Below are 121,031 nucleotides of genomic sequence, written 5' to 3' on the forward strand. Positions count from 1 at the left end.
ATGGTTCTGATTTTACACAAGTGTGATTAGAAGAATTTGATCCTAATCCCTAAGCTGCTATTGCAAGAAGTGCTCTGTAAAGCATAGCTTTCATTGTAGTCTGCTTTCTGCTGCACTTGCACATGGGGACTTTGAAGGCAGAGTGTATTATTTGCCAAGCTGTGCAAAAACTGAATGATGTTTCTTTACCTTTTATAATCTTCTGATGCTGTGTTGCTTGCAGAGCATATGAAGTAGTTGTAGGTTAGGATTACAGAGGAGGAGACAATTCTGCAATGCAGTGTGAGCTTTTCACTATCTGAATTCTGAAACATTCATGAAAACAACATCCTCATGACTTCAACACAGATTACATGCAGGTAGATACAATGCACAATACTGATCTTGTCTCTTCAGGCTCTATTTGAACAGTTAGCCATCATTTTTTTTTTTTTTAAGTTAAATTTGATGTGAGGAATGTCTCTGCAGCAGGAAAAGTTTAAATCAGTCTGAAATGGCAGTCTGTCAGCATGTAATGTTCGGTGTGTTTTAGCTTCTCGCTTCATAAGACACCGGCACCTATCTGAGATGGGACAACGCTTGGTTTCTCTTGTCTTTTAGTTTGCTCCTAAAGCATAAACATGGAATGAGGGGTCAATTATGGTAGCTTTGTTTTAACAGGAATTCTTTTCTAATAAAATATTACGTCACCCGTCATTATTTTCCCAAATGCACTCAGTGTTCGTGTCAGTGCTCCTGGCCCATCACTTGTTGTACGGAACGCAGGCCGGCAATACCACAGTTGAACACGCAGGTCCTGCTAGGGGCTCTGCAACGTCACCTTCCAGTTCTGTCCAAGTCCCTTTCTCAGGACTGTAGCAAATAGTAGAAGATTTGTAGGCTCCCTGGTAGTAGAACAAAACGTTGTATTAAACGTGGCTTTGGTAAAATCCAAGTCACACATCAGCTGTAACAGCGTTTGAAAGTGACTCAGGGTCACTCTAACTTAGAAGCTCTTCAAGAGGTTTTGGTTTTTTCAGCACCCAGCCTCTGAAAATCAGTCTCCTTTACAAGCACCTCATAAGCAGAGCTGTAAGCATATAGTCCCATCAATCACTTTTTCAAAATTCCTTCTGGTTTTTAAATTACTCTATATAGGTGAATAGAGTGTAATAATAACTTACCTAAATAGAGAAGCACAAAGGTGAAAAAAACCCTCCATGTTCTCTATAAGCTAAAAACCAATCTGAACCTGCTCCAGTAGCTAATTCCCCTCTCCTCTCCATCCCATCTGCATACTATATGGACTGGCCACAAGAACTCAGAAGGAATAGAAAGGTGATTGTAGAAAGCAGGTACACACCATACTCCAGCTGTAGCCTCCTACAAGGTAAATACTGTCATCAAGGACTGCGCAGCCAGGGCCACTGCGACCCTCCAGAATAGGAGTCTGGAGGATATTCCACTGGTCACCTTTTGGATCGTAACATTCCACAAGCATTACGTCGAGATGGGAGAAACCTGGATGAGGGCATTAAGAAAAGAGAACATGTGTTATGACATTCTGTTTTATTACATATTTTACTGTTACATTTATTATAGTTACAATTATATTGTTACAATGATAACATAATTGTTAAATATTTTTTTTGAAAATATTTTCATATACATTTAAGCCAACTTCTGTAACATTAATGCTTCATTATTTCAGTTCAAATAAATCTGTTGAAGGTTTTTAACATAGTTCTACAGTCTACAAATCACAAGTCCATATAAGACCTGACCACTTCAGGAAACACTCAGTAATAACTTATTAGTGACACAAGCAGATTCAAACTAAATTCTTCCTTGGCTATCAGTGGTAATACAAGTTTGAACATGTAGGAAAAGATTGTCCTGGCAGTCTTTCTCAAAATTCAGCAGATCCAATCTATTCAAAATTTAACAGATTGAATTTTGCTCAGAAATCAATGTCTAACAAGTCCAGGGAGGGTTAGACAACTGAAGCCATTTGGTTCTAGAGGAACGAAGTGCTTAGCATGATGGACATGATGTGCAGGACCAGTTTCAATTTTCCAGCTGATTTAAGGTATACTCTAAAGCACACAGCTGGGGTAAAATCTTTAAGGCAACAAAAAATGTAACCACAAAAATGGTCGTCCCATCTTTCCCTGGTAGGCCAAAAAATGCTCCGAGCAACTGCTGCTGTTTGATCACCAAAGGGCAGAGGGGTCTCAGCTCAAGATTCGCAAGCTGTATCAGTTAATATGAATTGAGTGAGCCGAACACAGACATTGAACACAGGAGTCCTGGTTCCTGCTCTAATATTTCGGCAATTCCCTATTTCAAACTACCTTCTTTATCAGAGCACTGCAGTAAAAGTATAGCTTTCTTAATATGCTGACATGCTTTTCTTAACCTTTCTGTTTTCAAGATATGACAGCAAAGAGAAGTAAGATTTTCTGTAAAAAGGGTATTTGGTGATATTGGCACTTCACAAGGGAGCTGCTTGCTTGAATATTATTTACGTCTGGAATGAGTATGAAATAATATGAAATAATTCATGATGATATGAAATAATTATTTGCTTCTTTAAGGTTTTCAAGGCATCATAAAAAGGCCACTGCTGTGCACCCAGAACCTGTCAAAAGCTCTGTAACAAACTGCAGTATGCACATGACTAGCTGTGATGTGGTAAATGCACAGCTAACACTACACAGTTCAGCTTCACAAAGGAGGGTTTTGCCATGGAGCCCAGCTATTCCCCGACGGTGGAGAATTTGTAACATTTCATCCACACTTCAGTCCCCTCCCTCCTCCCTGTCCTTGCAGTTCTTCCTTTTGTTTCTCTGTATAGGAGAAACCTTTTTTTTCCATAAAGTCCTTTTACCAGACAGCCACATCTTTCCAGAAGCCTGGATGTTAAGCAGTTCAAGCATAACAAAGGCACCCAGGACAACAGTTGTAGAGGCAAAAATGCCAAGCTTATTAGAAGTAGGTGAAACTGTGTGGGAAAAAAAAAAAAAAGAAGGTGGCAGAATAGAAGCAATTCAAGCCTCTGCAAATCAAAGTATGTGCTTTAGCTTGAGGAGAGCTGTGACAGGTTTTACTTTTGTAGGAGGAAAATCCAACACTGCAAAGCACTGAAACCTGGCAGTTGTTCATGTGCAAGCAGCTTTTGCCCTCTTCACCTTATAAGGTCCAGTCCATAAACACCCATCCCAGCTGGGGGTGGGGAGTGGAGGCACAGCAGCACTGAACCTGCCTGCAGGGGTTTATGCACCAGTACTATGTATCAGGGAAAATTTACATCTGGGACTTTGTCCCTTGCATGCTCCACAGGCACTCAGATTTCCAAAAGCAGCATGTGGCTTTACAGTGTCATGAGGACCTGGGAACTGGAGTCAGACATGACCTGATCTTACTGGCTGTTAACACATTTTTTTACTTTTTCTTCTACAGTATGATTTTATCTTTTGTTGTTGGGAGTCTTTTACTTTTAGTTTTAAACATTAAAGGAGAAAGAAGAAAAAAGTGCATATAAACTATAAAATATTATCACAGGAGAAAGGAGCAGGAGGTGTGCTTTTTGTCTAAGTGGCTAGATTAAGAAGCATCTTTAACAGCAATGACATATGGGTATTAAGATGAAAGTACTAGATGCCTAAGCAATAGTTAGGCTATGAGACCTTTAAGACCTTAATATGAGACCTTTTCAAAAGATGAAAACAAGAGACCTCTAAAAAAGAATTATAATAAACAAGCTGCATTTAATACTAAAAAGGGATTTAAAGAGCTTAGTCCTAATATTTAATGGCTGGAAGTTTGCTTCTTTTTTCTCTTCATTAAATCAAGAGCTTGTTTTTTGTGTGTTGCTCTGAATAAAGCTCTCTTTAACTGCACATTTTGGAAAATGATTTACAGAGGAAAATATTGCTGGTACTTTCGGGTCAAAGAATAATCTGTTTGTTTCATTGAATTCTTGGTAATGACAAATTGTCCATGCTTTTGAGTAATGGAAGCTCCCATTTTTATTATCTAAAGCATTCATTACTCATATATTTAATGTACTGTTATAATTTTAAAATAATTTGCATAAAATGTTTTTAAAATTGCTGGCTCAAGTGTCCTGTTAAATTGTGTTGCTTGGCTTTCAATGTATTTAACAGTGACTGTCTAACAAAAATATTCTTTATCAGAGATGTGGGACACTGAGATACTTTCTCGCTATTAAAAATGTGACCTTTCAAATGGTTTCCTCCAATTGCATACAGGCGATCATTCATTACAGCCAAAGTGTGGATTGCTCGTTTTGTGTTCATGTCCTGTTTTCGGGCCCAGACGTCCATCACAGGGTCATAGCAGTACAGCCAGGGGACATATTCTCCATTGTGAACACCTCCTGCAAAGTAAATACACATCAGTTCATTCATATAAATAAAGACATTGTGCTGCAGCAGGAATTTAGCTCTCTGGTTTTGGGGTTCTGCGGTTTATTTATTTTTTATGGTGGTTTTGGGTTGGTTTTCTTGTCATACAGCAGGAATTATTCAAGACACTGGCCTGAAATATATATCTTGCCATTGTGAACGGCTCCTGCATGGGCTGCCAGAGGTTGTGGTAGCGAAGACACGTAACGCCACTCGTTTGTCTCCAGGTTGTAGCACTCAACGCTGGACAAGTAGCCAGTTTCGTTTCTTCCACCGATGACATACAAGTTCTTGTCAAGGCGGCAGGCGTAGAAACTGGCTCTCCTGGAGGACAGGGCAGGGCAGAACAAACAAGCCAACAACAAACCAATTAGCCATGTCAAACATTTCTTTTCCTTCTCCAGCTGACTCCCTGAACTAAGAGAGCTGCTCCTTCAAATGCTACATCAGAGAGAAGTAGCTTCCAGGAAGCTTCACATGCTTACAGCTATCCTAGAGACTGTGGCTGCTTTCCTAATCAAATACACAATACTCCACATCAAAAAATACTTCATTTTTTTTTGTGTCAAAACAATTAGGCACACACAAAACTGCCAGAAAATGCCCCTTTTCAAATCTGTTTGTTTCTTTTTCACACTCGTGAATGATAAAAAGGTGCTCATTAATGTATGGGGCATTACCTTGTAAGGGATATAACAACTCAGTAAGACAAAGTGAAAAATGAGGTAGATAATGTAACAATAATAAATTATCTTGACATTCACTTTCTTTATGGTCCTTCAAGGGTCATTGTTCCCAATTTACTAAGAGAACCACATCATCAAAATTTTTCTTCAATTATCATTTTTTTCTTCCTTCTGCAGTACTGCAAATAGAACAATTTCCTTATGCTAGCCACAACACTACATTTCCACCCTTTAACTCAAATGAGGTCTGTCTCCATCCAACTAACCCTGAGAAAAGTTTTAGTCACCTGTCTGCTTTTACATGCAACTCAGGTGTGTAGGAAAACAATTAAGTTTTCTGGCCAGGACTGTCGGGCAAATATTAGTTTGTCTTCCTTGTGCCTCCAAAATCAATGCTGAGTGTTTGTTGCTGAAGTAAAAATTGAGCAGTAGATGATTTTGAGAGACTTTGGTTGGTGTAATCCACTCCAGGGAAAAGCTCCCCGGATCATTCAGCAACAGCAACAGGAAGGTTTACTAGAGTAGAGACCTTTAATTTCAAGCTGCAATAACATGAGAAAGAAAATTGCAAAAGAGCACAGCTGGGCTAGGATGAAGAGCTGAACAAAATATTGAACGGCAAGAGTCATCAGTGCCCAACATAAAATTTTCTCCTGGGTGAAACCAGAATGACATGGGAGCCCAGAAATGAGCAGGCAGGCCAGGCACAGCAAAGATAGGTCTGACAGCTCCTGCAAAGCAGGCACTCTGGAGTGTGGCTGTAGCTTGCCAAACCCTGCTCTGTGGCTGATTCAATGCACTCTGGTTCCTGCCCAGATGCCTTAATTTGAATCTGGGAGTAGCTGCATATTTCACTCCTGAATCATGCACTAAATCTTGAGGCCTCGATGGTCAGCTGCACCACCAAGGACTTGAACCTGCAGATGACTGCAAAGCACTTGGATGAGCAGTGGTACACACAGAGCACAGCATCCTCCGTGAACAGCTTCGGCATGTCCAACTCCTTCTCGGGCTTCCTGAGAGCCATCCCATGACCAGGCGAGCTACCAAAGCCTGGTGTGCCCTGTCCCTAACCTGACATCTAGCCAGGCATGTTCAGGAGCATTTCCTTCAGTGAAGGCAGGAATAAGATCTTGCTCTTTTGCACAGCTACCTATTTTCACAAAATTTGCAGCATCCTTTAACATTTTGGAGAAATTTCCCTCTTAGTTAAAAGTGCCTGAGACTGGCTGGTGGTTTATAAGCTGGAAGAGAAGTCAGGCAGACACCAAGGGATACAGCCATGGAAACAGCAGGGCTTGCTGGGCATCCAGGGAACTGATTCGATGCATCACTGCCAGTTTCTGACCTTACTTTTTGGATTTGGTGCACACCTGACAGGGCTCCTCACCAGCCAGGGTCACTGAACACCTCCTGTTCACTTCTTTGCTTTCACCCTGCCTGCACATGGGCAACTTGGATGGTGTGGGACAGAACCCCTTTCTGAATGTGGCTGAGAGTTCCACCACAGGGAAGACTTCTGAAAAAAAAAATGTGGGAATAGGAGGACAGGAATACTGGCAAGTGTCTCCAGATCAACTGATGAATTAAAAAAGACCATTTAATTTATCTGTCAGTGGGCAGATAGAAGCTGATGGCATATTTTGCTCCGCATGGTCGGGCAGCAAATTGTGCATCTATGTTTTTAGCCTGATATTCTATGGAAACCAAACTAATTTGATTACACTGTACCCATGTCTGCCTACTGTTGTCTCTTAAAAAACCCCTGCTGACTGATTTCAATCTAATTTGACAGAGGCTATAGGTGTTACAGGCAATCAAGTGTCCATAAGCTTTCTGAGAATATGTGATGGGCCTGAGGCAACACAGCCCACAGTTGCCCCAAAAGTAGGAAAAGCTGCAGAGGTCACCTCCTATTAGATATGAGAGAGCCTGTATAGGTAGGTACACATTTTTCAACCCTCCTCTGTCCAGCAACCACAAGGCACAAAACCAGAGTGTGCCTTTTGTCAGTGCTCCCACATCCACTCATCTGTCCTCATGCACCTTCTCTGGTGAACCCATGAGCAAACTGCTCTCGGCAGGTTTTGCTTTTTTTTTTTTTTAGTTCAGGTTTAATAAACAGAGGTAGACACAACTTGCATGCATTATTCTCTTAACTAGGGTTTCACTGACGATATTCTGTACGTGTACTCCTGGTTTCATCCACACAGTGTCACTATAAGGAGCAAAAATGAAAACATCAGCATACTTCACTCTTCTGCTCGGATATGAACATTCACTCAGTAGCTTCTGTCACAAATATTTTAAGCTTTTTGGGTTTTTTTAGTTTTCAATGGTAGAGTGTGTAAAGGCATGCTGTTACAGCATGCAAATGCATGCTGTCAAGTGATGTCTTTTAAACTGCTGTAAAATATGATTCAGATTAAACTGTAATACAGCAATCTTTGCATGACAATGTTCCCCTCAATACTGAGAAGACACTATCCATTCTAACCAGGTAACTAAAATGTACTTCAGGATCTGAGTACGAACAATAAGACAATAATTTTGTGATTTTCTTCAGGACTTGGAAGTACTCAATGTTCACTGGTCTCCTAAATGCTTCTCCTTCACGCCCCTTCACCCAACCATCAACCCAACCAACTCTTCTTTCAAGTATACACATAAAAAAGGGAAGATTTCCTCATGATTTTCACACATTATGAATTTATGTCCTGAAACACCAAATAGAGCTACCAGTCTGAGATTTAAATTTACCAATGCTATTACTGGACATATCTGGACCTGATTTCAGAGTCACTTATAAGAGTGCATGCTTTGCTTTTTAAAAAATAAATAATCTTAATAGGGGTTGACATTACTATTATTAAAGTCAAAGACAAAAATAAAGTGTGAATTTTTAAAATCTCTTTTTCTGTGCCTTTTCTTCACTCAGCCTGAGTGTACACAGACTTGCTCACTTTCCGCTTCCACTTGTGCTTCTTCAGAACCTGGTACAATGCCATGCTTTTTGCTGGTCTTCAAACAAAAATTTTTAATTCTGAATATAAGAAAAAGCAAGTTGTCTTAAATGCTGTTTTGCTCCACACACCTTTTAAAGTTCTGTGTTGAGCTGGCAAGGTGCAATAGTTTTGACTGAGGTGTCCAGCTGAGGCTTGCACCTCAAGTTCAGATACAACTGCTACAAAGACTGCTCCTTCAGTAGGCATCATAGTCTAACTGAACTGTTCTTCAAAAACCTTCCTGTTGGTATGGCATCATCAGGCAGATGTGTATTTCCAAAGCTTATGAGTCACTTGCTGGTTCTCTAAACAACAAACTCCTGAAAATAGTACATATTTTTCAAAAGCATTTATATTTGAGATGTTCTTCAAGGGAAAAGAAACCAAACTTAGCTTTAAAGAAAATACACTGGCGACATTGAATCTATAATGGAATTAGACTTTTCTTTATAGCTCACACAGTAAAATCAATCAGATATGGATTTTGGCATGTGAGATAAAAGTTTACTTATCAAATATTTCATACAGATTTTTGACTTGAGAATATACTGCCTGTGAACGAGTCACACATTTACCTGGCAGTCATTTCAAAGGAGCTATTATAGTCTATCCAGCCAATTATTCTCAGACTAAAATTCCTAAATAGGTTTTGACTTGATGGACCATAATGACTCAGAAAAACCCATTTAACAGTCTGTCTTGTCAATGGTGCTGCATTATGGCAGCAGAGACAGGGCATGACCCTGTACTCCTAGCAGGGGGAAAATAGCCTGTTGACTTTAATGGGAACTTTATCTCACTAAAGGAGCTCGGAAAGAAAACTGCAAAAAAGCTCTCCCTTATTTGCGTGATATTCTACAAACTAGGCCAGTCCATACCTCTGAAAGCTGCAATAACTCTGAGGAAGTCATTAGGACTGAACAAACAATACATCAAAAACATTTTAGAAAGTGAGTGTAAAATCTCTTTTTTTCCAACAATAGCCCTAATGCTTAGGAGCCTTTAAAGAAAAACAACAGGCAAGCCCATGAGCTATGTATCCTGAACAAAAGAGGTGACAATTAACGTTGTCATAGCAAAGCCCCTTGCAGAAGGAACTATGTATGAGTGGACCATTGTATTTCAGTCCCTCTGAAAGGAGCTGTGGTGTTCATACATTACAGTTTGTTACAGGCAGGAGCACGGGGCACAGCTGAATTTCGGCCTCTTGGCTGAAGGCAGCACCAGAGCACAGGGCCAGTCACCTGCCACACGGTTTTCCAGGGCAACACAACTGGCCAGTGTGGTGGTGGGAAGATTCCTACTGCCTCCTTTCTCCAGCCCTCAGCTGCCTCCTTCTGCTTTCTGTAGTTTGTCAGCCAAATAAACCCAACTGCTCAGCCAGCTGCCGGCACTCTTCAGGAATTTGGCTTGGAGATACCCAGAGTGCCTAATTAGAACTCAGATTAGACTCCACAGAAAAGCTCAAGGTTCCATACAAACATCAGTTAGTCTCCTAGCCAGTCTCCCAGCTCAGCAAGGATGCCCACTCTGATGCTCACCTCCTGTTTCCCCCATGCCAACACCTAAACTGGTGGTGACTCACTCTAGGAAGCTGAACCAGAGGGGAAGGTGTCCCTCTGTTTTAAAATAAACAATCACAGCTGTGAAGGGTATCCCACAGTGCTGGTGGGAAAAAGGGAGAAGGCTAGGTGCTGCCAAAGCAGGGACTTAGGTCAATCAAACTGAATCTTGAACAAAGGTCCTTCAAAAATTCTGCAGACTGACATTCTACCCCTGGAAATTTGAAAAAACAGCTATATTTCCAAGCATCTCATAAGATACACCTTGAATCACAACACTGCACTGAATTCAATATATTTATGACTGCCAGACACCTGAATAGTGTAGCCAGTCAACAAAAAAAGAACTGTAATACTGTCATGGAATAAAGAAAGCATTTGAGGGCTAAAGCATTGAGGGAGACACTGTGAGATCTTTTGTACATGGGATCCATGAGAAGATGGGTGTTTAACTGAAGGAAGGACACTGAATATTTTCTTCAAATAACATTGTAACTTTGGTTCTTCTGCCTTTGAGATTCTTATGAAACATGCACAATTCTGTTCAGGTTTCTGGGATTTTTTTCCTGTGAGGGTAGGTAGGATTTGGGATCCACAGTTAAGTTTACGTCATCTTTACGAGTCATTGCTTAAGTCCACATCCACCTTTGCTCTTTGGTACACAGCAAGATTAAATCACGAGCTACTCTAATATGCATTTACTGACAGCAACTTCACTCAAAGACCACCTAGGATTAAGAGTCCTCTGACAAGTGGAGACATGTTCAGGAGAGCTTTTCGTAGCTGGTGTGGTGAAACAGGATGGAGTCAACATGTGAAGGTTTCAGTTCCCTCTAAGATATCTGACTATAATTACTGCTTGTTTACTGCAAACTCATCATGACACTTCAGTCAGGGAACATGACAGGACACTATGGAGACTTCAGGAAAATCCTTCAGACCATACTGAGGCAACCAGTAATTGCATAAAGTCCATGACTATTTTGCATGAGTTAGCACTGCAGGACTTGGCATCTGGAGTTCCAAATTTGGAAAGTTTTAAAAATTAAGAAGCAAATGGGACACAGCTGCATGCTGCAGTTTTATCTGTGTTTTCAATGCTTCTATAGGCCTTCTTACTCCCAGAACTAAGCCAAACCTCAGCTGCTCCTAAATGAGAAAACAGAAATTGAAAAACACATAGCAAGTTTTTACCTCTCTTGCATGGGTGGAAGTTGTATCCAGCTGTTAAACCTGGGATCGTATCGGCTAACAAAGTTTGTACTGTGTTTCCCTGTAAAGATAGATTATTTTGACACTCAGCTGTTTGTTTCATGTATTTAACATCATGATTGTAATATATATTACATATACTTCACAAGTTGACACCTTTTATGAAGGGTTCCCCCTTTTACAACAATGTATGATTACACTGTGTGTACAGTAATAATTCAACAAATGGGGCACTGCAGTCACTATTAGCAGTCACTAGCAGTAAAAGCAGATAGTGATTATTGTTGGTCTTTGTAATAAGATCTTGAAAACGTGTATTTAAATTTACTTATACAGGCTGTGGTATTTTTACAGCTGTAATAAATCACAGCACTAAACAAAATTACTGCCCAAAGAGGGCATCCACATGGTATTTTTATGACTAGAATTTTGTCAAGTAGAAAAATTAAAGGGAGAACACGTTCTTTTCTTTCTCCTTACGTTCTCTCTGTGTGGAACATGGCAAAAACCTGTTGTGCAAATAACCAGGAGCTGCATAAGCCATCAGCATGGGGTATGTAGTGTTTGCACTAGATAGTTTATTCTACCATGTACTTTCAGTGTAAGTTAGAAGGAATTACAGATGTGCATCGAAGGGGGAATACACTCTTAAGAGTTTTATTCTAACTCTGTTAGCTAAAATATGAAGCATGAGCAACATACACTAGCTAACTAGCTTCTCCCTGCTGTCAAGCCCAAGAACTGTGTTCATGTCTTCACGATATTAAGATTTCACCTTATTTTACATGCAGATTGACACCAAAGCAAGAAAACTGAAGCAAGAAAGAGCATGGCAATTTCCTGTAACACCTGAGACTTCAATAGATGAGCATTTTGAAAACAGAAACCTTTGTTTATGTATGTGTGACTAAAAAATTAAATTAGAGGCTTCACAGGCCAGCAGAATAACCTAACTGTGTATGTCACAGTTCTATAAATGGTCACTGGGCATTCTACAAGGTGAATATTTTTGCATCAGACAAGCCTCTGCAGGATTGGCTCGCTTTGCCTGCTTCATTCCACACTTACTTCAGCATGGGTAAATAGACCATCAAGACAGTAGAGAAGAATAACAATACAGCTAGAATTTATATTCGTTATAATTTAAGTTCATGTTGTACAAGAAAACAGAGAAAGAAACCACACTGACCGCTTTGGAAGTAAACTGATTTCCTTGCTATGTTATAAGCATGTTCTATATGAGGTGGGCAAAGCAGAAGACTGATGAATAATGCAGCATTTCCTTTCAAATCCAGCATGGTGCCTAATGAGGACCGTGCTGAGTGCCACTCAAAGACATGACCATCTCAGTACAACCTCAAGACACAGGGTGAGATTCCCATACTGTAAGGGCAACTGGTCATTCTGCCACTGGGCTTAGTGAAGCGAGCCTTTGCTTTTAGTCCTTATTTGGATTCCTTTAGTCTACACCGACAATTTAGAAAAAGAGGCATCGAGAGCTATAGATTCAATAATAGCAAAACAGTAATAGCAAGTTTGAACAGGTTCTAGGTTTCACTAAGACATTCACTAATCTATTTGCATTTCAAAAAGCAAGAATTCAAAATAATATAAATATTGATCCTAAGTTTAAACTTCTATTTTTTTTCTAGGTTTTAATGCTACTGTATTCACTACATCTTTCAGAATTACTGGAACTTCAGTGCTCGTTAGTTATGCATTGTTGTCATACAAATCTATTATTTGGCTGCCTAACACATGTCATACACATAATACAAACACCACGTATGTAGAAGATTGTAACGTGCAGTGTAGAAGAAGGGTTTAGTAAGCCTAGACTCGTAGTGCAGGATACAAATCTGGGTCCTTCACAGGAAGGAAGATGAAATCAAACTAGAAAAGTCACAGAGAAGAGCTATTGTGGCAACAGGAAGAACAGAAAGTTTACCTTATGGCAGGAAACAAAGAACTTGGCCTGTTGCACCTAGAAATACAAAAGCTGAAAGGGGATAGGCGGTAAGGTCTGTAATACTATAGAGGAACAAATCTCCAAGAGGGAAAAAAACTGCTAAAATAAAGGCCAGCCTTGGCATGAGAACAAGGTGATTTAGACAGTCAAAGAATACTTTTTATTTGCTATCAGAATAAGGCTCCTAGTCATTTAGAGCAATTGGATTCTGTAACAGCTTTCCAAGAGGAGTAGTGGGGGCTGGAAATCCAACTGCTTTTCAAATGTAGCTTAGAAAATTTAGAAAATGGGATTATATTATGCCTGTGACTGCAGGAAAAGGACTTGGTGACCTACTTAATCTGCCTGGTGTAACTGGTTTGACTGCAGTTTAAGTCAGGAGTTCAGTCTGAAAGAGAACTCTACCTATGTTTTGCTTTGCTCATCAGCCAGGAGATTGCACATGTTAGGATGCATCTGTTCTGTCAGAACACAAAACTTGGGACAAACCAACAAAAATCAGGATTAGCAAATCAGGATGATGGCACAAAAGGAGGCAGATACTGTTCTCTGCTCTGCAGCCATGCTAGAAGGTGATGGGCTCTGAAGGTTATGAAGGTTGGTCTTAAATCCATGCCTATGTTGTGCACCCTGCTTTCATCAGTGTTTACTCATGCAAGAAGCCCTTGTGACTAGAAAGGTATAGCTACTGGAGGATGTAAAAAAGTGAGAAAAAATGTCTCCCATACTTTCTAGGCTGTCAGGAAGTCAGTGGAGCATGAAGGAGGCATGAGCACTCCATGCAGTTTCTCAAGAACCAGACAGTCTGATGGCTAAAGCAATGCCTTACCATTGCCACCACCTCTGAGATAATTCTTTACATTGGGAAAAACATCTGGAATATCCTCATTTGAAGCAGAAGCTTTGTAAAGCCTTGGCAAGATGGTTCCAGGTAGGTCCATCTGAAGTCCCTCCTGTGCTCTGAGGATAGCAGTCAAGGGCCTTTACATAAATTCAAGTAGGCATGTGTGAGCTGCCCCCATGTAGCTGCACATTTAGAGCAAAGTGGTTTCAAGAAAGAATATGCCCAGCACAGGATGTAGTTTATGATTTCAGGTCCGCTTTCAGTGACAAGTAAGATCCATTTGATAAAGTGATCAATATAGCAATGCTCATACCTTTTTTTATTGCTATCTTCTCTATGGAAAAAATCCCAGCACTGGTATTCACAGGTCAGGGAAATTGGTAAACGTCTTCAGCAACATCTTCAGCCCAGAGGTTGACCCAGATCTAGGCAATCTCAGGCCTTAGGTACTATTCCTCTCACAAACAACTGTGTTTGACTCGTATCTCAGATGCAAGATATGTACCCCTTCTACCATCTCTCCATCACCTTGCAAGTCAGCTTCCACATCTTTAAAGTGTGGGTAATTATACTTCTTTTCTTTTCCCCTTCATGTGACATGGCCATTTAATTATAAACTGTCTGGAACAAGGTCTGGCTGTCCATATGCCTACCACCAACAACAGGAACCCTCACTGGATGGATGTGGCCAACGATCCTAAAAGAAATTGTCATTAGTGATATTGCATTGTCTCGTGCTCCAAATAAAAGACATGCAACAATATTCAACAATAGAACTAAGGGGCCCTTCTCCTAAGACATATAGTGATATTCTTAACTACACCAGAAACATGCTTATAGGGTGGCCTGGATTGTTTGTCTCAGGTTTTAGGGAGTGAACAGATGCAACAATTTTCTATAATTTGGTTTAGTGCAGATGCTGAAATGGGGCATTCACAATAAAATATATGCAGTATATGTAATTTCAGCTGGATCCTCTGGTGTTTTAAAGTAAAAATGTGTACCTGCAAGCTGTTTTATGGTTTCTCAGTCATAATTATCTCTGTTACACAGACTGCTACAACTACAACTCTTTCTTCATGTGCAAGCTTTTTAACAATGTCTTGACAATTCTGTGAATTTTGCAAGGCATGGTATTCTCCTTTTGCTTTGCTCAGAAGCCTGTTAAATTGTTTAATTTCTCTTTGCGGTAAATTTATGAAGTAATCAAATGAAAGAAGGTAGCAGCAGATAATCTGTATGAGAAGCTCTTGCACAAGACTGAAAAAAGGATCAGTTTAAGAATCTCAAAGTATAGATAATTAACACATTAACAACTTGAGCTGCGAGTATCTTGTTTGACAATAGAAAAGAAGCATTCATCTACTGCAATTGCATTATTATATTATGACTGGAAGGAGCCTGAAAATGAAGGTTAAAATTCTTAACAGCTTCTGCCTGGTGCATGCACCAGAGTCTGTTCTGCTGCCTGTGGCATTTCTCAAGGGTTGTGGGAGCTGACGAATGACAGAGATGCTAATGCTAAAGTACCAAATATTTATTACATCAATACTGAAGAGTAGCTTCTACTAGGTTAAACAATTAGGCTGAAGGTCCTCAAAATCCCTTGCTAATCACTACATCAGCTGACCTGATAGACAGGAAGGCACAGGAAGGCAGATGCTCCCTTTGCCTTTTAGTATTCTACACATACCATTAGGGTTCCACTGGTCTTCTCCTCCCAGCACGAACAAGAAGTTTTCCACTTCCACGACGCAGTGATGGGCACTGTTGTATGGCATAACTGCAAACAAAGCAAGAATTCTTTGTCAGCTCAGGACACTGATTTTATCAAATATTTCCACTTTACCATCTGTAAGAAATAATATGAGTCACCCCAGGCATGTACGAACACTGACTTAGCAGCAGATAAAGCCACTTATTGGTAAACTTATGCAATTCAATTTTGCAAATAATTAAGGAAAAAATCAGGAATTCTGGTCCCTCAGTGCCCCCTCACCTGCCCAAATACTGTACATGCTGATCTAAAAAGAACTTGTAAAAAGAGGTGAAGTTGCATGATATTTCCCTGAAAATAAGCAGATGCTAGGAATCCTAGTATACTAGAAAACATTAAAAACCTCAGCTATGCTTTGTTCTTCTAGTAATGTTTCCACAAGAAGAGTCAGTATGTTCAGTAGCTTTCTATTACACAGCAATGAACAAGCTGCATTTCCATACAGTTTTAAGTTTTTAAATTAAGGTCCTGCTGATTTAATGCCTTTTCCAAATGTATACGCTTAATTTCCTGTACAATGTCATTAGCAGCACGATCACACATCTTCTATTCATCTAATCAGGAAGCCCTTTGTTAACAAAGATCAAAACTGTGGCATTAGGTTTGCAATAACCCTTTTTTATGGGGGGAGGTATCATGATTACTATGGACCAGCTAAAGATGCAAACATCTATTTCTTAATACTTACTTTTTCCACTGCAAATGGTAAAATGCAAAAACAAGGATTACATGTACATAATACACACATATTACTGCAGTGTGCCATACCCACTTTAATGGTACCATATGGAAAATGTAAACTTATACAGCATTAGTTACTATACCACATAAAGTAGTTTTGGCCCAGTGACACCAGTAGGAAAAATGATGTCCTTGTTCAGCTCATCATATGGGCACCTTAAATCTAGGTGAGGACAAATGGGGAGGTGATGTGCATGTACAGGCAGGGAACTTATTGCTTGACACGGATCAACAGAGCACTTAGGAAACCAGTGCAGTGGGAAATCAATATGACTCAGGGCCAGCTCTTACTTTGTGCTCTTTTGCCAATGCCAAAAAAAAAAAAAAAAAAAAAAGAGGCAGCCTATCTCACACTTGGATTATTTTGGGTGATATATCTCTCATTTCATTTGTTTTATTATCTTTTATTTTTCTCAGAATGCAGTTGTGCAGTATAGCATATGCAAATAAGAAGAAGAAGAAATACGCACAGCTTTGCTATTTAGGATACATTTTCTTAAAGATCAAGTGGGCTCATTTAAGCTTCTTACTGAAGTTTTTGCCTAGGCAATGATGAATAAATAAGGTATGTTTTTAGTTTCTAGTAAAGGTCGAATATCTTTTTCATAGTTTGTGCTCTTACAAGTCATGTAAGTGAAGCAGTTCTTAAATTAGGCAGCCAGGTACAGTGAAAGTTCATTAATTAAGGTTATTTGTTACTGATTCAATTTATATTAACTGGGAACTAATCTTATGCAAAAGATTTTATACTACCTAGAGATTCCTACAGTAGGATGAAAGGATGAAGTCTGTTTTTGCTATCTTTTGAGACACCGTATCATCATTATCTCACTCTTTAGTCTTAGATATTTTCCTATTTAAAACCTTCTCTCTCAAAACCACAGAACTTTTCTTGATTTTGTGGATGCTTGTAGAATTTGGTCTCTTGAGAAATTTGCTGTCTTCCTTAGATGCTTTTTGAGACCCTTCCTCTCAAGAAGAGACTGCCCAGGATCAGTCTGTAAGGGTTTCAAGTTTTAAGTAATACAATGCTCTGTTACAGTTTCCAATTAGGTCCAGGCTGCTGGATGCACGTTCAACTTCTTATATTAGTCAGTCTGGAGAACTCCAGCATTTACAGAAAAAACTGTCTGCAGGCAGCACACATACATATTTTTCACATTGTGTTTTCACTTTTTGCAAAAATTTGTGTTTATTTATCCACCATATTGACACAAAGAGGGTCAGTAGAGGAAGAAATTCTGCTTTAAGGTTTTCTGCTGTTACCGTGCATATAAGGTATGCAGTAAGACTCCCGTAATTATTATGATAATTAAACCTTGCAAACGAATGTCTTAATCCTGGCTCCTACTGAAATTGATGGCAACATTCCCACTGACACAGGATTGGGCCCAAACGACCCAAACTACTGTCCATAACTCATGGAAAACCTAAAAGGAAGCTTGCCTTAGAAAGGAGGGTAGTGTTTGGCCTTCAGAAAGAAAGGTGACTGCAATAAAACACTGCAGACCTTTACTGTGACCTTTGTTTCTCTCACAGCTTTGGGGAAAACTGTTCTTAGTCTCATGAATCTACCCATGGGACTGAAGGGAGCTGGAAAAAACAGGGAGGATGGAGCAACACTGTGGACATCTAAGAGGGAAGGGACTCTAACTGAGAAATCAACCACCTCAGTCTTTCTCCTTGACCCCTCAGAATTGGGAGTTATACACAGAAATCAAAACTATGTGAATGAACAAATTTTTTTTCCGTTATAAAATATCCCTTGAGAGCACAGAAAACTTGCACTAAAAACCATGATTCTTGTGAACATACACCCAGACAGGACCTAACTTTTCATAGACAACAGTCAAAATTACATGGCAATGAGCATGCTAAATTCAGTATCTGGTAGAAGCAATCTTCTCAAACTCACTGGGCTTGCCAGGGTGTAACTGGAAGAATTTGGCCCATCACACAGTCTGGCCAGACTGCTGCTTTAATTAATTTTATATGAGTCTTTGTCTGCTGTTTGGCTTTAATAGTGTGAAAATCCCATCTTCTCATTTTTTTATCTCAACTCATTGGAACACCTGCCTGCCCCACAAAAAGGGTATGTGAAGAGAAGTTTGTACGCCACGCTCAAACACAGCCCTGCATGAGTTTTTAGCGTGTCAGTCAGTGAGTTAGAGGGAAAGGGTAAGGAGAAGCTAATCAGGATGAAATGAGATTAAAGGCTGTCTAATTTTACAGCAACTGTGATCCATCAGCCACTGTGAAAGTGACAGTGGAAATGAATGATGGAGACAGACAGGTGGGGCTGTACATTTCACTGATTTATCCTCAAATGCACTGGGCCTTATTTTATTGAGTGAACATGACCGCATTTATCATGACTGTCATCTAAACCCACTTCCCTCCATTTAAAAAGGTCACTTTACTAGGAGGGAGTAGGATAGAGGCACTTTCAAAACAGATTTAAAATTTAATAACACATGTTTATAAGACCCTGTGCAAAAATTCTTAACTTTATTAAAGACTGATTTAAAAAGAAGGCAAAAACACTATTAAAAAGAGGAGAAGATAAAAAAAGCCATGGTCATCTGAGAAACATGCCAAGGTGATAGGTGCCAGAGAAATATGTTAGATAGAAGGTATAAATAGAGTAGCTGGAGTGGGCAGAAACCACCTCTCCTAAGTCCCTGCCCCTCACACACATTTCCCAAAGCTCAGGATGCTTTCCTGCACCAAGAGCACAAACAAGTGCAAACAGCCCTGCTGAAGACAGCACCCCCACCAGCCTCCTTCCCATGCATTTGATGTATGATCGGTAGAGACGCCTGGTAAGGTGGAAGGAAATTTCTCAGGTACAGATATGTAACATGCAAAGCTGTCTAGGTCAAAACCAAATGGAAGATTTATACTTGAGAATGATCTGGAAGGCAGAGGAGTCCAAGACTGCAGTGGTGTTTGCTAAGAAATACTTCACTACACAAACATCAGTGACATTGTGCAGGAGGTGACACTCAGTTGTTCTTCAGATACAGATAAGGTGGAAGACACAGCAGCACTGCATATCAGGATAGATATCCCAAGAAGAAATTCCTCACATATGCCACAGCTCAGCTAATAAAAAGCAGACAATGTTCTGGGACCTACTGTCAAAATCAGGTTATAGCCAAATGCTCATGAAATTAGACACTCTCAACTATGAAGCCTGTGAGGTCAGCCAGATGCAATGATGCTTCAAAGGCACCTCCATGATACACCTCATGCATCTAACAAGCAACAATATGTGCTCCTTGTCTTACCCAGTTTTGCTTAGTTTCTGCCAATTATTGCACATTTAGGAAACAGCATCTGATTGTTCTCCATAAATTAATCAAAGGGTCATCAGTTCCTCCTCCTCCTTACACCTTCCCCTGTCTATTGTCGCTTCAACACTAACTACCAGAGAAGAAGGGAAAACTGGAAGACAGAAGGAAAATGAGCTCAAGTCCCAGGACATCTGAAATCTGTGATAAGGCTATACCCATTCCCCTGCTCTGCTAAAAACTCCTTCCAGAAATTCTACTCGATTCCCCTACTCAAAAAAAAAAAAAAAAAAAAAAAAAAAAAAAAAAAACAACACAAAAAAACCCCAAACAACAACAAACAAACAACAAAACAAAACAAAACAATAAAAAAACCCAATCCCAAACCAACCAAAAATCCCCAAAACCAAACCACAACAAAAGAACACACTGCCCTGAAGCAGTCAGCTGCTTTAGATACAGGAAGTACTGCAAGGAAAGCCAAGAAATCTCTTCCTCAACTGCTGCACAGCTTGAGCATAGCCCCTTCAAGACTCAGTACACACCAAGAAGTCATGCTCAGCATCTCTAATGACCTGTGCAGATGATGCAAGAGAAGAGAGTGTTTCCAGAACAAAGATGTCATTATCAGAGGACATATGGATTCAATAATGACCTTCCAAAATATTAACAGCCTATCATATTGACTACATAATATTCAACTACAGCTTCTTGAAAACTGGTTATTTCTACAGCTCTGAAGAGGGCAGTGCAATGAGAGATGTCTCTTTCCAGTACAGAAGGCACCTACAGACTAATTTAGGAGACCGTGATTTGCTCATGGCAGAGACACAATATTCATGCAGAGACACAATATTCATTTCATTCCCAACCCTATCAGCAGAATGCTGGGCAGACCACAGCTGGTCCAATTATTGCCTGAGAACAAAATATCAGATACTGTTCACCTTTCTGTGTTTCATACATCATTTGCAGAAAGACTATGCATTTATTACAGAATGTTACTTGTTATTTCTCACCAAGGAGGTTATATAAATAAACACTACGATTCCTCTGTTAATTGTTCTCTTCAATTGTTTGTTATTTAATAACTGTGGGGAAAGACTGACCACAACAAGTATGAAATTCTAGCCTTGGGGAACGTGGTGGTAGTTGTGCACTGGCTTTAAAGGCATCAGATATTCATTCACTGGTATTTTCTCAAAAGATAATGGAAAGAAAGTTAAGAAAATTATCAACATAGATGGAAAATACCCCTGTTAGTATTCCTGGCCAAACTGCATTCTGTCACCTCAAATTCAAGGAAATACATGCAAAATGTTTTTCGAGTAACATACCAATGCCAGCCTTGAGTCTGAGCTCAACTCATTGAGGGAAGGCTGGGACCATCCAACAGCAGTTACCATAAGCAGAAAGTCTTACAATGAAGCGCTGTGCCTCAAAGTCACCTTTGAGGGAATATAACTGATACGGCTCTGGTCCAGCTACATCACTGAGAGCATCATCAGCTCAGCTGGAAACCTCACCACCTCTTCCTTCCCATGCCAGCTTTGTGGCAACTTCATTCAAGCCATCACAAGTAGGATGGGCACAGAGCTGCTGAGTTAATCTAGGATACAGTCCATACTTCTACTGAGGTTAAGGATAACATAAGCACCAAGAAAGAGTTATCTGAGCAGATCAAAGACCATTCACAACACAGTGAATGATATTTCATGTCAATTACAGTATTTCTCATTGTGAAGATACTTCTAAACAATTTTTTTTTTCATTCAAATGTCATGAGTTATTCTTTTATACATTCAGCCAGGTTTTTTAACACCAGCCAGTTTTTTCTGGAGGTCAGGGAGTTCCTTGGTTTAGTTGTTTTAGTGAGCTAAAATTTTCATATGTGAGCATCGAAAATAAGATACTCAAATTCATGCTGACACAACAGGTCAGGCAAACATAACATCAGGAATAGCTGGCATGCTCAGCTCCCTCCTGAGATAAATTGCTGTAAAGTTACTTGGATGCAAGTTCTGAGTACAGACCTGTCTGTTTCTGCAGGCGAAATTCATCCTGTGGGAGAATGTTCTGTTGGGTTTTCAGCAACATATAGATTTGGCTGCTTACATGAACAAATTTTATCCATACATTTTCAAAGCTGCAAGCACCCATTTGGATTTCATTTGAATAATGCTATCTACTTAGATCAACAGTGTTTAAATAAGGTAGATAAATACTGCACTCCCACCTTAAAAACTGATATTCCCGTATCAAAAACCTGACACTATCTTCCCCATGAAGTGCATAGAAAACCTATGCACAGTTTGTTGTGCTCCCCTGCTGCCTTCCCCATGGGAATGACTCTGTGCAGCTGAGCTGCTGATGCAGGTCTGAGAAGCTCATGTAAATGAATACACCAAAAATCTTGGCACAACTTTGGAGTGGAGGATGTAATGCATGGTCCTGTGGAAAGCTTCAAAGTGACAATTTTTCTTGTTTTATTATTCCCTGCTTACCCACCTACCCGCTGAAGGTTGCCCCTCACCACCCAGATGCCCCACGGATTTCCACAGAGCATTTATCAAGAGACACTTGTCCACCACCATGAGTTATGCAATGCTACCTCAGTGATGGCTGCCCCCCAGTAGAATATCTTGTGTACCTACTCAGGCCTGGGTTTACAATCACTGAAGTGGAGCCCAACATGTATTCCTAGGAAATGACATCTCGTCACATCATAACAGTCTCATGATGTGACATTTTGCACAACAAAAGCTTCTCATGGACGAAATGATGAATAGTCCCTGATGGGAGAAAACCACTGCAGAGTTGCCAGAAAGCTCTGGAAAGAAATACTTTTTTGTCCCAGTGGGGGCTTTCAGATTCTCCTAGATGTCAGCTCAAGGACATGCATTCCCTCCTCCAACAGTGCCACAGGGCAGAAAACTGTAACCAGGAATGGTGTGTTAACACCCAGCTGCTTGTGACCAGTTGTATTCATTTATGGCCCAATTTCTACCTGACCTTGAAATGCACACATTCTCCTGGTCTCCTCTGAAGGCAACCTTCCAAGCTCAGAACAATCACAGACCCTCTTTGTGTTTCCCTGGTTGGTACTCCTTGGGGACCCATGTCTTTAAAGGCATTCATCACATGCAGAAATATCTTACTTGGCCCCTACCACCCCAAAACCCAAGTCTTCCACAACCTTCTCTCCCAGTCTCACTATTTCCTACTCAGCTCTTGACTGACATACTATTTTGGGGTTACTTAGGGTTTTGTTTCTTCCCACTAATTCTCAAAGTCATTCCAGGGAAAGAAAAATGTGATTTTCCATTTGGAAAACTCTACATGGAGGAAGGATATACCCATATTTCACCCTATTAAAAAAGCAGTTTCGATACACCTAAGTTCATTTATAACAGATGAACTGGAATTCACTGCTAAAATTCACTGCTACAGATTTTTCAAGTTTTCATTTTAAGTACTTCAATATTTGCAAATGAAAGGGTTTTTTTACATGAAAGTCCAGCCTATACCTAAAGCACTAGACCTAAAGCAGAAGGTGGTGGAAGGATCTGTCCAACGCCTACCACCTAGAAAAAAATCTTCCTTTCCCAGAAGATATATACTTTATATGGGTATCTGAAGAAAAGCCTGAATCCAACATGCCTAACTTCCCACATGCTCAATCACAGCACGCAGAAGGATGACTATCCAAATAGAAGCTAGACAAATACAAATACAGAAGGAAGCACAGGAATTGAACCACATAAACTAGGTAACACCAAAGACTGGTTTCTCCAACAGAAACAAGGCAGAAATGTTTCTCTCCTAGACCTCTCTCCACAGTTGAGCTCCTAAGGAAGGGAGAGACAGACCCACAGAAAATTTTCAAATTCAGGGCAGGAAATTATCTAGGCAGCAAAACCACATACGTAAAATTTATATAGATTTACTTTTTAAATCTATACACAGAAGACAAAATCAGAATGTATAGCTGAAAAAAAAATCCATTAATAGATGTAGACTTAATTTATGTTAATTTTCTTCTGCTTTGTATGAAAACAGTACTGTTTAATATTTTCATTAAAAAAACAGTTGTGAAAAATGTGTTGTGATGCCTATTAATAACAATCCCAAAAATTCACTTCATATAAGCACTCATACCCCTGTGTTTTCAAAAACCTTTTGTAGATTTAGAAAGAGAAAGCATCCCGTCAGAAAACCACGTCTCTCAAAACTGAATACCAAGCTGAGTATCATAGTACAAGTGGCTGCTATTTAAATCAAGAAGTGTCAAAATTCATGGGCTGAGCCACATTCACATGGAATCACAAATAATTCACAAATCACACACTAGTGCATGGTCGTGGGCTGCTGACAAACAGGATGAAAGGTCATGTTAATTCAAATTACTGGCCATGCTGGCACTGCGAGATTCAACACAGACAGCAGACTAAAGTACAGCTGTTGTGATCAATCCCAAAGATTTAAAATATACCCAACTGTGTATTTTATAATATAATAATATATTTAATTATCCTCAAACAGCTTCCATCTTTTGTTGAAGACATTTATTTTGCAAAGAGAATTGTTTAGGAAGGTATAATTTTCAGTTAGGTGAAGGAAAGCGAGGACTGAGACACGGAGTCTGCATGAATGAAAATGGGACTCACTGTGCTAATAAACATGGCTTGGACCAGATTCTGGTGGAGACTGAATTGAAGGAATGAAACTGAAAAGGGCAGGGATGGATCAGGACAGCTCAGAGGGGACACAACAAAAGTACTGGATCTGAAGGAAGAGACAGCAAAGTCTGCTGCAAACACAGCAGCACATACTGATCCAGAACTCTAAGTCTTGCAGTCTTCAATTCCTCTGCTGTCAGCACATCTGGGTAGAACCCAGACATGTTTACACCCCCTGGTTCCCAGGAGAACCTTCCTGAAGGTCCAGTTCCATGCACACCAGAGGTCTGTGGAAACTGCTACTGCAAAAAAAACTTCAGCTCCTTCTTGTCTCAGGATCCATCATTCTATGTGATGGCCTGTGCACACATGAAGCCAAGAAATAAATAATCGAGAAACCACATTATTTTTTTAAGGTGCATTGCATTTAACCCTGATCTATTCTCCACTAGGCTTTCCTGTCAGGTCACACAAATTGGAGTGAGCAGGAGTGCGAGGTCGTGAGAAGAAGGGAAGAACTGATGTATTAACAGCAGCACCAGTTTGGATCAGCTTATAATGGTTGTGAAACTACGTCCTCAGCACATAATACCAAGCCATTGAAATGGTTTTAACCCAGGGTTGCTGTGGCCTTGTCCTTCTTACAGCCCAGGCAACCCAGAACCCCCCAGTGAGTCCTTTCAAAGCAAGAACCTGGCAGAAAAATGATTCTGAAAAGAAGAAAGTATATTTTCATTTTAGTTTAAGCTGTTTGTTTTCTACAGCTACCCATTTCTCCTGTTCTGAGAACACTAATTAACTGTGCTTCATTTTCAGAGCATGATATGATCTCCTGATATGCAGGAGCACTCTGTGCTCACTGCTGTAACAGAAGTAGGTGGGAGAGGCCATCTGGAAAGCATGGGGTCTTAAAATAGGCACCCCAAAATAAAGGATACCTTTTACTTTAATCACATTGCACCTCTGTTCCTCATCTGCAAAATGGGAACAGTGATAGACTATGCTCCTCATAAAGAGGGTGGTACAAAAATATCACAATGAATATCCATGAAGCAGTTGACCTCTGTTGTTGTAAAGTCTGTGAAGAAACCCTTCTAAAAAAATTCCGTCTTCTGAAGAGTATTTCAGAAGCATATGACAGACAAGATCTACTTGCTGAACACCAGAGGAGAAATACTGTGAGCAGAAATTCGGCACAGTCCCTTCTGTGCACTGATGTGTGACAAAGAATAGTGTGTGATATCATTGGAGATTTTATCTTAGTGCTTATGCAAACAGAGGCCGAATTAAGGTTGCAGAGGCAGCTTAATTCTCACATTTCTTAACTCCAGAGGGCTTAGTATCGCCGTCTGTCTAACACTCTTTCCGAGCTGGGTGCGAGTCTCTCGTGCGTGCTTCACCCCAGGTGTGACAGACAGCCAACACCTTCCTGCTGCTTCAGCATCTCCGGATCACCCACGGACGTGACGCGGAGTCCGAAGTCTACGAAGCCCATGGCCGGAGTTGCAGGAGCCCTCTTCCTTCTCCTCCTCCTCCTCCTCTTCCTCCCGCTGCTGCCGCATTTCCTTCCCGCCGGCAGTGCGAGGCTAAGCCACTAGATGGGGTGCGGTGTGCCCGGCTCCCCCCTCCCCGGGGAGAGGCGTTTCAATCATCTTTTGGCTTCAGGTTTTGCAGCCAACCAAAAAACAAAAGAGGTGAAACGCAGCACAAAAAAAAAAAAAAAAAGGTATAGCCAGCTTCCTCCCAAGCAGTTAACTTCTGCTTGTTCCTCGTGTTCGGCGTGAAAGGGAAGAAATCAAACGGAGTACACAAACCCCCGGGAATGCTCGGTGCATCGATCCTGGCGGATGCGGAGCCCGCGCCGGCTCCCGCTGCCTGCAATGGGCATGGCAGGTGCTCGGGCTTTGGCACGGGTATCGGTCATACCTGCTTTGTCTCGTCTTGTCTCAGCTCCTCGAACCCAGACTGCGCAAGGATCAGTCAGCGATTTCCCTGGCAGTCCACACACATCTGCTTTTCTACTCCACGCGCCAGTCCCGGTGAAATGCAGCAGGCACAGTTCCCGTCCCCACCAATACACCGCCAAATCCCTCTTCCTCTCTCTCTTAATAACGATCTGGAAGCTGGGTAAAAACAACATGCTCGCTTTTAGCAGAGTGTGCTTCCTCATTACAGGGGTAAGAGGAAAGAGGACGTGAGGAAACTGACACAAAAAGATAACTACAGAATTAAAGGAAAAAAATCCTTTCTAAAAAAGTCAATCCTTTCCAATGGGAAGACAGTGCTTTACTCAGTTAGTTGCCAGCTGCAGCTGAACTGCATAATGGTGGCCAGATTACAGCTCTCTCCTCATCTTCCTGAAGAATGACATTTTGGAGAAGGCATGATGAAGCTGAAACATGTCTAGTCCATCCAGGAAGGAGTGAAGGGACTTGTATTTACCTGCATTTCCACCACTGCTGAATTACACCTTCTCTCACTCTTCCCCAACAGCTTACGAGAAGAATTGTCTCTCTGAAGACACCATCCATCTCAATAACAATACTTACATTAAACCTGTATATAAAATACAACCAAACACTCCTTTCCAACATCCAGCTTCTTCCAGCTTCCCACAAAAATACCAACATCCGAGATCCTCTGCACAGTACCCTCTCATGACCTGGCCTGGCCTTGTAAGCTCCTACAGCCTCCTTCTCCATGGCCAAGAGAAGGAGAGCAAAAAGCCAGGATGATTTTGAAGTCAGGCTTTTCTTTTCCTTGTATGGTATGAATGGAGAAAGTCCTCCTGCTCAGCAGAGGAACACCACCTGAGAGCAGCTGCTGGGGATGCTCCTAACACAGGGCAGTAGTACAGGTGGGGGTAACCACACCCTCCATTCTCCTCTTTACCCCAGCAATGGAACAACTTGAATTTTGCAGGCTGTCACAGACAATACTGCACAGACTGATTTCCCTGCGAGTGTCTCAAAAACCACCTTGAAAGAGCCACATGCAGGGGTATACCCAAGTGGCAGTGCAGCACTTGGATTTGGCAGGATTGCTCTTGAGTTGTGAACTGGGAGAGGAGCACAGGCAGACAGATATGTGCCTGCCCAACAGTGTGTCCTATCACATACCCTGCAGGTGAAAACTCAATTTAACTTTCATTCCTGATGAATTTGGACTTTCACAGATGTTAAAAATGTGGCAGAAAAAAAACCATAAAGGAAATAAAATAAGAAAGTGCATTTGAGCTGTTGGTTTTTTAATTCATTCCAAAAATGCTGATAAAATGTGCAGTGCATCACCCCTGGACATTTAACGCAGACCGATCCTGCCTAAGGAGTTTGCAGTCTTTATATAAATTAATAGACAGACTATAATCCCAAGTGCAGTGCATTTGATCATATATATTAATATGGAGACTGCTGATCCACATCTGGGTAAAATAAATGTGTTTTTACACTAATTAGGTTACCACTGATACAAACACTTTTGGTTCATACTACAGAGCACGAACAGATGATCAACACGCTTGCTTTGGTGTAGCACTGTGCTTGAGGAAGTCACCACTTATCAGCTGGGCTGTGGTAATTGCTCCTAGCCTTTTACAATTAGAAGAAGCCACTAGCTTAAACTACCTTAAGCACTGATTACATTGTTTAAATGAGCACATTTTACCTTACATTTGTAACCACTTAGGAACAGGAGCACTAGCAGGCATTGTGGCTCAACTACTGGATGCTACCCTTGGGGAAAAGCAGATCAACCGGATCTCTTGCAATCCTTTGGCCACAACAGAATGCAAAAATTCCAGACTCAACAAACTTCTGCAGGTGACAAGAATAGCAACTACCTGCAAAATGAGCTGATGAAAGCAACCTACTCTTTATGCCAATGTACCCTATTTATACAGTACTAAAACTCTGAAATTTTTCACTGACTGTACATATCCCAAGAAGAAGTATGGAATATTTATTGCAGAAATAATTTTGTTAAAATTCTGTAGAGTCCTTAAAGTCAACCCTTAGCCATTAAGTCTGCGAAGACAGCTCCACATGATCAGCTCTATGTAAGCTTTCAAATGGTAACTCCTCTGATTTATTTTGTTTTCTGATATAAAGTACTTTTTGGCATTCTGCAATATGTGGAGCATCTGAACAACTGCAAAAGCCTGTTTGGGACACTTGCTGAGATCCATTTCACTGGATCTTCACAAATAAATTCATTCCTATTGCAGCACCAGGGTGCATAAACATAGTTTTGATAAAAATGAATACTAAGCAAGTTTACAAAATTTTTGTCTTCAAATCATATTACCATGAAGGCTTAGTTATTTGTTCTCTACTCTACAGTACAAGTGCTGATAACCCAAAACATTTTCAAAAATTACAAGCCACACCACTATATCCAAGACACTACATATGCTTGATGCCCCTTCAATTTACTTTCCTCAATTTGCTTTCAATTGACTTTTAATTTTCAACCATAAGATCAAAACCTCCCATTTGAAAACAATCAGTTGAATCACACAGCTTTGTCTTAATATACTAAATGTGCAAGATAAGAGATAAAGTTGTTGGCAACACAGCTAATGTAAGTCTGCAGCAAGTTCCCTGAAGTAATCAGAATTAGGTACTCAGTTACGCTTTATTTGGGCCCATGACAAAGGGCAGCATTATTGTTGTGCTCTGAGGGGACAGTCCTAGGGTAGAACTGTGAGTACCAAAGTGATTATGGTGTGGTGTAGTGATAACTGAACTAACTTCATGTTACTGACCTAGCCCCATCTGGTGTGCTCTTGAGTTCTCCTTTGTTTTAAAGGTCCCAGATGGTCAAGGGCCCGAGTTCAGTAGGTACTCTATTCACCAATGGCAGGAAAAAGTGCATTAAAAAGGCATATATAAATGATCAAAAATGGGTAAATTGAGTATTTCTTCCCAGTTTTTAGTATCTGTCTGTGGGTTGATCTACTGGACAACCACAAATCATTTATAAGTAGAACAGACATTAAATTCTTAATACATTTCATTTCACCCATAGATTTCACAGACTGACATGAATTTGGTCCACGCCATTCTCTTTGCTTACCTCTGATAGCCCAGACTCTCCTTTGCTTGTGTGGATTTTTTTTCCTGCTATACTTGCCTGATATTTTTGCACCAGGCTCTGGAGACTGCCCAAAAAAATTCCAGCTGTGGACTTGTGAGCAGCTCTGGTGTCTGCCCTCATTGTCCAACCCAACCAACCAAAACCAGTCACTCCTCAACCCCAGCTGCACCCTCTGTAGGGCTCCTGACACCCAAAACTGGTGTGTAATCATTCATTCCCCACTTTGGTGCTACTTTTGCAGCCTTGCTTTTGTGAGGAGGAAGAGGATTCCCATCCCTGGCTTTGCACATCCGGGCCACTCCAGCAGCCACTGAAACCTAACCCTGAAGCACCCTGCAAAACCTCTGAGCCTCAGGGGAAACACAGAGCCCTCAAGAACATTTTTTGTATACTGCTAAAAGGTAATTAGGGACTTCTGAAGAAGAGGTAAAAAAAACACGGTGTCAAATGTAGCTCATTCCCACTGAACAGCACTGTTTTGTGCCATGTAAAGCCAGAACACTTTTCCCTCCATTATTTTCTCTGACGACAATGAATTATTTTCCAATACTGAAAGTTTCAAATGAAAGCCCTGAAGTGACTGCAACTACTTCAGGTGGGCACCAATGCTTTACCTGAGGGGGATCCCCTTTCCATGTCAGCCTTGCCTCTCTGAGGAAAAGCCAGGCTGCTAAAATAAAGCCTCTGGAGTGAAGCCAAATCATGGCTGCAGGAAAACGGATGCTATGTCAGGGCTTTATTGACGCTGTAAATCTTTGCAGTTAAGAAAAATCAAATTTCTGAGTGCTGAAGTGATCATTTCTTGGAGCAGTGCTAGAGACACCATGGGAGCTGACAGAAGGACAGTGGCTCCAATCTTGCTGGGTGAAATATGTCCTGGTGCAGAAAACCCCTAAAACATCCTGCATATTAACAGGACTTAAGCTGGAGGCTTGAGTATTGGATAAATCCTTACACGGGACATCTCTGCCCTGAACATGCCTCTCTTTCCTGGAGCTGGAGTTAATGGCAGCCAGTAAATGCCCAGCTGATTCCAGCAGTGGTGATTCTGCTGAATAAAACAAAGTTTAAACGAGCTTGTGCGGACATTAGTGGTAATGCAGCTGGGAGACAAGGGCTGCATGGGGACTGGCCATAAGGCTGGGATTTGCACACCACAGATCATCCAGCTCTGTGCTACTGGCTGCCACAGTACTTAAAATAATTGCAGTCCTCTGGAGAGAGTCTATAGATAAACTCTGTTCTGTGTTAATACACCATCATATAGAGCTGTTTACAGGCAGTACTTAGTAAAGTACTTAAGCATGTATTTAAACAGGCTGCTGAACATCAGTGTGATTAATACTTTGCTGAATTAGAGATATAATATGAATACATTTTTCTGCTGTTGCAGTTTTTGATTAGATATACTTATAAACTGGACAAAAGGATTTTCTTTCAGTTTTGCATCCAGCAAATGAGTTAATTTGGGAGTCAAATTCTGCCTTAGTTATGCCTGCACAATGCCTTTCATATGCATGAGGGCTGAAGACTTCTTTTTAATTGGACTTATTTTTTGTTAGTCTACAATCAAGTAAAAAAAAACAAATCTGGTTCTTTCTTTTTGATCTTGCAGCTCTTTGACACTCTTTCCATGTCACTTCAATCAGAAATGTATCTTTTACATATGGTGTGTATGTTGGTTAAGGCCGTGCACACACAGCAGCTGCAATTCTTGACCACCAAGCAAGCAGCTGCTGTTGAGTACAGATTGGAGCCACACACTTTGTTTTTCTGCATATAAAACTGGGGGGGGGGGGGGGGGGGGGGAGGGAGGAAAAGAGAAGAAACATGGCTCATACATCACTCATCATGGTAATTCTATTTAAATTTATTTTAATGATTTCTAACAACATAATTTGCCAACCCTCCCCACCTCAAAGTGATGCAAGCACATTTCTCTCTCTTAATTTTTCCTTTGCTCCTTAGCCTAGGAGAAACATTTACCATCTTCTAGTAAGTTTTGGCATCAAACCTTTTTCAATCCACATAAATATATATATATATATATATATATATTTGAAATAATCAGAACTCAAAGCATTAGCCTACTCATATACATTAATGTCATCACTGCAGAACCATCACTTGCATTTACTTGCAGTTTCTGCTCACAAGGAAACAAGTTTGATTTAATAGTTTTAGGCACAGCCATCTCAAGAGTTGAAGACTTCCCCCTGCTCCAAATTAAAGCTAAATCGTGTGCATTAAATACATTATCTACTTGTAATAAAATGGGAATTTTTAAGATGATTCAGTCACAGATAATTTGTTGCTGCAAACGACAGGCTCACATCAGCCACTGGCCGCTCTGAGTGTTTGCTGAGCCCAGGGAACGCTCGGGCAGCTTACCCACTTCATGGAAAACAGATGTTTGCACTGTGGAAAAGATTCCTATTCCCTTTTGTGGTCTTAAGGATCCTGAGTGGGATGTCTCATGTCAAACAGCCAGAGCGCTGGGCTTGCTCATCCACCTAAGCCCTCACATGCAGGTTAGTCCAGGGCACTGCAGCAGGAAACCAGCCCCCATTCCATGCCAAAAACACAGCCCAGTTTATTTCACACTCAGCCCCCAAGAAGCCGTCAGAGTACTTCTCCAGAAGAGCTCTGGAGGGGCTCAAAGGCACCCCTTTTTTTCAGCCTGGGGGTGATCTATTCACAAGCAGAGGCAGCACAGCTGTGGGGCAAGGAAGGGCAGCTGATACTACAGCTGCCTTTGTTGCTCCTGCCTGGCAAATACCAGAAGAGACCACTTGTCTAGACTGATGGGAAGGCATATGTTAAAGCAATTAATTAATTTGCCCTAAAAGATTGAGGCCAGGCCAGGATTTGTCCCTTTCCCAGTGCTCAGTTTGATTGTAAGCAATGGGACTTCCACCATTTCCCATGGGAGTTTATTCCACAACCTAATAGATCTCAATGTCAGGAAGTTTTTTCCTGATATTCAGCCATAATTCATATCCATGAATTATGAGCTACTGTCGACATCACATCCATTGAGGCATTCCTAGAGCCTGCTTCATTTAAAATTATATGCTCTAGTTATGCAGGGTTTCTGTGTACTAGGGCAAAATGCGTTTTCTGCAGGTTAATTCATTACTATTCAATTTGTTAACACTTTTTTTCTCAGTGTGAACAGTCATTCTGCAGTTGCATACCCTGTATAGTAGCACAATCCCCATTTGGGAGCAGAATCACAATATATAAATATGACAAAACAACATACCAAAACCCATCCCTGTAAAGACATATTAGTCTGTTCCTGCAGATACTCCAGCGTTCAGTTAAATCAAAGCAGTAGCTCATACAACACCTGGTATGAGACAGAAAGCTTAGAGAAAACCCTTCTCAAGTATGTAATAAATTTTATTTCTGTCTTAAACAGGCGAACGTAGGAGAGTAGGGGGGGCAGTAGGGAAGGGGAAAGGGATGGAGAAGGGAAGGGAGAAAGGAACTTAAGCTGTGAGGAAATAGAGGAAAATTGAAAAGAGAATGACTTGCTATAATCAATGAGCCTCTACAACATAGTAAGAACATACAACAAAGAAATAAAGTCGAGGATGCAAAATGTTCACTTCTTACCCCTAAAGCACTTAGAAAAATGGAGAAAGCTAAGGCAGGCTTCAATAATCTGTATTGCAAATAATTGTGTACAAAATACTTCTAAGAAGGAAACTGCCTTTTAATAACATTTGAGAGGAGAAAATTCATAAAATGTACCAATCTCTCAAAGAAATCGGAGGATTTCAATGAGAGTTTTTTATTGTTACATTTTACCCAGCTAGAAGAGTTCTGCCATCCTGTTTGCAACTCATTTTACATAAATGCCACATTAGCCACTGGAAAAGGGAATGCTTTCCAAAGTAAGAATCTAGAAACACACTTGAGTTCATTTTCATCTCCATACATGCCTAGCTCCCATTAATGCTACATAAATCCCAGAGCAAGTAGGTAAGAATAAACACACAAATTTTACCTGGAATTAACTAAAAAACAGAAAGCAATGTTTGCAAGGAGCACTGAATTTGCACAGTGACATATAATTTTGTGTTAAAGTTATTCCAGATGGTTGATTTTTTTAGAGGCAGTAGCCATATAGTATTGAGGGATCTACACAAACAGGTCTGTGGAGAACATTTTGGTGATGTAGAAATGATGTGACTTTACTAAAATCTGTATCTAGCCAGGTGGGACACTTGCTTTGGACAGAGGACAGGACAAGGCAGCTCCCAGTTCCTACTGGACTAGATGTGTGTACATAACAGACAGACAATGCCCATAGGCTGAGATGGACTCAAAGTGTTGCAGAGCCTCTAGGGTGGCATTAAGCCCATGTATCTACATTCTGTTGATCACCTGGTGAAGTCATAGCAACTTGTCATTTGTAGCTAGGCAGTTTCTGGTTTGCAGTTAGCCTTGCAAAGCTTGACAAAACTTTCTTTGTTGGAGCTGTGAAATGTCCCTTGGGACATCTATGAAGAATTCACAAGCTAGAAAATTGTGCTCTAACTGCAATCCTCTTCCACAAGAGATGTTGAGAAGAGAAGGGATGTTCTGATGTGACTCTGGTTTTACCAAAACATTTTAATTTTTTTTTTTTTTTGGTTTGCCTTGGAACTAAGCAGTAGAAGTTGCTGCAAAATGGAACTGTCATCCTCAAGGCATCTGTAAAGATATGTAACTCAAGTTGAAAGATGACTTGGAAAAAGGTAAGTTCTGTGATCCAGGAGGAAGGGTTTGAGTCAAAGGTTCTGATGCCCCTGCAAAGATGTAGCAAGAAGTGGCATCTCCAGGAGCCAGCATCTTTCATTTTAAGATGTCCCCACAGCTGCGTGATATCAGCATCTGCTGTGAAAATGGCACCGATCATGGGGTAACTCATCTGTCTTACACCTTCTGCCTTCTCACTCAGTTCTCCACTGCCTCAGTGCCCTGCCTGAGGAAGGGGCACTCCTCAGTATTTTGGAAGGTGATTGTGCCCTGTTATCTCATCCCACTCAGTTTTTCAACAACAAAGGGTCCTGGCTGAGCACAGGCAGGGAACAGGACATTCAGGTAACACTTATGGACTCTCCCTAGAAGTAACTGTTTGCCAATGGCATTTTTGAGGGTGAAGATAAGTAGCTAGTTTCAGTCATCTTTGTATATGCAAGAGGAAATGAACAGCCTGGTTTCCACACAGGTGGGTATTCACAAATTCATAACAAAAGACAGAGTAGCCAAGAGAAGCTGAAAGACTGTTGAGAGCTTTAGCACAAACAGACTGAATGTAGTGAAAAGGGCTGTTTCAAAGATACACCACAGCAATTTGTGTAGGCACTGGGAACACGGGAATAGACAGCTATCCAGAATTTACAACACACCACATTTACAAGTAAGGCACAGGGAATAGAAGAAACAATCAAGTAACACTTGTGTAAATGGAGAAGTTGACAACATTGTAATCAAAACCAAAAACGTGCTCAAAGAGGTCTGACATTTCTTGAAAGTTATCTCAAATGGCAGTGCAGAAGAAAATAATATTTAACACATAAATAAAGCAATCATTGTGAGAACCTGCTATGTTTTCACCCGCTATGTTTTACTCATTCTCAGACTTCTGTCTTGCTCTTAGATACGCAGGCGTGCGCCATTAATGGCACTTGCACAGTTGAACTCCCACGCATCATCCTCAGAATGGGAGCTGTGGTTAACCTCTGCTATGTCACATGTAGAAAAATACTCTTCACTGTATTTCTGTTTCTCACTTCTATATTCTTACTTCCCTGTAGGTATAAAACATGTGGCTTATTAGCAGAGTGTATGACCACCTTGAAATACTCTCCTAAATCCAGGCTTAAAGCTGGATAGTCATACCAATCAGCCAAGTTTTCCATGTGTGAATCTTTCTTCCTTTGTGACTGTATTTGCCTGCTTCTGAACCTTTTAAAAAGGTCTAAGGATGAAAAATATAGATGGAATTTGTTTTAAAATTAGCTTTCAGTGCAATCCATGTGTTTCTTTAAGGAGGATGAATAGAAGCATGTGCATCTGTGTGCAGGTACAACTTCTACATACATCTCCCACATTTATTAAACCCGTCTAGTGGGTAATATAAAGACTACTGGCTTAGAAATGTGCTAATGCTTGCTCAAGCTTTTCAATGCAGTGCTGAAAGCATCCTTGACACAGCACTGAAGCAGAAGCTGCAGCATCCCCAACTGCTGCATAAATGGAGTAAGAGAGATGAAATTTATCAGGGCTGCCAAGAAGTGCTCATCAAGACACATTTTTTTGACAAACATAAGTGTGTACTATTCTCACAACTACAGAAAAAAAAAAAAAAGGAAGGGGAGGAAGAAATTAGAACAAGCATTTATCAAGACAACATGTCCATCTGATTTCATAGATTTTTTGCAAACATCACTTCTTTTATTCAGTTACCAACTGTTTTGGGGTAAATTGAAGGAGGAAACTTTCGCTTCTAATATCATTCTTCAAAAAAAGTAAAAACTTTACAGTGATTGAGTGTATTTACTTGAAAGACACCACATTTCCAAAGGCATAATGTGTGCTAGGCATCTAGTAGTACTCAAGCTGACACTTAAGCCTGTGAAAATTTCTTCCAAGAACCTCTGATGTGAGCTATAATCATACTGTTTGTCTTATAAGTAGCCAACCTGGAAAATAGAAAACACTCCAACACATGAAGGATTGAGAAGTTCTCAGAGACTCCAAAGACATTTCACGAAAAGAGGAACATGAGTTTTGCTCAGGAAAGATAAAGTATCATTCAGTATAGGAAAGGCTGATACAACTGAGCACCACAGAACTGCCAAAGAAAACACGGAAGAAAGAAATATAACCTAGTGCAGCAGAAACAATGCAGGCTGGGGACTGGAGTGACCCAGGTTCTCTGATGCTGACTTTGAAGTAAACCATTCTACCTTCCTTCCACTTGACTTCCCTTGGGATAAAGTACGTAAATAATGATGTTCAAAGGGTTTCGAGAGCCATCAGTATGCCTAAATGCTGGCTAACATGCAAAAATGTTACTGAAGATGGAGGACTGCTGCACTGTCATGGAATATATTCAAGGGAAATTTAAAAAGTCAAAATGACAGAAATAACATATGTTGTATTCAGACCAGACTACCTGCAGGGTAGTACTGCTTCATGTAAAAATGACAGCACAGCCAGCCTGGGGAAGGAAGGAAGGAAAAGGTGGACTGCCTTTATCAGAGCATCAAGGATGGAAAGGTTTCTGACTGCTCATTATGGTCAGGGAATCAGATGAAGATGACAATGTTTTAAAACGGTGTGATTGCTGCTGGCAGGAAGGAGAGGGATTGGGAAGGAAATCAAAGTACCTGCTTCATTGTTTGTCTTTACACATGAACCAAACACAGCTGACTTAACCACACCTAGCAAAGGGCAGGAAGGCCAGGACAAACAGAAAAAAAGACTAAGGGATAACTAGGAGAAGAAGAAATATGAAAAGAGATGCTGATCATCCTGACTAAACTCTCCAATTTGTCAACTTTCTGGACATTTCCCTGTCTTTCCCAAAAAAATATGAAACAATTCTCATTGGACAATGATGTTGGCTTTTATGCTGGATTAAAATCCAAACCTAGTGCAATCCCTGAGCATAAATGCATTATGGCCCATACTTGTATTTGCCATTATTGTGAAGTTCACTGAATTCTCTCCATGATTCACCCACATGATGTGGTGAACTAGGGAGGTTAAACAATTTTACAATTAACATCTTATTGAAAAACAAAGTATTGATATGAAAACAGTATCTGCTGCAGCTGCAGCTTCACATGGACGGAACATGTTCATGTAAGAGTTCAGTAAGGCTTCCAACATTTTACCTATTGTGCTTCAGAGAAAAAGGAATTTTAGATTGAAGCAAGGAATCACTGCATATCTAGAAACCTGTAAGACCCAATTTCTCTTCTAGTCATCACTTCCAATCAGACATATGGATAAATTGCTATAGAAAAAAACACAGAAGAACCTCACCTAAAACAATGACTGCATCATTTTTATTTATTTCTTGCATTCCCTGTTCACATAGCAAGAAATTTAATTCCAGTTAGATCATTCTCTTGTGATACTTTTTTCTTTCATTTAATATATTTTTAAATGCTTAGAAGCATTATGACAGAAAAGCATGTATTTTTTTGCCCCAGTTTATACCCATCATCCTTACCATTACAACAAGACAAAAGCATTAAAGTAAAATTAATCATGTCAAAAGATTTTAGCAAAAAACAAGGGAGACCATGCATAAAGCATCGCTTTGTCTAGTGTGAAGTCACGCTCTGATTAAAAACATATAATGAAAGTGAAAGTAATACATCATTGCCTTAGCAGTAGGGTTTTTGGGAAAGCTATACAATTCTGAACACAAAAAATCTTTATAGGCTCTGGATTTTGCAATTATTATAGAATAATTCTAACAAACAAAACACTGTTTCATTTCCTTAAAGTTTAATTAATCTTAAATGTTGCAGTTAAAACAAACAACCAGAGGACTTCTAGAATTAAATACAATTAGACTCCTGGCAGGACCATAACTGGTAATTAAAACCCAAGCAGCAGTGGCTGGTTCTGAGCAGTGAGGTATGAGGTGGTGACACAGAGACCCCCTGCAAAGCCCCACATCCAGTAAGTAGTTATGAACACTACAAAATATCATGGAATAATGAAAACCCATTAACAGAGCAGAACTTTTGCTGTTACTGAGGACTGTCACACCCCCATCAGCCGTTCCATTTCTGTCACTGGGCAATGGTAGCCTGTTGCTGCTACATGACCTATGAAGTACCCAGTTAAAAACTGAACTGTGTTTGTGCACATGTAGGCAAATCTGAAAAGAAAACATGCAGTGAAGATATTTGCTGTACTTTACCAAAAAGTCCATAAAAGCCTCGACTTTGCTCAGGCACAACTGTGCAAGAAGTGTTTAAAATTAAACACCAACACGCACATTATGATGTGCATAATATTATTTATAATCTCAGATTAGGATTGTGCCCATATCAAACAAAATTAGGTGGTGAAAAATGTTTATAGAATGCCACTAACTTACTCCTTTTTTTCCCCTCTTTATTCTACCTCTATGTTGTCAACATATAAACAATAACTCTCTGAGAAATACCAGATAGGAAAAATACAGAGTAATACTAGACTGTGAAAAATCTACTGATCCCCTGAGCCATAGCATTCTTGCCTATAGATGATGACATTAAAAAATTGGAAATGGGTGCATGCTTCCCCTCCTCTCCTGGGTCTGTGAACAAGGCAAGTTGTTTTCCTGATACCTTTCGAATTACTCCCATTAGTACTGATGCATTTGGTGCTTTGGCTATCCAGGCAGAGAGAGGTGGGCAGGATCCCCTGCCAATAGATCTAGTCTTGTCTAGGGAACAAAATGAGATTGCTCCTCTGCTGAGCTGTCATACTCGATAGCTCGTGCTGTTCCACCTGCACCCGTCCTCGCAGCTCCAGCTGCAGAGCCATGGAGTCAGTAGTTCCTGATGGTTGATCTTCTCCTGTTCCTTATGCATCACACAAGGCAGGACACAGAGCCCTAAGCAACTGAGTGCTGAGAAGTGAGCCACTCTCCATGCTGAGAAGGCAAAAGGAAACAGGCAAGCAGCTCCCTCTCAGATGGGTCTGCAAGCCCTGAGAGAGACTGCTGGGGCTCCTCTCAGTGGAGAGAGACAAGAGGAGATTCAGGCTCCTCTCATCCACCTCCTCCTCAGTGACCCTGCCACTGCACTCAGGATTGAGTGTTTGCTCATTTCCCACCATCCCTACCCCAAATGCCACTGGCACAGAGAGCAGAAAATGAGGAATGTAAATGGGTTTGGAGGAAGGGAGGGGGATTTTCTGTGCACACTTACATTGGATCAGTAAGCCTCTAAGTGCAAAATGTGGCATTTTGTTGGTGTGTGGGGGAGCCTATTGGCAGCCAGAAGGTTAAAGAAAAAACCTTGTAACAGGAGAAAATCAAATACACCTAAGGTGATAATAAAATAGAACATCTTGAAATACCAGACTACAGGAACTGAAATTCTTCCCATCACAGAACCTCAAGAGCAGGACATAGCTTTTGCTCTGTCCCTATTCACTAAGGAGCAAACCCATCATTTGCACTGACAAGTTGAGAATGAACTGCAACACTGGGACTGAAAGTACTGTCCAAATAAGAAAAAAAAAAAAAAACAAAACAAATAGAAAAAAAAACTTCTGCCTTTGCTGCTGATTGTCTATCTCTAATAAGACAACAGTGGATTGAGAGAGAGGTAAAAAGGTAAAGAAAGAAAACTCCTTCCTAAATTGCAAAAAATACATGATAAATAAAGACAGAACTATGTCCTTAAATTTATTTACACCCCCCCAAATGTCACAGTATGTTGCTAGCACACCACGGCTGCACTAAACTACCACTATGTTTTAAGCTTGTACAGTTTGTTGTCTTCCCTAAGACTTTTCAGTCACAGTTCTTCAAGTCCTTGCACTCCTATGCTGTAGTTCTTCAATGTTTCACAGAAAGGACAGAAGATCTACTTGGATTTATCTCCCATTCTCTGTTAAGTTAGGAAAAAAGGGGATACTTGAAACTCTTATTTCAACTAGGTTTTCTTTAAAAATAGTTATTGCTACCATTTTGTGAGTAGTAAAATATTTTCTAAGAAATTATGCTTGTTAACATTTTGTCTTTTTCAGTGTGAAAAGACAGGCATTCTCCTCTGTGTTCTTCAAACTTTAGCCCTTACCAAGAGGGCATCCTTTTCTGGCAGGATTTGCAAGAACAGGATTACTCATGTCAAGAGAGAGCTGTGTATTTGGCAGCTGTTTTCTCAGCCAGCACTGGGACAGATCCTGGGACCTTCAGGACTTCCAGTGCTGAGCAGCAAGTGTTTGAACCCGAGCTGGCCAGGACTGTAACAGGTGCCTTGTTTTTAACCGCAGCATAGAATGTTACCTGCACTGCCACAATGGAAAGAGAACGTTTCTTCCCTACTTCTAAAGGTAACACAGAAAAGACTAAATTCTCTACATAAAATTATCCTGAAACACCTCTCAACACCACCACAAACAGTTGGTCCAACACTAGAGATGGGCATTTAACCAGAGCATTAAGGTATCCTGCCTCTGGGTAGTTTCCCAAATTCTTGGAGACTGCAACACAATGTAAATAACCAAGAGCTGAGTAACTTCCATTCTTACAAAATCTGACAATCTACAGCTAGTTAAGACTCAGAAAAAAAGCTTTTTACTTGAATTCAGTAGAGAGTTCAGACCTTGAAGCAAGAGATCCATTCCTCCTGCCTCTCCTGTTGAGCCACTGGATTAGACACAGCAAATGAAAAAAACACCTGGACAATTCTGCCTTAGGCAGTATAATTGATTTTTCACTGACTTACCATCTTCTGGATTTTCTTAGAAGTAGTTTACAGAGGTGGGTATTGTAACTCATTATGCTGCAAAATGTGAAGCATAATATATGCCCTAGCACAGATGCTATAAACTTTAATAATGTACACTTTGTATAACCTTTTCTAATTGTCATTCTTTCACAACACCCTCAACTATTGGTCCAGGTCATGTATATGTAATGTTTATGTGGCACCATTTTGTAAAAGGCTCCTAAATCTATCATAGGAAAAATCAGTCTGCAAGGGCATTATTTCAAGTCCTGCATCATAGCAATTTTAAAAAGTTTTTCATCTTAACCTGTGCATATAATATTAATGTGAATGTATGCTATTATAGGGCTTTGGATAAGGGAGAAGAAAAAAATTCTGTAAAATGTATTTTACTGGGAAAAAAAAAAAAAAGGAGGTCTAATAGGAAATCCAGGTTTTACCAGTTGTCCAGTTTTAGAAGTATGGTTTTGATTTATGGATCAAAATTGCTCATTTATTATTTTATCTATACTGCTTTGGGCAATTTTGACAGTTAAAATTTAGTTTTATTGACCAATGCAGCCAGTTTAGCCACAAGGGGACTAATGCACACACAGCCTGCTGCACTCAAGAAGCTATGATTTGATTCCATGACCAAGTCAGACTGGGAATCACAACCAACATAACAATAAGTTCCAAATCTTGATGCTCGAGGCAAAATACTTACTCTAAAACCAATCCACTATTAAAAGAAGGTGGGAAAGAATTTTGTGATAGCAGCCTCCATGCACTGTTTATTGTAGCTGATATATTCCACCAATGCTTCTGTCAGCAATGGACGCAGGGTAGTACAGAGGAAACCTTTCTTTAATGATTGTGGACAACAGATAAAGCTGGAAGAAGGAAATGAAAATGCAAAACAGAATCAAAGGTGTGCTCTAGTACTACAGCTTACCAGGGATCTGACTTTTGAGAAAAATGTCTTGTAAAAACTGCCTTTTTTTTTTTTTTTCCTAAACCAGATTTTATTCATATATACATAAATATGCATGGGCTCATGTTGCAGCTTGAAAGACTTACAAGTTTACTTAAAAAAAAAACTTACTGGAATGATTTTAAGCCAATGTTAATTTAGGCCTATCCTATTATAAAATTAGCATCTTCTGCAATCTCAATTTATTGCTCCATTGTGAAGCCCCTTGTGATACATAAACAAATCTCTGAAGAGAAACAAATCAATAAAGTGTCTAATTTGATTAACCATGTTTTTAAATTCATCAAGACAACTGTACAAAAATAAACCACTTACTTGTCAGTATTTTCCACGTCTTCTTTTCATCATCGTAATACTGAACCAAATTGCTGGGTAGCCGGTCAGGTCCGGGAGGCAATCCTCCAACCAATAACAGCATTTTCTTATTGGAACGAATTCTTCACCCAAAACAAGAGGAAAGATGAACAACCACATTACTGAAGAGTATTTTTAGTGGCAACAAAATCATAACCATCAAAAGAATGTTCACTGCTTGCAGTTTTCTATTTCATTTTCTTGTGTTTCTTTTCCCAATCATGTCTCAACAATTTCTTGAACCAAGCAGAAAAATGATCAGAAAAGCTGCGTATCTCTCTACTCATGGAATAATAAGCTTCCTTTATGCAATTTGTTAGAGGTTCATTCTAGAACGACCTTTTTCTTATATTATCCCTTTAAATCATCACTCTTTACAGCTGAATACACATGAAATGCTCTGGAGTTGTACTAAGGTTAAGCATTAAAGTTGCATGTCAAAAATCGTATTAGTCAAAATCATTATTATAAGCCATTCTACACTCAAAGAACCTTGAAAAAATTAAGGTTATGCAGAGAGTTTGTGAGCCAACTCTTTAATCACACACTGAACTTCAGATATATAGTTTAGTACAATTAGCAGCACTGGGCTAATGGTTATGGGTTAAATGCTACTTACAAGCACTTTTGTTTGTTTAATTTAGTCCAGACTCTTGCTTTCATTCTCCCCCCTGGCTCCCCCCCTCGTCTTTGCTCTCCCCCTGTGCACCACTGGCTATAGCAACACCAATTGGTAAAAATGAGACTGTGATGTTGTTGTGAGCCTCCCCAGAGTGGAGCCCTGCCAATGCTTGCCACTGATCCAGCGGCATGAACCTGCTCAACTGTGCAAAGTCACTCTAATTCCCTCCCTCTGTTTTTCTACCTTCTCCCCCAGGGGGCAACCACTGAAAGGAGTGACTACCCACCCATCAAGAGCTGGCAATTCGCTGCTATTAACCGTGACCGTGATTCCCAATCTGCCTGGCAGTTCTTAAGAACAGGACTGCAATGTCTCATCTGCAGTAAAAGTGGTTATCTGCACCCTGGCCTCCAATGCCCCACCTGATGAACGTACGATTTCTCTGCAGCATTAAGGGATTTAGCACAATTGTAAGTGAAAACTGGAGGGGAGGCACAGACCCCCAGATGAGCCCTGATGCTTCAATAGTCACTTTGCATATAATTGAACTTTCACCAATTATACTCAGCTTGGGTGAGGTAACACTGAAATAAAGGTCTAGGCTCAAAATGTTCCTGTTAGGTAGGAAGGTGACGTAGCCTGGAAAACAGCCATCCATATGCATGACTGTGCAGCGGGACCACGCATTTGATGGAAGGCACCCTTGTCAAACACCATTTTTCCAGGCACGACAACACCTGTGTAGCACTGTGTGTGACAGTCTGCAGCAATCACCCCGGCCAAGAGAGGCACAGAACACCAGGAACCAAATCCTACCACCAGAGATGCTCATGGCGGGGTCAAAGCACCACTCAAGAGCTCCAAACTTAATAGTGCACTCCAGCAGTGGGAGCTTTATGACTGAGGCACACTCATGGCTTCACTCCAGCTGCTACCTAGAATGTGTACTGGTGACCCAATGATTACACTTGTAGCAGGACTGCATCTTCTCTTGAGAGGAATGGTCCAAAATTAACTAGATTGTGCTGTAGACATGCACCAACCACAAGGAACATCCTTCAGGAAGGGAACACACAGTTGAGGGCTTGATCCACACAATGCTCCAGAATAAAATTTGTCAAATATCTGTCCCAAAGACAACTATTGACGACAGATAGATCTATGATAAGGATGGCCAGGGAACTATCTGGCATATGGCCTTATTGTTTTTTTAAACAGATTTAGGGCTCAGAGAAGGTCATGAATTGACAGTGGATGAAACAAAATCCTCAGTGCCGGAGCAGGAGTTAAACCATGGGGGCAATGACACTGTCCCACACTGTCCTACCCCCTGATTCTCTCCCCTGCAGTCCCTCAGTCTTTCTGACAAGCCAGCCTTTGATGCCTGCACTGCACCTGCTCTATGCTGACAATGAGGACTGTTACCTGTCCAGCAGACTGCAGCTGTGTGGGATATCAGGAATCATCTCATGATCACTGTCAGCATAGATTCTGTAGTGAAACCAAGCTCTGGGGAAAGCTTACTAAAGCACTGCCAGCATCTTTTAACATTCAGTCTCCCCAGTAAAGTTTTTAATGAGAGAACATTTGATGTGTTCTATGCAACATGGGAGTATGATAAACTGTTTTTGGTATGAGTTAGGGATGACTGCACATGTAACAAGTGGCAGAGCAAACCAGAGCCATAAGTCAGTTATGCATGGCCATCCCTAACAATAGAGAATAAATTGTTTATTCCAACCCTCCTGTGTTGTATGTTATATCACAATCAACTCCCTGTGCATTGTAAAATTCAGAATGCCCTTGCAAGGTTTACTTGATAAAGGAGTTTATTTTGATTTTCATCTTTCATCTGTAAAACTCCCTTCTAACTCCAAAGCACTGTGAAAATCCAATGAATGGCCAAGGCTCAATAGTTAAGGTGAAGAATGAAATGTCAGATATAACTCTGAGTTTCCAGACTTTGGCAGTTGCAACTATCCTTAACATTACTTTTTCAGCCAAGCAGCCTGAGAAGCTACTGTTTCTTGAGAAGAAGCAGTGCTGCTATATTGGTATGCTTAAAAAATATTAATTTTAAAAATACATTTAAAATGGGAAGTAACAAGAACAAAGACTTTTAGTAAAAGTTTAGTAAGAACTTAACAGTCAGCAAAATCTCTACCAAAAGCACAGGGAAATTTCACATGGCAAAGAAGAGATGGGTACTTATACCCAAAATACCTAACTCATCTACATTGAGAGCTCTTCCAAAGAACAAAGTAAAGATAATACAGTAGCTAAAGACATGCAGGTTTTAAACTAATATGTTCCCTTGGAGCCAAATCTGGTTTTTAAGTTCAAATGTGAAATGCTGCAGTTTAGGTTTTGAAAAAAGATTTTCTTTATTATGCCATATTTATGTTTCATATTGCACTAAGCAGTACTGTTAGAATCTTACAATGCATTCTAAAATATGGAAAACATGTACATGGCCACTGCTTATATGCAGAAGACTTTTCCAAATATTAATAAAAATGTTATTCAGTGAAACACTATGATGAAGACAGGATTTAAAAAGATGTGTAATACATTAAGCAAGATAAAGCTTCCCCCTTTCATGTATTATTACATGTTTGCTATTTGGATAACTCAAGAATACAATGTGAAATGTTCTTCATTATATATGACATTATATAATGTTCATTATATATGCTCTATTTTTTTTTTTCCTCACAGTCTTTATTTTACAGTCTAATATACTATTCAGTTAATGCTGTGGTTCACAGTGTCCCCAGCAAGGATTTTATGATCACCTTGTGTTCTGTTAACAGTAGTGGGTCTTCGGTCAGGGAAGGCTAAACCGTGGACAGACAGGCTGATGTCATGGCAAAAAAGTTGAGATAAATTTGTCCACATGCTTTCTTGATAGCATTACTTAGATTTAGACTCCAAAACTCTAGTTCTCACTGATGTTGTTATTATTCTGCACACACTTTGCAGTTTCTGTTCGGCTAAGATTTTAAAACACTTAATTCACCTTAATTAAGTTCCTGGGTACCTCATGTGGTGTGAAATTTATTTTGTCTACTTACAAGACTGGAAACCAAAGTATATTTCAAAGTCAACATTTTCAAACTTGTGTAGTTTCCCTCAGGCGCACAAACCCAAGAATCTGAGTACTCACAGAAGTGGCTTCATTTTCAGAGATACCCATCAACATAACTAAATCCTACTCACTTCAAAGGTAGCAGCAGATGCCCATCAGCTTGAAAACTCAGATTGCCAGTCCATGGTCTAAACTAACCATAAATATTCATGGCAAGAGGCTGAGCCCAAGAGAGTTTATAGACTCACAAGAAATCAGTAGAAAAGGCTGTAAGAGACCTCAACACTCCTGACAACCACTCCTACTCTTTTGCAACCTTGATGGCCTCATGTTAATAGAAAACGCATGAATGGGAAATACTCTTCTTGTACATTGTTTTTCTTTATTAACATATCCATCAATCTTGCACTGGTGGGTTTTCCTTATCTGGGCAATTAGTAGAAGTTCATTCTACAAAAGCTGGCAGGAAAACAAGCCTCAACAACAGGTTTGCTCCAGACTCTTCCAGTTTTTAAACAATGCACTAAGGCTCTGCTTTCTGCATTAGGGAATGCAAAGAAAAGGAAAGAACACAACCATGAAGTGGCAATCCTGTGGTTCTTAATGCATCCAGTGTAGTGTTACACATCAGAAAAACAAATGCATCCTAAGACATACAAGTGATCATGGTCATCAATGAAAAAAAAAAAAAAGAAGAAAACAAGTGTTCAACTATACTTTTCTCTTAACTCAGGGATATAGTAAATCCAGAAGTCTGGATCATTAATTATCTTTTCATATATGATATCACTATGTCTTTGAGTATAGGTAGCTCTTCAGAGCAGGGACTTGACAGATATGATGGCATCCTTGCTTCTGCTTCAGTGCTGACCTTAAACACAGCAGAGCCAAACTGAACTCCAGGTGTTTGCCCACTGAACTCAAGCACAACAAAATCAGCACAGACCCAACAAGGGCAGGTGAATGCATGGTGAGTTTATCTACATCCTCATATCTCATTACATCAAAGGATTTGAGAAACCGGAGTCTGACAGTGATACTGTCAAAATAAGTAGCAAGAACCTCAGAAAAAGGGGCTGAGTTAACCTGCAGCAGAAACAAATTATTTCAGAGAGGTTTAGATACAAACCTTAACGTAATAGAAAAAGAGATACATACTATCCCAATCAACAATTCAGTTGCAGACGTTTTGTTTGCAAGCACCAAAAACTTAATTTCATTTCAGAAACCAGGATGGTCTTTAGAAACCCTTTTCTTCTCAAAAGGCATCTGAAGGGATGCTGTGTTCAACAAAAAATGTAGGTGACAATCTAGTTTCAGTCTGCACAACTGAACAAATGTTGCAAGCATCCATTTGCCCATGACTGAAAAAAATGTTTTGCTATCAAGAACATGGGATGTGATCTTCAACAATTACCTTCCCAGCTCCTGGATGGGCATTTCAGTACAACAAAAGTATCATATGTAAACTGCTTATTTCAATGGATTTTGGCTTCCATAGCTGACTGCAAAGATAGCCATGATTAGTAACACATGTTTAATAGAGAGGAAATCTAATTATCCGGGAGTTTAACTATGAACTCAATGAAAGCCATAAGGTACAATGTAAAATTTATTTTGGACAAAGGAATTTTATGAGGTTTTGTCATCACATAAAATGAATAAACAAACATCATAACCTATAGGTGAATGGGCATCCAGAATCTCTTCCTAACTCTATGGCAGCGCTAGGGGAAGGACCCGAGTTATCACAGTCAACAGACCAAATCCTGCATAATGTCTTTCTCCTTATGTATAAAGTAAAGACATTAAGACTATCCTGATTTTGTCAAAACGTAAAGCGCAATAAAGTCTCTTGCAAATTATGACCAATAAATTTTTTAGTTCTTCAGTTCAAAGAATGTTCAAAAATTTGCTGAATGTATGAAAGTTGCTTTATGAATTGATTTTTTTTGCCTCTTCTAATTTGTACCTATTGCCCCAGGCACACTAGAAAGAATGTGAAAATACTTTCTAGAAATACTAAAAACCTGGAAACCAGTCTTACAATGAAGATTTTGGATTTCATCTTTTCATTCTCCATGTAGGCAGGCTTGGCAGAAGACCCCAGTTTTCATTGCAGCAGAGCTCACACTAATGTTCACTGAAGAGGATGTTCATTTAATACATGTTGCTGACCACTGACAGAATTAAGTTTAGGAAGACAAATACTAAGCTGAGAATGATTTGCTGCAAACATTGATTGTTGGTTTTCTCCTCTGAATTGACTAGAATTTTTTTTTACATTTTGTCCAATACTTAAAAAAGCAGAGAAAAAGTTAATGTTTGCTTTAACAATAATCATTCCTTTTCCTTCTAAAAGCAGAAGTCAAAGGGTAAGTGAATATTTTACCTGACAGGCCACACTTAACTGTTATAGAGTTACCTTACAAGTTAAAGGTTCCTTTATTTCTAAAGTTGTCAGGCAATTTTCCATCCCCTGTATTAAAATAACTTAGAATCTGTTTGAAGCTCTGAAAACCTCATTTTTCTTTATGAAAGCAATCCCACTACTGTTGATTTCTAAGTTAATATTTAAGAGTTAGTTTGAGCTTTTAGCTGGAAGATTTTTTAAAGTCAATGTCCATTCCTTTTTGGGGTAAAAGCCTCTGATGTAACAGGTAGCTTAGCAGTGACAACTATTCTGGAAGAGGGACACCTATCCAGTTCTCCTTTGGGAAGAACACAGAGGAGTGTCCTTCTCATCTTTGCCTCCTTGCACTACCAGATCTGAATGCTGAAGATATTTAGCACTAGCCACACACTGAGTACCTGGAGCACTGCAAGGGAGGTGAATTCAAAGGAATGGTACTAGCAAAGCAAATTGGTGAATGAGACACAAAACCTCTCGTGTCATGAATCTTCTTGGTAAAACTACCCAAAGATTTTCCTCACTGATTGAAGTTCTAAAAAACCTTTAAGCAATTATTTTTATCCTGAATTAAAAAAAAAAAAAAAAAAAAGTCAAAGATAAGTACTTTTGCAAATTGCTTCCCTTCCTCACATCATTTTGTTTGGCCTTTTTTGGGTTTGGTTTGTTTGCTGGTTCCCTTTTTGGGTTATTTTGATGGTTTCTGAGGGTTTTTTGGTTTGTTTTTTTTTGTTTTGTTTTTTTTTTTTTTTTTAATTTTTCTGACAGTGATTGTAAAATGTAAATGGTTTATAGAATGCTTCAAAGTCATCAAATCATCTTTTTCATTTTTGTCCCTTAGGAAATTTCAACCAACTCTTATTTTTTGAAGTTCAGATTGTGTAAAGCCAAGAAAGTCCTTTTTTATTTGATTCTGTGTCTGATGTCCATGTCAACAGAAGGTTAACACAGCATCAGAGGCTGTGTTCTCTCCAGCTGAAGCTCCTTTTCCTTAGGAAGCCAAAGAAAAGAAACACACCTTGCTGCCAGCTCACTCAAGGTATGACTTGCTACCGTTTGGGTTTGTTTTTTTTTTTTTTAACTGAAAGAAGGCATCACTTGGGGAATACAGGAAGAACCAACTGTGGCACCAACTTCTATTTACTTCCAGCTTCACTGCAAACCGTCTGCTTCCATTGAACTTGGCAGCTGACAATATTTGCTCAGTTTATTGTCTGCTTTCCAAGAATACAGCAAATGTTGACTATTAAGTACTAGGCATGACAGTTTTTAAAGAAAATTTCAGGGAGGCAGCAAATATGAAAAATGATGCCAGGAAGTATCTACCAGTAGTTTTCAACTTTCCATAGTTTTCAATTTCTTTAGATGATCCTTTGGTAAACGTGTAACACCAGAAAGAATCTGTTTCAACAAAACCAACATAGCAGGGGAGTCCTGCTCGAACCCTTCTTTTAGGATTCTTATTCCCTGCTCAATCTTTCCAGGTCATGCTGAGCAAAGGATAATAACAAAGCTTACTCTGATTCGAAAAAGTTTTGGATTTTTAAAACACAGGAGTTTGAAAAGATGATACAGTGTTTTTACAGATTATATGATTTTTTTCATAACATGAGTTTATCAGAACCAAAGCTTTTTCCTGGCAAACTGTTTTCTGTTGACTTTGTATTCTACATTACCTCTCCTCACCCTCCTTGCCCCCAAAGCTCCCTGGGCTTTCTTTTCAAGTACAAATCCAAACAATTACACCATCACAGCTCTGTTCCATTTACTGCTCATCAGTTACAAACTCAGAAGCTCCATATTCTTTTGCTATAAAGAAAAAAAACTATAGTGACCCCAGGCCACCCCATGCCCTCTAAGACTCTCTCCTTTTTATCTCTTCTCTCCACATGAAGGTGATGCACATCAGGCAAAGAGTGAACAGAAAAGTCTCAGACCAGTAGCAAAGACATATATGTCTGATGCTCACCATGATCCTACAGCACTCCATTTGCAAAAAGGTACACCCTAAGCAGAAATCATTCCAGGAGGATTTTGTCTGAAATGGGACTTCCTTGTCTAGAAGGCTCTGCACCACTTGCAACCTACGTACTTGCCAACAGGACAGAGATGGGTTGTGTTGCCAAAGGATGGGCAAGAACAGTGCAGGAACTCATGGCAACAGCTCTGCTTTTAGGGACCTGCATGACTTGTAAAGCTGCTATATAGACTGTCACAGGTGGTGGAAAGGGGCATTTTTGCTCCAGCATTTGAGGAAGAAGTTCCCATTTTGAAAGATACTTTGTCATCAGTTTGCATGGCTTACTAAAATTACTTGTTTTTAAACTTAGTTTAATTTTCCCTCTAGAACAAGCTGTTTTGAAATGCAGTGAAATATTTCCCTTCAGAAAAAGAGTTTGGAGATGCAGATGCAGGTATTTGAAGCTGCTTCAAGTGCTAAAATGGCAGGGTGACAAAGCCAAGGAGGAGCACGTTTCAGTGAACTGTAAAGATCCAAGCACAGAGGTCTGGAGCAGTGGGGATCGGTGTGTGTGAGGTCAGGAGCCTGGTGGGAGGATCACTCATGAGTTGGGGTAACAGAGGATTCCAGAGAGGGGACAGATAAAAGTTCAGGACCTGGGGAAGAGCCCTATAATTTAAGGACATGGATCAGGAGGAACTGCCAGTTCACAGAGGACACTATTCCAAGGTAGTGCCTCTGACTGGGAAACTGGCTGGCAGGGCAAGTACCTGCACAACGAGCCTGGCAACTCTTCTTCACCTGCAGCTGTTGGACAGATGGCTGTCCATAAAAAAGGCCATTAAATGCTCTTCATAAATTATGTTTCTCCTAACAAATACTATAACTGACCCAAAAAAATGGCTATCACCTATGCCTCTGCAACTCTCAAGGATTTTACCAGCCAGGACATATGTGTCTTTAAAAAGTCTCCCAAGGACTTTCCTGACCTACAGCAGTCCCTTTAGCAGAGTGGTGCTCCCTCTGTCCATAATGTGAGCTCCAGGCCTCCCACCCTTTTGGAAACTCCACATCTCTCCACTTACACTTCAGCATGAGCTTGTCTCCAATGGCAAATGAATGCACATGAGGCAAGTAAGGAAAGTAGGTGAGACTAACTAGGATTAAACTGACTACAGGTCTGTGGTTCACTACCCCACAGCCTCTAATGGTCAGTCTCCCTTCTGCAGCTCAGCTGAGAGAGTCCTGGCACATGTACAATTTCCTGATATTAATTCAGGCACATAAAAACTGATCCAAAGCTCACTAAAATAAACCAGAGCCTCACATCCACTTCATCCATGCTGCAACACAAAACTTAATAATTCCCATACATTTTAAGATGTGTTTTTCTTATCAGGATGGAAATTCAGGAGCTGTAGTATTTCTTACTTGCAATTAATCATGAATAAGAATATTAGTTAAAAATCCAAATATTGCTGTTATGATCACAAAGGGACAGGCTGTAACCAGAAGACAGAGTGCATTTCAATGAAAAAACACAGACTTTTTTTACAACCACCAAACATGTCCTGCTGAGATTCTACAAAAATCTCAGTAGAAAAAGAAGTCAAATTGAACTGCAGTCTATGAGATTTGGAGACAAATAGTGTATGCAAGAAAGAAATTATTTAATTGCCAAGGGATGTAACTGGTTTCTACAAATTTTTAATCTCCTCTGTAGAAAGTAAAGCAGATCAGGCATATATGTGTTCCACATAAATGCCACTGTCTCACCCTGTTCAGCACCTCACATTTTCCTTCTTCAACAGTTATCATCTTCCTACTGAATGAAAACTGTTCATATCATCTTCATCACCTGTCACTGTTTAATTTGCTATCACTTTCACTAATATTGCCTACCACCAAACAGTTTGGATGACACCCTCTTTCAACTGAAATGAAATTAAAAAAAAAAAACCCAAACAAATAGCAAACCAAACCAGCTCTACAACTAGCTTTAGCAGGACCAGAATTTGCACTTCTAATCTCCCCAAGGTCTAGTAGTCCAGGGAACAAAAGTATAAAAAACCAGCTGGGTCTGTACATGCTGGGACTTTGCTGAAACCATAAAACAGCATGGGCAGGCTTAGCCTTCTTATCTCTTTGTCTCCTTATTTCCCCTCTTTTCTCTTGTGCGCTTTAATTCTGTATTTTCTGCCTCGGACTATTCCTATCTTATGTCAGTTGGTTGATCCCCCCATCCATTTTTCCTCCCCAAATCTGAAAAAGCTTTTCCAGAAACTGCAATACTCAGCTGCCATTGACAACAGATGCTGTTTCTGCTAAGAATTAGTGTTCCCCCTTTTGTTTCATTCCCTATCTTCTTTTTATCTGCCAGGGTCTTTTTTCTTTTGCTAGTTTCCTTTCCTGTCTGGTATCCTATTACATTTTTCTCCCTTCAAAACTATCCTTCTCTCATCTCTTGCCTCATTTGTACTGTCCTATTTCCACTACTTATATCCCATTTCTCCCCTGGGGTATCTCAACTCCTTTCTTTTTTCTGCATTTCCCCCTCTCTCCCAGTTTTACTTCCCTCAGTCCCCTCTGCCCTCAGGTATGCAGCTGTATTTGCTGCTCTGCTGGCAGATTCTGGGAGGGGCAGACCAGCCCAAACACCCTATGCTTGTGAGAGGAGCTGCAGGTGGTAATGTTCTATCCCCAAACTTTTAAAAAATTGAAAATACATACCATATATTATATAAAATACATTATATTACACAATAAAACACAGAGACATTTTAATCAACTCAATACTCTGGTGAGGATCCGAGAGTCAAATAAATGTCCAGAATATGAACTTTCCTCTATGTAAATGCATCTTCTTCCCAGAACTACAGAAGATGATACAGCACAGAGCTACGTGTCTCTTTCAGGGACAGACAAACATAATTTAAGCCTAATGTTCAGGGTCACTCACCCCACTCCAAGTTGAAATCAAATATGATTTTTCCTAGTGACATCAAGACTGACTGTGTCTCCAGAGGCTTTAACCACAGCTTGTATGCTGAGGCCTTGGTGAGGTGAGGATCACTGAGCCAACAGTATTACTAACTTTGCTTAGAGTTGAGCATCTGATGAAATGTCAAATCAAAGCCAAAACACCTATCCCCTGTGGTGAAGTCCTAAACCTCAGAGTGCACAGCAAGGCTCACGAGTCAGGAACATAAATCCTCAACTTTTTAAATTCTGATAATTTAATTGTTGTATCTTGAAAATTAATACTACAAAAATACATCAGGACATTGAATCATTACCTTCTCTTAGGAAATTTCATGGAAAAACCCCTAGTCTCTCTGTAGGTAAATAGTGTTTTTCACTGCAGCACAAAAGATAACTCAGGTACTTCTAGCCCCAGCATCACTTGCACTGCAGGATCTGCATTTGTGGCACAAACATTATAAATACTTTTGCTCACAGAGCACAGACTGGCTCTTGTGAGCCCAAATCTCTTTTTTCTCCAGCCCTGATCACAGGATTAAGTTTATAGTTACATTTCAGAGGAGAATCAGCATATTTTGAGCTTCCCATTACATTTATTTCTATAAAGAAATACAAGTAGTCCTGATGCAAATTTACTCCAAAGTGTGCATATGGATATGTAACATAGGTGCTTTTAAGTAGCTTGTTAAAAAAAAAAAAAAGTTATTTTTAAAAATGTAGGAAAGTTATTGGCAAATTCTAACACTGAGTGCAATTCTCATTTCTTGAACATGCAGGAAGCAGGTGGCTATGGCATTGGGCTGCTTGCATTTCTCATCAACTGTACTGTGCAGGAGCTATTACACTGCACAAGTGGAACAGTTAATCTCTTTCTAAAGACATGTGCATCTTTGGCGAATGACCTTTCATTAAATTCCAAATTACCAAAGTCACCATTACTCACAGAAAAAAGTAATCAAAGTTTTGAAGCCTTTTTCTGTGTAATAATTTTTATGTATTTGCACATGTACTTCACTGTTAGTTACTTTTAAGATTTCCTTCTACAAATTACTAACTTAAGGAACTCTTTGCAGATTTTCTTCCTTAAAATTTTACTGAATGAATGTCAACCTGTTAAAATTGCTACTTTAGAAAAACTATGAGTAACAGAGAGGACAAATCTGGAAATCTTTGTAGTCTTGAATGTTTCTTTTTTTTTCCTCCTTCATACAGTTAGGCAGCCTGGCAAAATCTTAAGGTGATTAAGATTCAAAGATGGGCCTTTGTGACCTTTATGAATTTCCAGGAATATCATCCAAGACCAAAAATGAAAATATAACAATTTCATTCTGCGTTAGTAAGCATTCCAACATCTCCAACACTTTAACATTTGGACTAAGTTCTAATGCCTGCTTATAAATAAATCCGAACAGTTTTGCTCCCATTTCACTACCACTAAAGAACCCAATCAAGAGAGGCTAGTTACAAGACTGTTATTAGACACACAGTAAAGTTGGGAAGGTGACAGCATGTTTTCACCCACTGTGGTTAAGGGTGTCTGAAATACCACTGTCTGCACAGACATGCAGACCTACTACAAATAAAAAGAGTAGCATTTGTGGTATTTGGAGTCTCCTGTAAGTCATTAAGTACAACTTAGACTCTCATCTACGACTGCCTAAAGTGCAATCCCTTTGTGTATGCTCCCACTTGCAGGGAAAGCCAGCTCCCAGCACCAGCAGTATCAGATTCTTGCAGCATCCATGACATTTGTAAGCATTCAGTGGTCAGAACACCACTACATATCCTTCAAATGACATGGACCACTGAAGCTGGAAAGGTATCTTCACTGAACCAAGCCGGCTGGTATCTCAGCAATCCACCAGGACACGAGCATCAGCTCGCCCCCAGTGGCGTGCAGAATCTTGCCCGAGGAGTTCGTGGGGTTTGCATTTTTGAAAGTCATCACTTTTGAGTGTTGAAATGCAAAGGGTAGGCACCAACTTACAACAGTGGCATCTCAGAAATACTTTACGCTGCAAAATAGTTGTATTTGATGTTTTTGATTTCAGAGTGAGAATCAGTTAGACAACAAGGTGATAAGCATGACAGAACACTAACACAGTGAGCTAGCCAGAAATAATAAGAGGGCACACCATCTCCAAAGTTAAACCATCTGAGTAGTGTCCATTACATAAAGAATCCTCTGCATTAATGCTAATAGAGTGTATTATTTAAAATATTTATTAATGTACTAGTTTCTTTCTTGCTGCTATCAAATCATTAGTAATATGCACCCATTAGTTAAAAAGCTTATAATAAGCTGAATAATACAAAGTGTGGTTTGATTTCTGTGCTACCACATCACTTTATTATACCAGCACTAGAAGATGGTATTATCTTTCCATCTGTGAATGAAGTACAAACATATTTTAAAAGAAGATAAATAAATTTTGTGTATGTTTAATCCTTGTTAAACTACGTGCTGTGCGTTCACTTCCTAACACCAACCTCATATTGTCAATCTTTGACATCGTGATTCATTACCTTATTAAATGAAAATAACTGACATGTCGTAGATATAAGGACTATGAAGTCACAAGTTTCCACGCACAAACAGGGACATCACCCCACCGTCAGCAACATCAGGTCGTGCATGGATGATGCAGTTATTTATGAAAATAACAGATGTAGGATTTGGCTATTACAGTTATAAGACGTAACTCCTTGCTAAGGAATAACACCGTGGCAGAAAAAAATTATTAATTATGGTCAAAAAATCCCCCCAAACCCAGATTCCCAACGCGCGGATGGCCAGAGGGCCGAGGGGAGGGGACGAAAAGTTTGGTGGTGCAGGGGGCGGGCGGCTCGGCCCCGCCGCCGCCCCCCTCCAGCCGCTCCGGCCGCCGCGCCGCCCCCGGCCCCGCGGTGTCTGTGCCCGCCGGGACTCCCCGCTCCCGTAGCCCCCGCGGGCCGCAGCCGCCGAGGGGCGTCCGTGAGGGCAGCCCCCTCCCCGCCGCCGCTCACCTGCTGGCCAGGCTCTGCCGGCAGTGCTGCCTGAAGGGCATCAGGTGGTAGTTCATGGCGTCCAGCAGCAGCTTCTGGCAGACGGGGTCGGTGCGCATGAAATCCACCGACTGGACCCGCTCCACCAGCTCCGGCGCCGGGATGAGGGCGAAGCGGAGGCGCTTCATCAGGTCCGGGGCGTACTGCATGCGGGTCTCCCGGTCGTGCTCCAGCCAGAGCACGGACATCTGGAAGAGCGCCAGCTCCGACTCGACGGGGGGGGGCAGCGAGTCGAGAAGGGCGCGCATCTCCTCGAAGTTGAGCAGCAGCACGTCCTCCACCAGGTACTTGTTGGCCAGCTTCTTGGTCTCCTCCAGGCCGTGCAGGGCGGCAATCTTGCACACCTGCTTGTAGTTCTGCACCGAGATCTGGTCGTTGAGGAACTGCACGCACAGCTTGGTGACCTGCGGGATGTGCAGGATCTTGCTGACCGACAGCACCTCCTCCACCGTGTCCAGCGAGAGGGTCACGTTGGCCGTGTACAGGTACTCCAGCACCAGCCGCAGCCCGATGGACGAGCAGCCCTGCAGCACCAGGTTGTTGATGGCCCGCGGGCTGGCCAGCAGCTTGTCCTCCGGGGAGGAGGATGGGGTGCCGGGCTCCTCCTGCGTCTGCGGCGGCGGCGGCTCCTTCGGCGGACCTCCCAGCCCGTCCTGGGCGGCCGGCCCCAGCCCCAGGGCGTGGGGGTGCCCGCCGCTCCCGCCGCCGCTGGAGAACAGGGATCGGAAGTACTGGGAGCAGGAGGCCAGCACGGCCTTGTGGCAGTGGAACTGCTGGCCCTGGGCCGTCAGGGTCACGTCGCAGAAGAGCTGCTTCCTCCACAGCAGGTTGAGGCCGTGCAGCAGGTTGTCGCTGTGGCTGGGGTCGAAGGTGGAGGTCCTGTCCCCGGATCTGGACATGGCGAGCGGCCTCCGGCACACCTGCCTTTTAAACCCTCCTCCAACCTGGGCAGAGGAGTGGGGAGGAGAACGGGGTGGGGGGACACACGGGACGACACAACAATAAACACAGAGCTTTAGAGGCCCGGAGGGCGCATCCCGGCTGTGTCCGCAAGGGTGGCGAGGGGCGCAGCCGGGGGACGGGCTCCCCTCTGCCCGCCGAGCCGAGCCGCCCCCCCGCCCGGGACACGGGCGGGCTCGCTCGGAGGGGCTGCAACTTGGGAGGGCCGGAGGAGATCTGGGGTTTTTTTTGCCTCTTCCCTCTTCACCCCCGCCCCCGTTTTCCTCCCTCCTCGGTGCCAACCGGGCAGTTCTCCAGGGGAGGAGCAAGGAAGCCGGGGACATTTTCAAAGCTGAGCCACCCTCCCCCAGGTTCCCCCCTCCCAAACACCCAAGCAATCAAACACACCCCAAATAACACCACCACCACCACCCCCCCTCCCCCGCCCCCCAACTCCGCGACGCACAGAGAAACTACCAAGTGACTGAAACTCTGCCGGGCAGGCGAGCAGCCCTGCCCGCCCCGCTCGCTGCCAGCCCCCGGTCCCCTCCGGCCGCTTTGGCAACTCGGCGGCGCCAGGACCCGCTTCTTCCCCGGGGGCGGCGTGCCCGGAGCGGGGGCTCCGGCACTGGCCGGGACCGAAGTTGAGCCCCACTGCTCGGCCCAGCGCGGGGGTTGCAATACTTCGCACCCCGGAGCGGGGACGGGGGGATGGAAGCGGCAGCCCCGGGCCCGGCGAGGGGCCGCCCGGCGCTGTCCTGCCCGGCTTGCTTCTCCTCGCAGCAGACGGCGCCGCGGCCGTAACTCCGGTAACTACGTGAAGTTCAAGTTGGGGGAAGGACGGGGGAGGCGGGAGCGGGCGGCAGGGAACGGGGCCGTACCCGGCGGCCCCCGGTCCGGCCGGACCCCGCCGCGCCCCCCAGCCCCGGCTCCGTGCCCGGCCCGGGGAGGGGGGGTGGGCGAGGCTGCCCGGAGCCGCGGCCGCACCTGCGGAGGCTGCGCAACCGCCGACCCGCGCTGACCGCATCCCGCCCCGCGGAGCGCCGCCGCCGCTCTTCCTCCTCCTCCTCCTCCTCCTCAGCGGGATCCCGCCGAGACCTGCTCCTGCCATTGCAGCGCTCTCAGTCGCTTCTCGCCAACACTGGGCTTCCTCTGCCTCCCTTCACCCCCGCCTCGCCCCATTTATCGGCACAGCGAGGGGCTCCCTCCAGCCGCTACCCCTGCCCCGGCGCCGCTCAGCCCCGCTCCGCGCCCCGCCGGCGGCTACAGAAACCTCCCGGAGCCTCTCCCTTTAAGTGGACCCGGTCAATCCCCCCCTCCCCACCGCACACACACACACACGCATATATACATACATGCACACACATACACAGACACACACACTCCTCCTCTTCTCCCTCCCCTTCTTTCTTTCTCGTTTTGCCCATTTCTTGCAATCGGAGTTTATTCCGCAAACGCGTTCGTTACACAACTGCCCCCCCACCCCGCACACACAAACACCCCTTTCCTCTCCCCCAGCAACAAACAAATCAGGAGGCACTAGAAAATGCACGGAGACGGTTAGACACAAGGCCAGAAACTTACCTGCTCCACAACCAGCTGCCAAAGTAAAGGTTCACTTAAGCTCCCCCCCAAAAAAATCAATTGTCCTTCCTTTTTAAAGGTTTGCTCGCTCCTTCCAAAAAAAAAAAAAAAAAAAAAAAAAAAAAAGAAAAAAAAAAAAAAAAAAGGAGAGAAAGAAAGAAAGAAAAAAAAAACCTTCTGGTTCCCAACTCGGAGCAGTCACTCTTTACAATTTATTTTGTCGTACATCATTTGATCACCATGAATTAGCAACAGCAAGAAAATGTACGAGAGAGAGAGAAGGAGAGAGAGAGAAAGAGAGAGAGAGAGCGCAGAGCTTTCTGCAAGAGAAGAAGAAGAAAAAATGTACGTGTGACAAATTATGCTACCAAGAAACAACACATCATTATCCTTGGGCCTGGGGCTCAGTGAGTCGTAACGAGAGTAATAGGAAATCCACGGTTGGGGAGAGAAACGGTCGTGCATGGCCAGTGGAGAGAGACCATACAGGGGGATGGATGCTGGAGAGACTCGCAAAATTATGGCTCAAGGCTATTGTAAAAATTGTCGAGCGTAAATGACTGCGATTTCAAACATCTTTGGAAGAAAGAAGGGGAAAAAGCGAGCCCCCCCACCCCCCCCCCGCCTCCCTCCCTCTCGCTCTCCCTCTCTCTTCTCTCTCTCTATAAAGAACCGTCAAGTTTTAGTGCGCATTGCTAATTAGTCAATTTCTCTCTGCCTTCACAGGCTGGCGACTTTGCTGCTGAGCTGAAACTGCTAATTTCTGTGACCAGCTTTTTTCTTAGCTGTGATCTGGATGAATGAGTAGCTGTCTCACAGAGATGACAAAAATAAACTCTAATCCCCCCAAAAATTTCCACTACATCTTTCTCATGCATAGATTTATGATCTTCAAGGGCCCTGTGCAATATGCAAACTTTTTTGTGTGTGTGTGTTGGAGGGGGGGGGCAGGGGGGGACTAAGTCTTGTATTCAGGTTGCACAGTATTTGTTTTGTATTTCTGCTCTCCCCCCACACCCCAGGAGTGATGAAAATAATGTCTGGTTTCAGTAGCCGATATATTGTCACCCCCCATCCCCTTGTATTCATATTATTGCTTTGACCGGATACATCCTCCTTCCTTGCAAGTATGATGAGACTGGAGGGATGGAAGGGAGAGAAAGTGAGGCTACTAAATGGTGTTAGTGGTAAAACATTCCTTTTACATTTGTTCCCCTGCACTGTTCAAGATTTATGATCTTGTTTGAAGGCATATTTTCTCTATCGTTTTTTTCTGGTTAGACAACCGTCTCTGAACTTCACTGTCAGCTCTTCAACAGATAAGGGTTCAGAAGTCACATTTTTTTATTGGAAGATTAGCATATTGTCAGATTTGTCTTTCGGTTTCAAGACTTTGCAAAGCAGAAGCCTGAACCAAATGGCAGGAAAGCAGCTGCTATTTCTCAAACGTAACCTTTCAACTTTCTGCCAGAGCTGATACCCTAGAAACGTGCATAGCACAGCCCATGGGTTGGGGCTTTGTTTTGGTTTTTGCTCCTTTATAGTTGTAAGAAGCAGAGGGAATTCTTATTTTAGACATTTTTGGCTTTTTCTTTCTACCAAGGGACATTTTGGTAGAGGACATGTTCTCCACACTTTATCTCATGATATATTGTACCCTCACATTTATAGCTCTGTTCTTCTGTTGTCAGACCTCCAATTGAAAAAAAAAAAAAGGTGGAATGGTGGAATGTATGCCCTTGAATGAAATGCACATGAAAGGAGACTGGAACAAGCTGGAACAAGCACTCACAGAAAGTTTTACCTGGTGTGAAAGCCTTGAGCCCCATCCCCTTTCACAGATGATGCTCAGGCTCCTGTTAATTAAAACACACACCAGGAGTGGGACTTAGAATGCCAGGTCTCATGGTCTTTCTCTTTGACTTGGCCAAGGATGCCAATGCATTTACAGAGCTGGAGTCAGATTGCTCAGGAATGCAAAGGACTGGAACTGAAAGGCATCAAGGCAGTTTTTGCTTTTATTTATTTTCTGGTGACCTTAATAAAGAAGTTCTGCCATACCTCTCTCTTTTTCCTAGCCAGATAGATCCCTTCCCCCTCCTTTGTATGTCAATTATTTCTGCAAGAAATTTCCAAGAGAGGTAAGGCAGCTGGTGTTGTGGTGAATGGTATTCTTCCCAAAATGACACCATCCTCTGCTGTTTCTAAAACCATGTTCTTTGATTTGCTCCCATTGTGGCTTCCTCTCTGCTGTATTCTGTTGGCCACACGATTTTGATCCTGTTGAGAGAAATGTGAATTACAAGATGCCTCCATTTTGATAGTAGCTGGTGTCTTCAGTGATGTGAGTTGTCTCCCAACTGTGGTAGATGGGAAGAATGATTTTTATATCACACTTTTTATGTTGAACTTTGCTGCCATAATGGCTGTAAATAAACCCCATGGGGTTTTTTATCAGTTTGCACTGACTGATGTGTCACACACACACACACCCCATTGTAAGCTGCCAAAATACATCCTGGTAGCAAGTTTCTTGGACTAGCATACTGGTATGTTTTGCTTTTTAGTGAAAAGACCTGGTTAATTTTTATTTAACTTTGCTACACTAACTCGAGTTGAAATAAAGTTCAGTCTTAACTTATGTGTATGATTTGTGGAGACTTAAGAATTACATTGTAGAAATATTTCCAAAAGTCCTGGGTATGGTATTTTCTCAATAGACTTAAATATTTTGAAGGGAAACTTCAAAGTTTCTAAGTTGGGTGGTTGATTTCAAAGTGAAAAATTAAAGTTCACCTCTTACAGATGGCAGCTGTTGACAGAAAATACTATGTGCTTGCTTTCTTCTTCTGTTACTCCCAGACCTGCATCATGTAAGAATTATCTATTTTTTCTCTTTGGAGCAAAAGTAGATGTACTTGACACTTGGTTTAAGCAGAGTCTTCACATCTCTAATTTATTTACCTAAAACAGTCACAGGCTTCAGGGGAACCACTGGGAGCAAAAACCCTCTCCCTTGAGGCACTGAATACATAAGAACCCTGAAGCCTTCTCTGTCATAGCTATAGGGCTCTGCTCCTAAACTGAACTTGCAAAGAACAGTGGGCAGTGTCCCATGCTTTCATCTTTTCAAAGCCAGGGGTTTGGGGATGTTGTGCTTTTAGTCATCATCCTTTTCCTTAGCTCTTCCCCTCCCTGCAGATTCCTCAGTTTACCAAAGTCTGATTGCAGAGACTAGTGATGGGGAGGTCAATACTACAAGATCCAAATCACATCTTGCCATTAAAGGAAGAGGTTCTGGTGCAGAAGACAGGCTAAAAGTCATTGAAATCCTAGGGAAGAAACTCAGTAAATATACAAGCTAAATACATTTCAGTAAGATTAATTTTATAAAAAAAGAGAAATTTTGAATGCCTTTATTGTCTGTGCTTGTAATAAAAAAATATATCTCTGCACAACTGATGTTTTATGGGGGATTTTTTGCATGTTTTGTTGTGATATATACTGGTATCCTGGTACATTTCAGAAGTCAAGTTACATGCACAGTATCTTTATTATTAAGAACTGAAATAAGTATCAATTCTGAACACCTGCCCTTTTGTCATTGAGATTGCTGTCAGAAACAGAGCTTCAGTTGCCTCCCCTCTCTGGGGCACAGAATTTGCCTTCTGGCTTGCTGAACTCTCTCAACAGTCTGCATTTCTGCCACTGTTGCATTTCAAATGGCAGAACAGAGATTCTGGCACTCACCAGAGCTATCTGGATGTGGATGGGACCACAGGAAAAGAAAGTTCTTTCCAAAGGTCTTCCAGAAAGGTAAAGACTACAGGTGGGCCAAGCTGGGCTAATTGTCTGGACAGATCTGAGCACACAGGTCCCTTTTGAGGTACAAGTGCTGCACAAATAGATGAACAAGAGCAGGACTGGCAGTTACCAATGACACTGCTACTCTTGCTGAACGTTGTTGTATAATCCACCCTTGAAGCTTCTGACGTGGAAGTCTGTAAGCTCACACTTCTGAAGGCAGACTTGACATCTCAGTGCACTGTTCCTGGAGTACAGATTACCTACTCACTCCATCACTGGTAGTGTCAGTGTAGGAGTAGGGCAGGAGTGGAAGATTTCAGGAGGCCGTGGTGGTGGTTGTTAGACCCACCCCCCAGAGTCTGGACATCTGGATTCCCACCACTGGCACACAGTGATTGTACTTACGCTGACTTGCACACTTTATTTTAGCACCTGGGAGCCATCCAAAGCTCCTATGTACCTTGCTGTTCTCTGAGGAAACTCTTTCCCTGGAAACCAAGGAGATGTGAGGCACTGCAAGGAGCTGGAAGGGCAAGAGAATAAAAAATTGTCTTGAGTCTAATAATATAGATGTAACAACCTTGACCCAGGTGCATTCTTTAGTATCTCTATGCTTCAGTTAACAAATGCTAAAAAAGATTCTCATTAGTGCAGTCCAAGCCTCTCTCAGCCTGTGGTTCCTCAGCCCTGCTGAGCACATCTGCCCAGCTTCACACCCAGCTGGGTATTTGTGAATGTTTACTATCACAATTGTGATGCCAGTGGCTACTGTGTGACTGTAGACACTGGCACAACTGGGTCCTGAGGTGTCACAGGCATCCTGATTGCCTGTGAGGTGTCCTGGTTAATCCATGCTTGCCTAGTGCTTTGAGATTCCTCCAGGACTAGTGACTGGTTCTATTTATCTCACAGATATATTGTGAAGTATTGTTTCTGTGCCTGAATGTAAAAAACCCAGAAATTTTACTGTAACAAAGAGTCATAATGCCATTAAGTATTCAGACTTTTGCCCTGTTTACCCAAAACTCTAGTGGGGGTGAACTGGGCACTGCTACATAGTACCCTAAATGAATGAACCTAAGAGGACTGAAAGGCAAGTTGTTCCTCCTCTCACAGTCCACAAAAAGGCAATAAAGTAAACGACATTAAAAAAAAAAAAAAAGTCATTTAATGCAATGCTGTGCAATCAAGATGACATGAAAAAAGTTTGTAGAAAACCAGCTTCTGAAATATCAAAATATAAGGTATTTCCTCTGAAAGAGTTATTAAAATAACTTAGGGGGGAGGCAGAACTCAGAACTGTTAAAAGAAGCAGCTAAGCTTGGGGAAATTGCAATCTAAGAGCAAGGTGGATTAAGCAAATCCTTCTGTACAGAACCATGCTACAACTAGGAACCCTCTAACCATCACTTGGAAAAGCTTACGCTCTGGGACTCGATTTTCAGGCATATAATACGAGCTTTAGTGATTGTGCCTGCACTGTACTCCCAATTAAGGGATACTCTCTTGTGCTTAAGTCCATTTCTGTTCAGGAAAGCATTTAAGCATTTCTTAAACCATATTCTTAAGTACTCTCTTGAAAGGGAATGCCTTCCTGTTGTGGGATATGTGTCTGCATTTGCTAGTCAGTTTGGCTGAGTTTTCCCAGCTTGGTGCACACAGGACTCATTGCAAAACTAAGAGGAGGATACATTGGTGGCAAGTGACACTGCTGATTTCTCCAAATTCACAGTCAGGCTTTGTAAGTGTTACATCCCAGTTGCTTGGTTTCTCGAGGCAGTGTTTTGAGACACATGGGGGAAAGGGCAAGCTTCAGAGCAACAGGAACTAACTGGATTGCAGTAGCTAGAGTACATTTTTGTGCTGAAGAAATATATAAGCCATAGGTTTATTGTGACTCTCATAAGCCCCAAAAGAACACTATCAGTTTTTAAGGGAGAGAGGAGTTGCAAAAAATTTTTTAAATCCCTTTCAAGCAAAATGTGCTGACAAAGAATTTTGTTCTCCATAAGTCTAAGTGCTCTGGGGACAGAAATCTTTCCTGTAGTGCTCCATTTTAACTGTCCCAGGATCGTCTTCTCCCTTTGGATGTGGCAGAGAGGACTCACTGGACATCCAGTACTTCATGTGGAAGTAATGATGTGAAATACACTGTTTGACCACCAAGTGCTTATTCATTAAAATTTTTGGGGACATATGTATAAAAAATAAAAGGAAAGGTGAGTTAAGACTTTTGGTTTCCACTCAGTTTTCTCCATCTTTGTAAGACAAAACAGAGCACCTTCTGACCTGGCTGCTTGTAGACTAGGGCTGTGCTTAAATAGTAGAGTCTTGCTCTGCTGCAGAGCAGAAGGTGATCTCTCTTGATCTCTCTGTGGAGATCATGTGTCATTGCTTTCTCAGTAACCAGACTTAGCACCACTGTGAAACAGTGAATGTGCTGCTTCTCCCCTTCCCCAGATTGTATTTTTAAACTCAAAACCTCATAATTCAAATTAGTTTGCTGAGACAAACAACGCAAACACAAAACATAGGGCTTCATGAGATTAAAACCAGGTAATCTTTAACTTTATGTAGTCAGTGAAGGTCAAGCATTATTCCCCTAACTGGTGTTGACCCTCACTAGCTGGTGAGGGTGATTTTGGTGAAATCTAACAGTGGCTCCAGCTAGCTACTCAGATAAACAAGTCCTCTGTCTTGTTTCTACCAGGTCCAACTGCAAAATAGCTACCTGAGGTTGGTGTAGCATTGTAAAAATACCACTTTTTTTTTTTTTTTTTTTTTTTGGTCAGGGATTATATAAATTTGGTATCAGATAATTGCGGGGGGGGGGGGGGGGGTGTGGAAATTATGAGAAAGAAAAGAATGCCTTTCCTTTGCTCAGGTGAAATTGTATCCAGCTCTCTCTGGTACAAATCTGGCCCAGGCAGCAGAAACCAAGAAGAAGTCATCACTGAAAGGCTGGCAGGGCTCTGTGTGTCACCAGCCAGCTCTTTCAGCCCAGCATCTAGTTCACATAATAAAAATATCCTTATATTTGGCTCTGAGTGACATTGCCTTGGAATAAAAGCAGATCATCTATGGTCTGCTTTGTCAGGAAGGATATGCCAACCATTCACAGCTGGAAATTGAAGATTTCCATAGTGTCAAATGGGAAAAGTGAGGAAATCAACAGTAGCTCCAGTTCTGTTGTACCAGAGGATGAAGAGAAGACTATAGTTTTCTCGAATATCAATGAGCTCATCCATGAGCCCTGTATCGAAGGTTAAAAAAGCAGGTGTGAAGGTAGATATCATTAATTCTAAAAAAAATGGTGATGAAATAGAACAAAGCAATATTTGATGTCAGAGCCCAGTCATGAGAATTGAATTTTTTTTTTTCCTTAGGCTCAAGTTGCCTGGGTGATTTTCAGGTACCTATTATTCACAAGATAACATCTTCCTGTCTGCCCAATGCCTCATATTCATTTATGCTAAGATATAAATAAACATCCCAAAAATTCTAGAGCTGAGAAATAACACTGGAGAAAAAAGAAAAAAGGCAATTTTAACTTTATTTGGATACAGCTCTTCAGCAGACAGTTCATTGCTGGTATAAAGAGACAGTCCTGGTGGACCCAGTGGCTGCTCACACAAGCTGTTAATCTGGCCCACTTTTATTTTACCTATGATAAAACTGGGAGACAAGCAAAATGAATAACATCCTTTGTGGAATTTTTTTTTTTTCAAATTAGATATATTTTAGTTACAAAAGATTGCAAAGCTGTTCAAAATAACAAAAACTTAGGATTTCTGTGCTGCTTGTCTCAAGAATAGCTATGATGATGATTTAAAAAGAACCAGATTAAAAGGAAATTCATTTTTTGCTCCTTGGCTTTGGTTTCAGACCTGAATGGATTTTAAGTGCCAAGTGACAAACCCTTTAAAATTGGGTTAACAATGGAAATTCTGTCTTTTTTTAAGCCACCGTGGCACTACTGTAACATCCAGGCTTTTTCACAGACTCAGGTCCACTGTCAAGGACTCCCAGTGACAGACACCCAGACTAAAACTAGGGCAGTGACCTGAGTTATTTTGGAAGTTACAGCTCAACATACAAGATTTCATGCAGTAGTTCTGATGACAAAAATGAATTTACCACATGGAATCTCACAACATATTGTGCGGTAACTCAGAAAATAACTTGGGCTACCATTGCAAATATATATATTTATATAAAATACACATTAACAGCATTTATAGACACTGATCTATTAAGTCATTTTCCTACACTACCTTCAGACCTTTTGTCTGAAGCAGAAAAACCATCATTAAAGCTATGGTTTGCCAGACAATTACTTTGTCAAATCTCAAGAAATTGCATAATAAATTGTATACATGCATCAAACATGAACAGCAGAGGGGTATAACAAGCTGTGTATTTCCAGTCCACTTGCTCTTTCATCTAAACAGTAGCTGTTGTTTTGAAGAGTAAGCCTATGTTCTTTTCAAGGCACAAAATGTACATATACATTTATCTATCAAACTAAGTAGAAATAATTGAAACACTTAATATGCACAGTAATAAAGAAATGCATGAACAACTTCATTATTAATGTCTATTGATTATTTATGTTTTCAAATAGTCAAATGTAGCTACTAATATTTTATCATGTTAGTCTATATGTGCATTTTGGCTTTACCTGTTTATTGGCAAGTTTACTATCCACATTATGGGTATTTTTATTGCTGTACACTCATTTGCTATGCGCATAACTGAGGTCAGTTTACGAACTGACTAGTGTTTACTCAATTTGATTACTATGTAACATTGCTGAGACTATTCTCCCTTTGGAAAATTAACTGTACAAGGAAGCCCAGTAAATCTTTACTTAAAAATTCCAAACTTTAGATTGATTTCAGCAGTGGGTCTGTATTGATCTAAAAAGCTTTGCGTTCCTAACTAAAAACTAATCTTTATTTCACCCTTTAGTGACTGCAGCCATAAATATGTTCACTCATACTGGAGTTTAGTGGATTAATGGTTATTGGAGATTGTGGCTTCCAACTGGGGTTGGTAAACCTTAACCTTTGGAGGACAACAGGAAGGCATTTACCCCTTGTCATCTGTAATAGCTGGGTCCCCTTCTGACAGTTACCTGGGTGTTAAAGAGGAGGCAGAGCAGGGGATAGGAATTAAAGTACTAGTGGCTCACTTTATCTACCAATCACTCATTATACTGACCACTGTATCCTGATGCAAAGACGTGGAAATGAAACAATTTGTTTAATCCGTGATAACAGAACTCTGAAATTTCCAAGCACTAGAATTAGTTGTTCCTCAAAATTAATGAACAGAAGTCTTGTGTCTCCTTTCATTTCACCATATTTGTGGGAGATATTTAATGTGATTCAGGACTGATCTTTCTCACTGTCTCTGACAGAAGATTTTCAAAGGCAGCTGGTAGGAGACATTGCCTTACATTCCACTGCAGTCACTTACTAGTTACTATCCCAAACATAATTACACTAATTGTTATAAAAACCGTAATTGCAATAATGACTTGCAGTAGGGTTTATTCCAGAATGTCATGTTCAGAAATAGATGTCAATTAGCACTTAAGTTATGAACAAGCCATCCCTACAAAACTTTAATTCACTCAAGTCAGTTTAAGTAACTCAAAAAAGCATTGTGAGAGTAGAAATTATTCCCACATGTAAGGACTGAAAGATCTGCCCTAACTTTTCATTAAAGAGAATAATGATTATTGAGAACATAAAAAAATTATTTCATTAGCAATACAGAGAAGGTTTCATTGGAACACGAAATATACAAAATGGTAGATGTCAAGTGATTATATTAACAGACACAATTCAATATCCATTGTTCCAGAAAATATACTGAGCTTAAAAGAGAGATTTCTTCTGCAAGAAATATTGACTCGAGCCTGCCTAAATTTAAGGGAGAGATTTATTTTTCATAAGCAGGTACCATCTTGTGGGTGTCATTTCTATAATTATTCCCATTTGAGAGCATAAGGGATACTGGTGTCAAAAAGGGTGCCTGGTTTTTGGAACCTGATCTTATTTTAAAACCTTTCTTTCTATTTCTATTAATTCTTCTATTTTTGCAAATCAAATTCCCAGGAAGGGAGATAGCTTTTGTAATAACATAGAATTGCAGTTGCTGGCAGCTGTTGCAAATGATTCCAGGCAATTTACGTCCCTTGAGACATTTTCCCAACATCAAGGTAATCAGGGCCAGTGGGATATAATCTGGGAACAGTTTTAACAATGAGTTTCCCATCCTGGACCAAAAAACACAGTCCCAGTGGAGGTGGAGGTTGCCTGTTGTGCCTTGACATACACTCCTAACACTTAGCTGTAGATTTTGCATCTGTTATGTTTATCAAACTAAGAGTGGTGACTCAAATATTTAAACAAAGGTAACAAGACTGTGGGAATACCAGACATCTGCTAATCAAAATGTTGCCCTTATTCTAACATTTCATTTGTTTTAGTGTTCATCTTCCTTCAGTTTTCTCTGACCCATCTCACAGATTCAGATTGCTTCAGATTTTAATCAAGAAGGTCAAATTGCCCAAAAGGGGTGCATGGGGTGTGGCCCCACTGTTTGCTGTGCTCATATCAGATGGAAATAGGATTTCTGGGGGTCTTTTACAAGCTTTGGCTATCAGCAACAAACACTGTGGCTTTGTGAAGATAATCTCAATTTTAATAATAACAAAGCATTGGCTTTCTGAAGTGTGTAGGTTTCTAGAAATCTTTGATGATCTGGACTGAAATTTGCTATCCCTTAGTTGGCAAAACAAGCCTTAAACTGGAGACAATGGAAAGAACAGAGGGTCCTGCTGCAAGAGGTTGAGGGGGGAAAAATCCATCTCTGTTCCCCCTTCAAGCATGCAAGGAGAGTGTACACAAAATGATGGCTGTTAAGATTATCCTAAAAACATTAGCTCATTAACGGTCCCTAAAAGCTTTGTGCCATATAAATAAAGCCACAGTAATTGCAGGTGTTTTCTGGTTGCCCTTGGGGTGGAAGAAGGAATGGTCAAATGCTAAAACTGGCCTCTCTGGTTTACATTGAAAGCCTCCTCTGAATGCACATGTATTTGATACCACATAGACAACAGCAGCAAGAAGAATGAAATTGGTCATTTTGGCCCAGCATGAAGCAAGAAAAGCATGTAGTGCTGCTGTGATTCAGCTAGAAGAGATTGTCCCTCCCTTCAGCACCAGCTGTAGAGATTTTCCAGCATGTGGGAAATACTTTCATCTGCCTGCCTGGGACGAACAGAAGGAAAATGGGTGTGCCTCTTGACTGCCTATTCCTCTGGTAGAGCAGACCCAGTGTTGTGTGAGCCATTGCTGTAGAGTCAATTTTGGCAGGAGAGCCCAGTGCCCCAGGGAGCAGTGGTGACAGGAGACCACCAAGTTCGTTTCTACTGAATCAGTTTCACAAAACAATTGCAGGGCAAGGTGACCACCTGAGTGCTACCAGGCTACTGGGGTCAATAAGTCTGGTGGATCAGTGGGATGATGGCACAAAACAAGGGAAATGAGAGTAGACACTTGATGTTTTCTGGCTGAGAAAGAAGTATATGGAAGAGGCATGGGGTTTTTTATGTGCGAAGGAGGCATCACAGGCATTATCGGGTGAGGCATAAAATATTTCTAGGAATCTTTGTTAAACCTATGGCAGCTCATCACTCATGGTCATCTAGTTGAGATCAAAGTAGGGCCACTTAGAGTAAGACTCCTGTTCTCCTCCGGGAATGCCAGGATGCTTAGAATATTACAGGAAAAAAAATCAAAGGAATTAAAAATGACCACATCACTTCACACAGCAGTAAATATGTCATAAAGATTTTTTATCACATGGACTTGATGCACATTGGGCAGTAAGAAAATAGATTTGATCAACAGGAATAACTACCCTAGAGCTAATATGATCTACTGAGTCACAAATCCTCTTTTTCATAATGCTTAAATACGGATTTACATGATGAACTATAGCAACTCCAAATGCACCGTTTATATTTATCATGTAAATAATGATGACCTTTCAAATTAGAATGCAGATCAAAATAGCACACTAGTTATTCAAATTGCTTCTTGGTTCAGAAACTCACCTTTTTGAATAGTTCAAAAGTATCAACTGTTTTGACTGTGAGTGTGCATTGCTGAGGCCCATGTGAGTAATGTGCACATGAAAGTGGTCCTGCTGAACTCGGTAGGTTTCCTCAGCTATATAAAGTTGCTTATGGCTGGATTTGCCTGCGGAGATGTCAAAGTCAGTAAGAGCAATTTATTTTTCCTTGTCAACTTCCAAAGATTCTGTGAGCTGAGCACAAAGACCATGTTAGCACCCACTGTTTACTGCCAGGGGAATACTTTCTGTGTACAAAGCATATATGATCACTAGTATGCTATTTTTTCTATCCTTTTCTTCCACAATTCAGTACTGTTAGAAATGCAAGAAATTTTTGCTAGGCTCCTCTTTATGTGCATGCGCCTTCAGAAATCCTGTGCTACCCTCTCTCACCCTGCCTTTGCACCCCTGGGCTGCGTACAAGCCCTTCATCTTGAGTGTACCTAGTGTAGGTCCTGTGTTTGGTGTTTATATCTTTAATAGTTAAGCAGTAAATTGTTCTCCAGACTGTCCAGCGTTGCTGGAAAATGGAAACATTTTCACCTTTGATACTAAGATCCCAGCTAGGGGTGGCTTCTGTATTTCTCCAATGCTAAAAACTAGTCTTGTGCAAAAGGCCAGTACAAAGGTCTTACAAGACAAGTTATTCAACTCCTCCCTCAGCCCTGAAAATCATTGCTGATTGCTGTAGTTTGCAGCAGACAACAGGCTTTTTTTGGCTGTCTCTCAATAAAAAGATGAAGTCTAAAAATAATTGAGGTTCAGGGGATACTAGAAAGCTCAAAGGTTATTGGGCACTATGTGGTTAGGTTATGTGGCATTATCTTTTCCCAATCTGTACCCATCTCCCCCTAAATAGACGGAGTCCATCCCCTTCTACTTTCTCTGAGTTAATTATAACTTGCACTGAGTAGTGTCATGGAGAGAGACATAAAAAGCAGCAACACTAATAGTACTCAAGGGGAATTTAGCAGCTCTACAGCAGAACAAAAATCTCCCAGCAAAGAGTTGTGGCAATAAATGAGCCAGTTTGATACCAGTCAAAGTCCACATGCAGATAGATTTATTTGCTCTATATTGGCCATGCTTTTCCAATTTCATGAGATAGGGATATTTCTGCAGGAAAGATTCCACATTGAGTTTGAGAGGCAGCTTGTCCCTGTAAAATAAAGCATTCACTGGCCACTGTACCAACACAGGGACACTGGAGTTCAAATAAGCTTTTGCAAATCCCCAAGAGGGGAAGAAAAAAAAGACTTGGTGACTTCTTGGAAAGAAATATTTGAAATTACATTTCAGCATAGTTGAGGGAGAATAGATGGGGATGTCTTGCTGCTTCTCTGCACTCTTGAGACAAATCAGAGACAGCCAGAAGCAACCATGTTATGAGCAGAGCTGTGTGGGGGCTTTCCCAGCCTGGATGCTCCTGAGCCATGTGCTTGATCTCAGATCAGGGGCAGAGGACAGCATGGAGGTGATGCAGGGAGCAATACAAAACAGATCTGTGGTGCCAACAGTTAGCTGCTTTCTTCTGTTTAATCTGTTTGTGCTGTTTTAGATGTTAGGCAAATTCTCAGGGTCACTAGTACCTTACTCAAGTCAACAGCTAGAGGGGACAATGTTAAGATACTCATAGCTGGAATCCCAACCAGCCATCCCCTTCCTTCCCTTTCATTACTACTGGTTTATCCAAAGTATCATACTCTTCCACCTGAAATTCAGCTGCAGTCCTTGCTTCCTTCTCCCTCTCTGGTGACCTCTCTTTGTCTATTCTCAGCAAGAAATTATCCGGCTTTTCATTAATGGTCTGAGCAGTCTTTTGCTTTTCTGGCATATTCCCCCTTGTAGGAGGAAAATGGTTGTTTTTAATCAAGAGGGTCAACAAAGTAGCAGAGATATAGCCAGAATTCACTGGGTTCATTTAACTATATTTTGCTGTAGAATTTTCCCTTGTGATGGCCAAATTCCTACATGCAAAGTGTGTTGACAATCATGATCCTTGGTAAAAGGTGAACAGAATGAAGTCAGTGTTGTGGATACCATCCCAGTTCAGAATCCATATCTCAGAGATATCTATTTCCTATGGAACATCTTCACATAGTGGAGGGCTTGAACTTGTGCTGTGAACTCATGCCAATGACTTGGATCAGACAAAACTGACAAAAGAAAAAAATTGTTTCTGAATCTGCACATAGCTGTCCCCAACACCAAAACAGCCTTTACAATTTAATGCTTAAAGGTCTGAAAACATAAGAATGATTCCTAAGGTCTAGAATTTGTAGCTTATATTTGTTTTTTGGGCTGCCTGTTTTTGAGATATGCTGCCTATGCAGTATAGTTGATGGGGAAGTGTTGTTTGTCTAAAGAAGCTGTGAACCTTTTCCTCTGACTAGAGCAAAGACAGCAGACAGCTTTGTGAGCCATGGATCTGTGGGGAGCCTGACTTAATTTTTACTGTTTCCCTTCTTTGCAAAAAGATAAAGATTTTCTCTTGGTACTTCTAGCCAATTTCTACAGCAGTGAAGACATCCAAATGGCTGCACCAAGTCTTCCAGGCACTCCATAGACTTTTCTCCAGATGGAAAAGACCAATAAAGTGCTGAAAACTCTGATGGAGAGGAGAAAATGTAAGGACAAAAAAAGTCCTAAATGCTGATTAAACATAGAAAAGTAGAAGCATTTACTGTGATTTCCTGTCCCAGTGTTCATGTCAAACTAAGTTTGTTGACGACCACTTGGTCTTTTTCTAAGGTTTATGAAAAATAAACAGTCCTCCTGTGAAATTACATTGAACAAGCATCAGATACAGAGCTCCCTTCCCCCATCACCTTTCTGCACTCTTTCAAAGACTTACTTAATGATTTACATTGTTCACAGAGTCACTCAAGCAGGCAAAGTGGAATTCCACCTGATCGGTAACATGGGGTACTTCCCATCTGAGCTGGAGTGTGAGCTTTTTGTCAGCTCTCCTAACATGCCAAGAGCTATATGGGAACTGCTGAGGTGACTATAGATTATAAGGGAAAAAAATCTGCTTTTATTTTTGCAATGGCATGAAAAAAAAAAAAAAAAACAACATAGAGAATGTCATTAGGACAAGGGACAAAGTGAACGTATGCACATCAACACATTATCCAGCCTCAATAGCACATGGTACATTGTCTCCATTATCAGACAAAAAAACCTCACAAGAGACAGAGATCAAAGGGTTAGCTTTTCAGTGATCTTGTCATGCGGCTTCTTAAATGATAATGTAAAGGTTTTAAAAAACATTTACCGTAATTTCTGCTAAGTGTCACAGCCTAGTGAACCATTAAAAGTGAAGCAGCTCACTGAACCGCACGGAAGTGAACAGATGGAATTCCACCCTCCCTCTGCTCCAGAGCCTCCTCGAACAATGCAAAGTCTTCTTTCAAATCTCCTCCTCTGAGCTCATTACCCAGGGCAAATATGTGGCAGGTTCTACTGCCACAAAGGCTGGGGCTTGCGCTTCTTCGTGGCCAGGCTGTGCGGTAGAATTTTTCAAAAATTAAAATAATAATTCAGTCTGGTTTCTGCACTTACACAATCCTTTCTTTGTTCCTCATTTATAAGGGTACTTTGAGAAAAGGAGGACATCCTGATTTGAGCTTTCCAGGTTCTCATGGATCACTGCCATTCTTGTTTTCTCCAGACTTCACTTACAAACAAAGGTATCCATTTTCTTTGGAAACAGTAGTTTGCACCTCCACGTTTCTGAATTTTCTAGGGAGAGATATGTAGCGCTGCTGTTGCACTAACCTCCTCCTTTTACATCCTCCTCTCTGCTTCCCTGCCTAGGTGACAAGTAATTCTGCACAGGTATGCATGATCTTGCACTCTCCCTGCTAATTTTTTAGATTGCTTTATGGGCTCATGGAAATTTGGATCATTATCTCAGGGCTGAAATTTCCACTGAGTTTTGTGGGTTTTGTGAGCACAGTGTGAACCATCTCCTCAGGCCAGCTTACAGTAGAGGCTTGTAGGGGTCCTGCAAGCTCCAGTGAGGCATTTGAATCAGTGGTGCAGCAGCTGCAGGGAGAGGAGGCTGTGGGGAGAGGTGGGGGATGCTCAATGCTTGATAGGTGCCAAAGGGCTTAGGGGGAAAGGATTCATGCAATAAACTCTAGTTCCATGCTGTGCCATCCTCTCTCTCCAAGGAGATGGGTGAAGGATATCACACAAAGGAATGATCTTTGCTCATATCTGGACACATTTCACACCCCAACACAAAACTAAAAGGTCCCCATCTACCTGGGGACTTGGTAAGCTGAATTTGTGCTTGGTTCATTACTACAGTGTGTAACTGGACAAAATCAAACACTTTTTCATCTTTATCTTTGAAATAACATGGCAGTCTTTTGTTCTGAAGGTACTTGGAGAGCATGGAGGCCAGACTTTGTAAGTGATGGAAAAACCCTACAATTAAGGTTTTTTTTTTAGTATTCTGAGTCTCTTTGACAGGTATCAGTGCAGCAGAGGAAAAGTCACCATTTTGTCCTCAGCTTAAGCATGCTGTAATATCAGAAGAGTTGTCTTGGAGCTTGGGTGCCAGCCATGAAGCCTGCTTTGAAATCTGGAATATAATATTCACCTTGGCATCTTGGGCTCTCCACTTTGCAAGTTTGAACTGAAAGAAATAATTCCAACCTTTCTGGATACTGGAGAAGGTTGGAGTTTAACTTCATGATATAGCTGGCTGGTGATGTAGACTGAGAAACACATGACTGTGGAGAAGGAAGATGGAAAGCTCTGGTTACCTCCTTCCCAGGGAGAAGCAGCAGTCCCTGTCACAGGCTGTGTACAGAAGCAGGAGATGCTGCCAGCTGAACAACACATCCCTACAGGGGCACAAAGTGCTGCTTAGCCAGGCGCAACCAGCCTGGGCTCTGCCTGGCCACGCTCTCTGCTGACTGCAGCACGCTCTCACCAAGGGCACCCTGCTTCTCCTTGGGAAGAGTCAAAGCACCTCCCTCAGCACATTCCCCTTTACCCACCACACAGCCTCCCGTTTTCACGTCCGTCTGCTGTCTGTCTGTTTCTCTGCTGGGTCTGTTACAGGGCAACATCTTCCTGTTCCTTTCTAGAGTAACACTTAGCCATATGACTCTGACCCTCCCACCACTAGTTGAGCAGAAGGAAAAGGGACCTCTCTGGTGTGAGAAACTGTGGTGTTCAGGAGAAGATCCAGTTTGTTTAGGTATGGCAGCTGAAAGCTTAGGTAAACTGGGAAGGGTTGAGTTAGCTTGCTGGGAAAGGTTACATCACTCGTCACCTGGATGCAGTGGCCATCCAAGGAAAGGCACAGTACCTGGCTGCGACTCTGTGGAAGGAAATGTGTGTGCTTGAACCACATCACTGACCATTTAACCATTTGGAGTAATTTGTATGGCTCAAGATACACTTCCTCTTGAACGTTCCATGTTGTCATGGCAAGTGAGAATAGCCACCATATCGCCAGGGTAGACCCTGTGCCGACTCTTACGCATCCACTTTTAAGTGGTCTTGTGCACCATAACAATGGGATCAGACCCTTTCTATATGAAAGTTAACCGGTTTCCCATTGCCAGCAGCTTCATTAAGGATTGCCCCAACTCATATCCTCTCTTTGCCACAGCCATGGGAGCTACTCTCAGAATGGAGGGCTGAGCACTGGTCCTTTTATTAGTGGAAATAGATACAAATGAGTGCTCCATGTTTCACTATCCTATTTCTTTTTTTTCCTTCTTCTTCTTTGCCATTTACATCGCATGCATTCAGTTGAACAACTTGGCTTCAGTCTTGATTGAAATATTTAATGGATATTATTCATTGTTGGTATTCTCTTGATGTTGTTCTCATTCATTTTAAAACTGCCAAACCTTCCCATTTTTCAAGGATGCCTGGCCTTTTAAATAAGGAAAGCATTTTTATACCTTTATTGCATTTTTTGAGGCCACATTAGCTTGTTTTTGCTATCATTTTGACTTTGATTTTAATAAACTGAATAGAAATAGCAGTCTCTCCATTTCTTAAATACTGCATACTTTTCCATTATTGTCCACAAACAGTTGATTCCAATCAACTTTCTACAACTCATTCTGTCCTCAGAATTATTGTACTTTTATAACCATTCACAAATATTTTCAGAAGTGCTTCCAGTGTGATGATATTATAACCTAGCCCTAAGGGTTTATTATCTTCCACATTATTCATTTCACCTAGTCTCATTTCCTTGGACTAAGTCCAAAATAGCCCCTGGTCTTGTTGATTGCTCCTCAAACTGAAAAAAACCTCTTTGGTGCTGCACTCAGAAGCACGCATCCATCCTTAATGACTCCACTACTGCTATGCCCATCAATGTCAGTATAATTGAAATTCCACTGTAGTCACTGCCTCTGCCTTTTTGCAGCTTACCCCTTATCTATGTAAGTGTTTCCTGATCTACTACTTTGTTTTAACCACTTTTCACATGCATGCCAGTTTTCTTTTTGGATTGTTTCATACCTTGAAGAGGTCCTTATTCATGCTTCACATTTTTCAATTATTTGACAAGGTGAATGGAAAAGAAATAGCATTATAAGGAACACTTTACCTGTTTTTGGATTTCCCCTCGATGTGGGCATGTCTCAGAGAATTTGCCAATGATGGTTACTCAGGTGCAAAAGAAAGTGGTGAACGTAAATAGAAGGAAAACACCTCCATATTTAAGCCACATATATTCTTTTCCACAGGCAGTTTTTCTTGGAAAATCCTGGCGGTAAAATAAAGCAGAACATTTAAGATGCTTCAAATAATACAACCCTCCTCCTGGTGAGCAAACCATGAGGGGGCTTCCTGACCCTAGCAGTGTTGCAGTGCCAGCAGAGAGAAACCACTCTTCCATTGCTTAGGCATACACTCAGCCTTTGAGAGCCTAATTTGGCTTTTTATATAAGCAGATCTTCCTTAAACAGAATTTCGAGGTAGCAATCAGCCCTTTACACTGTAATTCTGAGAAAGAGAGAGCCTTTCCCCTCATTTATTAAAAAAGAGAAAGTTTTACTCTTACATGGCATGCTGAGATCTTGGATTATTGAGGTGGGTGGATAGAATAGTTTACTTCCAAAACTGCATAATCTCACTGCTAAACTGTGTGCGATTTTAAACGGAGCCCAGTGCTGCTGAGACTCAGTGAAACGAAACCTTCACAGGTCTCAAGGTCCCCTGAGCATCAGCTTTACTGGGTGGGGGGGGCTAAGGGGCCTGTCGCTTGAAACAGTTGAGGATGCAGGTAGAATAAATACCAAATAAAGCTTAAGGGCTTGAGAACCCTTGCTACATGTTGCTGCCTGTGAGCAGAAAGGCTCTGGTGTATTACTAAGAAGCCCAGCTGACTGCCGTCCTGAAATCTGAACACACCCAGCCCGCAGCCCCAGGAGGAACTCATCCGTGTTTCTGAACGAGGACCCTGCTTCCTCAAGGGGCTAAGTCTGCTGAGCCCCTGGCTCCGTCCCTTCAGTGGGGAGCCAGCAGTGTCTTGCAGGGCCAAGCTGACACAGATAGTGGCATTCCTTTTGTCCAGGCACCCCTACTCACACAGGGATGCTGCACCTGGCAGGTGTTTCCAGTGAGCAGCTCACACCAGGGTGCTGCCTTCTCACTATCTCAGTGCCTCAGGAAGTTGTTAGTGAAAGGATTACAAGGTCCCTTCATTTTTCATATGCCTGCCAGTGTAATATTGTGCCTAACCTCACATTTGGGCATCGCCCATTCTGCAGTGCATGTCTAGTGTTTATTTCAGTATCTGTCAGAGACCCAGGGTTAAAACTATTGGAGGTCCAGATGACATCTGGCTTCTCAGCTCCTCCAGAATATTGGCTGCAGTGTTTATCAGTGCATTATTCATCAAAACTGATGATGCAAAGTACAACATGCTGTCTGCAGCTCAGCGTAAGAGTGGAAGGAAGTTGGCAGAAATGCCTAGTGTTCTGTGAGCAGCATGTAATCAATAGTCTGGGTGCTTGTTCACTTTATGTTGATGACTATTCCCTCTGGTACGTCTTTGTATATTTTTGGGTTCTCTGTATTACCAGCTGTGCGATTTTTCGCTCTCTTTTCTTGATACCAGCTTTGATAGAACAGAAGGGGCAACCTTTTGTGCAGTAGGTGTCAAATCAAATAAACTATTTGCACAAAGCCTGGAAATGAGAGTCAGAGAAAAAAAAGATTTAGTTGAGACTTTCCATGACAGACTGATTTTTTTTCCTTCTTACCTTTTTTCTACTTTTTTTTTTTTTTTTAAGGAAAAGGGGGGAGATTAAATGTAGTAGAGCTAAAGACTGTTTTAACTGTCATTAAAATTTTGAACTGAATTCCGCTTTTCAGGTAAGGTACATGTAGCAAGACTCCAGAGTCTTCAGTGAAGTTACTCCCATTTACACCACTGTAACAGAGCAGAGTGTGAATGCTTATCTTTAATGCAAGAACTTGCAAAACAATAATCAGATTCTCAGCTGGGGTAAGTTGGCAAGTTTCCATTAAAGTCAATGGACCTAGGCTGATTTACACCAGCTGACGATCTGCCCCAGTATCTGCTACACTACACACACCACACGCACACACAAGCCACTGCTTGTTTATTTTCAGTGTTAGACCTGCATGTAAAATTGGTGCAACAACAACCAAAGAACAGCGGTAGGTGAGTCTTTTTAAAAAGCCATATCACAGATAAGAGCAGCATTATTCTTACAGATCTCTCCTTAGCAAGTGGCTATCAGTATGCAAAGTCTTACTGGTCCTGTCCAGTGCAGAAATTATAAAGAAGAGTGGAACTAAAAATGGCTGTTTCACTTGTGGCCCAAAGCAAAATAGCAATCTTCAAAATTCTGAAATGGAGACTTAGTGCTAATTCTCCTAAGCAAAACATAAGGGAAGCAAAGGAAAGGAAAGCAAAATCTTGTTATGTCATTTAATGGCTCTTCTTAGAAGGGCTGTGTAATTTCTTTTTTACAAAGGGGTTCATAAATGTGTTAACCAGCAGTATGTGGATCAGTATGCACCATAGCAGAGGGGGGGCTGCTATTCACCAGTTCTCTGCCATTTTCCCAAAGCCACACAAGGCCAGACCATGCACAGAACGGATATGACTGCTGCTAGATATGAACAGCGGGTCAGTCCCAGAGCATCATTTAGCCAGTTTGATGTGGCTTTTATATTTGAACAGGACTACTGATAAACAGTAAGCGTTGTATGGTTGTCTAGGTAAGACAAGCTCAGAATCGAAAACATGGGAGTGTAAATCAGCAGTTTATTTGCTCTTTCAACACAGATCTGTTGTGCTTTTGAGACTGAGATATGCACCATAGGGTGATTAGGAAAAAAAATAGAGAGAGGAACGATGACTTTCAGGCTTCAGAATGTTTGTCTAGGTAATGTTACTGGAATTGAAGTTGAAATGATGTTCATGAAGCTGTATAAACTCAATAGGTGCCGTCTGCAGCTCTTCTGTCACTGCATGCTCTTTTCCTGCCTGGGACAGGGAAGTAATAACTTCAGTTCTATTACCATAGCTAAGCAGCCTTCCAAGACTCACTAGGGTCACAAATACAGGCCTTGTGGGCTCACATGGAGAATGGAGGAATATCAGAGGGCCTGTCTTGCACCTACTCTGTCTTGGGCACTTGGAGATATTTTTTTAGCAGCTGCAGAATCCCCAGTGTTTGGACCAGAGAAAATGGTGGAATGAGAAACACTCCCCCACTGAGAAGGAAGAGATTTTATATTCCTAAATGTTTGTAGTTTTAGGTCAAAAGACAAACTGTCCTTGAGGATGTGCAAGACTGAGGGAACGTGGGTTATGCTGGAGTTGGTATCTCTGCCTTGGCACTATTCCACATGCTTTCTGCAATATGTGGAGTATGTCCTGGAAGCATAATCTTTCCTAAAGGAGAGTTCTGATTAGCTCGTCAGACTGACCTGCTCATCTTATTTGTCTCAGTTCAGTAGGCATGCTGCTAAGCTCAGGCTTTTTGGATCTCTCTGAGTCATGGGGTGCTCTGGCACAGCAGATCTCCTAGGCTGGGAGTTAAAGAAGTGACAATGCTAGAGGCAAGTGATTTTTGAGAACCACAGAGGAGAGGAGAAAATAAAGAGTGAAAGTGGGTCACCACTGCTACACACTGGTGTTAGATTTGATTTTGAACACAGCCTGTTGCCAAATCGTGGCACATTTAGCCTTGTCCCTCAGGGGACTGTGGTACCAGAAGATCTTGCTGTGGGCAAGAGGAAAGAAAGAGTGTTATTGTGGTTACCCATAAAACATTCATCAAGACAGAATTTTATTGCAAGGACTGTTTCGCCTGGATGCAGACTGCAGGATTTGGACTGGAACAGCTAAAGAATTTGCTTGCAGTTGTGTAACAGGTCAGGAGATGGGTCAGACCAAGGACCAAGAACATGTGACGTGGTTGTACTATCCTGTAATCGTTAAACCACTCGTCACCCCTTGCTCCTTTACTTTTCAGGCTTTCAAAGGCTGAGCATATCTTCAACAAAATCAGACAACAGGAACCCATCATGAATGTTGCAACCTGTAACTAATGTTGTATATTTGTATAGTCCTGTGGCTCTCTCCTCCCCACAGTGTTCTCTGCCCTTCAGTGAACTCTGAGATCTGCATGATGATACTCCTCCTCATACCCATTCCTCTTTCTTTCTAAGAACACATACATTATAGAAATATTAAAAATAGAAACATCTGAAATATCTTGGTTTACCTCCTTACATATTCAAAATATTTATTCTTCAAAACAAAAATTAAAATTTCCAAACTAGGGTGCTCGCTGGCATGTAGGATTGTGTTGTTTCATTTCATAGAGAAGAGAAATTTGTTAAAAATTCTGGTTTAGCAAAGTGCTTTACAAATGTTTTGCTTGGTAGACTGAGAGAACATGGGCAAATGCGTAGCTTTGGGAGGATCTGGGTTCACACATTCAGAAAATAAAGTAGGAAAGCTAGTGAAGACCTCTGGGATATTTTTTGCAGGAAGATATCAAGTCATGGAAGTAATATATTCCAGTGGAAACCTTTTCTGGCATATGTTCTGGTCAGGTTTATTTCAATATAACTTTTTCTCAGGGCTCTTCAGGGGAAGAATAAGACTCCAGCTGACTGGAACCTTGTACTCCAGTGTTAAGTTGACTGGATAGCTGCACTGGCCCAATGTGGGGAGCCAAGATTTATTTTCATTTTCTTTTTTTGTGTGTCTTGAATAGTTCACCAGTGCAACACCACATGCCTAGCATTGCTCTCCTATTCAGTAGGAAGCTGGAGCTTCCTCAGGATCACAGAGGACCAAGGCTTCCCAAATCATCTTACTTCCCAGCATGGATGCCCTGGTATGCACTGGCACGTCCCGCTTGGCTGCTGAGCCTGACTGATTGTCAGGAGAAAAAGACACCACACTGAAGCTTGCATGAATTATTTGCACCTCCCAGCAGTTGCATCATCCTCTCTGAAAGGTGCATTGCCTGCTTCATTTAAGGCTTTACTTTGCAAGAACACACATAGACGCTCACTTAAATTACTGGAAACATGCTCATAAAGACAACTGAAACATTTGTCTTCATACCTGTAACATCCTGCCTAAACCTTTCTGCGGCATCGCGTTGTCTTCCCCCCAGCCCCAGGCAGCTCTGGAGCCTGACAAGGGCTCTGCTTCTCGACGGGACTGGGTTCGCCGCTTGTCCCCGGGCGCGGCTTCGTTCCACGCACTGGGAAGGTGGGCTGGCTGCGCTTTGCTGCCGTGCACGAGGGATGAGGGAAAGAGAGAAGGAATTGTCCACTTTATCCGCGAAGGAGGCTGAAGAGGTTTTATTGTGGCCGCGGGGCTGCGACAGAGAAACGCGACCCACTCCCAGCGCCCACATGGACGAAAAATGGCCACAAACAAAGGAACGCATCGGGTCTTATAGGGGGTGGGCTGAGGGAGGCAGAAGCCCTCCTCGCCCAATGGGGACAGGCACCGTGGCGGTGACATGGACCACGGCGACCAACGGCGATGCAACAGGGGTGGGCCCCGGCTGCGGGGTGAGTGGGGCTGTGGGATTGGGATAACACACAGGGAAGTTTCAGGAAGGAATGGGGTGTGGTTACTGGAATGATGTGGGGAAGCTCCAATAGCAGGCAGCCTGGAGCAGACCACCACGGGGGGGGGAAACACGGGGGGTGCACGGGGGTAAGCAGAACCAGCTAACTAACACATATCAGAACCCCTAATCTGAACCCAAACCCGGGATGCAACACCTTTCTACTTCCCAAAAGGGTCTCTCTGCACCATGCCCAAATAAGTATTTTCTCTGCTTCACAGATTTCAGAGTTGGTCAGTGAGGAAATCTTGGGATGGTGCTTTGTACTAGGGATGGGAGTACAGGCTCTCACATACCTTCTCACGCAGGTGCACACGCTTTTATGGAGACACAGATCCTCCAAGTCAGTAACATCTGGAATGACTGGTAGAGTCATAGCCACTGCTGTATGAGGATTGGTGAATGGTAGTTAGAAAATGCATATTCCTTTTCATACAGGTCTGGTTTCTAATCAAATCTGAGATAAATTTAAAGACCAGAGGAAAGGAAGTGTTTAGCTTTCTGTGACTCTTACTTTCAACTTCTATCTCAGATCCCCCAACAGAGAGAGATTTTACTGTAGCATATCATGTAAGCAAAATGTCCCAGTGTCAGGATTTCCCAATTTTCACTTTTTGTCCCTTGCAATGTGACTCTGTTTCATGCTGTGCTCTATCCACAGCTGTTCACCACCTCCCTAATAACTCCTGCCACTTGCTAGGAAATGCTGCTCCACCTGACAGCTGTCCTGCAGGTGAGGGATCACCTTATTCCCTCACAGAGCTGAGCAGGGCACAGTGACAGAGGTGCACAGCACCACCCACAGCCACATCCCTTTCCTGTCACAAGTGGCACTTTCCATCACTCCTGCCCTGGGGCTGCACTCCTGCAGCTTGGTCTCTGGACAGGCATTCTGCTCTGGTGGGGACTCCAGCAGCTCCCTAGCAGCTGTCCCACCCTGTCCCTGCCCTCCCAGCCTCCACAACATAAACCCATCCATGCTGCCTTGACTTTCCCTGTTGTATTTTACAACAGCTGGGCCACCTCCAGATTGAAAATATCTGAATTAAAATGAAAAGGGAGAAGTCATTTGGTTCTTTTACACTTATAAGATTGTGTATGATGTCAAGTTTTAAGTATGATGTCAAGTTCAGAGCATCCCCTGCATGGAATAATCCAATTGCCTAGCCACTAAAAATAGACCCTAATCCAGCTCCAGGTGAGCTGAGCATTGGTTTCCAAAGGTGTGCTTATCACATATGTTCTAAAATGAAAATGTAGCTATTATTCTTACTAGACATAAACAAGATTTTAATGTTATCATCATGAGTCATTCACTAGCCAAATATCCAGAAGGATTTTATTTGTGAGAAAAAAGATGGCAAAATTATTCATCAGTATTGTGGCATCCACGACCTTGGGTCAAATCCTGTAGTGCTGTAGGGAAAGAGACTCCCATTTACTTCAAAGTGGGAATGTGACTTAATGAATTGAACATACATGAAACAAGGCCCTTAGAAATCAACCCTTTTGATATTCTGTCTAATTATTTTCTAATTATCTAAAATATCATCTAAGTTTCTTTTTAAGCTTCTTATAAACCAACCAAAGTTCATTATGCTACTATTAGCATTTAGTATGACTTACTATAAATAATAATGTGAATATTTATCTATCTCGGGGTTGTATTAAAAAGAACCTCAGGGAAATGAGGCCACACAGAGAATTTTGCTGCAGGACCAATATTTTTTAGGGGAATAGTGATTTGGAGTGACTCAGGTTAAAAAATTTGAGAGCACTTTTCAGTTAAAATATCGACTAATTTAAGACTAACCAATCTAATTTTTACCCAGTCCAGAAAATATTAGTCTATTTCTCACAAGAAGGGAGGACATAGATTCCACACCTACCTTTTTAGGAGCTTTCTCTCTGATTAAATAATCTTATAAGAATATTTCTTATGTAGGAGTGAAATTGTGTAAAAAAAATTCACTCAGACAAAACAAGCAAACAAACAAGACCCCAAAGCCATTTGAAATGTTTCTGGCTTTAGTGGCATAGCAATGGAATGAATCAGCATTAAAACCAAAGAAAATTTAGCTTCTTTCCTTTTCTTTTTCCTTTGTAAACCATTCAGTTTGGATAATCTACTTTTTTAAAAAAAGCATCTGCAAATCAATTACCCAAGCACTTTAGAATGCCATAATCTCATTTTGTGACCAGGATGTGAAATTCAAATGTCATCCAATTCTATCAGTAAATGACATTTTGGTGCCTTATACTAGATACTGCACTATATCAAAAACTCCACAGCTTTTTTTGGCTGTTTTTAAACACAAGAATATGTAAGAGAAAACAGGTATAATATTTATTTTCTTGATTCATCAGAGAGATAGATAGGATTGGTTTTATCAGATACTGGGTAAAGACAAAAGGATTTTAAATTCACTTTATGAATTCACAGTATAAACTCAGTGCTGGGCTGTAAGTGTTGCAGGTGTATTATTTCCCATGTACATTTTTGACACATGCACTCAGATATTTTCACCAGCAGATCTGTAGACACAGTTCTGTATGGGCAAAAATGGAGTCTACTAAGTGCACAGTAGAAAATTTTTCCCTAAAATATTGATTACTTTCCTCGTTGTTAAATCATTATTGAAGCAGGTTGAAAACTCGTTTGCAGTCTCTTCTAATACTACTACTGTCACAAATGGCATCACTTTTTAACAAGATGGATGCTTTCAGTGCTGGGCTCAGAAATGCCAAACTGGAATTAGCAACTTTAAAAAAAATACATTTCAATGTTTATTCATGGTGACAAGTGCTTCTCACACTGTACCTCCACGTTGTTGGCCCCCATGATGGGGCTGCAATTTTCTTTTAACTCACCAGCACAGGGCAGCTCCAAGGAGGAAAGGCAGGAGAAAGCTTGGCAGGGCACAGCCTGGTGAAGCGTGCTGGGGGCTGAATTCCACCCTCCCCATTGCTCCAGTCCAGTGAGCTGCATCCTTCTGAATGCTCCCTATGCTGCAGCCACCAGAATTACAATAAAAAAATATTTGCAAAGTATTCTTGAGTTGTCTGAAGAAAGGGACTTCATGCAGAGAAGATGTCGAGCATAAAACTTAAAGCCTTTAAAAAATATTAGTGTAGGGCAGACATGCACATTCAGAAGCATCTCTTCTGCTGCTAAGAAAGGAACAAAAAACAGGCACAAGCTTTGCATGGAAGATGATTTGCTGAAATGGAATCGATGGTGATATGACCCTTTCAGACACTGGAATTAAGTGGTGAGCTGTTATTCCCCAGCTCCAGTGTTCTACCACTGCTGTTGTCACATTTCTGTCTTTTCTGTCATGGGCAAAATGATCTCTTTGGAAATTACTTCAGAACCTCTTCAAATCCTTTATCCCTTTCTCAGGAACAAAGTTGTCAGCACTACATTGTCTGTTTCATTTTTTGCATTATTATTGTCTTTCATCACAATAAGTAAGTTGGCCACGGCTCCAAAGAGGGGGATTTTCCTCTCAAGCCATGCCTGGCCCTATGCTTGTTTTGTTCTCCCCACTCCATAAGTAACCAGCAAGAGGTGCAGTCAATAATGTGTTCTCTCAATTGACAAGTGTAAGGGATCTGTAATTCCAGTTTGCCAGCTGGAGGGGGGAGGGACAGGGAGGAGCCTCTGAGGAACCAGTGAAAAATGTACACCACCACATGCACATGAAATACTGTTATTTGATTAAAGAACTATAAAAACTCTGAAGAATGCTATGACACGTGAAATATAAAAAAAGAATCCTTTGGGAATTATTCTGCATTTAGGACTCCAATGATCTTTCTATGCTGACTGTTGGGCTGACTCTCCTTAACTGGCACTGCCCTTAAAATGTCTTCCAACATGCTTCCAGCAGGAAAAGTGTTTGTAGGACATGGCAACCAGCTGTTAGGCAGACATCTCTACTGCAGAGTCCCACGCTGCCCCTGAAATGAACAAGGTTTTATAGGTCTACCTTGAAGTCATGTTTTCTCCTTCATTTGACCCTTAGCTATTATTGCCCTGGGAAGTAACTGCAAGTCTGTTTAGTGTTCTGTGGTTTATCTAAGATCATGGAGAAAGAATCCTAGGAAACACAATGAAAATATTACATAATATAAAGAAGAGCAGAATCCAGATGAATGCAAACAAAGTGCCTTTTAAAGGGACTTTTTCTCATGGCTGAGGACAAAGAGGTGTGAGATGATGCCTTGGAGCATGTATTGTTGCTCTTTATGTGTTGCACTGGGAAATCAAATTTAACTGAACAGTAGGAAGGGTGGAAACAGTGAAACCCCAAGCAACATTAGTATATACAGCTGAGCCACAGCACCCAAGAGAAAAGAATCTGGGTCACAGTCTTGTCTTACCTTACAACATGATGAAATGGCCTCTGAAGAGCACAGCCAATGACCAAAAAGCAAGGAGAGAGGAGTTTGGCTACTCTAAAGCCTCAGCAACAAGACTGCCTTTTCTTTCTCTGTAAGGGACATTTGAAACCTAAATCAAATTCCTAAAAGGGGAAAATTGTGCCATGAAGCAAAAATTCAGACCCCTCCTGCTATTTTTCTTTCTTATCACTGTTTTTTGGCTTTTCAGTGTGCATTGCATCAGATGTGAAGCTTTATGCCTTATCTTACTTGTTTGTGTGTAAAAGGTACTTGCATTTTGCCAAAGCATGAGCTGAGACACAGGCCATAGTAAGTCTGTCTTTGGTGGTTATGCTTAATTCAGTTTGCATTTCAGAATCAAGAGCTATAGGGCAGTTGCTTCTAAGCAGCATTTTAAGGATTGAGCTCACATGGTGAGTATGATACAACACAATTTTCAAAGCAACTAAATGTCTGCACCTACCTTTAAACTTCCAGGAGAACTAGAATTGCTCAGCCCATCTGGAAGAAAAAAGGTGTTGCTGCTGTAATAAAATCTCTGAAAGAGACAGGTTAATAGCTCTGACTAAGTAAATTTTTCCTCATTAACACTTTCCTCCCTTACCAGTGCAGGGAACCCTGCAGATTCTCAGGCACAGCTAGCACTTCTCTTTGCTCCAGACAAAGCCAACAAGAAAGCAACCAAGTCTATAATCCTTTGTGGATTGCTGTGCACATAAATTCAATGCTGACCTATTCTTTCAGTTCAGGTTTACAGCTATTTTGGTTAGCAACAATAAAACATGAGGTTTGCACAAGGCTTTACCCATGCTGTTAATGAGCAGTCAGAGAGTTACATGGCAAAATATATTTCCAGTTTCTCACTTAAACTTTGTCTAGCTTTGTATCACACCTAAAATGTCCTACAGAAGCTGAGAGACCAGGGTATCATGTATATAATGGCAAAGATGACATTGGAAGTTAGCTGTGATTTTGGTTCAAACTTACATCAGGGAAATCTGCACAAATTGTGATGTTGCCCTCATCAGGTGTGTCTGGAAAATTCTGCCCAGGACAACTCAAAAGAAACTCATGACTTGTTCAGTTTGTCACACAGAGCATGGCCAGCTTTGCATGGTCTCTGCTGACCCTCCAGATGGGCCTTTGGCAATTCTTCCATACCAGTTCCTTTCTTTTCTGCCAGCCTCATCCTCACAAAAGGAAACAACAGCTTTGTTCTGCCCTGAGAGCAGTGCTGGAAAGGGTTAATTTCACACTGTCTGACTTCTGTGTAAATACTGCTGACATTTCATCACCGGGATTTGTCACTAGCCAAAATAAGATCACATTCACCAGTTTAAAGGCACTGAAGAAGTGTCACTGGCATCTCTGTGCTTAGGGCTGCATTACTGTCTTGCTACAGATCTTGTTTTCACAGATTAAGAACATCCACAGAAAGTTCTGTATGCACGGCTGAAGCTATTTAAGAACTGTGTGTAGAGGAAATGTGAGGACAGACAGAAAAATGCAAAGAAACACATGAGGCAGAATAACAACAGTCAGAAGGAATATATTAATTAAAATACTCTCCTAGAAAAAGGAATGTCCCTCCTTAGGCTTAGATGGGAACTCCAAAAAACCTATTGCCAAAAGCAAGGTGGGGCTTTTTGGTGCCTTATCCACTTTTGAATAACTATACCCAAACAGAAGACAAGAATGTAGGGTGGGGATGAATGAAAGGAAATGCTTCTTTCTAAGGCACTTTGCCTGGTTTGGTACCTGGGTTTATAAATGGAAATCTCTGGAAGTGAAACAGCTCAAGGCTGTGTTACAACTCTCTGGACACTCTCATTGACTTCTACAGCACAACTAAAATGAGGTGAGGACAACTGTGCAGCAGTTTCTCTTATGAGCTGCTGGGGAGAGGGGCTGTAAACTGAGGGCAAACCTTGCCCTAATAATTTTAATGGGTGACATTTAAAGCACAATATAAATTTAAGGCAAACAATATGAGCTAAACCAATACAATATAATCTATGATTTGTAAGTGCTGTTGCTACTTACTCTTTTTGTGCAAGTACTGTAAAATGACAGCCAGCCCAGGATAAGTTAATGCCAAAAGATGGGTTTGTGCTCTGAGCTCTGCTATGCCTGAGCTAATCTTCTGGGTAGGAAAAGCATAAAAATTACAAGTATCCAAGAATAAGTAACGCTTGTAAGTTTTCAGCAAGGAGATAATGAGACAAGTTCACCAGTTGGCTCAGCCTTACTGATCCAGACACAGTGATGACTCCTGGCAGGCACAAGGATGCAATATAAAAAGCAGGTCACAACTTTTAATCTAATAGGTCAGAAAAGTGAGATTCAAGGCAGAAAAGTCTGTGGTTTGGGTGTCCAACCCTCTGCTCCAAAATAACATAGCCTGTCCTGGGCTGCAGGGAGGACTTGGCTCCCATTCTGAGTACCCCCAGGCTTCATCCTGCAGGCAGTACTAGCACTGAGGAGGAGAGCTTATTCTGGAAAGTCATTATTTTTTTTCTTCCTGTGATGGACATTAGGACCACCACTTGGTCTTTGCTTTTGGGAAGAAAACCTGAGGCTTGTGTTCCTTACAAGGCAACAGTCGCAGTCTGTGGTGATCTATATAGGTGCCTATAAACTGTAAAAATGAAAGGTTTGAGTCCATATTCTGATTAAATAATCCCAGGAATACTTCAGAATCAGATACTTCAGAATCAGATAATTTTAGCTCCAAGGGGAAAAATTTTGTCTCGGTGCCCAAAGTGAACCAGTCCTGCAACACCCTAAAACTGCAACCCCTGCTCTCCACAACGCTGTACAAGGCAGTCCTTGACCACATGGGTAGATGGAGCAGCTGACTGTGGAGCCAGGAAGAACTAGCACATCCAGCAAGGCTGTTGGTGGAAGGGGCAGGAGGGGCCTCTGTGTAGCCAAACACCACACAGGGGACACCCACCTGAAAGGAATCAGAGATGCTGGCACTGGCCATGATGGTGTGCACATCCATAGTGGGGGCTAGAGGAGGAGTTCGGCAGCTGCACATCTCCCTCACGCCCATCTTGGCTGTTTGCCATGAACCAGTGCTTCCCTGTCCTCCCAGCTTCCATGCACAGTGCTTTCCTTCCCTGTAGATCCTGGTGTAGACACACTAACTGCACACTGCATGCAACCCCAGCACTAGAGGTGCAGCACACACCACTCTGCCAGGGAGGGAGCTCACCTTCTACCAGGAGAGAGGCAGTGGGTAACACCACGCACAGAAGTCATGTGTGCCTTGTGAAAGTGGCACAGCTGCAGCATAGCAAGGAAGACCTTACAGGAGAGGATGCTGTGGGAAGGAGAAAGTCTGTGGAGGCCTAACCTGAAAAGTACAAGACAGAAGCTTGGAGAATTTAATCTCTCAAACTGGCTCTCGAAGAGCCAGTTCAGGGCTTGGGGCATTGAAAAGATCATAGAATCATAGAACCATTAAGGTTGGAAAAGATCTCCAAGATCGAGTCCAACATTTGATTGAACATGACCACGCCACCTAAAACACAGCACTAAGTGCCACATCCAGTCATTTCTAGAGAGCTTCCAGGGATGGTGACTCCAACTTCCTACACTGCCCATTCCAGTGCTTAACCACCCATTCCTGATATGGAACCTGTACCCACCCTGGTCCAGTGTGAGGCTATGTCCTCTCATCTTGTTGCTTGCAGTGGGAAGAGACTGACCCCCACCTGGCTACAACCTCCTTTCAGGCAGTGCTAGAGAGTGATAAGGTCTCCCCTGAGTGTCCTTTTCTCCAGGATAAACAACCCCATCTCTCTCACATGAAACTCTCTAGACCCTTCACCAGCTTCACTGCCTTTCTCTGGACATGCACATCGCTGTCTTTCCTGTAGTAAGCACCCAGATCTGGACAGAGCCCTCAAGGTGCAACCTCGCCAATGCCGAGGTGTGGCCTCACCAGTGCTTCTGGCACATCTTCTGGATGTGGAAGACAGGAAAGAAGATAGAGCCTATCTTCTCTGGTCCATGAGTTCACACTTGGCCCATGGTGGCAGATACTAATTGCTATTTCTGCATGATGGGTGTTTGTAACACCCATATTTTTCAAAGGGGTTTCAGGATGACTGAAACGGCTGGAAATCTGCAGTGACACAAAGCTGGCAATAAAATTGCTGGAGGCTGGAGGAGTCCCTGCTAGAGTGTTGGGAGGAGACGTACCCTAGGTCCTGACTCAGCCCTGCTAGGTAGACATGAGAGGTCCTTGCAGGGATTTTCTGTGGCTCATGTGACATGTACAGCAGCCAGAGTGGCATATCCCTGTACAAAATGAGGTGAGATGTTTGCCCTCCCAACAATTTGGTAAATGGCACCAGAACAACAATCAGCCAGCACCCCACCCTCTAGGAAAACACCAACATTTTAACAACTAAACAGGCACCTCCTCTTAACAGATCTCAATGGCACCCAAAAACTGAACTGGTGATGGTGTGATGAGAGAAGGAAGACACTGCAGAAATTTAGTATTTGGCTGGTGTGGCTGTGGGGCACATCTGTTAGGCAGATGAATAGAAAAACATGGTCAAGTCTTTAAGATTACACTCTTCAGGCAGAACAGAAGGAGCTGCCTGCTGGTTCAGGTCACACCAAGCTACAGCTGATAATAACATGGGTTAATATGTATGTTCCTAGTCAGCCTTGTAATTTGAGCAGAAAGAATGAGTGTTGGTTAATTTTTATTCTTGTTTTTTGCTGGGACATAGTAACAAAGAGGACACAATAGACTCACAATAGACTAGTATGAGATGTCACACTTTAAATTCATGTGGCTTTGTCCTTAAACAGTAAAGATTTTTTTATCAATACTGACACTTCAATATAATGCAAAGGACACCCTGAAATGGTCATTGCTATTTCAAATGAATGAACATCAGTACACCACATTGTCAAAAGGAATTATCCACAAAACCAAGGCATTTGAAAGCTGAACTTCCATATAGTTATGGGATTTTATGCAGCTGAGAAACTGGTAGCAATAGGAAATAACTCCATGCGGTGTTTTACATGGACATGTTTGAATTACACATACAACAAGAGCCTCCCATTGTTCACTCTGCTAGTGTGAGTATATAATTTTCCTGCTGTCTTTTCCCCCCTTTTGTTCTTTTCAGCTATTTTGTGATTAACACCGTCTGGGGAAGAATTTCAGTATTTTCTCTGGTTTAGCAGGATGTGAGCGAGGTGGTGCTGCTGCATGAATCTTTTAAAAGCAGCCTAAGAAATATTTAAGACCTTAGTCTAGGAGGAACAGCTCTCCCAGGCATAATTTTTGGTGCTGGTTGCAGCAGGGAGCGTATGCTGTGAGGAAAGTATTATTTTTCTAAATGGAAGGTGTCAGATGGTCACGCAATGTGACTGCATGTTCGAGATCACTGCCTCCCATCTGCAATTTGTGACGTGTGAAAGATTCTGCCCAAATGTGCTCACCAACTGGAAACCCTCGGCACTTTTTTTTTCTTATCAGGAGAGACCAAGATAACCAATGGTTTTACAGATCAGGGATCCTATCAAATTAATATCATTCTAGGATAAAATCTGCTTTAAATACAACCACTAAACTCCAGCAAAGTTAACTAGTACATACAAGTTCATTCAACTGATTAAAAATCCCTACTAGTAAAACAAGAAAATATACGTGGAATTTTTTCAAGAAAAGTATTCTGCTCCTATCTTTTAGTCGAGGGTTTGGTATAAAACATGGCAGACTTTTACAGCACTAATTAATGCCACCTAATTATAACACTTACTAGGCTCAAGCCAGGCATTAATATATTGTGAATAGTTTCTCCTTGTCCAGCTTCCCGCTGGATCACACAAGATGATTGCTTTTTGCCTCTCTCTATTGGTTAAATGGATGCCACTGTGGCTAGGGCAGAGGCTTAACAAAGATTATTTGCCTTCAGCAGAGAATATGCAACCTACCAAGAGGGGAAGGTGCTCCAGACCAGGGTGGTTGGCAGTGCCTGCCCTGCCCTCTGCCCAGTGAGGGCAGCCCTTCGAAGGGGTTATGAGCCAGTGAGTCAAACTCCATCTGTGCTGATGGTGGGGGCCAGGGGATGGCTGCCTCTGGACTCCAGGGTGCCTGCTGCAAGGTTCAGGGGCTGCATAGAGCCAGGAGATCCTGCTGGCAATTGCCCCGGTTGAGACAGGACAGAAAATGGTTTTGTGAGGCAGTAGTCAGGCTACCCCAGCGTCCCATCTGGCCAGTGTATGGTTACAAACCTGCATGATCTTTGCCTACCACAGGGCTATGGTGTGGCTCACCTAGTGTTAGTAAATCCCAGAGTAGCCCAAACAGGAGTACTTGGAGAATTCAGGGGATGGATATAAACCTCACCCAGCCACTCGAGCATCCTCAAGTGTTTTATAGTCTGAGCTGACAGCTACCAGAGGAGAACTCCTCTCATGTGAGTTACTATTTTTGATGATCAGTAAGTTCTCTGCATTTTATTTCCCTTCTTGGTTCACTCAGGAGGTGAACAGCAGGGTATCCGTGCATGGATACAGCAGGTATCCATGCCAGCTCCCTGAAAAGGAGCAGATGTGCTCATGACTCAGCACTGGATGCCCATCCGAGGAGGGGCTGCTGACCAAGGCTGTGTGATGAACAGGGCCATTACAGGTGTGGCTGCAGCTGTTTGCATACAGCAGAGCTATCTGTGACCTAGCTGGTGCACATACACTGAGGAACAGAAGAGGGAGGCACTTAGACAAATTGGTTAGAACCTTTCCAGGAAGATAGGGACTTGCCCACATGCCAAGGACACAGTTAGCACCACTGTTATTGGTGCTGGGGTTAATGGATTACAGGTACCCCTACTGTCCCCCATTGCCATATAGACAGGCTTCAGGGATGTGTTCTTAAAGAAAAGACAGTGAACGAGGTGCAGGTGGAAAGCATTTGAATAACAACCCTTCATTTGTTAAATGGGTATAGCAAAGGTAGATGACAAAGCTGGCTGCATTGCCTTGGGAGAGGGCCATCACACCAACCTGGAAAAGAGGAAAGATTTTGTCTTTACACCTGAGAGATGTCTCTCCTAGGATAAAAAACAAGTACTAGTTACAGGTGCAGGCATCTTTACTTGAGAAATGACCCCTGGGCCAGGGAGCCCCTCCTTACGTGGAGTCATGCCAGATATACCCACTGAGCTCTGCTTGGTCTGTCTTACCCCAGTTTAGCAGGAAGCCTAGTGTTTCAGAGACACCTTCTAGTTGAGTAGAAGCCTCCCTAATCAGCCTATACCCATGTATGCTTCTGTCTACACTGTCCTGTACACTCTTCTCCATCCCTGTGTTGTTTATCTTTTTACTTGACTTACGGATGCACACAGCCAGAGGGGAAATATTTCTTCAGAGCCTTTTTTTTTTTACACAAAATAAATGCCCTATGGTCTCACATACAAAAAGATCTTCATTCCCCTGAGCCTTCCAGCCATTCTCTGTGCCTGCCCAGACCGTGCTCCTTTTCTTGCGCTTTAGTCGCCTCTCTATTTCAGATGATGCCTTGTCCTTGCACAGTGGATGAGTATTTCCCTATTCATGCCACAGCTATGTGATCTGATACAGCCCAGGCTGAATGGCTTCAGCAGGTTGTTTTTTCTTAGTTACCCTTTGATGTACTAGTATGGGTCCTTCTTTTCCCAAGTGTCACGGTTTAACCCCAGCTGGCAAATAAGTGCTCAAGGTAAGCAGTACTTAGCAACAACTAAAACATCAGTGTGTTATCAGCATTAGCATCCTGAATTCAAAACAGAGCACTGTACCAGCTACTGAGAAAAAAGAAATGCTATCCCAGACAAAACCAGGACACCAAGCAGTATCTATTCAATCAACTCCCAGTTCACTAAAACAGAAACAAACACTTAGATTCCACTGCTTTTTTTAAGCAAGAGGAGTGGGTAGCTTGCTAAAGGTACTTCAAAATGAATTTGAAATGGAGATCTTTTTCCAAGGTGTTCAGGCATGGTGGAAGATTTATACCCTACAGTACTTCTGAGCACAGCTTCCTGCATTTAGCTTGAAGCCCATCTCAACCAGGCTTGCTCATAGCTGTCAGTCCATGAGCACCAGAGCCCTGGACAATTTGCTCTTAGGAAAACACACAGTACTCAGGCTCCAAAAGAAGGTCTCTGCCATGCTCAGCACTGATTTAGCAAATCAATACCTTACTCTAAGCCTCCCATCCATCTTTCTCTGCTCTTGCCCCACAGGAAGTGATGGCAGCCTTCTGACTGTATTTATGCTTACTTTTGCCATAATTACTCTCTCTTCCCCCTCATTTCCCTGCTGCAGCAGGTAGCTCACAAGTAGTACTGGTGGTTTCTCTTTGGTGGCCACAGGGCCACCATATCCTTTAGAGCTGCTGAGTGAGGAGCTTGCTCTAAATCACAGAAGTGCAGTAAATATGTTTTGTCAGCATTCAGTGGTAGGAAATGAGAAAAGGGAAAATAACTACTGAATTTCAGGGACCAGAGCCTGGTGAGACATTTTCCAACAAAGACCATACTATAGTATCTTTTTTTTTTTTTTGCTTATTTTTAAAGCCTGAAACAAAACAGCCAAAGTTTTAGAAGCTCTAGGGAAAAAAACCCCAAACAATAGGCCAATAATTTGCCACCTACTCTATCCCAAGACAAAGTGAGCTGAACTGACAAATGACCAAAATGTATCCAAATATTATGCGCATAAGGCAGGAAGTTTGGTGGGGACAGATTTGAAGGAAGATTTTGTATTGTTCAGAGAGTCACCCAAGCATGGCAAGGTTGGAATTCCATCTGTTTGGCTGTGGTCAATGAACTGGGTCATTTTCAATGGTTCACTGAGTTCTGGCTATCTAAAAAGTAGAGTTATTATGCTTTTAAAATCTGGGCTGCAAGGCAAGTTCACCTTACTGTTTTTCACTATCATCCATGAGTTTAGCATCTCTGAAAGAGGGTTAAAATGTAGTTCACAGCCTAGAAGATGAGTCGTGTGTCATACACAGCACCTGGGTTTCTGGAAAAGAGATGTGAGCAAATTTACTCACATAATAAACATGCTTGTGTCAGAGAAATCCTTGGCAGGACTTTGTTTCCTGAACAACTAATCTCTAAAATTTGCAAAAGCTGACTTCCAAGACTGATCTTTTTGTTTTAGACCCCATGAAGGTCTCTGTACTCTTGAGACTGATCTCTAGATGCAGTGAAAGACAGTAAACTTTTGGATGGCCTTTTTTGCACAGTTCCTGTTTATTGTACAAAAGCAGTCGGAAGACATGGAAAGACAGTGTCATTGGGAGCAAAAAACCCCAACTTGCTCAAAGGTGGAAAGAGAGATGAGAGAAAGAGCTGTATCTACCTTTGCCAAAATATGAACACTAGGGTTTAAGAAGGTGATCTTTACTTCAAAGTATGGAACTCAATTCTCATTTCTATATTGAGTTATACTTTATCCCTACATAGATTGCACTGGGGCAAATGTATATTACTATTTTTAGTGTCATAACTTGTTTTTCCTCTGTACAAATGGGCTATTAACAGCTGCCTTCCAAAGGTGATTTATTGTGTTATAAAAAATATAATGTCAACAAAACCAAGAGAGTTAAAGAATGAGCACAGTTCACCAACAAAACTATATGGACCTCTAAACAGAATCCACTGAAATCAGCACTTTGGAATTTAATGTGAAGAACACATTATGGAGGCTGCAATTAAAGACTTTTTCCCCCTAGATGGTCACATAAATAAATGAACCATTCAGAGTGAATCAGTTCACTGAGGAGCAGGAAAGTGCACAGCATCAGCTTTCTGATCACCTCTTGACATGAGTACTATAACTTCTACACCCTGACCTCCTCCATGCCCAAGTTCCTTCTCTTTAGTCCATTTGGGTCACTGGCAGATAAGTACTCAGGATGAAACTCCTTGTGGAGATATTTAACCTGCTAAGCACTAAATGTACCTATTGAGTCACTGCAGATGCTGTATATTTAATCTTCTTCCCACCTGGCAAACAAAAAAGGTTCCGTTTTCGGTGCAAAGCAGCAGCACAAAATAATGGTACCTCCCACACCCAGATATGGACTGCTTGGTGGAGAAGCTGTGGTCTCACATGTTTGGTAGGAAGAGGAGGTCTCTCTGAGGTTGAGATAGTCCTGCTGTTGAGGTGCAGTGTGCAAATTGTGCTGTGAGATGGTTTAGGTTTTTCTACACAGGAAAAAAGTTTGCTATTTATATCGCTAAGGAAAGAACACACACTGAAAACTGCTTGATTTCTTGCAGGTTTGGGTTTTTTTAGCAAAAAAGAGTGTCAAGGGCAGTAAAATATACACCAATGCAAGTTATTTTTTTTTAGGAAATTAAAGTGATTTTAAACATTATTGGCTGATTCTCATGTGATTCTCTTCTAAATCTTAATTTCCATTTTCTGACTAATCACATTCAGTTTTGCCTTACTTTCTTGCATACATTTCTTCAGTCTCTGACCCACACAAGCAAGAAAATAAAAATATATGGAAGAACTTTTCAGTTAGTTTGAAGTTTACCTTCAAAACAAACATTCAGACATATCTCAAGAAGTGACCACTACCTCTGTTTGTTGATTTTATTCTCTCTCCTGTGTCTAGACTGATCTTATTTAACTACCCTGCAATTTCATTGTTTTTCCTTATTCTCTATTTCTTCAGTGGTTGCTGGTGAGGAGATGAGCCCTGTGGTGCAGGATACTGCACCAGCCCATCAACCTGCTCTTTAATTTTTCATTTAACAAAGGTAGTAGGGATGTAAGTCTCAGATCTGGGCAGTGAGCAAGCATCAAAAATTTGTTCTAACCCAATATCTGATGCCTTGCAGAGTAGTTTCTCCAAGCCTTATTTAAAGATACATGCATTATTTCTCTGATTGAAGAGGTGCATGTTATTTCTGTCTGCCCATGCAGCCAACCCACAATGCAGTCATTGTGGGAAGGTGAGAGGACATAAAGCTCCTCTACCTGCTTAGCTGTGGGGATTGTTGGAAATCCTGAGGCTGCCCAATGGAACTTCAAGATTCAGGCAACTAGAAAAGTGGCAGAGGAAGGAGAGGTTTTCTTCAGAGCTGCACTAACTAAGAAACAAACATAACTCACCTGCAAGGTAAGGGGAAGCAAACAAACAAAGAAAGAAACAAAAAGTAATATTTGACAATAGATCAGTACCTACAAGATGCAAAGTTTCATCAGTGCTCCTGCCCTTCACAGCAGGCAACATGATACATTTTTCAGAAGGTACCACTGGACTTGCAGAAGCATGTTCCATAATCATATTTTTACAGCTCATAGGGTGTCAGAGCCTCCACAGAATTCTCTCTCCACATCCCCTATTCTCACCATTTCTGCTTCATAGAAGCAGGTGCATTGAAGTGTAGGGAAGAAAACAGCCACACCAGCAAAAACAATTTCTAATTGGAGCTCATGAGCAGGAACTGAAGGAACAGCCCACATGGCCAGTGCTTGACTTCTACCTCAGAGGCACCTAAGGCTGAGAGAGGAGGGAATGAACTCCAGACTAAGAGATCTTAGTAAGTCACAGTGGGAATGGGATGTGCGGTGCCTCTGATAGTGCAGATGCTCTCATGCTGCTCAGATGCCAGGGACTGAGGCACCTGGAGAGGGAGCCACCGTTGAAAACAGCAGTGTGTTTAATTTACCCTCAGTTTAGCCTGATTATGCATTGTCTTGCATTTTGCTATTGCTTATATATTTCTGCAATGAGGTGAAAGCACCTGTTGGACAGTCCCCCTGGCTTGGGAATGTCCTGGGTCTATAAGTAATGCTATGTAGAAAATGTTTCTGTGAATCAATAAAGCAACTGTGATTTTCAAACCCAAATAACTATTTTATTTGACTGAGTGGTTATTATGAAATAAAAATAATTTTATGCCTGGTTTGATAAGAGTATTTTTTTTTTTTTGGGGTTTTTTGGTTGTTTTTTTGCCTGTTTTTTTTTTTTGTTTGTTTGTTTGGTTGGTTGGTTGGTTGGGTTTTTTTGTTCAAATTTTTGGGAGTGTTTTTTGGTGGGGTTTTCAGTTTGTTGGCTGGGGCTTTTTCTCATTTGTTTGTTTTTTAAAAAGAGCCAGATGAGCAAAGGAAAAGGAAGAAAAGCACTCTACATCAACTGCACCACTACTTGCTTCTGTGTCATTGGCAGCTCTGAAGGAAATTATCTCAAATGTTATGATCCAAAGTATAGCAGATAAGGAATAAGATGAAGTCACAATTGACAACTTCTCTGGGCTTCCAAATCACACAAGAGAACAGGATGGCCATTCCTTTAAACATCTTTATATAAAATGTAGGAGGATAAAAGCTATATTACATGAACAGAATTCAATGTGATTGACATGTGCAGGAAGTATCTGGCTGGTAGAACTAAAATGTCCTTGGAATTTTTTAAAAGCACGGATGACAGCTTTATAACCTACAGTACAACAAAAACCCCCATGTTGGTTGTATCCAACATTGTGAAAGTTATACAGGAATTCATCTAATAGAAGAAGAGAAATTTATGTCTGAAATAAAATCTGACAACTGCTCAGGACTGTAAATTGTCTGTGTTTGTTATGTGAAAACAGAATACAGCCCAACCCCCCAGTACATCTCTTTGTCGCTTTAGGAAAGGTGTATTTTACATGGTCTAAAATATCTGAGTTCTGTAATTTAAGCAGAAAAATATGAATGGTACCTGAAAACTGTTTGAGAAATCGTTATCTCACCAAATTCACATAAGTCCAGAAAAAAAAAAAGGTATACAAGCTAAGAAAGCATGGAAATATAAGCACTATAAAGACTGAAATAAAAAGGAAAAAGTTATAAAATGAGATGCCAATATTAATGAGCATACATTAAGCAGAAAATGAAAAAAAAAAAACCTAGAATCCAAGCTAGTGAACAAGAGGAAATTAACGGATAAAAAATTAAAAGAAAAATAAAAGCAGAATCTTTTTAGACCTAAAAGAATAAAAAAAAATTACTTGAAGGGTGTTTATAATGATGAAGATGAATCTTTAAAATAAACATTTATAATACAAAATAGTGGAAACATTCAAAAATTGTGTCTTTTTCATTTAGGGAAAAAAATAGATCTATAGCCAAAGGATAAGAAACTGTTGCTGAACTGTTTTTCAGCATTCCCAGCAATGTGTAATTGATGATGACAGACAGGCATTCTGAAAGCTAAATATTTAAAATCATCAGGTGTTTTATGTAGAGATGTTTTACTTAGATTTGTTCCTTTAGATTGATTTTCAGTAATTTTTGAAACAAGTCAGATGTTGCAGAGGAAAAGCAGAAAGACAGCATTTTGCCAGTGTTTAAAAAAGAGAAAATACTATGGTCCCATTAGCTCCAGACCTCTCAGTCTGGATGTTAGTCCTGAGCTCTGAAATGGGACTATTGTCAGAGAATTTTTTTGATAGATAATGTAGTTTAACTAGTGACAATTAACATGGTTTTATAGAAAACTGTTCTTGTAAAACTAACTTCCTAAGATGTTTATGAGATTGCTAATTTAATTGATAATTATATTGAGGTAATATACATGAAGTTCTGTAAAGTACCCTACTTGTTTATTCAAAGTATTTTGATTAACACAGTAGAGCAACAGAAAACCAGTGTGGCTCATGTTAAATGCATTAAAGCCAGTTAAAAGATATGTTTCAAGATGTAGTTATAAGGAAGTATCACCACTGTCTGTGTTTGTGGTTGCTAGTAGGGTTCTGCAGGTATTGGTTCTTGGCTGTCTATCATTTAACATTATCAGTGACATGGAAGAAAAGATAAAATCATTACGAAAGAGTTTGCAGATGGCATGACATTTGTGGCCATGTTAAATAATGACCTGCAGAGATCTCTGCTGCAGGAGGGTCTGATTGATGGGACAATGGGTGCAAAACACCAGTAATTTCAGCGAAGCCATATATTCGGTACCTAGGGGGAAAATTCTTGAAAGGGAGGGAATATCTTCATAACAGAGCCAGGGAAAAAGATGGGAATTGTGGTGACAGGTCAGCTGGGTCTGATCCTGAACCCTGTGTCACATCTGAGCATATAAACGCAAGACTGCAGTGTCAGCCATAAGGCTGTCCTTTGCCTTGCCTACGTGCCCACAACTCACACAGGTTGAGGCCAAGCTGTAGGTGTAATGTGGAAGAGTATCAAACATAATTACACTAGAATTACATGAGAAAACTTCTTCTTATCTGGTCAGGATGGAGGATAAAGTTGTTTCTGAATGATGGAACATTGAAGCTAAATAGGTCTTCAGATTTCTAGTCAGAAATACAGCAGCTGCAGGGGCTAAAGCAGGAACCTTAACATTCATGAGCTATACTGTGAATGAATGGCTTTGCACTAACGAGCAAACGGTCAGTCTGTCCCAAATAAAACCCACCCTTTTCTGTCTTCTTGAGGTTGAATGCTGTTGATTTTGCTGTTTAGAGCAAGAGAATCATAGAAAAGCTAGATCCAGAGCTAAAGGCAGAATGTTCAGGAATCGAAAGTTTAACAAATCCTACTAATAAGTCCATTATTTCCATTCCCTAAACAGGGTACTGTAGATCTTACTCTACCTGGGAACTGGGTAAAAACAGCCAGTTAATGTACTAAAGGTCAGAATTTCAGATGTGCTCTACAAATGCATTACAACCAACTACTAATAATTCTCTCCTTTTTTAAGGGGTCTGGTCATGTCCAAGGGAATGCCAGCTACATTTTTCTTAATGTATGAGCACAAGTTACACATAACAACCTAACAACACAATACTGCCTCTTTAATGCTAATCTATTCCTTGCAATCTACTAGATACATGTAGAATCATTGGTGTGTATCAAGAGAGCAAAATCAGATTCTGAAAATATCTGAAAGGATGCACTAGAGTGTACATAATAATGTATTTTAATCTGCCAGGCCTTAAAATTAATCATGAATTCCCACAGAGATTTTAATAATTTTGAGATGATGGGGTTTTTTTCATATAGTGATATTCTTGGACAGAGTTGTTGAAATGCTACATGGAAATGGGTGGGGGAGGGAAAACTTGGACCATTTTTCAATTACCAGGTTAGCTAAGATACAGATACAAGAGCTACTGTTTAATTGGTTGTTTTATTCTTTTTCTTCCACCTAATAGATAATCAGTAAGGTACCTCAAACACAAACTTTTATCACATCATAAAGTTGGCATACAGCATAAAGTTTATCTCTTTGGGCATGTACTTATGGGAACAATTCTTGTCAGCAAATGCCATAGTGAATGACTTGAAACTTCCTGGGAAAGACTGCAGTTTTAGGATCTCATCTTGTGTTTTGTCCTGAACATTTTGCCTCTTTATGGAAAAAAATATGTTGTGGTTCTTCATGGCATGAAGCCACAACAGGGCCATAGTTTTTGTCCAAATACCTGCAGCTCCCACTACTAAATGTATTTTACCAGAACCACTTTGCACAGTCACAACAGAAGCACTATAACTACCCCAAACCCAAACTATCTTCCTTATTTTTGTTAAATACTCTGATGTGTGACCATGCATGATGCGCAGTAAACAGCTCAGTGTTACTGAAAGTATATGATTTTCAGGGCCAAAACAAAGGTATTATTCTAAAAATCACTGTTGAATTCACCAAAAAAAGGTGGTACTAATACACATGGAATTAAACCAAGAGGTAAATTATTACTGTGCATCCTGCTACTGGTCCCTGGGAGATACTAATGTTGAAAGGGATCAAGCATGATAAGCAAAATGCATTTAACTCATTGAAAAAAAAAAAAAACCAAAGCCTTGTAATTTTTTTAATTAAAGAGTATTACTTATGTTCCACCACTTATATGAATTTTGCACAGCTGTTTGCACTAATATGCGTTAAAATGGGTAATTACCATAGCAATCATGGTGTGAGAAAACACTCTTGCTCAATTTTAAATATATAGCCCTGCTTTTATCTCTCTCTTGCCCACAGACACACCTGATTTTATGCTATTTGCTTTCTTGTTTGTTCCTTTCTACTAGTTGGAGCCAAGAAATATTTCAAACACCAAATATCTGACACATTTCTGGATCTTATGTTAACAGCCTATGGGCTGTGGTTTTGGTTCCCTGTTTTAATGGTTAGGAGAAGCAAGAGGCAAACAGAATAGTGATGTTTATGATGAGAGGGTAGATGAAGGGGCGAGGAAAACTGGGAATAGCTGAAGTGTGTCTGACACAGCAGTTTCTCTTCTGTATCACTATTTTATTTTTATGAGGCTGCAGCAAATTGATAGCTTCTGATACCATAGTCAATAAAACGTTGTGTAAATTCCAGCGATGGGCTGGAAAAAGATTGAATTAAAAGGGAGGTATTGGGTCACATCCATATTTCAAGTCATTTGTGTGCTGCCTTATCTCAGTACCTGAGGGAAACAGTTTCTTCACAACTAACCACCCAATTAGCACCTGCTGAGCACCCGATGTTTGATTTTCTTCTGTTCGTCCCCCTCTTTCCATGCAAACCAATTTCCTAACAGTTTATTTTTCAGCCCAAAAGAAAACTTTTTTTTATTAGCAAGTTTGGACAAGTTGCAAAATGGGATTTTAGAAAAAAAAAAAAATTCACAAATCTTCCTAATCCCAGAAAATATTTTTTTGCAAATATGATGTGGCAGTCTGTTTAGCCATAACTATTGATGCAGTTGGTACTGCTTTTGCCAGGCAAATTTCTTCAGAGTCACAGGAAAATTCAGGTTAGAAGGGACCTCTGCATGGTCCTCACCCAACCATCTTTAAGCAGGCTCAGCCATGAGCTCAGATCAGCTGCTTGGGGATTTCTCTTGTCAAGTCTTGTAAAGCTCCAAGTATGGGTACTGCACAAGCTCCCTGGGCAGCCTGTGGCACTGCCTCAGTGTGGGGAAATTCTCCTCCTTGTATCAATGTGACTATGTCATATTTTCAACTTGTCCCTGTTGTCTCTTGGCCTCTCACCATACACTGATATAAGAGACCAGCTCCATCTTCTTCATGAATGAATGATGAGGTCTTTTGTTATCCAAATCATATAGACTTCAATACATCCAGTTTACAAACACCACCCTCTTCCCCCAAGCCCAACACCATGTCTCCACCTTTGAAAATTGTACTGAGGAATTCCAGAGGTGACTTTTTCTGCCATCAACCTGGCCACAGTGTAAATCTAGTACACTACCTGTCTTTTCATATTTTGTAAGGAAAAGAACAAGGGCAACAAAAATCTTAGAAGGAGAGATCTTTGGGAGAGATCTTAGGGAGACTAAGGTGGGGCTTTCTGGACTATCTTTGCATATGGATTTATTCCCTTCTCTAAGAATTTGAGAAAAAAATATTACATCCCTCAGCTGATTTCTGAAAGGCCTTAATGTTCATCATTACATTAATTTGATAGGCTACGACAAGTGTGAAATATATTTAGAGCTTCCCCTGCAAGTGATGGTGCTCATAATACTAAAATATAGTTTACACTTTATGCAGCACCTTTTATACAGGGGGACCTCCAAGCATTTACAAATACAAAGAAACACAAACCAATAGGAATCTGCTTACCACTGAAATGCAACCTGGAGCTGGAGGTGAGTACTCAGCAGTGCAGAACAGAAAAGGAGTTTATGACAGAACATAAAGAAAAATTTTGCACCTACCAGAAACTGCAAGGGGAATTTAGCTAAGCGAGATGAAATTCCCTAACTCAGCATCTGGAAAGGACATCCTGCTTATGTACTTTTCCTCCTGGAAAAATGTCTCATTTCTGGCTCTTCGCACTCAGCCTTTTAGACCATGCTGACTCACCATGAGCAGTGGAACTTGGAGAAATAATAGGGGTGAAACCGATGGGATTCAAAGAAATTGCTCTGAATAACAGATGGGATTTACTAGAGAATTATTTAAATTTTGGAGAACTGAAGAGCTAACCTATTGAACCAAGCAGCATTTATAGCTCACACTTCTTCTAGGATGTCATAGGGTGGTGTAAACTCCCCATAGAAAGAGGCACCACTATGTCAGATTTTTCCAGAAGAGCAGCATTAAGAAACCCATACACAAGTGCCTCACACTCATTATGATGCCACTGTTAGCACCTTCAGGATCCTCTCCTCACCAGCAGCCATTTCCACTGCTCATGGCAGCGGCTCCACACAGCACTGCTGGGAGAGCCAGGAGCAGTGGGAAGGGTCCTGCAGGCAGCCTGGGGAATGCTGCAGGCAACACGGCACCATTGCAGTGCCAAGGTGTAAATGGCAGCCAGAGTGCAGGGGCTGTTGTCCCCTAGATGCTGCAGTGTGATGGCTGCTGATGAGCAGGGCAACCTCTGCAAAATAAGACAAACTGTAACCACTGCATAATCATTCAAAAGAGCTAAGCAATCTTTAAAATAACAACTATGAGTGCAATTTATGAATCTTTCATTAATGCACATTTAGTTATGACATGATTCTAAATTAATGTGATATTTACTGAATTGCTAACATTTTGTCCTTTTAATTAAACACCTCTTTAACCAAAGCAAGGTTGGATCCAACATACCCAAATGAAGCACATAGCACTGCGCAACTCACTTGAAAAATATCAGTTGTTTATTAGTGAGCATTGGTGTCTAAAGTTGGTAGACTGTTTTGCTTTTTCACCATGTATGGATGATGTGTCACTATTTCCCAGAAAAAGACAAGTATAAATGACATTAGAATAAAAGCAGACAAAGCAATGGTGAAAGAAGAAGAAATTTTAATAGAGATCTCCAGGTGATTTTCTTTCTGGCCCCAACCATGTGTACCAAAGTAATCCACGAACAAAGGTCATCTCATACAGAGTATTTCGTATCGCCACTTTGCAACTTAATTCATTATTTATTGCTTGTTTAAAAGTGAGGGGTCTAACTTCCATATTACCTGCCCTTTTGCATTCATACCTTCAGTGTCAGATTCATGCAGTTTTGCATGTTGTCCTTCTTAATAGACAATACCAGTTTTCCTTCTCCATTTCATGTCTGCTTTTTTTGCCCAAACATTACCCTTTTTTTCACAAGGAAACATTAGCTCAGCATCAGGCTCTGGAAAACTAAGAGGGCATATTGCTGAGAGAGATGGAGGCAGCAGTCATGGCCATCTCTTCGTTGAAAGGCATGGATAAAAGTGAGACAGTGAATGTCAGAGTGGGATAGGACATCTCTCTGGCACGGGAGATTCCCATTGGGTTGATATTGCCGCAGAGCAGACAGGACAGGCAGGTACTTTCAGTGCTTTCCTGGAGCAGGGGCAGTAGTGTGGCTTCTGTTTTACTCGGTGGCCCCTATGGCATTTGTGCATCCTGTGCGATTTTGTGCCGTGATTGTGGTGGAAGGCAGAGTCCTGCAGACAAACTGGTGAGCTGGGAGGTGCTGGCAGACCCACTCCCCACTGGCAGACAGCCCATGGAAGGACATGGGCTCTACCAAACCCTGTACAACACATTGTGTTATTTCACTCTTTTAGCCTTGTAAGTGCACGGAAGATCTTTGCCTGTGGTTCTACTGAGCCCAGAGGGAAACCTGAAATGCTGCAACCTCCAAGCAGCACCTGAGATTTACAAGAGGGAAGTAATTTGTGGCCAGAACCAGAGCATTTTCTGCTAAGGTGGTACAGAAGCAAACACGGCCTTTGTTTGGTATTTCACATTTGTTTGCTATTTTACAGTAGATCAACTTGGCAGGGCAGTATTCCCTCCTGCCTGACAGTGGTGAAAACACTCTGGGGCACAGAGGGGCTGCAGAAAAGCAGCATTTTCTCCCTCACACCTCAGCTCTTTCCTGCAGTGAGGTAATCAGGGGAGCAGATGATCAGCATAGTATGGTTTCCAGTCTAATTGTCAGGAAAGTGAAGAGCTCAGCCCAAGCTACACTGCAGCAGATTCAGCGTGTCCTGCAGCCACCATCAGTGCTGCACAAAGACCAGGGCAGTAGTCAGTCCTTCTAATTCCTTAGCCTCAGTGATATATTAAATCCCATTCATAGCTAAGGGCTGCAGTATTTTTGCCCGATGGGAACACCCTGGAGCTGCAGGAGAGTAGTGAGGTGCTTTTGTGCCATGATGCTGCTGTGCCCTGGGGCTCTGACAGACAAATAGCATAGTGTGTTCATGAGCTTTCTCAAGCTCAGCACAGGCACATGCACACACATCTCAGTGCACCGACAGAGACACATCCTGAAACTCAGGGAAATGCTCAATGCCTTTTGCCTGGTGCCCTTGGCTGCCTGGGAGCTGAGGCTGAGCAGAACAGAGCAGCTCCTCAGCACAAGAGCCGCTGCAGCTGTCCATCCTTAAAGTGGAGAAAACAACACTGACCATGTGCTCTCACCTCACAAATCTGAGGAGGTTAGGACAGATCTGGCACTTTGCTGCATGCTGTGGTGTTGTCCCTCCTTGCTGGCAAGGGTTTCTCCTGCATTTGAAACGAGAGAAGCGAAAAGCAGCAGAAACACAAGTTCTTGCAGCTTCTTGTCTGTGCTGGCAGACACCTTCACTGGGCTGAACCTTTGAGTTATATCTCAAGCTCTGCATAAGCCAGCCTTGAGATCGACAGTTCTTTGACCTTTCTAGCAATTTTCTAATCTGAGGGTCTGCATTTTCTGAGCAGTCACTGAGCCCACTCCAAGGATAATCAGGGCGCTTTTCAGGTACATCCCTGCTGTTCTCCAGAATTTTATTCCCCTACGGAGTTTAACACTTATATCCTCATGCTGGGAGTGAGGGATCTGCCCCTCACCTAATCTCATAACTATTCATAGTATCTATCACAAAACTATGAATTGAACAAATTTCACCAGCATTAAGAACCTAGGATTCTCAGGAAATTTGAAATTTCTGATCAGATTTTAACAAAAGACAATAAATAGACCATTCAGTTAGTGCAATTTCATTATAGAACAGTAGTCTTTACTCAAATATCAATAGAATGGTTTTATAACTTCTCTCAGCAACACCCCTAAATAGTGTAAATATTTCTTAATTAAAACACATGGAATGGGCAAAATAATGCATATTTCTAAGTCAAACACTTTGAAGTGTTAATTTGAGGTCATAACCTATTATTATGTGTGTCTTGGTCAAACCAGTCTTTATTAATATATTTATTTTTAAAAATTTGACTGTAATTTGTAATTACTATGAAACAATATTTAAAACCTCTAGTAGATAATATTTATAAAAATATTTTAGGGGTACAAATACTTTGTAAGTTATTTTTGCACATGCTATCCTGGATATAACAATATGGTCTGTCAAGACAATATCACCACTGTAATAATTTTGGTGTAGCCATAAGCCAGTTACTGACTTTTAAAGGCAGTGAATGTCAAGAATGACTTTTCAGCACTTCTAGTTTTAAGGACTTCCTATGACCTGAGATAACTGAATTCCAGGACTGAAATGAGAGGATTTTTATGGAACAACATGGTTACTTCCATATCCTGACTCTGCAAAACTATGAGTACATGCTCAGCTGTAAATCCACAAGTGTCATTGTCCTTAATGGCACCATTTGTGTGTCTAAAAATCAATCATGTATACACATGCAGAATTGGAATCACAATAACAGAAAACAGAGGCAATGATTAATTACCCAATTGAAAGCTGTTCACGAATACCATGTCTGACAACTCTATAAATCCATTGAAATCTCTGTTAACAATAAATGATCAAAGCCTAATGCTAAGGGTATAGCCTAATTGGTAGGACAGGAAGTGGTAAATTCAAAAGGTAATAATGAAAATGATATTTAAATGTTGGGGAAAATCTTCCTGGAAACAAAAGCAATGAAATGTGCTCAAAAATTGTTCAAGTAAATTATGGAGTTGCCACCACTGAGGAATTTTAAAGAAGAGGTTGAGAAAATTTTCCAGTTTTTTTTTTTTTTCTGGTTTTACTCCTGTGTCTTGTGGCAGAGGACCAGGCAAGGTGATCTATGCTCCTAAGGACCTGGTCTGTGTGTAGAAAAGGACCTTGATCTAGCAAACTGGGAGGGGGCTGGACATCATCAACACATGGATAGCACTAGAGTCTTGGGAGGAGTGTGCAGCCTTCTGCTGCTGATGTAGTAATCATCCAGTATATAACCAGTATATATCCAGGATATATATTTATGCAATATATACTAGGAAAAGTACTTCTAGCCTGTGAGGCAAAGATCCTCAGCATGCTTAAATCCAACACAAATGTAAAGATCTGAGCACTTTGTCCTGGGCCTTCAACTGTGCTAGGAAAGAAGCATACTGTCCTTTCTGCATATTGCTCCTAGAGATCTGCATGGAGATCCATGATTATAATATGTTTATTTAAGACTTTGCTGGACTGTTGTATTTCTGTCCCAGGGAATCAGTGCAGATGGTGCAAATTATTTCTTTCTGCATCTTCATCCCACGCAAAGCCATTTTATAAGGCAGAATGCATGTACCTTGTTGAGGAAGCTTGCAAGACAATGAGAGGGGACAGAGAAAGGCTGGTTGGCTAAGCAGGAGCACACTGGAGCAACTTTAGATAAACGTGGAAATAACACATTCAGTCTGCTGTGTGTTTACATTGTTTACTCTTTCCTTGTGCAATCTAGTTTTACTGACAGCTGTGCTCTATCACTTACGGTTTCATATATATACTTTATACTGTGTTACTTATAGTTATTATTTATAGCTGAAAGAAGTAACTTGATTAAGCTGTTTAAGGTCTGTTCTTTCCCCCCTCCTTTATTCTCTAGCCCCACACCTCACCCTTGTGAGTTGGCATGACTTGGGTGCCATGGTGAGGGCAGCAAGAGCGCACAAAGGGTGAAAGCCTACACTGTGTCCCAGCCAGCATGACAGTCTTTTGGAGGTGTGGACTATTTTGGCTAAGGAGTAAGCAAAATAATAAGCAAGTAAAGAAATTTTGGACTCATTTTCAGGCAGCAATTTTAACTGCACTATCCTGAAATCTCCTGCAGCTCCCTTGCTTTCATTGCAGCCTCCTTTGCCTTTGCTTTCTTTCTTCTTCTTTCAGATATCATCTAGAAGTTCCTTGTGCCCCTTAGATGACCTCTTGTTCATCTTTCCTGGCCAAACAAAATTTTCTTTCAGTCCTTCACACATCTCTATGTCAGATCCTTCATACTGTCTGCTTTTCTGATGTCTCCTTAAGGATAACTAGCCACCAGTTCAAGGCTCAGACGACAAAAACAGAGATCTTATTTTTTCCTTCAAATGTCTCCCTGCTTGCTCTGCCTTTTATCTACACCATCACCAAGATGTTGGTCACTGTGGTCTGGGCCAGCTTTGACATAGCTCTTTTTATATGTGTCAATGCCATATCTAAACCTCTGTTCATGTAATTTTCTCAACATTTCTGCCTTCTAAAAAATACCACGATATATGTCCTCGGCCCTGTGAGACGTTGACTGTTCCCTGGCCCAGCCGAGGAGCTCCCATCCACCCAGCTGCCACATCCAAGCAAGCACTACCTCACTTTTCCTGTTGCTATTCTTCAAAAGTGGGAAGACCACTATCCCAACATCAGCAGAGTCACTTCTTTGTTTTCTTTAAATTCTGTTTATTTTTTTTTTTTTTCCCTCTCAGGTACCTATAAAAATTAAAATTGGCACCAGTTCTACAGCTTCTGTGCTGAGCACTCTGTCGTGCCTTTATCTGAAAGTCCCCCTCTATGCATCCTCCAGCCATGTGCTGCCTCTTTGAGCTTGCAGGCTCTCTGGGCTGTGATTCACTCGTAGCTCTGTGTTGGGGCAGCACCTAACACTGTGGGTTCAGGACATATATAGCCTGTAGGGCTGCCAGCACTGCTAAGATCTGATGGAAATGTATGAAGTAAGTAGCAATGTATGCTTCTGCAAAGTATTGTCTCTGACACTACCATCTGGATCATCTTAAGGTTTAATAAGCTGTATAAATGCCTTGTAACAGCTACTTGTAGCAAGAACAAAAATTCTTTAATGTCCTGTGTTAGGGATCAAAACCAGAGAAGGGGGTGTTCAACAGCTACTGCTACTACCTTCTTTTACATTGGTTTTGTTCTCTTACCAGAGAAATCCTGAAGTCATGGAAGAACTGAGGACATCACCATGCAGGTTCATATGATGTTTCTGACTGTGCTGTGCACGATATTTCTTCTGTAACACTGCCACTGTGTGCTGACATGGAATTTTGGATACCCCTGTCTGCACAGAGATTTCATGGTCAAATTGCCCCAGGAGATAGAAATATGTGTAAATGGGAATGTGATTTCCAAACTTTTTGCAACTAAAGTTTATGGATGGTCTTCAAATCGTTAATAATTTTGTACGGAAGGAAGCAGAAAGCATTTTTCTCACTCTAGTCAGAAATGTGCCAGATTGCTGTTTATCCGTGATCTTCCCAGCATCTATGAAATTTGAAGCCTGGATTGATGCATATTTAGGTCTTGGAATCAGCAATTTCAGTTTGATGCCACTTTCTCATCAAGTGTAGAGTATGGTGTACGTCTCCAGATGGCCTATACAAATGCTCTGCCGTACTTCACTCACTTTTTGAATGTCAAGCATCTCTGGGATTCAGCATATCACCAATTAGCATCTTATATCCATTTGACAGAAATGATTCCTCATTATTTCATACATTTCTTCTTTAATAATATTTGCACACTGAATTTCCCTTCTGATAAAAGAAAGCAAGATAACTCTAAGGTCAGGGACTATTTGTAAACCACTTTTTCTTCTGTGCTGTCCTGAGTTTTTGCTTGTTTAAGCTAGTGTTTATCTCTGAGTTGAAGCTCTCTCAGTGAAGGGCAGTCATATTTTGGTCTTAAACAGCACCGAACAAACACTCAGCACTTTTTAATTTTATTATTAACATAGGACATTATTAACAGTCTTCTACACCCAGATCCTCTCACCCAAGAAGCAATGAAGTGCAGGGTACAAGAAACTGCCTTTCTACTTAAGACTGCCCCAAACCCCTTACCTTCACTGATTGCTTCTCTGAAATCCACATTTACCCACAGTCTCTGAAACACTTAGAGCTGCCATTGCTCTCCAGGCTGTTCTGAAACACCTTTGTAGTGTTTGAAGAGATGCCTTTACCAGCCTGCTTTGCCCACAGTATACACTTGGCTTCTACATGTTCCTTAAAGTGCGCACTTGCACCCCTCCACATGATGCCAGATAAAAGAACCACAACTACAAACACAACTAAGCAGATCTGACTCTAAATACTGCAATGCCAGAGCCTTTCAGCTACATGTTTTCAAACCACAGATGCACGTGGCGGAAACCAGCTTTTATTTAGAAGCCCAAACTGCTCACATCATCACCCAAATCCAGAAATGAATGCTTCCAGGGGAAATCTATGAGCAAGATTTGCCACATAGCTGGCAACACTGGTGACATTGCAGTCCAAAACATCGCTATGTGGGCAAGCTATACTTAACCTCAAAACTTCATCCACCTCCATGGATGAAAAGGGGTAATTAATAAGCTATTCTCCTCTATGGATTGCACTATTTAGTTCTTTCAAGTACGTGTGTGTGAATGTAAGAGCTCTGTAAAGGTGTAAAGGAGGAAACCAAAGAGGGCTACAAGGGTGAGAGGGCAGAATGCTTCCTGGGGAAAAAGTGCCTGCAAGTCCCTAGGAATTCTCAGGCTTAAGTCCTGCTCTGCATTAGCTTGGTGAGAGTATGCAGACACCTATGCATGCATATACAAGTGGAAAGGGAATGAGGCTGCTTGCTTGTATGTTTAATATATAAATATTTGCATGATAGTAATAAAAGCAAAGGTCACTTTTTAAAAATAGAAATGCGTAGGTGTCTTTTCTCTGTACGCCTCCTTTCCAGTCTGTGCCTCGTGGTGAGGATGGCTGAACTTGTGTGTCCTCTGCTCACAACGCACAAAACAGGTCAGGCAGGTCAGCAGCTGCAGGGGGGAACTGCAGCATATTCAGAAGAGCTGGGACTGTTCAACGCCTCCCACAAGCAATGTCTGCAAAACTGAGGGGAAACCTTCAGTGGCCCTGTGCTCAAGCCCAGACCCCAGCCTGGCCTGATGCTTGTGGCTTCCTAAAATCAGGTCCAAAAGTCAACTTGCTCCTACCTCATGAATGCAGGGCCAGGGCAGCATTTGCTCTGTCTACGAAACCATAGGGTACAATCTCATTCAAGAGAGAGAGATGTATCCACCAGGATTTTACAGCTGAGGTCCCCTCCCTCTGACCCCCTCCCCACGCAGCTCAGGTGGCCTGTGAGTGCTGGTGGCATCTCAACACGCTCTGCTTTCAGTGCACGTGTATGTGGGTGCCTGCAGCACACGCAGCTCACCCTGGGCTCGAGGCACAGCCGCCAGCTGCAGCGGTGTAAAACAGCAGAGGCTCAGCGATGCTCTGCTGAGATGCTCACTCCTCACACCTGTTCTAACAGCAAATGTACCCACAGGGACATGGAGCAAAAGCTGCTGGAGAGAGATGCAAAGGGAATGGGGACACTGGAGGTGGCACTATGAGGCAACAGAGCCCAGTCTTCATCAGCTTTTCCACTTGTTTTTTGTTTTGTTTTGAACCAAACATGTCATGGATGGACATAGAAAATAAAATATGTCCCTGCATTCAGCTACTCAGGTAAAAATGTAAAATGTATGCGAGCAGTTTTTTAAAATGCATATTATGTTTCTGATAGACCAGAACTGCTGGAGCAGATCAGATCTCTCAGTTAAATATGCATTCATACATTTTTAAAAAATGTATAATATTGACTACATCAGATGTAATGGCTCCTGTAGAGTCATTACAGTGCACAGTGCAGGTTCTTTATTTGGTATTGTATCAATTTGTTGGGTGGACTGTCATAGTGTTAATACAGATGTATGTTAATAACAGTATGGAAGCAGAGAAAATGCTGCATGCCATCAGCTGGATTTTAATTCCAGCATTTTAGCCTGTTAAAAATATGTCCAAGCTTAAATCCTCCCTCTTCTCTGCCCAGTGAGCAGGTCTGAAGCACGGTCCTGTGCTGGTGTTATGTGTGGGTCACCAGCACACAGCCGGGGGCAGGTACACACTGGGTGTACAATAGGGAGCTGCAATGCAGGGTGGAAGAAAGGGAATTTGGCCTGAAAAGATCAGGTGGTTCATGTCTTCATTGGCAAATGAAGGCTACAACACAGGATGTGTGAAAAGATCAGAAAATGGCTTGATTTGTGTTTGCTTTGACATGAGATAAAAATGTCTAAAGTAATTTCCGTTCAAGTATGAAAGGAAAAATATGTTTACTGAGCTCAGATACAATATTGCATGTCTTGAGTGTGTGAACAATTTTATAACCAATTTATAAATACTTAAAAAACTGTTTTTCTGAAGAAAAACAAACAGCTAAAGAGAAATAAACAGCATCCCTGCAATAATTCTGTAACTTCATACTGATGTAACCCAACAGCTCACAGAAGAAGCCCTCCATGTAAAGGAAACCAGAGAAACTATAATGATTTTCAGATACAGTTGACAAGAGACCATTTAGTAAACTTTTATTTTTTTTAACTAACAGTATGCAGGGATGTTGTATTCTAGGCTGCTACTAATAATCTCATCAGAATGCAAAAGCAGTGACTGTGTTATAAAATCAATGATCTGTTATATTCTGCAAGAATTTACAAAAGCCTAATGTCATTTACTACACCATGAGAACCATACTTGGATTAAAAAAACAAAAACCCCAACAAAAAACAGAATTAAAAAAAAATTATTACAGCAGATGAAAAAAAACCCTGTTTGCTAATGCCAAGTTTTAAAGATATGATACATCTTAGGGTTAAAATAACATATATTTGAGTGCAGGGAAGGGAAAGGCATTTATGTTTGGGAAAGTGTCAGACTACAAGTCCATCTGAACCCCACTCACATCACAGCTTTTCTGTGGCTGGTCAGTCTCCATCACCCTGCAGTGGCAACTGGCTTTGTGCCATAGGCTCAGGCTCTGGGGACCCCGCACAAGAAGGCTGGGGGGGGCTGTGGGGGGTGGGGTGGGTGTTGTTCACTAACAGTTTTGACAGAAGAATGAATGCAGCATTGCTAGAAATAGGTTTTCAAATAATTGCAAAGGAAGGACTTTTTTTTTGTTATTTTTTTATTTGATACAGAATAAATGAAGCAAAACCTAGACAGACCCAAGACCTTGCCATGCACTGCACACATCATCATCATCATAATGGTTATTTCTTTTCACCAGCAATAAGATGTGTTTTGCAAACATAAACTAATTAAGCCCCACAACCTTGGAAATGAGTCTGTAATTTCCTATAAAAGGGGAAACTTAAGCGAAGGCCAGATTGTGACACACTTACTAAGTACAAGTGCTCCACAAGTAGCTCCATTGACTTCCTCGAGACCCTTTTTGGTGTAATGTGCAGTGCAATGAGAGGTAGCACAGCCTGGTGTTAAATGCCTTGCCTGGAGGCGCTCAGTGAGTCAGAGCAGGGCAGCACCAGGCTCCGGGACCCAATTCCATCACTCCCAGGGTTGTAAATTGTACCAAAGCTGATTGGAGCTGTGTGCCTACACCCAACGGGACCAAAAGGCCTCTCACGACTCCCACCGGTGAGCCTTGGTCTCAATCCCTCAGTCCAGGCTGGGGAAGAAATGAAACTAAACTGCAAAGAGCTTCTTGGAAACAGTCTGTGATGAGTTGTGCCACTTTGGAAAAATTGGAGGTGCTTCTCACCCTGGTGACTATCTGTGTTAAAGGTTAAAATCAGTCATGCCATAAAAAGCAAGTCCTTGTTCTGGCAAATGGAAAAGCAGAGGACTTTTGCCTGGAAAAGGATTGAAGAGGGGAGGCAGCCAGGCTGCTCAGGGGGGCTCAGCCTCAGGGCAGCTGGGGATGGGGCTCTGTGTTGGCACCCAGCAGGTGATGACCCTCCTGCACAGCCCCCAGGTATCTCGGGGGAAGCCATCTCCACTTGGGCACAGGGTGCAGGTGCTGCAAATGATGCAAGGCTGGGACAAAGAAGTCTGTAAAAGGGAGACTGCACCCCCTACGATAAAGAGACAGGTTCTGACATGTTCTGCAATTACAGGGCATAGAATAATGAGAAATGAATGGCTGATCTGTTCCTGAATCATGGTTTGAATCACATGCTTTGGAAATAGGAAAGACAGGCCCATGTAGCACAGTAAGGACTTAATATCACACTAAGGAATTGCTCCTTGGGAGTAGTAAACACTGACTGTCACAGGTCTTCTCTTAGAAATAGCTCCTAAGTAAGACAGTGGATGCTGCAGCAATGCAGTCACACAGGTAGGTGAGGAAAAGGAAAGCAGTCCTGGAATTCCCAAGCTTCTGTGTTTGACATTGGCTCTTCAAGACTCTTCTTCTAAGTATCATTTTCCATGTAGCAGTATACAGAGGTTGGTATTTCAAGTGAAGCATCTCTGGGGAGTAGACAGCCTATGTTACAAAGATGGAATAAAACTTTTACACTTTCAGACTTGCATATTCTGGACATGGTGAGGTGCTGTACACCTCTCCCAGCAGTGGCAGCTCATCCTTTGAGATCCTGATTAATTTTGCTGAATTTTGGATGGATTCTTAAGACTGAGCAATGAAAAAAAAATTTACTTCTTATCCTAAGCTTTCAATGCAACCATGTCATGTGTAAGAGAATGCATTTAATATTGGTTAGATTCTCTTTGGTGGTAATAAGCACAGAATCGATTCAGACTTTATGCAAGTGGACTAACAAAAACAAGGGAAAAAAATTTGCATATAAAAAAATCAAAGGGAGAAGTCCACATACATTATTCAAGAGGTCCTACCTATTTCAGTCTAGAGTTTTGAGTTCATTTTGGGTTTTTTTTAATGAAAAAAAATATGTGGCGTTTTCTTTTACAGAACAGTGTGTAAGTTTGGTTTACATTTCTTTCCACGTTGGAGGCCAATATCACAATAAGTGAAAAGATCAGAGCACCAGCATCTCTTAAAGGCTGCATTTTCTTCAAACCTTCTGAGACATGCATGTCCTAATGTCCCTTTTCTCCCTCCTCCACTATTGCTATTTTCATTTGCTGACAAGCCCGACATTGAACATTTGCTGGAGTTTTCATATCGATAGTACGTTATATTGCCATTACTGAACAGTTTGGGGCTTTGTGGCTAGCTACCATGACAATAGATGCACAGCCTGGAACCAGTTTTAGTTAATTAGAGTCAATCAATCCAAACTTTGCTAACTTACTCATGTGAAACAATAGTATAATGAACCAAAGTCTGCGAGATGATTGGGAAACACAAATTATTGCACCCTGATAAATTAAATGTGACTATTGCAAAATCTTCCTTCTAAATGAATACTCAGAGAGAGAATGTATGGGTGAATAAGCATAATTTAAAATAAAGAAAAAAATTAAAGAAGCTGTTATAACCCCATTTCAATGTTTTCATTTTTCTTTAAAAGAAATGGAAAACCAGATTGCCGTATATACAAGACCAAATGGGTATAACATTTTTAAGATTAAAATTTTTACACAAAGCAGTACTATAAAATTGACTCCTCATCATTTGCAAGCTAAATTTCACAACACACGTGGTGTCTAAAAAAGTGTGATCATTCTGTTTCTTTTGTCCTTCACAACTGCTTATTTTTCAAAGCTATTTGCTAAATGTTTGCCTGACCTTGACAAGGCAAAGCTCTGAACCTTTACAAGCTGGTATACTGCTGTCAGCCTGTCCTCACAGACAAAAAGGTTTTTGCTCCACTTTTAGGGTAACAAATATTTCCTCAATGCTCAGAATTCAAATTATGCACCAAAGGAGAACTCACCTTCCCCAGCTGTTTTCTCTTGATTTCCTAAAAGCGGTATTTTTAGAATAAAAGGATCCAGTTGTTACAAGGAGCACCAGGAAGGCATTTAAGCTTTTGTATTAAGATTGCATTTTGGGTAGTGAACTGGCCTATAATAAGCTACTCAAATGGGTTATGGCTTTCAGAGGGTCTTAATTTTTTCCAGTGTGCCTCTTATATTTTTTATTCACAATATGTCCGTCACATGTGCTGCAATTTACAAAGGGAGCCCTATGACAAACAACTGAGGCCCTGTCCTAAAGAGAACAGTGTGTAGACATGCAGGAGGTGAAATATGCTACACACATGGACCAGCAGAGCCTCAAAGCATCCTCAGAATTAAGGCCCATGGGATTTAAGAAGTGGGTTTAAATAAAAGAGAGAGAAACTCTTGGTTTCACAAACCAGAACAAGATTTGAAAATCTGGATGCATCAACCAAGATGTTTCCTGTAAGTATTTCATATTATTTGTTTAATCAAATGGCACTCTCTAGAAGGAGCAAACTCTTTCTATATGTTGATGTAGTGACACAGGTTTGAGGGGGAGACATTAATGTAGGGCAGAATTTTATCTATTCTAAAGAAAAATTTCAGATCTTGAAACTTATGGGATGGGAAAGTTTGTGCTCAAGACTGCAGTTTTTTCCCAGATGCCTCCCAAACAATCAATACCCAGGGTTATGAATATTTGTATTGCTCAAATACCTGTATTGCTCACAGGTGTGTTAGGTAAGAAAAGCTGAGATCTTTTCTGTCCCCTTACAGAAGTAATCAGATTTTCCCTGCCATGTGTATTTGTGTATTATTTTTCATGAACTATGCTAAAGTTTTACATTGTTTCAACCATATGAGGGCATATTAAGAGCTGTTACAGAGTAATAAATCTGATGGATATTTCCCCTCCTACCTAACATTTTAATGTAACATAAATTCTGCTTCCTATTCTGAGGTTAATATGAATTTGGTTTTGAAAGATAAAAATCTGGGTGTTGTGTACACATTGCTCATGTCTAGGCTGCGCTTATACCAGCAGTTCTAGATAGGTTTTTGGGGAAAATAAAAAGAACTGACTCATTTAGGACTTTGTAAACTGGGCATTTGGCTAAAAGAAAAATTCTGAGATACCACTTTTACATATCACAGTTGGATTCCTAAAGCTAAGGCTGTGAACTGTTAACAACAAATTCAATCAAAACCATCTGACAGACATTTCTAAAGCAGTTTAAAAGATCTAAAATGATCGCTTTCTCTGCCATGCAGTGAAGGGGTCAAGAAAACTAATAAAATAAAAATAGTAAGGGTAATAGGGAAAATTTATTAGCACTTAAAAAATTTACAGTACAGATTTTTCAGAAATTTTCCTAGAAGAACTTTTCTACAGTAATTAAACTCTCCTTCGTCTTCCACATTCTGAATTTTCTTTCCACATTTGGTTGCAAACACACCTGAAATACAACTTTTTTATATAAAGGAATTAAAGAAAGCCCTTCTCTAGTATGTTCAGTAGATGCACAGTCCTGATTTCAGGTAATCAGTACTTTTTGTGTTCTACCATGACTATGTACTAGTGAGCCATGGCAGTTTCATAAAGCAAACTTCTGCTATTACAAGTATTGGTGGAGAATTTCAAACAGAAACAAAAGAATAAGGTACATGGAAGTCATAGCAAATGAAATACAGTGTTATCTCATTAAGTAAATCTGGGAAGGTGGATCTCAGTGCTCAGGTCAGATTTTTTGTTAAGGTCATAAAAAAGGTTTCTTTAACTCCTGGAATTCAAGGTTTGCTTTAGTATGCAAAATGAGTCTAGACAACACTGTTTTGTACATATATTTAGGGAACTCATTGCTTTGAATATCTCTTGGATGGGAGCCCATCTGAATCCAGTTACCTTCACTGATATGCCTCTGACTGAATAACCCACAACATGACATTACAAATTTAATTCTTCCATATAAAAATTATGAGAAATTAAACCATCCATTTTGCTCTAACTTTCTGTATTCTTTATCCTCACATTACTGCTTGGCATTCAGATCCTTTTTCCTCCCCTCCACAACCCTTTTTGTTTTGTTTTAAAACACAGAAGCCATGACACAGAGAGAGAATTATTGCAGTTTTCCCAGATGGGGAGAACCACAAGTGCCTATCAATATCCTAACACTGCTGTGCTCTTTATATATGGCTTTTCCCTTACCCGTCATTGACATGGCCATGTCCTTTTGCAGTTACTTAATAACTGTGAAGTCTTTGCTGATAGCATGCTGTTCACAAAATAGGTTTCTCAACCTTAAATATACAATAGAAATACCCTTTGTTTACTTTACACTAGTCATACCAGTGAACACAATTCATATTTGCATCTAAATTTCTATGCAGATGAAAAGTTTAGTTAGCCTCTAGCAATGTACACTAAGAATGGGACCAGTGATTATGCACAATTATACCACTGGTAATGACTGTAACTAGGAAATGGGTGAACCTGTTTTATTTTCTATAAATCACAGTGGTTCCTCTCTCACCTTCTTCTCTTCCCTGTCAAAAATGTATAATGCAGTTTAAATCCACATGACTGCAACAGGGAATCAAACTGCTAACTAATTCTTCCATCTTGTAATATCTATGTCCTTTCCTAAATAATTATCACCCAGTGAAATAAAGGGAGCTTACAGTACTTTCTAAAGTTCACTGAGGGGTCTGATCTAAATTAATTTAAATTAATAAACATTATCTGAGGATACCTATTGTCTTAGTAACTTCAACCAAAAAATTACTCAATCTAAAATTCTGCCATAGTCTTCTCAGAAATCTGTGGAGAATTGAGACAATATTTTTTGTATTTAAAATCAACCTTTGGGATTAAGCTGTGTCCATTTTTCTTTGGTCTTTATACCAATACAGACTGGACACTTGATCAAAATTACAATCAGCTTTTTAGCATCGATAAACTGTTATATCA

General features: G+C 41.2%; 1 protein-coding gene and 1 long non-coding RNA gene across 2 annotated transcripts; both read right to left on the reverse strand.

Annotated features, from left to right (window-relative positions):
- Window positions 1-743: 743 nt before the first annotated feature.
- On the reverse strand, window positions 744-57,072 carry KLHL14 (kelch like family member 14). Its single transcript, XM_053992369.1, has 8 exons — window positions 56,135-57,072; window positions 42,028-42,149; window positions 15,381-15,470; window positions 10,857-10,935; window positions 4,543-4,733; window positions 4,223-4,381; window positions 1,343-1,500; window positions 744-884 (listed from the first exon to the last, which is right to left on the reverse strand). Exons 1-8 carry the CDS (start codon window positions 57,070-57,072, stop codon window positions 744-746), a joined length of 1,878 nt encoding a protein of 625 aa, XP_053848344.1.
- Window positions 57,073-61,918: 4,846 nt separating this feature from the next.
- On the reverse strand, window positions 61,919-63,178 carry LOC128817994 (uncharacterized). Its single transcript, XR_008440365.1, has 4 exons — window positions 63,084-63,178; window positions 62,909-62,991; window positions 62,447-62,591; window positions 61,919-62,028 (listed from the first exon to the last, which is right to left on the reverse strand). It is a non-coding gene; the product is annotated as an uncharacterized LOC128817994 (long non-coding RNA).
- Window positions 63,179-121,031: the final 57,853 nt, after the last annotated feature.

Source organism: Vidua macroura, chromosome 1 (assembly GCF_024509145.1).
Source record: "Vidua macroura isolate BioBank_ID:100142 chromosome 1, ASM2450914v1, whole genome shotgun sequence".
Taxonomy (NCBI): Eukaryota; Metazoa; Chordata; class Aves; order Passeriformes; family Viduidae; genus Vidua; species Vidua macroura.

Coding starts and splice junctions, on each gene's coding strand:
- KLHL14 (XM_053992369.1), bottom strand. CDS start 57,072: ATGTCCAGATCCGGGGACAGGACCTCCACCTTCGACCCCAGCCACAGC. Junction 4,734..10,856: donor CTTCCACCCATGCAAGAGAG/GTAAAAACTTGC, acceptor CCTGTCCTCCAG/GAGAGCCAGTTTCTACGCCT. Junction 1,501..4,222: donor TGGAGGAAACCATTTGAAAG/GTCACATTTTTA, acceptor GCCCTCATCCAG/GTTTCTCCCATCTCGACGTA.